Source organism: Mchenga conophoros, linkage group LG14 (assembly GCF_057382185.1).
Source record: "Mchenga conophoros isolate Kocher_MC1m ecotype Shallow Benthic linkage group LG14, M_conophoros_male_GT1.1, whole genome shotgun sequence".
In the NCBI taxonomy this organism is placed as follows: Eukaryota; Metazoa; Chordata; class Actinopteri; order Cichliformes; family Cichlidae; genus Mchenga; species Mchenga conophoros.
The window spans coordinates 5,245,670-5,387,626 of NC_140539.1; the positions used below are offsets into that span (position 1 = coordinate 5,245,670).

The following is a 141,957-nucleotide window of genomic DNA, read 5'->3' on the forward strand; positions in this document are numbered from 1 at the left end:
AAATCCACTGTTTAGGGTTGAGAATGGTTCCTTGATATATTTCTTTTGAAGGGGGGGGGGGGGGGGGGGGGGGGGAAGCACCATTACTATACAACAATAATATTACCAGTGTCAGACATTAGGTTTCACAATACTTCATTTGCTATAATGCTTTATTGATTTGCCTGAGCATGCATGATCAGTAATGTGGTTAAGCTGCTGAATACGCTTAATGAACCAGTCCTATATTTTAACAAGTAAAAGTGTTTTGGGTGAAGATGTAAAACAGATAAAACAAAAACCTTTGGCCATTTGATTTTATTTTAAATTTTTGTCTGCTTGTAAATTTAAATTTCCAAAAAACCCTAACCCTAGCCCTAAACTAATAAAACTGAGAGTTTTATACAAAGATTCTAGGTTTGACAGCCGCAGTTAAGAGCAAAGATGATAGACAGAAAATTGTAAAATATAAAACAATAGTCACATCACTGAGATCAATGAAAAATACTCCCAGGTACTATATTCATCACATAAAAGTTGGGGAATGAAACAGTTCAGTGTCCCACTTGCAAAACGGAATAAAAAATACAGTCCAAATTTCAACAGAGAACAGCAGTTGTCCCCCCAGACTCAACACCCTATACGTAATAGGCTGACAGTCACCAATATTAATTATATATTTCACAGAATAACAGCAAATGATTACTATAAACTGTTTTAATCTAAGCCATCTTGAGTCTGGGGCACATACCTGCAGACAGAAAAATATGACAGCACTGTTTTCAGTGTGGAATATAAACAGTGTAGATTATGAGTACAGTCAGATACACCTGCCCTCAATTAACTCAAGCCAATCACAGCGATTGGCTGACCAATTGTGAAACACACAAAGCCATTTCCCACAGCAAATATGGAGATGAGTTTATGAAGGTGAGTTGCTACATAGGCTGCACTGTAGTCGACCATGTTACAAGAGAAATGCACAACATTTCCCTCTGAAATGAAGTGCAGCAGAAGTAGAAATTAACACATTAAGTACATATTTAAGACATATTTAGATATTTTCATATTTAAGTGTAAGTTCTTCAAATTTGTACCTAAATACAGTTTTCAATAAATGAACTTAGTTACGGTGACAAACCACTCAGAACTGTTGGAAGGTCTCTTTCTGCTCTCTAAAACAGATGTTTCTAAAAGCATAATTGTGATCCTGAGATGCTTCAACAAACTTGACTGTAACAAATATATTTATATATTTCAATTGTTAAGTGATAACAAAAAAGTGTTTTTACATGGCAAATGCTTTATTGTATATATAATGTATTTAAAATCTAATATATAATATATTATAATGTAATATATACAGTAGTGAGTTAATATAAGTTAATATATTTTCCAGAGTTTTCAGCTACATATCAGAGTCTTCATCAGTGAATAATATTACTGCTTATCATTTTACCAAGAAATTGGCAATAGGTTTAAGCTAGTATATATTACTTCAGTCAGTTGAACCTAGTCTGAGTACACCCTAAGTTGTCCTATTATTAATAGCCCCTTTTACTTTCTGTCTAAGATTAAGCCATGGGTGACTGGTCCATACTTGGTCGCTTTCTGTCTGAGGTCCAGAACCACTCTACAGTGATAGGCAAGATCTGGCTCACTATGTTGCTCATTTTCCGCATTCTGCTGGTAGCCTTGGTGGGTGATGCTGTCTACAGTGACGAGCAGTCCAAATTCACCTGTAACACCCAACAGCCTGGATGCAACAACGTCTGTTATGACACATTTGCTCCTGTTTCACATCTACGGTTCTGGGTCTTCCAAATTGTACTCGTCTCTACTCCATCTATTTTCTACATAGTTTTTGTACTGCATAAGATTGCCAAGGATGAGAAGCTTGATGGCCAGAGGACACAGCTGCTATCCCAGAGAGTTCCCAAACAAAGGTCCGGGGAAATTAGGAAAGATGGCATGGAAGCAATAAAGGTCAACATCCCCACTTACTACCCTCATTACAGTGGGGAATGGAATACAAGTGAGAGGGAAGATGTAAAGAAAAGCCTTCTGGAAGAAGCTTATGATGAAATGGGAGAGGACCCCACCCAGCAGTCCAACCAGGTTCTTCTTATTTACATTCTTCATGTATTACTACGATCTGTACTGGAGATCACCTTCCTGGTCGGCCAGTACTTCTTGTTTGGGTTTGAAGTGCCTCACCTGTATCGCTGTGACTCGTATCCTTGCCCTACTCGTACAGACTGCTTTGTATCACGTGCCACTGAGAAGACCATCTTCCTGAACTTTATGTTCAGCATCAGCTTGGGCTGTTTCATCCTTAACATTGCAGAGCTCCACTACCTGGGGTGGATTTATATTTTTCGCATACTCTGCTCAGCTTGCTCCACCTGCTGCCGTCAGGAGCAGAATCCTGTCAAATTATACTCAAACCATAACCCCCTGATGCTGCAACTCAGGCATTCTGTGAGGGGTCAGGTGTTTCTGCAGACTCAAGCAACCATGGCCCAGGAAAAGAAAGGAAGCCTACTTGGACATGCCCCAGCTATCTCGTTTGAAACAGACTCAACTGTGGAATGCACCTCCAAGAGAAGTCCAGACAGCAAAGACAAAGTAAAAGTTAAACTGGCTAATATGGCCAGGCTGGGATGGACTAGGAAGTCTTGGCTATGAGAGAGAAATTTTTTGTATTTGTATTAGCTTTGTAAAAAAAAAAAAACAACAAAAAAAAAAAACGGACTGAAAAGGGAACTAAGGCCTAGCGTACCCCTTTTTTAAAAATTGCTTTTCGTTTAAATAATTGAATATATTATGGGAGGGACTTTCTGTGTGGGACTCTACTATTAGTTTTAGCTATTGTGAAATCTAGTGCTCTAAAGTAACCCAGCTAATACCTCTTAAACACCAAAAGTACATCATTATGCAAAGAACACTTTGTTTGGAAACCTGGAGTCATGGAATGATATTACTAGACATGTAATAACTCATAACTGGACCAGGGAAATTTCATTTGCAGTATCTTGTATCTAAAACTTTATTATTTTAACATTTTGAGATCCAAGAGTTCAAAAACTATGAAAAAAAAATCACAATGCAAATGATACAATCACTATATACAATTGACAGTTGCAAGTTTCACAAAGACATGTATAAAAAGTTAAAAATGTGAAATTTGGTGAATTGCTAATGCTAATTTAAATCTGTATGTACAACTTTGCTCCACTTTGGATTTAAAGCGTGTGTAGATTTTTATTATTGGAGTGTATAGTAGGTGAATGTTGAGGGGGCTGTAATCTGCATTGTCAATGGGCTTCTTAGAATTGTTATAGATTGCCTTGTGTTGCTCCTTATATGTATTTATTTAAGTATGTTTCTGTTGCACTATCCAGTGAAACGTCACTTATTCCTTTTGCACTTTGTAAACCTTGGCAATCACCAGAAATAAAATGTTGCTTTATGTTACTTCTGTCTTCAGTGTACTGCATTTGAGTGCACAATTAAACCCTACATTCCACACAACAGTTCATGTCAATATCTAATGGTTGTCTAATTTGGGCCTTCAGGCACTACTGCATTACACACATGCATCTGAATTGAAATTCACTATCGTAACTCAGGAACACCTAAAAATTGTGGTCAGTGTAATCGTTTGTTGCTGCATGTAGAAATGTAATTTTAAAATTTAAAAAAAGAACTTTTAGCTGCTCCCTTTTGACAGTGGGTTGCCACAGAAGGTAGCTTCACATACTTGATTTTCTTTTTTAGACGAAATGCCCTTCCTGACAAACATGGACTGAAGTACTGTGGCAGTCCAGATGAGTCATGAAATAAAGAGTTTTGTGCTTTCATCATGAATTGTACAATAAAGTACATTAGTAAATTCATTTAAATTCTAAATTCTAAATTAATCTCTTAATTTTTTATTTTTCTAATTTTTAATTAAAAAGCTGATTTTCAAAGTCTTTTTGAAAATGCAATTTAAAAAGAGAAAATAATAAATGGATATAAAAAAACAGACAGACAGACTTCATTAATCCCTGAGGGAAGTTGAGTTGTCAAAGCAGCATACATACAACAAAAGTCAAGAACCCATATAAAATGAAGTAATAAAACATTTATCAATAGATAAATATTATAAACTGGACTGGACTCATAATTCAGACGCCTTCTACAGGCAAGTAGTGCGGAGACTCAGGTCTTTTGGAGTGAAGGGCCCACTCCTGAAGACCTTCTATGACTCTGTGGTGGCCTCAGCCATCTTTTACGGTGTGGTCTGCTGGGGCAGCAGTATTTCTGCTGGGGACAGGAAGAGATTGAACAGGCTGATCAGAAGGACCAGCTCTGTTCTAGGATGCCCTCTGGACCCAGTGGAGGTGGTGAGTGTCATCCCTGTTGGACAACATCTCCCACCCCATACAGGAGACTCTGACAGCACTGAGCAGCTCCTTCAGTGGGAGACTGCGGCACCCACGATGTGGGACGGAGAGATTTCGCAGGTCTTTCCTCCCCACTGCTGTCAGACTCCACAATAAAGACTTTAACTGATCAAACACACACATCCACACATGTGCAATAACACTAAGTGCAATAATCTTTTCTGGCATCGTTGTATTTTACTCAATTGTATATAGCATCTTATCTTATTCTATTCTATTGTGTACAGTTGTGTACAGTATCTTATTGATATCTTATTCCAATGTTTTTTTTTCTAATGTTTCTATGTAACTTTGCACTGTCCACTGCTGTAACAAAACAAATTTCCCACGCATGGGAGTAATAAAGGTTATCTTATCTTGTCTTATCTTATCTTAAGATAAATATAGATATAGTTAACCTTCCTGTTGTGTTCGGGTCAAATCCGACCAATTTACAAATGAAAAAACTCATAAATATTGTGTTTTACATCCGATTACCTCGAGTCCTTATGACATCCTCCACACTATGCACTTGAACATATAAAAGTGATGAGCACCTCTTTCGTTGAATTTTGAGTGTTTTAATCAACTTTGTTAGATCTGTGGTGTTCCCGGTCAGAAAAGTGACCGCCATAGCAAATGAATGGGAATCCACCTATGGGAATCCTAGGGAACAATATGAGAACAGCCCCGCAAAGGGTGGAGACTGAGCAATACTGGAAGAGCATTAAGAAGGACGAAACCCATAATGGCAATGCTCAGTGGCTAGTGGATCTAAAGAGCAGACCTCCAGTATGAAGAGTGGGACAGCATCAGGCCCTGACATAGTTCATGGCTACTGGCTGAAGAAGCTGACTGCACTCCGTGAACTTCTGGCAGCACAAATGAACCAGCTGCTAGTCGATGAGACACCTGGAATGGCTAACCGAAGCCTGGACGGTCCTGATCCCCAAGGACCTCCGGAAGGGTCCCATCCAACTACCGGCCACTAACCAGCCTCAGTACTATATGGAAGCTCCTGTCAGGCATCATAGGAGCTAAGATGAACTTGCACATGGTTCAATACATGAGCGGGGCACAGAAAGGAATTGGCAATACCAGCTACAGGTAGACTGAGCAGTCAGCTGAGACTACAAGACTAGACTGACCAACCTGTGCACTGCCTGGATTGATTTCATTTCAATTCAATTCAATTCAATTCAATTCAATTCAATTCAATTCAATTCAATTCAATTCAATTTTATTTATATAGCACAATAACAGCCACCTCAAGGCGCTTTATATTGTATAGCAGATCGTACAATAATAGATACAAAGAAAAACCCAACAATCATGTGACCACCTATGAGCAAGCACTTTGACGACAGTGGGAAGGAAAAACTCACTTTTAACAAGAAGAAACGTCGGGCAGAACCAGGCTCAGAGAGGGGCGGTCGGCGGTCATCTGCTGCGACCGGTTGGGGTGAGAGAAGGAAAACAGGATAAAGACAGGTCCAAGCCAGCTCTGATCAGCCAGAACCCTGTTACCATGGTTCAGAATAGGTAGATATCTTCAGCACTCAGGCTCACCCAAGCCCAAACTTCTCGTTGAGAAAGGGGTGTCAATTGCATTTAGGGACCAGTTGATCCAATCCATAATTCCTCTTTTAGGTTTTAGAGAACAGACTGTGAGAGAATGTTCCAGGGAAAAGTAATACAAAAAACACGAGACTAGACAAGGACATAAGAGGCTAAGCATGGAAGCTAAGGGAGAGGAGGAGGAGGAGAGGAGAAAAGTGTGACCGCCTTCGTCAAGAGCAAGAGCAGATATGGTTTCATGTAAGGAAACCCAAAGTTCCCTAAGGTGGAACCTGTGAACTTCGAATTTAGTTGATTTCCAAAGGCGTTCTACTTTCCTACAGATTCTTTTGACCTTCCTTACGTCATCATTTATCCATGGATGAGCTCTTTTTGAGGCAACAATGACAGATTTCATAGGTGCCACTGAATTTAAAATTTCCAAGCAGTGATTGTTAAAACACTGTGTAGCAACATCAGCATCAGTGCAGCCACTGATCACATGAGGGTCCAACATATTAGAAAACTTCAAAGCAACATCCTGATTTATGAACCGCTTATGGAACATGAGATTAGAAGGTGGTGTGTACAGAGGGAAGCTAAGATTAAAAGTAACACAGGAATGGTTACTCACTTGTACGTCCTTAACACACACATTAGTTATGTCTAAGCCAAGAGAAAACACAAGGTCCAAGGTGTGGCCTTTAACATGGGTGGGTCCAGAGACATGCTGAATAAAATTAAAAGAGTCTGTAATGGATAGAAAGTCAGAGGCCATGCTACAGCTAAGATCATCCACGTGGAGGTTGAAATCCCCAATCATTAAGACCTTCTCAAGTTTAATAATGGAAGATAAAAAGTCGGTAAAATCTTGAATAAAAACACCAGCGGGGCCGGGATCAAATGGCCAGAAGGCAACATTGCAGACATAGAGGACAGCTACAAGTACCTGGGGATCCCACAGGCAAATGGGAACCATGAAGAGGCCGCTAAGAAAGCTGCAACCAGAGGGTCAGAGGGCCTGCAGAGGGTCAGGCAACTCTTGAGGAGTCAGCTGAACAGTAAGAACAAGATCCGGGCTATCAACACCTATGCCTTGCCCATGATCAGGTACTCTGCTGGGATAATAAGCTAGCCAAAAGAGGAGATAGAACCCACTGATATCAAGAGAAGGAAGCACCTTACCATGCATGAAGGGTTTCATCCCAAGTCCAGCATCGTGAGGCTGTACATTTCAGTGGATTTTCTATCACATACATTGTGTTAGCTCCGTGCATAAACTGGCAGTCTGTCCTGCCTTTGCCCTGTGGCAGCTGGGATAGTCAACCCCCCTGCAGCATTGACACATTGTATTCCAATTGTGTAATCGGATCATTTGTGAACTCAAAGTATCTAATCAAAATGTAAGTAATTACCAATTATAACAATGAGAAAACAAACATAAGAAGTAATTGTGTCACATAAAACTGACAAACAAGGATAGCTACATGTTGTTAGGTGAAATAAAAGTGGACAGATTACTCAGACAACCACAACTGGAGTGAAACAGGTTTTTTTTTTTACAGTGTAGTCATGGGAAACACAAGATGGTGAGGCGAGGGAGATGTGCTGGTGGGAAACTCTAACTATCTAGAGAGGGAAAAGGAGCATGAGGTTTGCGAGTAAACGAAACAGGGCATAGGAGAGCAGTTTACGTACCTGAGGAGAGCTTACTTGTCACATGTTTACTCTGTACTGGGGCAAGGGCAGGGAGCCGTGGTGGAGACAGACGTGGTCCAGTGATCATGCGGGTGAGCTGGGTTGCGGGGTCCTGAGTTGATGTATCCAAAGCATAGTAGAGCTGGCAGATGGGGAAGTCAAGCTGGCAGGAAACACAGAATGAGGGAATCCATGAATACCTTGATGAACGTAGTTAAATATAAAGACAGCTGGCTCATTACCACTTAGGCTAAGAAAATAATCTGATACTTGCTCTTTAAATAGCCCATCTGATGATGTTCCACAGATGTGCCTAGAGAACCCTGAGGATCATTGCCTCGCCTACCTGCTCCAAAAAAGGAAATGCAAGCACACATGCCATCCCAGCTCCTAACACATGTAGTCTGAAAAACAGCAGTTTTGTCAAGTTTGCAGGTATATCAGTACGACACATTCCTACATAGAAAAAACTCTTTAAAGTCTCTAATTCAGTGAACCTCGATTAGTTCAGCCTGTTTGGATAAATACAGTTAGTTGATGTATGATCTTAACTGCTTCAGCAGTTCCAGTTCAGGATCACAGTGAGGCTGCAGCTGGATATGTTAAATAAGCTTTACAAAATTTAACAATAAACCTGCATCCATGTGTTTTATTGTCCACGGGATGAGAAAATCAAAATGGTAAACTGTAAATAACTGTGGAATATGTGAATACATGTTTGTGTGCCTCCAACCATTCAGAGTTCCTCCAGCCTCCTCTGAAAGGATGCACTGAAAGGCTCCCCTACCAGTTTATAGCAGAACCATTAAGGATGCTGAACTGCATGATGGCCTTACTCCTGAGAAGCCATCCTGTTATTGAAGGAACCAATTAGAAGCTATTTTCAAAGCAGCTGAGCAGATTTCATCTCAGGTAAGTGATTAACAGTTTGTTCATTTGTTCTGCCACTTAAAATACATTCTTAAATGTACTTTAAGTGTCTGGATCAGGAGTGGGCAACTCCAGGCCTGGAGGGCCGGTGTCCTGCAGGTTTTAGATGTGTCCTTGATCCAACACAGCTGATTTAAATTGCTAAATTACCTCCTCAACACGTCTTGAAGTTCTCCAGAGACCTGGTAATGAACTAATCATTTGATTCTGGTGTGTTGACACATGGGTGAGATCTAAAACCTGCAGGACACCAGCACTCGAGGAGTTGCCTACCCCTGGTCTAGATTAATGTTATTCACGAGAATTCATTCAGAAAATCCTTGCAGAATTTGAGGTTGGTAGATTGGTTACCATACAGCAAACTAGCTATTCCCACTGAATTTTGAAGGGTAGTAGTAGAGTAAAGAGTAAGACAGTTTAAGCTATTCTTGTAAACCACTGCTATTTACTCACCAGCACCTTAGAACGTTCAAAAATTTGGTATTGGGTGGACAAAATTCCACAAGCAATTCCAATTCGCAACAGTCCTTTAAGTTTCAATGGAGCAGAAAATGTCTAATTTTTGAGAGCTGCCTGTGTGTACCTTGTAGAGTTGGAAATGGAGGTGGCTGACCTCGAGACTGGGAAATCAGGTGCAGTAGTGTTAAAAGTGTTTGTGCAATTTAACAGATGCAAATTTATCTGGTAGTAATGGTAAGAGAGCAGCTGTACCTGTAATAGAGAATGAGTTAACAGGATTTTCCTGCATTTCTAGAACTAATTTTGGTAAATAGACTTGTTCTTATATAACATTTTACTATTCTACCTGAGCACCCAAAGCATTTTTATACAACATGCTCCATTCACCCAAGCACTTTTTCTGTATGCTTCTTTATTTCTATGCTAGCTCTTAGTGCTTCCTATCTAATATTCACACACATTATTAATCTTATGGATGCTTCGATGAGCAACTTGGGGTTAGTATCTTGCCCAAGGATATTTGACATTCAGACTGGGAGCAGCCAAGGACTGAACTAGTAGATGACTTGCTCTACTTCCTAGCACCCAAATAATGAACAACAATGGTTCTTTCCTTGTATTGGGTACCTTTTTATGCTTGAGTAATTCATAGGCCAGCAGGTCATTTACTAATCAGAAGACTCATGATTTGACCCCTGGCTGCTCCTTGGGCTCTCTGATGCATTAATCGGAATATGAATGTGTAAGACAGACAGATGATAGAAAGCACTTCCTTCATACAAAAAAAGTTGTTGTATGAATGGGTGAATGAGAGATGTTGTACAAAAAACGCTTTGACAATAAAAAACCACCCTTTTCCCTGAAAAGTGTCAGGCACAAGGCCTGGACTAAATGAATGGCCTAAATAAATGGCCTCCACTCTGGAACAAAGTGCCTGCTTCCTGCCTGTTTAGAATGTCATCATTGAAAGAGTTGCCACTGGTCTGTAGGTTTAACTAGACCGCAGAGTCTCTTCTATATTGTGCTCTTTAGCCAAAGGTTGTTTGGTTTGAAATCCACAGAGATGCAGTGTTTTGAGAAAATTATGTCTCTGTTCCAATGCCCCTGGCACATAAGGGATCACTAAAAGTTTTTGTTTAGATTGTTGTTCTCTCCTGGAGCATTCCTTAGGTACCTTTCCAGCTTTGTCTGGCTGGGATAACTACACTTACTCAGATATGATGTTCTTCTACTTCCCTGGCCGCTGTCGCTGTGGGAATTTTGTTAGCTCTATGTTATAGCGTCCTGATGACACCCAATTTCTGCACCAGTGGATCATTAGATTCAAACGTTACATTCTGATCTGTATGGTAGGCGCCCAGGACTAGGTCTGTTTACATTATATGTGCTTCTCTTAGGTAGTATCATTAGAAGGTGGTAGAAGTAGTATCAGCTTCAAGTTTGGGTTTAGGAGACAGACACCCTCTCTACTTTTAAGATTTACCTTTAAACTTTCCTTTTTGCTGAAGCATATAGTTAGGGTTGGATCAGGTGACCCTAAACCCACCCTTAGTTACGCAATAGGTCTAGGCTGCTGGGGGATTCCCATGATACACTGTTTCTTCTTCAGTCCCCTTTTTCACTCGATATGCATTTGTTTATACACCTCTATGTACTTGATTATTAGTTATTATTTATCTCTGGCTTTTTTCCACAGTATATCTTTGTCCTGTCTTCCTCCCCTGGCAGCGCTGTCTGAGGGCAGAAAAAGGTCTAAAAAGGCAGGATCACCGATGGCAAGGATCCACCACATCTAAGATCTAACCCGTACACACATACCACGTATTTTAACCACTTCTACAGCCCTTCTGTTTCGAAAGATTCCAAGGTGGATCACGTCGATGCAGTTCCTCTGGTACCAACACCAGAGGTGGTGGGAGTCCTCCAAATCGCTGGCAATGCAGGGGAGGATCAGCATTGAGTCACGGATATTAACCTCCTAGGACCTGGCATCCATCTATGTGGACATCACATTTTGGGCCTGGTACCCACTTACGAGGACGTTATACTGCCACTGTTCTATCAAAATTTAAAATGAATGTCCTCATATGTGGATCTAATTTTTCTCAGGAACAAAAATCAGGTAAAAAAAAAAAAAATCTTGTAATTCTTTGTTTTTACATTCATCGGGTCCCAATCAGACGAATTGGCAAATAGAAATTAAAAATGAACCGAGAGATGGCACCATCTTGGACTTTTAAATATTACCAATACTTTTGGAAAAGCTAGCTTGTCATTTTTCATATTCTCCCTGCTCAACCTGATGTTTATCTATTTTGATGTGATCAGTGATTGTGGTACATCCTGACATTTGATTTTCACCCAGGTGTCATCCACGTACCCAAACCAATGCGTTTTTTTTGGTTTTCTAGAATAGGACAACAGAGCCCTGTTTTCCACTGAGAAGCTGAACAGGTATATCTAACAAAGTGGCTATTGAGTTTATATCAGGCTAAAACCAGCAGTAGTTTACAAACAGTGGACAAACATTCTATGTCCCCAAATAAAGACAGGTCCGGCCAAGTGAGTGCTTTTAGTTCAAACTGTTTTCCTCTTTCTCAGTCTGTACATCCTCGATTTCTTTCCTTGTAACTTGTCCCTCTCCTCGAGGTTTGGAAGGTGCAAAGAAGACATAAGAAACAGGCAGAGTTAACAGGAATTAATGCCATCCTTTTGTTGCAGCTAAATTATGTCAAAAGATGAATGGCACAGCTGCATTAAAACTATTGCATTGTTTCTCTGCATTTTGTGTTCTTTGGCATAACTGAACTGATGATATGCTTTATTTTAAGGGCGACTTTTAATTAAATTCTCAGTGTAGTACCATCTTACAAAAGACCCAATAATTTCTCTCACACACAAAATGAAGGCCAAAGTTTAAAGGCAGTTGATCATCTTAACAACCAAAACAACTTATAGATATGATAAAGTAGCTGTTGGCATAGTTCTCCCGAATTCAAGCTGTAAGACTATTTTATATATTTAAAGTTAATGTGCAAAGGATACACCCTGTGCATACTCGCTTCCTCCTCTGTCCACGTGGTGCTTGTAGGTATTGAGGCATCATTCAACATGTTACGCAGAAATTAATTTCCAGGTCAGCAAGAAGGCAAGATAGATGAGGTGCAAACCACAAAAACTAAAAAAAACTTGGGAAATTTCAGATCAGAAAAGTTCAAAACTATTACAATAATTTCACAACAATTCTACATGTTATAACAATGTGTTTTATTGCCAGACATAAGACCTCTAAATACTTATAACATTCTTTTCTGGGTTTTTTTTGTAACTTTTCACCTGCACTGACATGATTTATAGCGCCATTGAATCTTTAATGGCAACATGCTGCCGCTGGTGCAGTGTGCAATGGGCTTTCAAGAAATTAAAAACAGACAATTGTTGGGTGTCAGAAACAAAAACAGAAATACATTGATCATAACAGCTGGTAAGAGAGAAAATATGCAGTTCACCAAATGATTCTTGAGCTACTGTGATCTATGAATTTTTATCTTCTGTTGTCTTCGTTGTGTCAGTCCCAGCGGACTGCTGCTCTGCCAACATGTCTATCAGTTTCAGGTCAAGCACAGGATCCCTGGACTCGGCCAAAACCTGCAGAATAAAAGCAACACAATGATAATATGCAATAATCAAAACAAAACTGTGTTTGTACTTGTGAATTAGTAATCTCTCTCTCTCTTATATTTTTGTTTTTATTTTGTAATAAAAGCAAAAAAAGCAAGCAAACTTTTTCCCTTTTCGAGGTGAGTTTTGAGGTGAAGAATAAAATGAATTTAATCCATTACCTGACAAAGTTGCTGGTTTAAGAAAAAGTGGCTATAGTAATTTATGACAAGAACTAGTCAAAGAAAATAATTTCAGACATTTCTGAAACAAAAAATGAGTTTAACTTCCCCTCACTTTCCCTTCATCCAGAGAAATCCCTGGGTTAGGCCTTTTTCACAGGAGAAAAAGTATTGAAACAATTAAGACGCATTTATTCTAAACACAGCGTTTCAGTGGCTTTTAAACACCAAAATACGCTGTGCCAAAGATTGGTCTACCCCAAGGATTGGGTCTCCCATTGCCAGTGCCAGAAGAATTGATATGATTTAGACATTGGGGAAACCAAACAACCTCTGGCTAAACAGGGACGAACGCTGGTTTGAGCAGGGAGTCAAGGAGAACCCACTCAGGAACCCATTGCACACCCATTTTTCTGCTGTAGCATTGACCCGTATACATGAATTATATGGAATGAAGACACAGTTCCAAGAGCAAACACACTTGGCCAGTGCTGACAGTGGTCATCCCATAATCTCTGACAAACTATCCCCACTGCTTCACTGAATGGAACACAAGTAAGAGAGATGTAACATGTGAGACCATTGTTCAATCTGCCTCCATAGTGACATCTCTCACCTTCTCAACAAAATCCAAACTGTTCTGGATGTGGTGTTCAGAGCTGCCTACCAATGGGTTGAGGATCGAAGCCAGAAACGTTGTGATTTTATAGGTGACCCAGCTGATCATACAGACAATTGGTCTTAAAGGCACACCCTGTTTATCCTTCTTCAGTAAACAATACAGATTTGGTGTAGCTTCCCCTGGGTGTAGCCTGTGGTAGGAGGTCTGGTCAAGGGGTTTGTCTTGTTGTAACTGCTTCAGACAATCTTTCACCCTCTTCTTGTAGTCACTTCCTGGGTATCATTTCAGGGGCTCCTAAGCATTTCTTTTTCCACCAAGCATGGACAAAATTGTCCATAACCTCTTTAAGATCACCATTTAATATTGTGAACAGCAGATGAGACAGTGACGTTTGACTTTGATTAATTTATCCTCAGCAGCAGAGGTGACTCTTGGTTGTCCTTTCCTGGGGCGGTCCTTATGTGAGCCAGTTTTGTCATAGCACTTGATGGCTTTTGCGACTGCACTTGGGGACACGTTCAAAGTTTTAGCAATTTTCCAGACTGACTGACCTTCAGTTCTTAAAAGTTATGATGGACTGTCATTTCTCTTTACTTAGAATTCATATTATGGAAAGAACCAATCAGCTAACAGTTGTCAAATAGGGCTCTGAGCTGTGTACGACCCTGACCTCTGCACAACACAACTGATGGTCCCAAGTTGGGACCATCAGTTGTGTGGGGTTGGGATTAATGGGGGTTGGGACTCCCAACCCCATTAAGAAGGCAAGAAATTCCAAAAATGAACACTGACAAGGCACATCTGTGAAGTGAAAACCATTTCAGGTGACTACATCATGAAGCTCTTTGAGAAAATGCCAGGGGTTTGCAGCAATGCCAACAAAGAGTGGCTACTTTCAAGAATCTAAAATATACCATATATTTAGAGTTATTTATCTTTTTTCCCCTTTGCTCCATAATTCTATATATCTTGCTTCATATATTTGATTTCTTTAGTATGTTTCTAAAATGTAAAAGTGGTAAAAATAAAGAAAAACTATTAAATGAGATGGTGTGACCAAACTTTTGACTGGTTAGATGAATCTTTGGATGTACTTGGCACCTTTTTCTTTAGTAAAAACCTTTCGTTTTCACACGACTACATAATTTAGCTGACTGGCATAACATAGTTTGCAGCTGGCAAAAATGTGACCATGTCAAAACAGGGCAAACAACATTTTTGTAGGAACCCAAAGTAATAATTATAACAAGAGTCTTACAGGAGGAGCTCCTCGCCTTCTCAGGATGATACCTTCTTTAAGTAAAGCCTTCCCAGTCTCTTCAAACAAAGAGGACTTATCCAGCATGCCATGGCTTTTTAACTCTCTGTACTTGTCAACAAACCTGCGGGATTAAAAAGATAAGAGGAAGAGTGTGAAAATTGCCTGTCAAACTGTTATCGTTGCATTTTTCATAGATTTAACTTAACTTACGAATGGTAGGTGTATGTGTAGTAAAAATGATTCATGGCGTTACTTCCATTTGCTTTTGACACAGTTGCAATGTATGCTAAAACTGGTTCTTCACACTACTGAATTCCTCTGACCCTTCTTTTCAACAATGTCCTTGTCTTTGAGCCTTGTTTGTTGGGGTCTCATATTCAGTAACGTCACTCAAGTATTCCTTAAAAGTTTCTGTTGTCCTTTTGTCTTTTATTGTCCTCACATTGTACTGATGTGTACAACTGCAGTAGCCTAAGCTTTAACACATGCTCTGCTGGTGGCTGCCCCCCTTCTAAGATCTGTGTATCAACCTAACATGATGTGATCAAACTTTATTCCAACTACATGATTGCTTTGGCATTGTGGGGTTAGGGTTAGTCACTTAGTCCCTAAACCCTAAACCCTTAGTCACTGGTTTGTTGTGTTCTCTGTCAAAACATGGATGTTGAATTTCTACTGGCCATGAACCATTTGTCACCAAGCTCTACTTGAATGAGTCATAGATTATTGATAAACTGCTAAACAAAAATGCAAGTAATAGATTGAAAATGAGTTTAAAAGCATCTAATATCCAGAGACAATTTTAAAAGGTTTTCAGAAAGACTGGAGTACTGTGTGTGTTATTCTGAACTAGGGGTGGGCGGTATAAACGGTATACGGTAGAAACGATATAAATTTGGCCAACGGTAGAGATTTTGATTATAGCGCTCTACCGCGATAGCGCATGTTGATGGTGTCATCAAGCTGCGGCTATTTGGGTCGAAAGCATCGCAGCGGCTACAAACAACATCATCATCTGCAAATTATGCCGGGCGACAGTAATAGCAAAGAGACGAAGCACTTTTGGAAGATGGGGAAAGCCAAAAATTTTGCTTCCTCCACTTCCATACCATTGATTCATTAAGGCTGAATTCTCTCGCAGCTGCTCTGTTCCCATGTTGTTGCAGTATATTAATGACTAACCTCGTATTGTGGATGGATTATCTCAGTTGTTCTCCTGACTGAAGTTTGGTCCGTTTATAGCATCCTGCCATGCAATTGCATTTGTCCCTAACCACCAGAAACCCTCACGTTAACTTTTATCGAGTGGAAAAGGGTTAGCGGCCATCCTTCAGCTTCACTGTGCTAATGTTATGCTAACATAGCTGTTTTGCTAGCAATCACATAGCATATCGTTATATACCAGCTAGCTCAACTTCAGTAACCCTACAAATGTCACTGCTGTTTAGTTTTCTGTCTTCATTTATGTTGGAAGTGATAGCAGAGCTGTACTTTTTAATTTTTTCAGAAATCTCTCAGTCAGAACATGCTATATCATGTTTAGGTGGAAACTAGCGAGTTAACTTCCTGCTAACTTCTAACTCCGTTGAATTTAATAAATTCTGTTTTCATGGATGCCTGGATGTTAAACTTGATTGTTATACCTGGTAAAGCAGCAACGCTGATCATTTTATTAAAGATGAAAGAATTTAGACACTTTCTAACTCTCAGTGATGCCGCAGTGTTCATTTGACTTTGGGACCTGAAGCTGACAGAGTTTTGGACCCAGATTACTCCGCGAGGCTCCTGACTACGGCAGCCGTAATGCTCCGGCAATCCATCAAGCGGTGCGACTTCATAGCTTACTACTATGAAGCCGCACGTCATACTAAAGCATTTTTGACAGATTTCTGCGCGCCATGTACTGCATAAAATCGGTTCAAGGTCAGTAAGCACAACCAGAATTCACACATAAGGCGCACTGTCGATTTTTGAGAAAATTAAAGGATTTTAAGTGTGCCTTATAGTGTGTAAAATACATTATGCAGAAGAAAATAATATACCGCGATGTATATATCGTTACCGCATATGCTTCAAATTATACCATGATATGGATTTTAGGCCATATCGCCCAGCCCTATTCTGAACACAGTCAAACATACCTCTGACATGTAGAAACAAAGTTTGATTTGGAGAGATCAAGAGCCCGCAAACCTCTCCCATACTGCTCATAGAATCCCCTAGCAAAAACAAAAATCAAACAAAAAAACCCCAAAAACAACACAAGTTAGAAGTTAGTGAGGCCTACAAAAATATTTCACTTAGTATCAACACTTAGTTATCACTGTTTAAAATGTAAAATTGTTCCAAACCAAGACTAAATGCCCAAAACATGTGTCCACTCTGTGCTGATCAGAATTATGGTTTTGGTAGAAAAAAAGAGGAAGAAGAATATGCAAACTACATGTATTTTGTCTATATTCCTGTATTTATATAAGAAAAAAAAATCTGGGTTAACATCTGAAGAATATTTCTCCCATTTCTGTGTAGTGTTATTTATTTAGGAAACAAAGTGGACCTATGGCATATTCATATTCATTTTTTGTGACAAATAACCATTCATTTCTCCTCTCTCAGTCGAGACATTTAACATTTTACTTTACAGAACAGAGTTTTTTTTTTCTTCTTTTTTACAGCGCCCATTCAAAAGGCAACAAGTAGGTATTAGTAATCCTTACTGTCATCGTTGTATTTTTACTCAGTTGTATATAGTATTTGTATTTGTATTCTATTTTTATCTTATTGTATATTTATTTTATTTTATTCTACTGTATATAGTATTTTATTCTATTCTGTACAGTTGTGTACTGTATTTATTCTTATTGTATTCTAATTTTTGCCTCATAACTTTTGCACTGTCCACTTCCTGCTGTGACAAAACAAATTTCCCACGTGTGGGACTAATAAAGGTTATCTTATCTTATCTTATCTTAGCAATGTTTCAGGTGATTTTTTCCCTTTCTTGTTGCATAATTTGATGACTTATCAATCTTCAGTGAACTGGCTCATCTTGCACTTGAAGGAACTATATGTAATCAAAATGAAATAAATTTTTAATTATAATAATATAAATGAACCTAGCCCATGGACCAGGTTGCATATGGAATAATGTAACATGCATTTCAGGATAATGTATGAAGTATAATACTTTGCATGTTGTTACTGTGAACAGAAACTTATTCTCAAAGAATTCAAATAGAGTATCTGAATACCAGTCTCTTAGATGCTCCGCTTCCGACTTTTAAATGAATGCTATCAATCTGAGAGACTGATAAAGCCAGAAATGTATATTATGTGTGTGCTAAGGTGCCGTTTTCACAATATTTATAAAGGAGCCTTCAGATATAGGGAAAAAGTTATTTTCGTTGCCATGAGTGTGCCATGAACTTACGTTCTAATTTTATCCTCACTGTAGAAGATTTCAGGCACAATTTCCTGTTTCTTAGCAGAAGGGCTGGTAACTGGTTTCACATGAAGTGGGGCCCTCTTTGGTGGAAAAGTCTTGTACACATCATACCAGAGAGGTTTTTCCTTTGGCTTTATGACTCCAGAGCGTATCAGGTCTCTAACCCTGTTGATAATGTGAAAACACACAATTCCTTATCATTAACTGTACAGGAGAATGCTTTACAAAGGATGGCATTACAACTTCTAATACTGAAACTCTTTTTGCACAAGTTGTTTATGCTTTAAAAATAAAATAAAGTCAGATATTTTTTACCAAGTCATCTCTCACATCCCATGATTTTTAATGTTTGCTGCTTGTGACTGGCTACAGGACTTGGACTGGCAGGCCCCAGTCCATCAGGATTGGCAACAGGACTAAAGCCAGCATTATTACAAACACTGGCATTCCACAAGGTTGCGTCCTCAGTCTCATCCTCTACACCCTGTACACCCACGACTTTGTCACCTCCAACAAAGTAACATCATTTTGAAGTTCGCAGACAACACTGCAGTGATCAGTCGCATCACTGGGGGGGACGAAGCGGCTTACAGGAGAGACACCGGTCTGGTGTCATGGTGTGAGGAGGACAACCTCACACTCAACACTGACAAGACAAAGGAGATAATAATGGACACGGGGAAGAAGAGGAGGCCTGTTTATCAGGGGGCCTTGAAGTGGAGAGGGTGAGCAGCTTTAGGTACCTGGGGGACCTCTGAGGACCTCACCTGGTCACTGAACACCACACAGCTGGTCAAGAATGCTCAGCAGCAGCTGTATTTCCTGAGAAGGCTGAGGAATTTTGGTATGTTGGCCAAGATCCTCAGCAGGTTCTACAGCTGCATTGTATTGAGCATACTGACCAGCTGCATCATTGCATGGTATGGCAGCACTACTGCTATGGACTGCAAACGCCTGCAGAGAGTGATAACAACTGTGGAGAAGTTCATCAGGACTCCGCTGTCCTCTCTGCAGAGCATCTACCATCGCAGAGTCCAGAGGAGAGCTGCCTCCATCCTCAAAGACCCCACACACCCCGAACACAGACTGTTCACACTTCTGCTCTCGGGGCGGAGGTTCAGAAGTGAGAGATCCAGAACATCCAGAGTCAACAACCCCTTGTTCCCCACTGCCATCAGACTCCTGAACAGATGACCTATTTTTGACAGTAGTAATAATATATATATATATATATATATATATATATATATATATATACACACATACACACACACATATATATATATATATCATATTAAGCCAGCATATTAAGCTATAGCTCGTTTGCACACATCCCTGTTTCAAATCTCCATATTTTGTCTCCCTATCCATCTTCATTTATTTATTTGTATTTGTTATTTTGTTTGTTTGTTATTTATTTGTTAAAAACTCAAACTCCCACATTACTATTTCATGATCACATTATTTCAAGAATGTAATAAATATGTTTGTAAGAATTTTAACGCTAACTAGGTACACGTATTTGCAATATTTATCAGGATCCAGCAAGCGCTGTTTCGGCGCATCAGATAGAGAGCAGAGCTTTTAATGTCGCAAAACTGGTCGCATGCCGATGACGTCATCACGTCGCCCCCTTTTTAAAGGGTCACAGTTCCCGTGAATAATGTTTCTTGATTAATTAAATTATTTTAATAGTTGTAAACCCACGTGTTGGCTGAATAAAACACGTATTGCTGCCCAAGGCTAGCACATATACTGTACCAACTAAAGACTCTTTATAGTGCCGGAAATAGTATCACCATCATCGACATTGTGGATACAGCTAAAAGCCACATTAGCTTCATCATTACTTGATAAAAAGCGTAAACATTGGTCTTACCTTGTGAATACCGTTCCAAATCTCTCTAGTCTACTACCTGCCATGTGGAGCTTTTCGTCGACAGATCTAGCTATATAATTCCCCTTTTCTAGAAAAAATCTGCATTAAAGTTGACCATTGTTTGCAACACTGTCGAAACAACCCGTTCGGATGCTGTCATGCGATTATAGTACGGGTGCCTTGAATGGTCAAATTGTGCGCATTGATACTGAAATATTGGTTCTTCCGATACCAGACATTTATGTTCCAGAATCGACTTTCCTATTACATTATCGATATTATAGTAATTTAGGGTAAATTTGTAGCTTATAATTTACAAGAACACAGTGGAAAGTAACTATATTATTGGATTGTCTGAATAGGAACTACTTCTTCTGCCTATCACAGTGAGTTGGGAAATACGACTGTATAAATGCATCACGGCTCACGTGTGCGCGCTAGTTCAGTTTTCTATCATAAGTATGGGGCTATTTGAGCTCCACAAAAAGCAAAGATGCGGTTTGTGACACATGTGGCAAGGCCACAAACCTTGTCAAACACAAACAAAAGTAAATTGTAACAGAATATGATGAGGCGAACTGGAGGAGGAGGAGAGACTTTGTGTCTAGGCATTGTGTTCAAATGACGGGAATTCGCCGCATTCTTAAAACTGCAGAATCCCATTTGTTCAAATTGCAGAGTATTTACTGCGTATTATATAGACTAGGTATATATAAAATATACAGTAAAACGGTCATTGTATGCTTTAAAAAACTCAAAATATTTCATACATAAGATAAATAGACAATGACATGTATCTATAATGTTTTTTCTCAGCTTTACTATTTTCAATCAGTCACATTTGTTTTGGAATGGAAAGGGAATATTTAAAATGTAGGTATAGATTTCAGGGTTGTTGTTTTTTTTGTTTTGTTTTTTTAGTTCTTGTGTGAATTCTTCATAATTAAGCAAGAAGAACAATAGTCTGATGTCTTGTAGTCATACAGTTGTATTTCCGAATACGGTTTGAAATACACTACTTTTCATTTTTATTTACCAAACACATCAAGTTTTTACGCAAATGGTAAATGACCTGAATTTGTATAGCGCACTTAGTCCCTATGGACCCCAAAGCGCTTTACACTACATACAGCCATCCACCCATTCACACACTGGTGTTGTAGCCACAGCTGCCCTGGGGCGCACTGACAGAGGCGAGGCTGCCGGAGACTGGCGCCACCGGGTCCTCTGATCAATGCCAACAACTCTCTATCGAAAACGTTGTACTTATGCAAAGTATTGGTATCGATACCAGCCTGAATTTTACTTGGTATTGGATCCCAACAATGCTGGATCCTTTTCCAGCCTGATCTCTCCAACTGTGGAGGTATTGTACAGACGACACAGGAGCTGTAACTTTCCATTCCGACTTTATTCATCTCCAAACTACAACTGGACACATTGCGCCAAAAACCAGCAGAACCCCTCCCCCCGACCTGGGTGTGAGTGGAGCCCTTTGGTGGGCCACCACACAACCATTCATTATGGAGGTGGATGCCTTGGATCCTGGGGTCAGGGCTGTGGTTTCTCAGCAGTCTGAAGGTAAAATAAATCTGTGTGCTCCAGAAGGAAACTATGATTTTGGTAAACAGGAATTGCTCTCTATTTAGCTGGCAATGGAAGAATTGAGGCATTGGTTGGAGGGGACAGAGTATCCACTGGTTGTTTGGACAGACACAAAATTCTCTCTTAACTGTTGCCAGAGAAGAAAGAAACCGTCCTCTTCCATTATTATGTACATGGTGGTAAGGTGTCTTGTGGGAACTGACGGATTGAAACAAATGAGTGTGCTGTGTGCACAACAGTGTGACAAACATTACCTGTCCTTTTATTAACTGCAATAGTGGTGATCATTAGCCGCTAACTAACTGGGTAAGGGTGTCATGGGCCTGTAGCACTGTCCACTGTTTTAGGGAACATATTTGGTTTTACAGTAAGATACAGGGCTGTTCCCTGCCTTTCTGGGGGGCTTATATTTCACTATTAACAATAACAACAACAACCAAACTATCCAGAATGAATTTTGACATAATTATGAATTATTATAATAATGATATTTAAAAACAACACAGTTTTAAAGAAAATACATTAAGACGCCAATTAAATATATTAGATTTATATTTCAAATATGACAAAAATGCTGATTTTACAGCAGCAAAATTATTGTATCTCTACAGTTTAAATGTGTAATAAGCTCACCCATCTGCCTAGCACAGAGTGGATAGTGAAACTAATTGAATCATTATAAATACAGTATTTTATATTTATTACTTTTTATTAAATTTCTCATTACTTAATTATTATAGCACTAGGAATAAATAATAAGGGAAGGATGTGGATCAGCGCTATGATGCAAACCTGTGGCCATAGTACATATAGTCTTCTGGAGAAGGTAAAAATGTCATTGTGTGTGCATGTGTGTGTTTTATGTGTATAGATTTTTTAAAAAATTATTACTCATTGACCAGATATGCCCTGTAAGGACAGGGGGAGGAAACAGCTACAAAAGGAGCTATGTGAGGTTGCTAAAGGTATTGGAGCACCTCACCAGCTGGATTAAAAGAGCACAGGTAACATTAACACATGTACCAGTTGTTGAATTGCAGAGGTATTCAAGAATGAAATCAATAATAAACACAACTGCAATGTTATGGTTCTATAACATGTTTCTATCATTACTTTATTAAGGATTAGGTGCAAGAGTTGTTAAGTGTGGACAATTAAATAATAGATTAATGCAATAGCAAATTGTGCCTTGTTCTCAGATGGACCACAAGTGGAGAGTGACAGATCAGATGAGGAGATGGAAGGAGGAAGAGAGTGAGTCACAGGCAGAGGCAAGTTTATTTTCCACAGTTTTTTTCATCAGTTTCATCACCATATGGTTCCAAGTGCTGTCACCAATCTTTGCATTATATTTTTTATCTCATAACACTTGTTTAATCAGCTACCATCTCTCCTATGGACTTTTTAATGTCTACAGTCTCAGATCAACACAGTCCCGCCCTCCAGCACTATCAGCATGAGCACCACCAGCAACCCTTTAACAGCAACATTGTATGCCATCAGCTAAAACATAGGCTAGGTTTGCTTTGCATTGTCTCCACGTGATCACAAAGATATAGTATGATGCGATTCCATATTAGACTCTTCATGCATGTCGGTTGTTGTTATTCAGCCTGGTTCTATGTGCCCCTTTTTAACTTTGAGCACCCGCCCCTTCAAACATCTCTGCATGACCCTCGCCACTCCTGTATGGTCCTTCCAAGGTCAGAGGAAAGTGATTCACTGGGCTCATACTGCCAGATTCACTTGCTATCAGGTTGAGAATCTAACTGCTTCTTTCATGCAACAAAACCTCCAGTTCTCCACCTACCAGGTTATTAAAGCTATTACCCACATTGGGTCATTCTTGGGAACATATTGTGTTTCACTTTGTCACACAACTACCACCCTCATGTAATACTGTAATATTAACTATTAGTGATATTTTTTCCAAAGCTGTCCATTTCATAGTTCTCCTTAAAACTTGAGACTGCTCAACTTCAAAGTGTTTTTCGCTTGCATGCATTCGCTGAGGATATTGTCTCCGACCAGGAGCCTCAGTTCAAAGCTCGTGTCTGGAAGGAGTTGTGTTCCAAACTTGGGGCCCAGGTCAGCCTCTCTTCTGGTTTTCAACTGCAGACTAATCGACAGGTGGCGCTGGCTAATCTAGAGCATGAGGCCACTTTTTGCTGTATTACATCTACTAAGCTATCTCTTTGGATTTTCTAGCTTTTCTGGGTGGAATATGCCCATAACTCCATGACCTACAAACTCAAAAGTACTCTGTTCCCTCTGTCCAGCACCACATTTGTTGTTGCCGCTGTCTATGAAGGTGCATCTGTGCCAGAACAGTATAAGGAACAGAATAAATGCATTGCTGACTGCCCTGCTATGAACCAGACCAGAGAGTGGTTGTCCAATAAATATCCCTCTATGAACAGAATCTAAAAAGCTTGCACCTAGTCTTTTTCTCTTTTTCTCTTTTCATGCCTCCCAGCTCAAAGTGGTCTGGACCAGTCAACTGCCCTTTCCTCCAGTCATAAGAAATATAGATCCCCTTCCCTTATTTAAGTCATAGCTCAAAACATACTTGTTTAACCTGGCTTACTCACTTTAATACAGATCTTGTTGTCAAATCTTGTTTATTTGTTTTTTGTATCTTAATTTATTTTAATCTACTGTTTTATTGATATGTTTTTCTCTCTTTGTAAGGTAACCTTGGCTTTTAGAAGAGCACCCTCCAAATAAAATGTATTATTATTATTATTATAATTATTATTATTATTATTATTGTTGTGTGTAAAGTGATTCTGACCGGTGAATCTGTGAAAGAAAATTTACCTTTATTTTCTTTGTTAAGAGATAAGATGAGATGAGAGAGATAGCCTTTATTTGTTAGTTGCAGTTTTTTTGCCCACAACCGAGATGACAGACCTTGCCGACCGTACATACAATACACAAACATCACATTGGGGAGACAGGTCAGGCCAGGTAGCAAGGAAAAAAACATCAAAATGTGTAACACAAAAATGATAATACAGGAATGCACAGATATCAACACACCATAGCACAGTAAACACAGACAAGCAACATGGGAAAGTGTTCCAGTGTGTACAACTGATCTGGGACCGCTGCAATCTTTGATTGCGCCTCCAGCTGATCCAGTGTCCACATCGGATGGTAGGTAAGCGTTGGAGGAGGCGTTGGATCCGGGGTAGGGAGGGTGATGCATCAGTGAGTGCTTATCAGTATCAGTATATGTATGTGTGTGCGTGTCCATAGTTCAGCTGAGACAGTGTCCTTCGCCCTGCCAGGCTAAGTAAACAGTCTTCCAGCCAACCCAGGTGGCCTTGCATGGAACGGGAAGGAACAGACTAAACACAGTCGTTATCAGGGAGTTTTTGTTCAGCTCCAGCCTTGAGCCCACGGCTGGCGCCGAAGGGGTAACCGCATTATGATGGTGATTTTTCTTTTCTTTTGCAACAACTCATGAGAATTTCAAAGCTGTTCTTTAACACTCCGTCACTGGACTCTCAATCTCCCGTTGGAGAGCTGCGAGCTTCTCCATGATGTTATCAAATTTCCGCTCGGTGGTCTTGTCATTCTTGTGCTCAAAGAGCAGATTCTGGGACCTCACGACCGCAGTGAACTGCTCCAAGATGTAATCCAACTTCCGCTCAGAGGTGTTATTCTGAGTATTCACTGCAGCTGTTAGCTCCTCCAAGCTCTTAACCATGCTGCATTCAGTGAGCGCATTCTGAGAAGTCACGCCTCGTCCCATCATTTCAATCCCAGCGGGCAGCCTTGGGGGGGTTTGAACAGCCGGTTCCGCTTTCTTAATTCTCCGATAAGCCAGGGCCAAGCCAGCTCCGATCAGCAAGAACCCTGTTATCATGGTTCTGAATAGGTAGATATCTTCAGCGTCCTCGATCGACAGTCCCGCCAGGCACACGATCCTCTATTTCTGCCACCCGTCCATCGTGTATCCGGCAGGGAAAGTCCCTCCAGGGCACTCAGGCTCTCCTGAGCCCAGACTTCTCGTTGAGAAAAGGGTGTCAATAGCATTCAGAGACCAGTTGAATCCATAATTCTCTTTTAGGTTTTAGAAACAGACTGTGAGAGAGTGTTCCAGGGAAAAAGTAATACAAAAATCACGAGACTAGACAAGGACATAAGGGCTAAGCAGGGAAGATAAGGGAGAGGAGAGGAGAAAAAGTGCGTCCGCCTCCTCCGAGAGCCAAAAAGAGGAGGAAACCCGTGGAACGGTTTTGGGGAACCCTTGGTGCACACATGTTGCTGCTTATAGTGCTGAGTCTGACCCTTGTATGTGAAACACTTGGTTGGTGCTGACAGTGGTCCTGTTGCTGAGGTTGGGGTCATCCTGTAAACTCTTAAACGACCTCCACTGCTTCGGTGACTGGAACACAAGTAAGAGAGATGTCACTGATTTTGTCACTGAGCAGTGACAAAATTCTCAAGATAGTCTCCCTTTAGAAAACCACCAGGATTTGTCTCAGCATCACAGTAAAGTTCATCCCTTTGCAAGGATGTTTTTCTCTGCTTGAGTGAGTTAGTCAGACAAATTTCCCCCCCACTTGTCCATGTCCCTAGTGTGACATCCTGTCTCTGGCCACTGAGGACACACTCTGTATTTTGTTGGTGTTTCCAACGCACAACAAGTAGGTCAAACGTCTTTTGTTGCCTGGTATTAGACTTTTCATGTTGTGGTACACGAACCTTGTCAGTGAATTCAGAACTCTTTTCAGAGTATTCTCATCTGAAAGAGTTGTAAGTCTCTGTCTTGATCTGCCCCTCTTTTGATTTTAGCACACAATGGTAAAATTTGTTTGTCTGACCCATTCATTGAGCAGCTGGCTGTGTGTTCTGGAGGATTTTTGTTGCTTGGAGTTCCCCTAACTCAAGAGCTCATTTGCAGACAAATTAGATTTAAATAAATATTTAGTATTTAGTATTTAGTATTTAGTATTTAGTATTTATTTATTTATTGTCATTGTCAAGAACAATGAAATTGCGTTTGGGGCTTCCATACAACCCCAAAAAAAGAAGAAAATAATAAATACCCCTTAAAACCCAAGTGTACATATTTAACCCAGTGTGACTCCAATGCAATAAGACAATCCTTAGCAATAATGTTCGTAGAAATTCAGACAAAGACCTGAGAAACATGACAAAATACAACAATGCAACCCATTCAATATTATTGTACTGTGAGATATGATATCAGATATGATAGTTATCTATTTAAGAAAGAGGGGGGGGGGCAGGAGGGGGAAGAGAATAAAGATATGATGCACCAATGCAGACCAGTTCATTGCTATTAAGAAGTTGGATATGGTTATTGTCCGTGAGAGGGGGGCAGAGAGTTCAGGAGCCTCACAGCCTGTGGATACAGGCTGTTGGCCAGTCTGGATGTTCTGGCCTGTATAGACCTGTACCTTCTCCCTGAGGGCAGCAGATGGAAAAGGTGGCGCGCAGGGTGATGTTGGTCCCGCAGGATACTGTGCACCCTCCTCAGACAGCGAGTGGGGAAGATATTACTGATCTCTGGCAGACTTGTTCCAATAATTCTGCCAGCTTCTTTCACCACCCGCTGGAGTGCTTGCTGATCGGCCTTGGTGCAGCTGGGGAACCACACTAGAAATCCATACGTCAGAACGCTGCTGATGGCACAGTTGTAGAAGTTCAACATCAGAGATCTGGGAATGTGTGCGCTCCGCAGTCTCCTCAGGTAGTAGAGGCGCTGTTGGGCCTTCCGTACAACTGAGGTGATATGGTTGCCCCAGGACAGGTCCTCGGTCACAGTTACCCCCAAGAATTTAAAACTGCTCACCCTCTCCACCGCCTCACTGCCAATGAAGAGAGGCAGATGGTTGTTATGACCCCTCTTCCGGAAATCTACAATGATCTCCTTGGTCTTTTTTGTGTTTAAGACCAAGTTATTGTCGTGGCACCATGACTCTAGTTGTTGCACCTCTGTCCTATAGTTTGTCTCATCATTGTTGGATATAAGTCCGAGCACTGTGGTGTCATCTGCAAACTTAACAATGAGATTGGACGCGCAGGAGGAAATACAGTCATGGGTGAAGAGAGTGTATAGCAGAGGGCTCAGAACACACCCCTGAGGGGCACCGGTGTTGACCACAAGGGTGGAAGAGGTGTTCTTACCCACTCTGACACTCTGTCTACGGTTAGTGAGGAAGTCCACAATCCAGTTGCACAGAGAGGAGTTAAGTCCCAGTTGGTGGAGTTTGGGACGGAGTTTGTATGGCCGGATGGTATTAAAAGCCGAGCTGTAGTCTACAAAGAGGAGCCGTGCATAGGTGTTCCTGTGTTCCAAGTGCTTCAGTAATGTGTGCAGCACTGTGGCGATCGCATCCTCGGTTTTAGACTAGATTTAGGGGTTTTATTCACTTTACGGATTCATGTTTATATATCTTGGGGGTTTTTTTTAAATGAGAGAAGACAAATTTGCTCAAATTATAAGTTTAATTTTTATGTTATTTATTTCAACTTCGTCATCATCATCATCATCAGTTTCTTTCTCTCATTACTTTTTTTTTTTTTTTTTAATTTGTCTGTTTTAGTTTATGCTTAGTTATTACTGTGGTCATTGTTAATCCGTTAATTAATTTCTTATTTTCTCAATCCTTAAATCATATTTCTTAATTTTTTAATTAATTAATCTTATTTTTCCATTCTACCCATGTCTACCAGGGGCTGGGGAGTGGCCTGCAGTATCACCCTCCTTCTACTGGATGGTGGTGCTTTAGCTCAGTCCTACTACTAGTTAGCACTGTTGCATTTTTTTATGTGTAATACCCTCTTTTGAACACACAATGTCACACTCTGTTGAATAGACCCGTGCTTACACGAAGTCGTGCACCTTTTAAACAAAACAAAGACACGACATAGAACAATAACAAACATTTACACCACTTTCTTTTAAAAAAATTGGAAGTATGTTACCCAAATGACTTAAAAACCATGTGGATATATCAATACAATTGTCACCATGTTGCTTTCATAACATTTTTTTTAAATTAAACAACTCAAAAAGCAGTGACCACTATTTTACCGGCCTCAATTTTTCCCACAGTTTCAAATCCTGTGATTACTTGTTGCTTTAACCGGACCTCAATTTTCCCTGCAAACATCTTTATACGATATCTTTTATGCCGATTATGTGTAGTCGTTGCTTTTCTAATGATTTAGCTTACACGGCTTTAAATGCTATACAAAGTTTATAAGGTCCTCGTGCTTCTGAGAGGAAAATCTCAACACATATGTTGTCGCTTTTCTCCTTAAGGCAGGGGACTTTAAACTTTCTATATTTAAATTGAAAATATTATATCATATATAAATTATGGTTAGAATTTTAAATTGTTTTACATGATGTGATGGACCTTCATCTCTCTGGCTCAGAGACAAAAGCTGGCGCACCCAGGCAGTAAACACTTTTATTGCATGTGGTAAAAACAGAATGTTAACATGATTGATCAAAAAGTTGAAGGGAAGCCCTTAGACCCCATGTCCAACTCGAGTTTCATCTCCTACACCTTTTGGATATCTCCCTATAAGGAGATGACACTTCTCACATCACCATGGCAACTAGCTCCTATCCTCCGCTCAGGGCTGTAGAGAAAAGTGCCCATTCCATAACACCTGATTTATGGCCCTGCTTTTTCTCTAGTAGTCAGCATTAAAGTTTGTACCTTCTGGTGCCATCTCTAGTGCAGGCAAACTAGACAGGTCAAAGGCATTAATCATCCATGTATAGGGATGGGAATCGAGAACCTGTTCTCTACAGGAAATGTTTTCTAGTAGTCTAAATTTCTTGTAATCGCAAGTCTGCTTGCCTATTGATTCAGCCTATCGGTTCATACTCTTACATTACATTTAGTTGATTTCAGTTGTCGGAGGAGCAAAATACTAGTGCAGTCTACAGCTTGGATATGGACATAACATATTTTAATTGCACAAAAGGACAAGTGTAACAATGGTTGCATTCAGTTGTTTAAAGGAGGTGGCAGAAACACTCAGGACAGTCAAAAAGTCATGACCACACCATCAGTTCATCAGTAGGATGAACAAATTAAAGGTTTTCAGGCCACACTAACAGTAATGTTCAGTGATAAGCACAACTGAATTATTCATGATTTTCATAAATTCAAGATCTTCTATAGACATTTGAGGTTAATTCTCTTGCTTTCTCATTGAAGTCACGATTGTATTGCTTTACCAACGGCTCCTCTATGTGAGCAATGGAGATTTGGTTAACTTGAATGGTGGGAATGCTGCTCCCCAACTTATAGACTTCTCTATAAGGTAGCGAGAACTAAAATCCACACATACACGCACCCACCATTGTCCAACATCAGTAACAACACACTTATCATTTCAGTAGCAAGACACCCTTGCAGAAAACAATAAAAAGTGGGAAATCTTGCTGCATGCTTTAAACGTTAAAAAGTACTACCACCTGGTGGAAAAATATAGAAAAAAAAAATTCAAAGTAAATAGTACAAGAGCAAAATATTCCTTGATGTTAAGATAAATGTGGGAGCAAATGTTGGTTATCGGCCAGCTTAGCTACTTCAAGCTAATCCAAGGAAGTGAGATGGTGCATTGGTTAGCAATGTTGCCTGAGTTCAATGCCACCATCTGTGTGGAGTTTGCATGTTCTCCCTATGCTTGTGTGTGTTCTCTCCAGGTACTCCAGCTTACTCCCACAGTCCAAAGACATGTGATTGTAATTCTAAATTGCCATAGTTGTGAATGGTTATGTTTCTATGTGTTAGCCCTACGTCAGATTGGTGACCTATCCAGGGAGAAGCTCGCCCCTCGCCCTATAGGATAGGCTCCAGCAACCTGCAAACCTGATAAGAGAATGGATGGATAGGTGATAATTATTCATTCATCCATCTATTCTATTCGGTCAATTCCACATTCTTTATTTAGTTATATGATAATTATTAACATAATCGTTCTGTTTTCCTTTAAGAGTAAATAAAGCAGGAATCATGTAGGTTAGTGAATTCCACAGTAAACCATCTTCTGTTTGTAGAAACTGTGCAGGATCTTTATTTTACAGTAAAGGTTATTCCAGTAAACAAATTCTTTGCACTTCCTTTTTTGGTTGGTACTGTTCAAAGGCAGAGAAAGCAACTTTATTGCTCTGTTGAAAAAAGGAAAAGATGAACTTTAAACTCTCCTTGTCAGCTGACTAGAGATAAAACTATTATGTGGGACAACGGATCAACAGGGTCAGAAACTCTTGAAGAACAAAGGCCAAGAACAAAAACATGCCTTGATTTCATGAAGGGATCTGAGAAATGTAGAAGGCACAGACATTTATAAGCATTTCCAAGTGGCTTTTCTGGTTCTGCAACAGAGAAAGTTTTAGAGCAGAAAGGCATTATAAGCTGGTAAGACTAGGTTGAGTTCAGGAATGTTGGCACATAACAGGGTGGTGCAAGGAGGCAGAAAGAGGGAGGGACACAAACAGAGGAGGGACAAAGAACAGGAGAGAGTCATAAATGTAATAATTACACTGTAGTCATAAATAAGCGTCAAGCACTCTTTCCACAGGTTACCCATGTAGTTAACAACATTATTGCTGTACGGATAGGAGCAAGAGAGGGCTGAGGATTCCCTTTTCTGATCTTAAAATTGTTTTCAACTGTATTCTTTTTTTTTCTTTTCATTTTTCACGTGAATTTCTGATTCCAAGTGATGGATTTATTCCTGGATTCTGGCTAACTATGGCAAATTTCTTTCCACTCATTTCCTCAACACCAAACAACATTTTCCAGTCTTAGTTTTTCACGAAAATTGAGCAATAGATTTCACTATGTCTGTAGCTACCCTGTTCAGGGGTAAGTGGGGACAGAAACCAAAAGACGTCACAGAAAAGCAACCAGTTGTGGTTCAACCAAGCCAAGAGGAACATGATGATGATGACTCCAGCACTGGATTTAGTAGAGAACCTATTCGCAGAAACTCCCGCTTTTACCGGTCAATGAGGAAGAAGAGACTGATCTCATCTGAGCAATCTGAAAGTAAGACAAGAAGACTAGTACAGAATTTGGCTGTGACCACAATTCAACAATGAATTTGCAGTTAATTTGAAGTTAATTTTAGCTGGGCTTTTAGCCCAGCTAAAATCTTTTTTTTTTACTTAGATGCTAGATGTATAGTTAACTTTAAATTAATCATTTATATATAACTGTGCTTAAGCTAGGTTATGAATTCATTTCTCACACGTTGTTATCAAAGGCATCGTGTTAGGGACTGCTGTAGTTAATGGTGCAGTTGTTATTGAAAGTAGAACAAAGGCAGTTTCTATCCTTCAGTAGAAATCTACATGAATACAACCTGAGAAACTGGTTCTGTTTGAACCGCGTACAGCGGTGAATAATGTATTTCCCACGGGTAAATGGACTGGCGTTCAACCTATGACCTCATCAAAGCAAGAACAACCTTGAGTTTAAATGTTAAAATGAACCTACCTGGATAACGATATATTGTTAAGTATATATACTTAATGTCTTGCTATATATATATATATAACCCCAATATATAACCCCAATTTTGAACAAACAAACAAACAAGCATGCTGTTTAAATGCTGTGTAAATAAGACTGGGATTTGTCTCTGCCTGATTTCCCCAATGACTTTCATGTCTGCTTCAATGAGCCCCTCTAGGACTACACTCACTTCAACACCAGGTGAACTACGACTCAGCTTGACCTCAGCAGAAGTGGCCCACATGAAGTTGCAGGCCCTGACAGTATACTAGAATGGACACAGAGATTGTGCCAGTCAGCTGTCAGATAATGGGATCTCATCAGTGTTTCATACAGCCTGCAAACCTTGAGAATAAGGACTTGTATATATGTCTCCTATTCTTGGACCACTTATGCCCTCAGTACAATAATTCAACAAACTCAGCAGCAAAAACTTGCAAAACCTGACCTGAGCTTCTCCCTCTTCAGTTGGTTCCTGGACTTCTTAATCACTAGATCCCCCTAGGTTGTGTATGAGACCTCTCATACACTGCTCGGTAGAATATCAAAGCTCTCACATTGTGACGTTTGTAGATGACACAGGAGTGGTGAGATGGAGAACCAACAGTGATGCGTCTGACTACAGGCAGGAATTACAAAACAACCAGCAGGCTGGTGCTCTAGAAAACCAAGGAGATGATTGTGGATTCCAGGAAGTGTAGAATCCCCCCCCGTCACACTCCTATACATCGAGGGAGTAGCTGTTGAAGAGGACTCCAGCTGTAAGGATCTCAGTGTACATCTTTAAGAGGACCTTTTCTGGAGTCACAAGACATCCTTCCTTGTTCAGAAGACGTACCACCGTCACTACTTTCTTAGAAAGTTCAGGTTCACTGTATTTTGGGGCTAAGTATTGACCACAACAGGAAAAGACTCAGCTGTGTTTTAGAAGAAAGGTCACACTGTCAAAAAAAAAGAAGCCAAGTAAGTCCACTGTGACCAACCATTATTGAACACAAGGGGTGGATTATGACACCAGCTATTAGTCAGCTATACTCCTACTTCTACTACACCTTGCTCCAAGTCACCATCAGTAATTCACATGATTGTGTGTTGGAGTAATGTCATACAGAGGTTTTACACCTTGGTCCCTTACAGTCAAAATTATTTTTTCCCCACATCTCAGCTCATGTGACAGCCAAGATGGTTACTAGTGGCTTGTGACTACAATGACCAGAATGAATGAAAATCTACGCAGGGATCTTTTTAAAATCCTAATATCTATATCTATATATCTATATATCTATATCTATATATCTATATATCTATATATCTATATCTATATATCTATATATCTATATATCTATATATCTATATCTATATATCTATATATATCTATATCTCTCTCTCTCTATATATATATATATATATATATATATAGAGAGAGAGAGAGAGACGGAGCAATACTGGAAGAGCATATGGGAGAAGGACGCAACCCATAACGGCAATGCTCAGTGGCTAGTGGATCTGAGGGCAGACCATAGCAACCTCCCTGAACAGGGTCCAGTAACAATCACGGTGGGAGACATCCATGCAAGGGTCTCTAGTATGAAGAGTTGGACAGCACCAGGCCCTGACATGGTTCACGCCTACTGGCTGAAGAAGCTGACTGCACTCCACGAGCGTCTGGCAGCACAAATGAACCAGCTGCTAGTTTACGAGAGACACCTGGAATGGCTAACCGAAGGTCGGACGGTCCTGATCCCCAAGGACCCCAAGAAGGGACCAGTCCCATCCAACTACCGACCAATAACCTGCCTCAATACTACATGGAAGCTCCTGTCAGGCATCATATCGGCTAAGATGAACAGGCACATGGGTCAATACATGAACGGGGCACAGAAAGGGATTGGCAAGAATACCAGAGGCACAAAACACCAGCTACTGGTAGACAGAACAGTCAGCCGAGACTCCTGTACATGGATGACATCAAGCTGTATGCCAAGAGTGAACGAGACATCGATTCACTGATCCACACTACCAGGATATACAGCAATGACATCGGGATGTCATTCGGGGTGGAGAAGTGTAGTCGGATGGTAACAAAGAGAGGGAAGGTAGTCAGGGGATCGAGCTACCAGAAGGCAACATTGCAGACATGGAGGACAGTTACAAGTACCTGGGGATCCCGCAGGCGAATGGGAACCATAAAGAGGCCGCTAGGAAACCTGCAACCACCAAGTACCTGCAGAGGGTCAGACAAGTCCTGAGGAGTCAGCTGAATGGTAAGAACAAGATCCGGGCTATCAACACCTACGTCCTGCCCGTGATCAGGTACCCTGCTGGTATAATAAGTTGGCCAAAGGAGGAGATAGAAGCCACTGACATCAAGACAAGAAAGCTCCTTACCATGCATGGAGGGTTTCACCCCAAGTCCAGCACCCTGAGGCTGTACGCTAAGCGGAAGGAAGGGGGCCGGGGACTGGTGAGTGTCAGCACCACAGTCCAGGATGAGACAACGAACATCCAAGAATACATTGGGAAGATGGCCCCAACTGACCGAGTGCTCAGTGAATAACTCAGGCAGCAGAAACCCAAGAAAGAGGAGGGAGACGAGGAACCATCATGGAAGGACAGGGCCCTGCACGGTATGTACCACCGGCAGATAGAGGAGGTGGCTGATACCCAGAAATCCTACCAGTGGCTGGACAAAGCTGGACTGAAAGACAGCACAGAGGCACTAATCATGGCAGCACAAGAACAAGCTCTGAGCACAAGATCCATAGAGGCTGGGGTCTATCACACCAGGCAAGACCCCAGGTGCAGGCTGTGTAAAGATGCCCCTGAGACAATCCAGCACATAACAGCAGGGTCCAAGATGGTAGCAGGCAAGGCATACATGGAACGCCATAACCAAGTGGCCGGCATAGTGTACAGGAACATCTGTGCTGAGTATAACCTGGAAGTCCCGAGGTCAAAATGGGAGATGCCCCCAAGGGTGGTGGAGAATGACCGAGCTAAGATCCTGTGGGACTTCCAGATACAGACGGACAAAATGGTGGTGGCTAACCAACCGGACATAGTGGTGGTAGACAAACAGAAGAAGACGGCCGTAGTGATCGATGTAGCGGTTCCGAATGACAGCAATATCAGGAAGAAGGAACACGAGAAGCTGGAGAAATACCAAGGGCTCAGAGAAGAGCTCGAGAGGATGTGGAGGGTGAAGGTAACGGTGGTCCCCGTGGTAATCGGAGCACTAGGTGCGGTGACTCCCAAGCTAGGCGAGTGGCTCCAGCAGATCCCGGGAACAACATCGGAGATCTCTGTCCAGAAGAGCGCAGTCCTGGGAACAGCTAAGATACTGCGCAGGACCCTCAAGCTCCCACGCCTCTGGTAGAGGACCCGAGCTTGAAGGATAAACCGCCCGCAGGGGTGACCTGGGTACCAGTTATTTAACCTAAAAACAATTACAGACCTAGATAATGGAATTTTAATATAAACCTTCAAAACATGTCTAAATGCACTCTTACCTTAAGCTATGTTTCTTTCCTCTTGCAATTTTTATAGCAAATCTCTGATGTTCAAGTGGAATGGCCTTTAATCCATCCATTCTCTTCCACTTATCCTTATCAGGGTTGCGGGGGGACTGGAATCTAACACAGGGCTGAAATGTTATAAAGCCAGAAGAAAAAATGGAGATTGATTCATTCAGTCTTCATCCAACTACTGGTCCCAGTGAGATTTCCTGAATCCTTGTTGTTGAATTACACTTAGTCTAGCCCCTCACCAATTTGCCTTTGGAGAGCCTATCAGGCACAAATTGCCTCTGAAGACATAGGTCCTAGGATCACTTTGGCACCTAAATCACTTTAACATAATAAGACAGTTACTCATAGCGGAGGGATGTTTACATTCAAGTGATAAAGTACTTTAGTGATAACTGAATAGCAGAGTTACAGGTCAACAAAGAGGGCTTAGTATTCTTTTCATTTCCTATTACCAGTAGACACCTTTTACTCTGACAAAATACTTTACCTCAAAATTGAAATGTTTATCTCATGGCTGCTGGCAGTGACCTGTGTCTGTACAGAGTAATTAACTTTTTAAGGTGCTCTGAGTGTTTGAAAACCTAGAAAAGCAATGACAATCTAACACTTCAGCCAGTTTAATTACAAAAATTCATAAAAAAAAAACCCAAACTACTTCACATAGGAAACAGGTGTGAGTGAAAGAGAAAGACAGAAAAACAGATAGATTTTTTGTAACCCACTAGAAATAAGTGATTAAAATGTAGCCATTTTAACTACTGTGTAATTTTCAAATTCCTCCCTACTATATCTATAAATACACTCTCTACCTTTCTAACTTTCCAGATTCCACCAGGCTTACTTTGGACCACAGTCCATCCAGTAGTGCAGGATCTTCCTCCTCTCATTCTCCCTTACCCCACAAGTCACCTTTGTTGCCAGGGGCTAGACGGTGAGTCTGCATGCCTTCACTGCCCAACCCTGTAACCAAACACACCCAGAAAACAAACAATCACATAACAATGCTTGCTTGAACATTGTACACTGCTTTATAATTAACACCTGGCACTCTTAGTGGCTTATCATATCTGTGATAAGCACAAAAGTCTCTGTGAAAGTTAAGTCTTTGTTCTTCTCGTGGTTCTAGGTCGTTAATCAAGAGTTTTCTGTTTTGACTTTTGAATCGTGTTAATTCATTATTGTTTTGATTGAAGAAGTGGGATTTGTTTCTAGATTCTATTAATTATCTTTGCACTTATGAGTTTTCCTATCTCTGTTTGTTTCCAATTGTATTATTTTATGTAACTGATATAGTCATAAATTACTTTATGTTTGTTAGTTCCCTTCTGGTCTCTTAGTTTCATCTCTGTGTTTTGCCTTTATTATCTCCCATGTTCAGCCGGTCTTGTCTTGTGTCTGTTTACCCTTTTGTGTGTGTCAAGCTCAGGTGTCTTAGTCTTGGTATTAGTTCCTGTTTTATTTTGATAGTTCCTTGCCTCATGTGCTTTATGTTCAGTTTTACTTTTCCCAATTTCTTTACCCTGATTAGCTTCAGCTCTGTTCCCTGGTATTTCCCCATCTCCCTAATTAGTCTCCTGTATATATTCTCTGTTTCCCTCTGTCCTTTGTCAGAGCACTTGCCCTTTTTTTGTCTTCAAGTTCCTGAGTGCTTGTTTTTTAGTGGTCTTCCCCAGTGTAGGTTTTCTGTTGACAGAAGAGTTAAAAAATAAGAGACAAAAATACCCATCAAGTCAAGCAAATTTATAATATTTGAAATTACTAATAAGAACAAAGGATTCATGTGGTGAAAGGTGTAAGATAATCTGATTAAGTATGTCTAAAGTGGTGCATTTTAAGAAAAGATTTGAAAATGCAAAGATGTTAAACTGACTGGATCTTATATACCCCTTTTCTAATGAGCTCTGAGCTCTACCTGAGCACTCATTGTGCTTTATACAATTTGCCTCATTCATCCATTCATATAGAGAGCAACTTGGGATTAGTATCTTGCCTAGTGATATTTGCCATGCTGGAGCATCCAGGGGTCAAATCACCAACCTTCTGATTAGTAGATTACCTGCCAGATATGCTGGCTTGACCTAAAAAGTCACATTTGACTTTTTAGTCACATTTGACATTTGACAACCATACATATGACAGTAAAAAGGCCTGTATTGTAACTTGCGTCTAAAGGGTCACCCTCGCTGCCCCACAGCGCCGCGCTAAATCATCAGAGGGGTCATGCAGGGGCAAGAGGGCATCCTTTTTCATCGGCTACCTCTGTCCAACCCACCTGAGGGTTGCTGACGTGTACCATTGACTCTGGCTTCCAAGGAATCATCTCCTCAGCCATTGGCAAGCTCTAACTAAACCATGGGATTAGTCACGTTTACAAAACATTGTTTGAGGCTGGACCAGCCAAAATACCAGACAAGTAGATGTGGCAAAAGTAAAGGTACTGTTAAAAAATACTTTGGTAAAAATTGAAGTTCTGATTCAATTTCTTTACTTAAGTAAAACTGAAAAAAAAAGTTTCTGAAATGTACTCAAAGAAAATAAAAAATAGCTCTTCAGAGGACATTTTAACCAGCTATTTTTATGCAAAGCTAACTGAACATTGCAATATATTAATATAATAAACTATATGTACATGGGAATACAAACTTTGTTTCCGTGTAAATTTTATTTCTAATAAATGCACTCAGCTTGAATTAGATATATAGCAGAGGAAAAGAAGGAGAATCTTTAAAAAACAGCTCTATTTTCTGTCTAACACATTGTAGATGGTGACTTTGCCTCCACACCTAAACAGAAACATGAGTACATTCCGGGGTTAAACTGGGATTCAGCAGGTGGGAGAATCCTAAAATCGGTTGTAGAAGCTCAGGGTGGGGAAAAAAATCACAACTCACAATAATTTCTTTTGTGGGCTCCATCGGATTTTCAGTGTATTGGCTGTGATCAGCTGACCATTCAGCAAGATGTGAGCACATTTATGAGCAGTCTTCACTAATTTCCCTCCCCTACATTGACAGCATACTGTTTATACTGCATTAATAGTAGGTGGTATAACTTTGGTATGAAGGGGAAACTCAGTGAATGAATCTTAGCATCATCAGCTTAAACTTAATTCTCAATTTTAATAATTCTTGATGCATTTTTTTTGGTTTGTTATTTTGCTTTGATTCTTTGTAAGGCGCTTGGAAAGTAAAGGACTTCTTTAAATTTCTTGAAGATGTTTCACCTCTCATCCGACAAGCTTCTTTAGTTCCAAAACTAAAGTGTCCCAGTCCCATCTGTACTCCACCATTTCGTTTTAAAACTAGAAACTTAAACCACCACTCTCCTTAGATTACCATAACCTGGATGACTGAGAACCTACACAGATACTCTGATTCTTTGTTTAACGCACAGCTCTGTAACACTTAGTTGTCACCATGTAAACGTGAGCGTTTCACCTACATTTGTGACTAAAAATGGACCTGCAATATAAACATGTATAAGACGAACGTGAATAAAAAGTAAAATAATTTAAGGAGCTTGAAAAGAAAGCGACTGGTCCTTTTGAAGTTTCTTCACAAAACTTAAAGAAATGACATGACATGTCATTTACATCATGGAGCCTTGCTCTTAAAAAACTGACAGAGATGTAACACTGTCTGTGAAGCTGGATTTAAGAAATAAGTGCTTAAAGTTAAAGTTTTAAAAACATGTTTAGTGCCATCTTCTGTCAATAAGTGATGTCATGTGCTTGGTTGGTTGGCTAATAGACTTAAATTAATTTATGCTAGCTAGTTAAGGAGAAAATTGATAACTCAGAAGAAAATAAGGACACTAACAAACAAAGATTTTTATGATAAGAAAACAAGTGTCCACTTTCACTTTACTGGCTGTTGAAGACACTCTGTGTATTTTGCTGTGGTTTCTGACACACAACAAATAAGTCAAACTTTCTTTGTTGCCTAGTCTTAGACTTCTCATGCTGTGCTAAACAAGCCTTCTCCATGAATTCAAACACCTTTTTAAGAGTATTCTCATCTAGAAGCATAGAAAGTCTCGGATCTGCTCTTCTTTAGCACTTCTCTGGTAAAATTTGTTTGTCTCACCTGTTCATTAAGCAGCTGGTGCTGTGCCTTCTGGAGGATTTTTGTTGCCTGGAAGTCCTTAACTGAAGAGCTCATTTGCAGACTTTTAGAAGTAATCCTGTTTTGTCTTCATCTGAGGCTGAATTCTCAGGTGGTTCCTGCAATTAGCCATCTTATGTGCTGTTTGCTCATACTGATGTACAAGCTTTAGGCAGTCCTTGCCAAAGTGGGTTAAAATTGTATGTAGTTCACATACATGGGTCAGTACTGCAGACAGAAACATGGGTGTGCCATGGATTCCCCAATCTCACCCACTGTGGCCAACTTGTACATGGAAGAAGTGAAAAAGAGGGCTTTGTTATCTTACCCTGGAACACCACCAAGTCATTGGTTCAGGTATGTAATGGCACCTGGGTGAAAATCAAATCTCAGGACCAACCACAATTCACTGATCACATTAACTCAGTGGACCAACACATAAAGTTCACCAGGGAGAATATGAAAAGTGCCAGGTTACTAATGGGGGACATTTAAAAGTTGATGTGTACCATAAACCTACGCATACGGATTAGTATTTAACGTTCGACTCTCATCATCCACTGGAGCATGCACACCATCCCCACAGACACAGTGGCCAGGGAAGCAGAAGAACGTCACATCAGGAAGGCCCTGAGAATATGTGGTTATCCCAGCTGGACTTTTGTTGAAGCTGGGAAGGCGCATAAAGAAAGCTCCAGTCGATCCAGGGGAGGACAACCACTGCCTAAGCGGAAAAAAAACCCCTGGTGATGCCATATGTGTCAGGAGTATCAGAACAGTTGAGATGCATTTATCCCTCTGTGGCGTTTAAACCCCAAAACACGCTGCACCAAGAATTGGTCCACCCCAAGGATCGGGTCCCCCAACACAAACGGAGTAATATAGCGTACGCTGTTAAGTGCCATGATTTATGTATCGGGGAAACCAAGCAACCTTTGGATGGCACAACACAGAAGAGCTACCTACCAACTCTGCAGTCTATTTGCACCTACAGGCCAGCGGGCAGTCTTTCAATGATGAGGATGTACAAATCCTGGACAGGGAGGAACGCTGGTTTGAGCGTCGAGTCAAGGAGGCCATTTACGGGAAAAAGGAAAGACCATCTCTGAATCAAGGAGGTGGCTTAAGGGTACATCTTTCACCATCTTACAATGCTGTGATTGCAGCCATTTCCCAACCCTCTGTGAATGGTAGTCATGGCCACTGATCAGTGGTCTTTGATCAGTAGTTGTTGATCAATGGTCATGATAATTTGCATATTAATGATCAAGGAACTGATCTCATTCAGTGGTCCTAGTTTCAGTCATTGGGCACTTCTCATCTTTCAACATTGTCAGAATATGTCTTTTTCCCCTTTTCAATTCAGTTGTTTTAAGTAAACTGTGAAACTTTATTTGTTATTTTTTACTGTAGATGAAGTGCAAAGGGTTTAACTATTGCAGTGTGTACTTTGCATTAGATGGAGGAGTTGTACAGGGAGGCATAGGCAGGAATGATTTCCTGTGTCATTCAGTGGTGCATTTGGGTAATCTCAGTCTCACACTGAACTCCTTTGACTGGTCAGCACGTAATGGAGTGGTTGGTCCAGCATTGTACTTATCTTGGACATCATCTGCCTCTCCAACAGCACCTTAAGGGAGTCCATCTCCATCCCCACAACATTACCAGCCTTGCGGATCAGTTTATTGAGTCTCTTCGCATCTGCGACCCTTAACCTGATGTCCCAGTGTGGAACAGCATAGAGGACAGCACTGGCCATAACAGACTAATAGAAAATCCTGAGCATTGTCCAACGTCAAAGATGTCTCAGCCGCCTTAGAAAATAGACAGAACTCTGTCCCTTCCTGTACAGTGCAGTGGTATTTTTTTTTAACCCAGTCCAGTTTATTATCTATGTGTACTCCGAGGTATTTATGGTCCTCTACAATATCGACCCCCTGGATTGAAACAGGGGTCACAGGTTCCTGGTCCTCCTAAAGTCCACGATCAGTTCTTTGGTCTTTGTTACGTTGAGCTACAGATGATTCTGCTCACACCACGTTACAAAGGAGCCAACCACAGCCCGGTACTTTGTCTCATCACCCTCTCTGATGCATTCAGTCACTGCAGAGTCATCAGAAAACGTCTGAAAATGGCAGGTCTCTGTGCAGTGGCTGAAGTATGTGGTGTAGCGGGTGAAGAGGAAAGGGGAGAGCAGCAGTATATTAATGACTAACCTCGTATTGTGGATGGATTATCTCTGTGGTTCTCCTGACTGACGTTTGGTCCGTTTACAGCATCCTGCCATGCGATTGCATTTGCTCCTAATCATTGGGAACCCTCACATTAACTTTTATCGAGTGGAAAAAAGTCCTCTGTTCGTTAGCGTTCGTCCTCCAGCTTTACTGTTTATGTTATGCTAGCATAGCTTTTTCGCGCTAGCGATCACGTAGCACATCATTATATACCAACTAGCCCAACTTCAGTAACCCTACAAACGTTGCTGCTGTTTACTTTCCTGTCTTCATTTATGTTGGAAGTGATAGTAGAGCTGTATGTTTTAATTTGTTTTAGAAATCCCTCATTGTATATTATATTTAGAGGGAAGCTAGCAAGCGAACTCCCTGCTAACTTCTAACTCTGTTAAATGTCATAAATTCCGTCTTCATGGATGCTTGGATGTTAAACTTAATTGTTACACCTGATAGAGCAGAACGTTGATCATTTTATTACAGATGAAAGAATTTAGACAGTTTTTAACTCTCAGTAATGCTGCAGTGTTCGTTTGACTTATGGACCTGCAGCGGAGTTTGGGCCCAGACATGGCTAATGACATCAGACTTACAGACCGGATAGGTCGGGGCTGGTCAAGGATAAGTCTTTCCAGGGTTTTCATGATGTGGGAAGTCAGTGCCACAGGTCTCTAACCATGGGGGGGCACTGGGACATGGCGTTTTTGGTACAGAAATAAGGGATGATGTCTTCCACAACACTGGACCCTCTGCGGACTTAGACTCATCATGAACAGTTTATGAAAGACTCCACAAAGCTGGAGGGCACAGGGACTCACCTTGTCTGGTCCAGCAGACTTGCCCGAGTGGAGTCTTCTCATTTTTCTCTGAACCTGGTCATGAGTGAAAGTGACAGGTGGGGGAGGGGTGTCAGGACTTTCACAGGAGGCTATGGTGGAATGTGGAGACAGAGGGAGAGTGGATTGCAGGCTGACTACAGGTCAGGTCAGAGGGGTGAGCATTTACCTCAGTTTTGAATCTGTTAAAAAACACATTCAGCTCATTGGCTTTGTCCTCACTGCCCCAGCTTCTTTGCTGGTGGATGACCTGGATGCAGTGATTGTCGTCATGCTACTCCACACCTCTGTCATGCTATTCTGCTGGAGTTTCCACTCCAGCTTTCTCCAGTAATTGTCCTTAGCCTCTCTCATCTTGCCCTTCAATAATGCCTGAACCATTCTCACCTCGCTAATTAATTAACAATACGTTGACCAAGTTAATCCAAGTCTTTCTCCAAGTTTCTTCACTTACATCTACATGAAACTAGTTATATAAACTAGCAGCTAATTTAAAGATTTCTCATGCACAAGGGCAATATATTTTCCTGTGATAATGAAAAAACCTAATTATAATATCCAGTAAATATGCACACAAATTTAAGAATTTGCTGTTGTCAGTTAAGCTTTAGATGATGTGAATGGCTTCTGTACATGTATTTCTAAGGTGTGTTTCTTGTTTTTCTTCTGTCAGATGTAGTCCTCAGCTCTCGCGGCAGCCTCATCATTCCAGAGATTTGTTGCCAAGCAATGGTGAGTTCAGTAGCACACATGCTCTGTACAACCAGAATGCTGCGGATAAGAGAAGAGGAGGAGTGGGAGGAAAGAGGACTGTGGAAATATCAGCTGCTTCATACAGCCAGCAAAGAGATTTTACAGCAGAAATGAGCACGGACTGGACTCACAACAGTGACAGTGAAGCCATAGAAGAGCTTTCTGAGCAAACAGCTAAAGCTTGCACTGTGAAGGATACCAGAAGGAAGACCATGAACTCACAACAGCCTAATTCTGAAGGAGACCAGGATATCCACATGAACCACAGGTCAGATCAAATTACTTTAGAAATAGAGATATAAATATTTTAGAAATAGAGATATAAATTTATAAAAAAAATTAAAAATCATTTGAATTCTGATGAAAGCAAATAATATGACGAGAAATTAGACAAATAAATAAGATAAAAATGCTTATTGTTTTTTCACAAAATAAAATTACACATTGTAAGAATGTATATTATGAATTATATTATCTTATGAAAAGATTTGAAATTTAGTAGTGATGACACACACACACACACACACACACACCCAGAGAAAGCGAGAGATAAGCGCTCTCTTCACAAAGGTATGTCCTTTTTTTTCTTCGTAGGGTGCTGAGAAATGGAGAATGCTCACAGACAATCTGCCACAGTCTCAAAATCATCAAAAATATTGGTGAGTTTGACAAAGGGTGAGAGTAGTGCATATATTACACCCACCAGCAGAGCTATTGCTAGAAAACCCTTTTGTATTTGTTTCTATATTATGGCTAATATAAGCAGTGGTAAGTCACACCATTCATGTAAGCTCTCTAGCACTTTACTAATTCAATAATATGCATGATAAAATCTTCCTGTATGTAGATTCAGATCGCTGACTGGTTAAGCAATTTTGTGCCTCATATAGAGTTTCCTGGATTGATAGACTACTCCACACAGTCTAATTCACTTTGGATGATTTTTACAGGGATTAGTAGAAATTTACTCATGATGGCAGCATTTAAGAATATAATAAAGAATTCTAAATCTTAAATGAAGAAGAGGAAGCCTGAAAATTGACTAAGAAGTGGAACAATACAGTACACATAGACCATATGTTTCTCTAAAGTCTGTGCATTTATTTTTGCTATGTGTGAGACTGTACTTTCACCCTGCTCTTATGTAATTCAAGTCCAGTTCTACACCCACAAAAGTAATCTGCAGTATATGACTGAGGAAGATTACACAACATGTTCCAATTTCTGCACCAGCAAACTTTCAGCCCACCTGTGAGAAGCACAGTTTAGCTGTGTTGGGGTGTCTGTAGCTCAGGATGTGGAGAGGTTCATCTTATAATTTGAAGGTTGGTAGTTTATATCCCTGGCTGCTCCAGTCTCCAGTCTGCATGCCTAAGTATACTTGGGCAAGATACTTAATCTCAAGGTGGTCTCTGAAGATATGCTCCTCAAGTATAAATGTGTGTGAATGTTAGATAGAAAGCACTTGGGTGTAGGAAAAATAGTGCTTGAATGATTGTTTGGGTTTGGGATTGATTGTGTGTAAATGTGTGAATTTGTAAAGGGCTTTGCATGCTCAAGCAGAATAGAAATGAGCTATATAAGAACCAACCAGTCCAATTATTAATAACAAATTTTAATTATCCAGAGTTTCTATTAATATTTTGTTAGTATATATTTAAGTTTTTCTAAGGAGCTTGAAAAGTAAGTAAATGGACTTCTTTATGTTTTGTGAAGACGTCTCACCTCTAAACGTTTTCTTCAGTTCTAAAACTTATCCATGGAATGAACCAGTTTTTCTACTTCTTCGGTTTTGATTTTGACCCAGGTATCACCACCTATCATATCAACTCAGTAGATAGAAACATAGTTCACCAGGAAAGATACAGGGAAGACTCAAAAGATAATGCACTGAGGAGCATATAAGCCTTAACACTGTTTAACGAGTTTACCAGAAGCCCCCCACACAGTCTGGTATCTAGTGTTTCACTCCCATCACCACCAGGAACAACAACTTGTGATGAATCAGAAAAGATGCACAGGAAAAAAGGTCAGACCCCAAGCAGGGAGAAAAACAGAATAACATAATATAACATGACATAACATAACACTGTTGTCACTCATGTAGCAGGATACTCAGACAAACTGATCCAGCTACACTCTCAGAGAAAAACTGGTTCAATCCAAAGACAAAACTAAAAAATACGAACTAAGCAACATAACGTATTCTGTGCAGTGCAGCACATTTGCACTACATTTCTTTAATGCAGAAACCAAACAGCCACTCTATAAATGCATGATGTAACATAGAAGAGCCACCTCAATAGGACAAGACTTAGCTGTACATCTGCAACTAAAGGATAAAGGTCATTCTTTTGAGGATGCCAGTGTTCACATTTTGGACTGAAAACTAAAAGGAGCCATCTATGTCCACTGTGAACAACCATCATTAAACAGCGAGGGTTTGTTATGACACCAACTGTCAGCCACCTACAATGCAGTTTTGAGATCATTTCCCAGGCGCCTCAAACCGCACTCACATCTTAGGTCAGGTGTCCTCAATAGGTCACAAAAAAGGTGGAGACAATATCTCACAATGGTTTCACTTGAAACTTCTGGTGATAAGGGACAACACCCAGTATGGGTTTAAATACCTGGGACTCTCCACCATTTGATTTAGAACTGAATAAGCCTCCTGGATGAGAGGTGTCTTCTCAAAACTTAAAGAAGTCCAGTCACTTTCTTCCAAACTTCTTAGACTATCAAGGCCCGGATGACTGAGAACCTACACAGAAATTAAAAAATGTCATGAGAGTTTGATAATATAACAATACAAAGAGCATGCACACAAAGTAATTTAGACACCCCATTCTCAATAAATATTTGCCTAAATTCTGGATCGTGGTTCTATTGATTATTTGGAAACACCGACACATACTAATACCAAAAACAATTCCTGTATATTTTGGTTTTATTTTTATTTAATCTGTAAGTATCTTTGGTGGAATGGTGATTAGCACTGGCACCTCACAACCAGTGAATTGATCGATAGACTATATGACAGTTAATTTTGAGATAACTGCTAAAATCGACTTTTCAAAAAAATTTACAAATTACCACAGGGGAACAACTTACTGTAAATTAGCCACTGTTAGCCATCCCAAGCAGATGGGACATTAGGCCAGCTGGGTGACAGTGAAGTGTAGCCCTAAACAGAAGCCCCTGGTACACCACCAGTCTCTGCACATTTCAAATTGATTTTCCCCATTCACACATCTGCTGAGGAAAAAACTCTTTAGCACATGTTTTCTATAAACAGCATTCTGGACTTTCTGGACACCACTCGGGTACCTGAGTGGTGCTGGGTTGAGATTCACGAGTCTGGAGCGGAATTAAAAACATGACATTCATTTAAGGTTATCACGTGTTTTGTGAGCAAATGCTTTTGCATATTCGTAGTGTTTCCCCCCTTAAATGAAATATCTACTTTGCAAGTATTGCAAGTTGCCCTGTTGTCATCCGTTCTCGTAAAGTATAATCAAACTTTTGAGCGTTTGAGCCGCCGTGTTTCCTGCCAGGTAAATGACGCTCCGCAACGTGGTGACGTCATTTGGGGCGACTGGAATCGATAAGGGAATCGTTTGCAAAAATGGCAAAAAATTCCAAGGAATTGAGACAGTGGGAACCGGTTCTCAACAAGAACCGGGTTTTGATACCCATCCCTATCCTCAACTGTACCTAAAAGTGAAATGTGGATTATTAAACACAAGGTCTCTCTTCTAAATGACTGTTTGTAAATTATATAAATGCCCCCAAACTCCCAAGTGTTAACTCATTTGATCCTGAATTAACACACTTACCTTTGTCCACCCTAAATGGAAAACTCTAAAGTCAGTTTTATTTGTTGCTATCTATCCTCACTGTTTCTATCTGATTTCGCAGACCTTTTATCTGATTTAGTGGTCAGTTGAGCTAAAACTGAATTATAGTATAGGTTTTGTGGTTTCTAACCAATTTCATTTTACAATGACATCTAGAAGTGATGGAATTTTAACTTGTTCTAACAGTGGCATACTATTATAGCACCACACTCAAATTCAGTGAACTCTTTAAAACAACCCTATAACAAATGTTTGTGAAGGCAGACTAAATGGTTAGGTGCTTGATTTTATACACTTGTGGCAATGAGACTAAAGAAACAAGTACATTTTCAGTTTAACTGACTAACCCAGAACTTTTATCCATATACAATAGTGTATGCCTTCTGTCTAGACACCGTATGAAAGAATGGTAATTGAAGCCACTGAAAAAATAAGCTGTATATGCATACTTAACGCGCACTAATCATTTTTTGACTCTTTAGCCTTCCTGTACCAGGAATACCGAGACACCTCCAAGCAGCAGGAGATTGAGCAGCGGCGTCAGCGTGACAACCTTTTTCCTGGGGTCAAGGCAGGGACTGTGGGGACAGACTCTGGTGTAATGTCTCCACCAGTGTTACAGCTGCAGCTGAGGAATAGTGCTCAGTCACTGACCTTGTGGCAGAACCTGGAAGCTGTGCAGGCAAGCGGTCTGCTTACTCAGTTACCGCACAAAGAAATTATAATGCAAGAGGTGAGCAATTTTGTGATGCCAAAAAGTTATTTGGATTGAGTAACGTTATTTATTACAGTAACATGTTTGATTTCAATGACGTCTTTAGAACAACTCCTTGTTTCACAAATGTTTGTAAAGGCAGACTGTATGGCGAGAGACCTTTATTGCAAACTGGGTTAAGTGTAACTAGATTATGTGTCTGTTATCTGAATTCACTTACCCTACAATGACAATCAGGATAAACAGTCACATGAAGCTGGTTATGAACTCGCTATATTAATCCAAGGTTTTGATTTTATTCACCTGTGGCAATGGGACTGAAAACACCTGCATTTAAAATTTAAAAGGACTGGCCCACTATGTTTAGTGTACTTTATTAGTCATAAACTTGGGAAATCCTTTAGAAAAAATACACTAAGCTCCAGGAAGTGTAACGATATGTACGTTTGACCTTAGCAGACTCAATCACAACAGGCACTTAATAAAGAGATCTTAGCATATGTGTGCATGCAAAACATATAAATGGCATACAAATAGACGAATGTACCAAGTGATACTAAAATATTTCAGTGTAGACCATAGCTTATGTGATAAGGTGGATAATCAATTAATTGTGGTGTTGGTCATTTGGTATTTGATCCTTCTACAAGTTAAAATTGCCCTGGGCAAGACACTGAACCCAAAAGTTGCTCCCAAGCAAACCACTAGAACTGGTGTGTGAATGGTTAGATAGTAAAAACACACTGTAAAGTGCAATGGTTAGAAAGGACTAAGTAAAGACTATTTGCCCAACTGGTAGACAGACTGACAATGCTGCTGAGAAACAAATTAAAAGACAGCTGCCCTGGTAGTGATTTGTTTATACTGTATTGAAATTTCCTTTTGTCCCTAGGCCATGTTTGAGCTGGTCACTTCAGAGGCATCCTACTACAAGAGTCTGGAAATTTTAGAGACACATTTCCTACGTAACCCTGTTTTAGTGAACACGCTAAGCCAGTCCGACATGCATTTTCTGTTTTCCAACATCGAGGAAGTGATGAAAGCCAGTGAAAGGTGGGACAGTATATGTTAACCAAAATCAGTTTATTAAGTCTTAACTGTGAAGTTTAGCCACACAATGTGCTTGAGTTATAGAAATCTCATAATTTTTTCAGGTTCCTGATGGATCTTGAACACCGAATTGAGAAGTCTATTTTGATTCCTGATGTGTGTGACATTGTTTATTACCATGCAGCAAAACACTTCAATGTGTTTATCACATACGTCATTAATCAGGCGTACCAGGAGAAGAACTACAGACGCATTTTGTGAGTATTATATTTCATATGCCTTCTTCATACACAAATAGTTAAATTATGGAGTGTTGTATGAGTCATTTTTTTTGTTGTTGTTAGAAAAATATGAATGATCGTAATTTATATTTATTTACACTTATATTTTTTAAAAATTCATTTTTCATAGTGTTTTTGTTTCTGTTAAAACAACACAATATAGTTCCTGCTATTTTTGTAAGCATTGCTGTTAATGATAAATACATGCTTGGAATTAGAGAAAGTTTTAAAATAAATATCATCTGTTAATGTTTTAAGTCTCTGTTAAGCAAGTTTTTGTAATGACAAATGTTGAGAAAATGCACAGTGTTGTTGGGTATGACCAGTACAATGGGAGAAATAATTATTTGATGCCTGATGAATTTTGTAAGTTTGCTTATAAATGAAATCTGTTAATAAATTTTTAATAGAGACAGACAAAATATCAACAAAAAAAAGATGCTTTTACATAAAAGTTATACATTTATTTGCACGCCATTGACTGAAATAAGTATTTAATCTCTAAGCAAAACATGACTGGGTCAACTTTGGTTGCCAAGTACAATAGAAAGACATTTCTTGTAGTTGGTCACCAGGTTTCAGGAGGGAGTTTGGCTTACACGTCTTTAAGAAAAGTCTTTAATAAACTCAATTTAACCTAACCTAACCTAACCTAACCTAACCTAACCTAACCCCTAACCCAATTTATAAAACCCAGATTATTGGCTTAATCCCTTTCTAGCTTCTAATTTTTTTCCTTTGTTTTCACTTCTTTCCAGGTAATTGGGAAATTTTTAAGGGGATTCTGGTTTCTTTCTTACTTTTTTGAAAGTGTTTTTACATTGTCTTAATTAACGGGGTTCATATGTATGTCATTGTAGTGATTTTCAAAATGTGCTCTCCAAATGTTGTCAGTTTGGATAGGTAATGATTGTGGGTTGTTTGTATTGTAGCTTTTCTGCCTATCTCATATCTAATTTTGGTTTCATTTCATATACAAGTTTCATGGGAAAATAATTTTATTTGCTTTATTCATGCAAAAGGCAGTTCATATTTAATTGCATGTAAGACTGCTTTTTTTCTTCACAATGTTTGGTGTTAGCCATGTATTGTTATTTTTTATTTTGCATTCTTGTTCAAACGTTTAGTATTTTGCATTTAAAGGCTGCAGTTATTGATTTTATGTAGGTGGACACTAAAGGTTTGATGTCATTAGTGACCATATAGGGACCTTATTTGTATCATCTTTGGTAGGGCCATATTTCTTTTGGTTATATATGACTAAAAAGAGACAGGAGAAAGAGCTAGAGGTGGCAGAGATGTTAAAATTTTTATTGGGAGTGATGAGAATGGACAAGATTGGAAATGAATACATCAGAGGGGCACCTCAGATTGAATGATTTGGAAAGATGCTTTGCAATGAGGAAGGGTGAATAGCAGAAGACGAGAGAGGAGATATATGTACTGTATGTAGTAAAGAAGGATATGCAGAAAGTGGGTATGCAAAAAAGGATAGGAACAGATTGAGATGGAGGCTAATGATTTGCTTTTATGAACCCTAAAGGGTGCAGCTGATTGCTCTTGATTCTAGTATGAATCTCTCCAAAGAACCTCCTTTTAACCTACCATTAAATATGTACAGGCCAAAGACATGTCATAGACATACTGCTGCACTGCCACTTTCCTTATCTCTCAACACATATAGAGATAAGGAGAAGAACATATAGTATATGGAGAACATATAGTATTCAAATAAGCAATGTGTTTGAATGTCCAAGTTCTGATTATGACTGTCTGTCCAGAGACGGAAACCAGCAATTTCGGGACACCATGGCTACACTAGAAAACCATCCATGTGTCAAGGGCCTGTCCTTTACATCTTTCCTCATCCTTCCTTTTCAAAGGATTACAAGGCTCAAGCTTCTTGTTCAGGTGAGTTTACCAACACTGTTATATCTATCTATCTATCTATCTATCTATCTATCTATCTATCTATCTATCTATCTATCTATCTATCTATCTATCTATCTATCTATCTATCTATCTATCTATCTATCTATCTATCTATCTATCCATCCATCCATCCATCCATCCATCCATCCATCCATCCATCCATCCATCCATCCATCCATCCATACGTAGGGATGGAAATCGAGAATTGGTTCCAGTAGTTCAGTTCCTTGGAATTTTTTAGCCTGCTAGACAAAGCGTCAGAAAGAATTGGCTGAAATGCTAAAATTGGGAGTAAAACAAGTCACATAGCATGTTGTGTAGCCCCCATAGTTCTTGTGGTGAAGACAGATACGTCTATACAGTTCTGTGTAGACTACTGGTAGGTGAATGAGGTGTCAGTCAGGGTGTTGGGTCTTTGACCCAGCATTTTTAGTTTATTTTGTATTCGTGATTCTTTCCGTTGCATCATGAAGATGTTTTAAGTTCAAGTTTATACAGATTAGTCTTGAGTTAGTTCTTTCATCCCTCAGAGATTATTTTTATTTCTGGTTCATGTTTTCATGTCTTTGTCTCATCTCTGTGTCTCCTCTGAGAGTCTGTCATGTCCTATGTGTATGTTTTCCCTGTCATGTCTCTGTTTATTCCCTCTCCGTCTCATGTTTGTGTTCCCTATTTGTTTCTCGGTTCCTTAATTGTGTCTCTGTGTTTCATCTCCCTCACCTGTTCCCATTTTCCTCACCTTGTGTTTCATCCTTTGTCTCCCCGAGTCTGTTATATGCCTCCATGTTTTGTAGATCCCCATTTCTACTGTCAAGCTTGTGTGTCCTTGTCAATGTTCGTGCGTTCATGTACTTCCTGTTTTATTTTGACAGTCACTCGTCCTGTGCTAAATGTGTGCAGTAATGCTTCCCCTGTCTCATTATGTCTAATTTGTTCCTGTTGTGTTCCCATGTATTTCCACTTCCCTCATCACCCAGTGATATATATTGTCTCTGTCTTCCTCACCCCTTTGTCAGATCATCTGTTCATCTTCCTCACGTGTTCCAGGTTTTCATGTTTCTGGTTTCATGTTCCTTGCTTCATGTGTCACATCCTTAATGATTTAGTTCATGCCCAGTTAATGTTTCCTAGTGACCTCTTGTCATTGTTTTGCATCTTTATTTAGCCTCAATAGCCTTAAAACCTAGTTTTGCCCTCAGAATGTCTGCATTTGGGTCCTTACTACAGCAATGACAGCAGCTGCAGCCAGTGACAGTGTCACAGTTTGACGTTTACTCCATGCCCCAGGTCCTGGATCGGTTTGGCACTGCTTGTTTTTTCACAACATTGGATTTAACTAAGGACTACTGGTAGATTACCTTGCCTCTATAGTTCAAGGAAAAACCAGCCTTCTGCACTCTGTACGGTTTGTAAAAATAAGTCACAGTTCTGTTCGGCTCGTTTGAAGCCCCAACCACCCTTCAATGCCTTATGGCTGTTGTGTCATGCTGCATATCCTTCCATCTACTTGGATGACGTTATCATCACCAGTGGAATCTGACCAGAGTATGTGAGTAGCCACAGTCCTGGAGTCTCTGAGGCTCGCAGCCAACCCAAAGAAGAGTGCAGTAGGACGACCAGATGTACAGTATCTGGAGTACCACTTAAGAAGTGGTCAGATACACCCTCAGATAGAAATAACAGCAGCCTTCACATTCTGCCTGCATCCCAAGACCAAAAAAGAGGTGAGATGGCTCTTGGGGCTGGCTGGTTACTACTGGTGGTTCATGCCCGACTTAGTTGACCAGCCCCTCACAGATCTGGTCCAGTGAACAGAGCAGTGGCAGGCAGGGTTTGTGCAAGTAAAGAAGGCTCTTTATGGGGAACGCCTGCTCCACAGTCCTAATGTTTCCCTACCTTTCATTCTGCCTACTGATGCCTGAATAAGGGGCTGGGGGCAGTACAGTGGAAAAGGAGTGCTTCGCCATGCAATGGGCAGTCGACTATATTCGTTATTGCCTCCTGGGCAACCCTTTTACCCTCTGTTCAGATCCCGGCTGAATTCACTCCATCGCATGAAGAATGCCAATACCTGGATCAACCAGTGATATCTGGCTCTCCAGTCTTTTAAGTTCAAGGTGATCCATAGGCCATGGGCGCAGATGCTTGTGGCTGATTTCCTAAGACAGGTTATTTGAATATCTGAATTTAAGTAGGATGCAGGAACTGGGGTGTGTAGAGCAGCAAAAGGCAGCTGTCCCCAGTTTGGAGAGTTTCCTGTCTGACAACAACCTAAACCTTGCCAATGGAGTCATAGACAACATTGTTGCATTCTTTGTCTCTTTGGTTTGGTTGGTAATTTATTTCAACATGTGAACAATATACAAGTACATTTAGAAAAGAAATAAGAGAGAAAAAAAACTATACAAATTACATACAAAAAAAATACATTCTTTGTCTCTTTCAGACAACAGTTCAGTAAATATTTTCCAGGGACAGCAGAAGTGAATAGCTGGATGAGAAACGGCATCAGCATCAAAGCATCTGACATGTCTGAAGATTTTACAGTTGTTCAGCAGGAGAGTTTAATAGAACTGTCTTGTGACGAGACACTGAAGTCCCCTTTCAGAAATCAGACATGGTTGGACTTTTGGACACAGCTGCCCAGTAAATACTTTAGGGAAAGCCATGCACTTTCTTTTTCCATTTGTGACAAGCATGTTGAATGCTAAATCAAATCTCAGACTGAAGCTGACCTCAAATGACCTTTATATCACACAACTGTCTGGAGCCATGCCCATCCTTTTCATTTGGTATGTAGGCTGTTTCCAGGAGCCAGGAGCATAAACCAGCTGTACTCCACTGAACCATCCAAGATGTGCTCTCAGTGGCAGGGGAACAATATGAGAACAGCCCCACCAAGGGTGGTGACAGAGCATATCGGAGACGGCGGCAACTTATAATAACAATGCTCAGTGGCCCGTGGAGCTAATAACAGACCAAAGTAACCTCCCTAAACAGGATTAAGTAACCATCATAATGAGAAGACATCCAAGAAATAGACTCAAGCATGAAGAGCTGGACAGCTTGAAGAGTTGGACAGTTCTTACATGTACATCTACGGTCTAAAGAAGTTAACTGCACCTGGCAGCACAAATGAACCAGCTGTTAATGGATGAGACATACCCAGACTGGCTAAGTGAAGGCAGGACAGTCCTAAACCCTAAAGACCTGCTTCAACACTACATGAAAGATCCTGTCATTGTAGCAGCTAAGATGAACAGCTATATGGCTCAGAAAGGAATAGACAGAAAAACCAGAGGGGCAAAGCTATATCTACTGATAGATAAAGCAGTCACTCGAGACCATAAAACCAGACCAACCTGTGCACTGCCTGGATGGACTATAAAAAAGCCTATATTTATTTACTTCTATTTATTTATTTATTTATTTAATCGTTTGCAAAAATGGCAAACAATTCCAAGGAATTGAAACAGTGGGAACCGGTTCTCAACAAGAACCGGTTTTCGATACCCATCCCTAAAGAGGAGGAACCATCATGGAAGGACAGGCCCCTGCACAGTATGTACCACCGGCAGATAGAGGAATTGGCTGACATCCAGAAATCCCACCAGTGGCTGGACAAAGCTGGAGTGCTAGACGAAATCAAGCTGTATGCCTGGAGTGAAGGAGACATCACTCCAGGCCACCTGGAGTGATGTAGTGCACAGAGGCACTAATCATGGCAGGAGAGGAACAAGTTCTGAGCACAAGATCCATAGAGGCTGGGGTCTATCACACCAGGCAAGAACCCAGGTGCAGGCTGTGTAAAGATGCCCCTGAGACAATCCAGCACATAACAGCAGGGTCCAAGATGCTAGCAGGCAGGAACATACATGGAACGCCATAACCAAGTGGCCGGCATAGTATACAGAAGTGTTTGTGCCGAATATGGCCTGGAAGTCCCGAGGTCAAAATGTGAGACACCCCAGGGGTAGTGGAGAATTGCCGAACTAAGATCCCGTGGGACTTCCAGATACAGGCAGAGAAAATGGTGGTGGCTAACCACTGGACATAGCAGTGGTAGACATGCAGAATAAGACGGCTGTAGTGATAGACGTAGTAATACCAAGTGAGAGCAACATTAGGAAGAAGGAACACACTGAGTTGGACTGATTGATGCTGTTTGGTTATTTCTAACCAAACAGTGATCCAGGAGCAGGTGGCAGTGAGGAATGCTGGTTCTCACTTCATCCACAGTTCCCATATGCGTTGTAAATAACCTCCCTCAGTGGGTTTGCTGGCATAGTAACAACCAATTCATTCTGTGTTATCAGTTATGTATGGTTTGTTCCAGTATCCCTATCCCACTACTCATCAGTATGTCCTGTTTCCTGAAAACTTGACGTGGACCTTGTTAATCTGGGCAATATCTGAGTCAGTTAGACTTCAGTTATTTGTCTCTTGTTCATACTTTGAGGTAGGCTTAGGTACCATGGGGGACCATGATTTTGTTCCAAAGACAGTGTTGCATAAACACACACCTCAAACAAACAAACAAACAAACACACAAACACACAAACAAGGGGTTCTTAAACAGTTTAAGCTGCTTTGGTGTTAATCAAATTAACAACAGGTTCACTAGATGTGTAACAAGACAATTCCTCAAAAGGTGAAAGCCACTGACATTTTTTTCCTGATTGTTTTTTCACTATTTTTTGCATTTTGCCAGTGCCACTACTTGTAGCATAAGAAAACAGAAAGTTACTCTAGGTCAGGGGTGGCCAACTCCGGGCCTCGAGAGCCGGTGTCCTGCAGGTTTTAGATGTGTCCTTGATCCATCATAGCTGATTTAAATGACTAAATTGCCTCCTCAACGTTTCTTGAAGTTCTCCAGAGGCCTAGTAATGAACTAATCATGTGATTCAGGTTTGTTGATCCAGGGTGATATCTAAAACCTGCAGGACACCGGTTCTTGAGGCCTGGAGTTGGCCACCCCTGCTCTAGGTCTTCAACCTATCAGCAGGACCGTAATCTGTTCCTCTGTGCAAGGAGGCACAGGATGAGTTCAAGGATAAGCCAGCAAGCCAGTGGTGTGAATGTCTCTAAACAATCAGAAACAGACTTCATGAATGTGGCCTGATGGCCCCACATCCTGTAGTAGACCCTTCTACTCTCTACCCAGAATTCTGGATCCCAGTTGGTATTGCCAAACCACTGGTGCCCTGTGGTTTTTACATATGAGAACAGGTTTGTTCAGAGCACATGTTACAGATGTGAAAGGGTCTGGAGAAGCTGGGGAGAACATTATACTGCCTATAACATCATTCAGTATGACCACTTTGATGGGTCAATGATGGTCTGGAGTGGCATATCATTGAAGGGACGTACAGACCCCTACAGGCTAGGCAAAAGCAACTTGAGGTCCAGGGTTATCAGGATCCTTGGACCCATTGTCAGACTCTACACTAGTGTAGTGGTTCATGGGTTTCTCCTGATGCACAACAATGCCTTGTCTTATGATGCTAGAGTATGCGGGCAGTTCCTGGAGGATGAAGGAATTGATACTATTGACTGGCCCCCACACTTACTTGAATACAGTAGAACACCTCTGGGACATTATCTTTCACTCCATCCAATGCCTCCAGGTTAGACCTCAGAATCTTTCATTTTGAATGCACACAGAACAAGGGATGTCAAAATAAAACAGGAAGTAATGAACACAGAGACCAAGACTAAGAGACAAGAGACAAGACTGAGGGGACAGAATGGGGACACAAAAAGGAAATAAAAACAACCTTGCGGTAACTCAATGCAGAAATATCTGGGACATAACAATGACACTATAATAAAAGGTCAGAATTACAACAGTACAAAATGTAAAAACTATAATACAAAGATAATCAAAACTAGAAACCACTAAGCATCCCCAAAACTCAAAACGGACCATCACAAGTAGCCTGCTGTTTTTTTGTTTCAGTTTGACTTTTTATAGGTGAATAGTTTTGCATTCCATCAAATGATGTGGTCCTTTCTATCCCAACTGACTTTAAATTTCAACATTATCTACCATGCTGTTTTTTTCCAGTGAAATCTGATGTGATTTTGAAGTGTTCCTTTAACGTTTTAAGCAGTGAACGCTTGCAAAGAAAATGTATATGATGATGATGATGATGATGACCACTTTGTCTTCGACAGAACATTCTGAAAAAAGCTGAAGAAAACTCAGAGAGGGAAGCAAATGCCATAAAAGCACATCATGAACTGGAGAAGGTGAGCAACATTTTTCATTTTATTTCCTTTTTCAGCGTTTGATTTTCTAATAATTAATTGATTTATGACACTATTACTACTGCCCCATTTTAAAAACATTTTTAGTTGAACTTGAACTTGGTGGCAGCAACATCCCATATGGAAAAGATATATATAAATCTTATAAAGTTTGTATCTGTCTTGTGTGAAACTTGTATGAAAAGCATACAAGAGTGAAAACAGATATAAGATCCCTTGAAAAATTATATAATGAAACTTGTATGTTTTGGATACTTACTAAAACAATGTATGAAAGTAATGAGAAAGTGGCCACTTTCATGAGTAATCACATATAAGTTTTTACTATTTCTTTTCCATATGGGATGTCTCGAAAAAGTTTTGACAAGGTTTATTACTGTGTAGCGTCATCGACTTTTCTTTTAACAACAGTCTGGAAATGTATGGGAACTGAGGAGAAGAATGCTTTCCCATTCTTGTCTGATATAAAATCCTAAGAGATACAATCAAAAGGTCTTATTTCCCATTTTGTTTCATTATGTTTAGTGTTTTCAGTTAGTGAGAAGTCTTGACTGCAGGCAGGTAAATCTAGACTCTTATACGATGAAACCTTGATTTTTAAAAATATCTACAGTAAGCAGTTCAGCATTTTTAAAATGGAATTCACATAAGGCATTATCTGGATGAGCGCATATGTTGTTGTATATACCTTGGTGTGCAAGGTTGCCAGTATCACTAATGAGGCCTCATATTGTCAGAGATGCAGGCTTTTGAAGCAAGCTCCCATTAGTCAGATGATCGCTCTTGTTTTTAGACTGAAGGATACAATGAATATCATTTAAAAAACAAATTTCAAATTTTGATTCATAATGCTCTTTGCACGATAGAACTTTTAGGTCAAACTAGTACGGTAACTTTTGTACCACTGGTGCAATAGTAAAATTCCAATGGTTCCTGAAAGCAACAACTGATATTTGGGTCATTACAGTAATCCCAGTCAAGGTGCCACATTAAAATCATTACAGATGTTTTAAAAAAATGTTGCAAAATAACTGTCTGACACCAGCAACATGTTAGGCTTTAGAGTATTAAACTGTATTTTTTGGACGGCCAGTTTTGTGGAAACTGGTGAATCACATCTTTACTTTTGCTAACTTGTCTACAGCAAGTTAAACCAATTAGCTGCAAAATGTTCCTCCCCTTGTTTCTTTTTAGCATTACTTTTTCAGGCTTTTGTCAACTTTTTAGAGAATGTAACAAATTCAAAGTGATTAAATATTTTCATGAAATAGTCAAATGTTTTATTTTATACTTATTTCATTCCTTGTGTTGTATTGTAGCTAAAATATTGGTTTATGAGATCTGCAGGTATTTGAATTCTGTTTAATTCCATTAAAATGTTATAGAGTTGGGGTTGCAATATATACAACATACATAATAATATAACACTATGGACAGTTTGAATTTATGTTTAGTCTTTTCCTGTTTTATGGGGTAAATCATTTTTTTCTTTGTCTCTAATTTTTGTTTCTTTCTCAGATTGTAAAAGAGTGTAATGAAGGGGTGCGGAAAATGAGTCGCACCGAGGAGCTTATCAGCATTGAAAAGACACTTGAGTTTAAATCCAAGGTAAAATACATGTTATTGTAACAAGCTTTTTCAATCAAGGGGGAGTATATTGGTTTTTGGACCGAAGTGCAGACTCATTAGACAGAGTGAATAAACAAAAAAAAACTTTTTTTTGTAGTTGGTCACCAGGTTTGCACACATCTCAGGAAAAATGCTGGCCCATGTCTTTTTATAGAAACTCACAGCACAATGACTTTCTTGCCTGCCTCTTGGCAACTCAAAGGTTCAGCTAACTCCACAGGTTTTCTTTAGGATTGAGATCCTCGTTTAGGTGGCACTCTCACTTGGTGTTGACTTTCTGCAGTACAGTATCACTTTTAGTCAATTGGTGTGTAACTTGGCCAAAACAATGCCGGACTCTATAGTTTTCTCTGCTCCCCTTCCCAGTTCCCCTTCAGTCACTCTCTGTCTGTCTGAGTGGTGTCCAAAACTGATGTGGACTTTAAAGTTAATTGAGAAACTTTCTGGGGAAAACCTGGTCTTGTTAGAAGAGACATCCATCGCACTTTGAATGGAGCTGTTTATGTGTATTATTTCATAATAATATTTAAATTTACAATAATGAGGAACACATTTCATCAACAGTAGATGTCTTTCTGAAAGTGCTGTAGCTAAGGGTTCTCTTTAGCATTATAGCCAGGATGACAAAAAGTCAGAGTTCTGTTGAGTCAAAGCATAGCAGCAGTCATCATTGGAGTTAATTATTGCTTGGGCCACATTGAGTGCTCTGCCTCTCACCAGACTGAAATACAATAGGACTCTAATGGGATACATGGAGATGATAATTACTTCCTGTTTGGAAGTGAGGTGGTAGAGAACCATCATCTCTGCTTTTCCAGCTGAGCTCCATGTGTGGAGAGGGGTTTCTGGAGGGAGTCTGAATCCAGTGAGTTCATAATGGCCATAATCATTCTGTCACCAAGCCAATGCTAGGCCAAGATGCACTTGCTGGACACAAAAGGTCAGCATTAAGGGTCAGTCTGCACTAAGATAAAAAGATTTCATACCAGGAAGCAGACACAAAACTAAGAACTGTTTTAGACCATTAAATTGTGACTGGGACTGTAACAATCTGGTTGTGACTGTGGAGAAACGTCAGCCTTAAGATGACAGCTGTGAATGACGGCATGGGCTACAGGTTCGATAGCAAGGGAGGACCAGGGGACTGTGAAAAACACTTTTTTCCCCAATATTTTTAGTTGAATCTATGATCATCACATATTTATCAATAATAACACAGTTTGAAGGGCATAGAATATAATATTTTTTCTCCCAAAAGGTGATTACCAAATAGCTATTAGCTGAAAACTTGGGATATTTTGGCATTATGTGGAACACATTTGAAATTTGAGGAAACTAGCAAGTGGATGGTAAAAGAAGAAGTGGCATAAAAACTGATCTGCAGTAGATGAACAGTACCTGAAAGTACCTAAAAGTCATGTCCTTAAAAATAGGAAACAAAAAACATTCAGCAGAGACCTGACACAGGAGAAGAGAGATGCATGTCCACTAAAGCCTCATCAGACATGGTCTTAATGGTAGGGTACTTCTGGTAATGAGGATACAATTACCATCCTAATCATCAATGCTTCACAGAGGTCAAGTAGCAGACTCCTTTTAACATCGGGAGTTAGGTTTTCTTGCTCAAATTGCAGCAAAGAAAACACCTAACGGAGATCAAGAACTGTTTGACCTTCATTTGTTAATTTGTTGCAAGACATGCAGCAAATGAGAAGTCTAAGGAGAATTCTGGTCAAGTTCTGGTTCCAACATGTACCTGTTTCTTTTTGACACACAGAGAAAATGTATTGTTTCAGATAATTGATTTAGATTTATGGACATCTTGAGCTGGCTATTATTCTCATTGTTAATTAAACATTCATTAATAAACAGTTGTGTTTATCTCTTTGACTGAGATGTTTTCCATATCACCCAAAGCAACTGCTTTCTCTTTGCTTGTGGGTAAATGGTCACTGCTATGTTAATTGAATTTCCAAATGTATTCTGTTTTGGAACAATTCAGTAAGTCTGTACCCCTTTTTGTTTGTTATTTCTCTTAACCTTGTAGTCTGTGCCCATCATTTCCCACTCACGCTGGTTGCTAAAGAAGGGCGACGTACAGCAAATGGGTGGACCAAAGAGTACTAGGACCATGCGAAGCCGTAAGCTCTACCAGCCTGTCTACCTGTTCCTTTTCAATAATCTGTTGCTGGTCACCAAACGCAGGTAAGCATTTAGTAAAGTACTCTAACACAATAGTTTTGTAAATTTTTTGAATAGATATTTAATTGGCACCTGACATTGATTTAGGTTCAGTTCTGAATTTCAGTCTTTTGACAAAAACCTTTATTTGCTTGGTCAAATATAACACTTCTTAAAAATCTCATCAACCAAACTAAACATCCAGGGTATACCCACAGCCGAGATCTTTTTCCTGCTCATGGATGGTAGGATTCATAACATAACATAACATAACATAACATAACATAACATAACATAACATAACATAACATAACATAACATAACATAACATAATTTCCTTAGGGATTATTAAGGTAATCTGATTCTGATTCCGGATCATGTTCAGTAAGACACTTAGTTATGTTTGTGGTGTGATATACATGTAGAAAATTGTTTGGCCGTGCTTGGTAGGACATATATGTTGATGTCCACTGGAGCGTTGTGTTGTAGCTTGTATTTTGCCCCTCTGGTGTTCCTGCTAATTTCTTTCTGGAACAGGAGGGTCGAACCTACAACACGCTAGTCTAAGATTAGCTAGTCTAGACTTCAGATAAGCGGAAGAAAATGTATCGATGAGTTATTGTTTTGTTATTTTAGATTTTAACTCTTATTTAAGTGATTTTTATGAATTTTTGAACAGCTTGCATTATTCATAAATGGTTTTCAAATTTTCTTAGTTTCTTAGTTTTAGACTAGTTAATTAGTCTACCTTTTTTGCTAGTTTAGTCAATTATATAATTATATAATAAGCTGATATTCCCTCCTACTGTACTGACGATAAATTAAATAATGTGTTTAAAACAGCTTCACTAAAAACTAAAAGCTATCTTTACTAAGGATTACTGTTTAGACTACTTTACTAAAGTGTGCCAAATAAAGTGGAAACTGCGAAATGTTTAGATTACAACAGATCATTTTACTGTTGCTCTGTAAAACAGGGGATATTAATTCTGTTACACTGTTACCAGTGGGGACAAGTTCCAGGTTATTGACTCCTGTACACGGGCCATGTTGAGAACAGAAGATCTTGAAGACCAAGGTCAGCAGCTGGCCAATGTTTTTAATCTTAAGCTGCTTGAGAACCAAGATGAGCGTGAGGTCAACTTTATGCTCAAGACCTCCAGTATGTGAGTATTCAGAGAAGAATCCTCTTAGGATTCCATTAAGCAGTTTCTATCATGTCTTCTATTTCCATTATTTGTAAAATACAGTGTAAAGACAGGAAAAATATGACAAGGCAAGAAAAATATTGCGACAGTCAAGAAACCTAAAGGACTGGGCCTTCCTTTGTATGTGAGCAAACTTTGCAAAATTGTTTAAGTAAAGCAATTTAGTCCTTCTGAAGCTTTTTACCACTTCTGAAATGTCTCCAGTTATGCCACAGAATGGGTGAAATCATGAACTTCATTGTAGTTTGTAAAGAAATTTCCATAAGTTCATGTAGGAAACAAGTCTGTGCATGATATTGATAAGCTGAACTACTGAGACAAACTAAAGTGTACATTTGCCTGGATCATTAAATGCAGAGTAAGTGCAGGTCAGTGGGGAGCAGGAATAATCATGCTCCAAGTATGGTCCAAGATCACATGTTCTACAATTCCCTCTATGGAAGGAGTCATGGCATTGGCTTGGATCTTACAGGTTTAAATTGTTTTGTATGGACTGTCTGCTTGCAAAAAAAGGTGAAAATACCATAAAGCAACGTGGTAGTCGGTTTTCTTTAAATGATTATTAATCAGTACTATCATGTGGGCAGGAGTGATAAGCTTCGATGGATATGTGCACTCACTCCTAACCGGCGCACACGCTTTATGTCTACTAGTGCCCACCAACCAGGTGAGACAGAATACGGAACCCACAAGTAAATTTCTTTGTCTGTGTAGACATGAATTTAAGTTGTCTATGACTTTTATCAGATTCTCCACAGGTGCAGTGTATTCAGTCATACTCAGCTCAGGAACCAGATGAACTCTCTACTGAAATGGCTGATGTTCTGAACCTCCTAGAGAGAACAGATGATGGTATGTAGATACAAAATCTGCTTATGTTTGTTATCAAAAACAATTGCTTTTTCTACCTAATACGTTTTGGTTTCTGCATTATTTTCTGTAATTTTGTCTTTGGTCACCTTGGGTCTGGTCTTCTTTATTCCAGGCTGGATGATGGGTGAACGGCTCCATGATGGTGAAAGGGGATGGTTCCCTAGTCGAGTAGCAGAGGAAATCCAGAACAAGGAAGTCCGAGCTCAGAACCTGAGAGAAGCCATCAGGATCCAACAGGCCCATGAAGGTGGCCTTCATGCTGGAGCCAAGAGTGGCGTAAGGGCAGGAAGACATGCACCAAAAGGCTCCATCTTCTCCAAATCATGAAGTAATCAAATGGGGGCAGCAGTGAAGAATAGCAGTTAATTTATAACAGTAATGTAACTTTATTTTTAGACAATTGCATCGTATGCCCTCACAACATAAAATATTTTTGAAACTCCACAATTGTAGCGTGAAAAGGGAAAAAAAATATAGTACTTGAGTCAAAAACTCAAACCAGTGATATTCTTTCAGGGCAAGCAAGGCAGATAAAACTAAAACTAAAAGTCACCATGCACAACTGGTGCAAGAAATGCTTCATATTGCATAAATGTTTACATGTGTTTGCAGGACCGCACATTTGTGTGCAATGGATTAATAAGTTAAATGTTGTCAAACCCCCTTATTGAGAAGGTTTTAAAACTGTAAAGCTGTAGTCATTTCATTATAAAGTTACTTTCATTACACTTACATAAAAAGACCCAACACACTACAAATGGACAAAATGATGAAAAGATGTTCATCAATTTACAGAATTTACGGAAACTATAACAATAAAAACAAAGAACGCTTTGTTTTGTTTCTCTTTGGCGGTCAAGCTATCTATCACTGTATATTATAAAGTAATGAAGTTTTCAATTATTAAATTAAATCTTGTATCAGCAACCAAGAAGGAGGACCTAATGCTGACTTCAGTTTAATGAGTTCAACAGAATGCATTCAAGAACTAAAATGTACTCAGAAATAAGATTCCTAGTGTTCATTTAAACTCACTCTGTTTTGTCTCAAGTTTCACATACAATAAGCTCTACCCTCTTTAGACTGACAACTAATGAAAAAGAAATTTGACAACTTCTGATTACAACATTGCCAGTGATTTGTATGTCAAGACCACTCTGCTGCTCTCCATTTCTCTATAACCATCATTATCTGCTTGATTCGTTGCAGACCTGTACTATAATTGTGATAAACATTTTCTGCACTTTAAATGTGTACGTATGTACAATTTTTATATATATATATATATATATATATATATATATATATATATATATATATATATATATATATATATATATATATATATATATATAGATATATATATAGATATATATATATACAGATACAAGTAATTAAAAACCACATGCATGGCTTTTGTTGTACAAAAAGGGGCTATTTTGTTTCTAGTGTGTGTTGAACACACACAGTTCTCCTGATTTTCTCCTGATTTCTGTTCTACCACAATAACCTCAAGCTGCAACTCTTGTTTGCTGTCAAAGAAAAAACTATTCGGAGTGAAATAGCACATAAAACACAAAATTTCATGAAAACAAACACAAAAGGGTAAAAAAAAAAAAAAAAAGCAAAAGCAATTGATTTTAAATTAACTGTCTAGAATGTAACTATGAACAGCTATTCACTATGCATGACTCCAAAATTCTGTTATAATATAATGTTTGTGCACAGTAATGAAGCATTTTCATCCTTGGATCTAAAGGATTACAATTAGTAATTTGTAAGATGTATACTAATGTTAATAAAAACAGATGTGTGAAACTTGCTGATATCAACTGAATTTAGAAATCTGAAAGTTTGTTTTTGTCTACCCAGTGCAAGGAACAATACACACTTCCAGAAGCCCTTGTTGATTTGATATATGCCAGTGGAACTAATGGCATGCTTAGAGTAGAAAATATAATTGGTTTAGAAAATATTAAAAATCCTTTTTGTTTTTTTTCCACTCTCTGGTTGCATTCTTGCACTTGCAGCCATTGTCATGTGTCACAGAGATGGACCCAAAAAAACAGAACAGCTTAAATCTGATGGGAGCGCAGGTGCTCCCATTGGTTTTAGGTCAAACGTTTAGGCCAAAGTACCATAATCTTGAACCTTTGGCAGCAACCCTGTGCTTTTCAGTGATATTAGGGTCATTACAGTAAACAGTGCATATCCAAATATTGGTATGTAACACAGAAAACAACACAGCAAACAGCAAAAACAAAACAGTAAAAAAAAAGAAAAGAAAAAAAAAACATTATAAAAATAACCCTAAATGCCCAATAAAATGTCTGTTTTTGCCATCCAACTCAATCATTCTCTCTTCTCTTAACCAACCTTCGTTGTCATTGGGCTGCTTGACACTGCCTGGGATTACCATAATCACCCTAATATCACTGAAACACGCAGAGTTGTGTAAATCACAATGCAAAATAACAAGGCATAGGAGCTAATCAGGCTGAAGATCTCAGGCAATCTAAGAAGAGAGGGAAACGACAGTGGCTGAAAAAACATATTTATCCTTAGGCAGCAGTTTCAGGGTTCCTTCTGTGTCGCCTGGTCTGGCTCCTGGAAGAAAACTAACAGTGGAAAACAATATCGGTTGGTGTTTTACCGAGTGGGGAAGAACAAAATGATTAGAGATGTGAACAGGTTGGGGGCTTCTGTTGATTGAGTGCCTGCACCACATTTGCCTTGTAATGATAGAAAAAGTAATTAGTTAGATTACCCATTACTAAAAAAAGTAATAGTGTTAGTAATGCCGTTTATTTTAACGTCATTATTCCCATCACTGACTGCCTGGTTCTGAGGAAACAAGAACTTACAGGGAAATATAATATTCACAGCAGTTCATATCTTCCAGATTTTGTCAGGTTTCAGCCTTATTCATAAGTGGATTCAGTTCACTTATTTCACCTTGAAGTTCTACACAGAAGTTGTAAGCAATTCGAATCTTATAAAGCACCTCTCAACGTCACATGCTTCAACAAAACTAGTCACCAAACATCTGTACAGCAAATAATAAAAGCAATTTTGGTGTAAAATTACCATAATATTGCTGTTGAGTTGGACAAGATTCACTCACACTACGGCATATCCCACAAAATAACATCAACTGTGATGGACAAGGGCCTTAATTTTGTCAAGGCCTTCAAAAAGTACCAGCCAGTTGAGGAGGATGACTCTAAGAATGATGAGGATGAGGATGAGGTAACTTTTACAAACATGAACGATGCCTTAAAAAACCGTGTTGGTGATAATGACAATGATGATAATGTTGGTGTGGTGATCACTTTGCGACCACATCAGAGATGTGCATCGCACACATTAAACCTTGTTTCTTGAAATGATGTTGACAAGCAGTTACTATCACGACCAGAAGTAAAAGTGGTATATAGAAGTGCTACCACAAAGTGCACAGGGTTATGGAACAAGGCCAGTCATTCAAAAGTGGCCGCAGAGACAGTGGATGGCATTATTGGAAAGAAACTGCTAGTTCCTTGCACTACCAGATGGAATTCGTTTTATGACTCCATGGCTAAAATCTGCGAGATTTCACTGGTTGAGCTGAACACCATCTTCTCCAAGTTTGGGTTGACAGCCATGACAGAGCAGGAACATGAGTCCTAAAGGGAGTACTGCACTGTCATGAGGCCATTTACAGTGGCCCTCGACATTCTTCAGGGAGAAGACAACACGTTTCATGGGACACTCCTACCCACACCGGAGACACTGATGTTTAAGAACCTGGAATTGAGCAGTAGTCTCCAAATTCTTGATAATATTCCAGAGGTTCACCTCCCCTGTGGTGTCATTATGTTTATTTCAGTCAGCTGTTTCCCCATGTGTTCCCACTTCCCCTGATCACCTCCTGTGTGTTTTAAGTCCTCTGTTTTCCTTTGTTCACTGTCAGGTCATCTGTTATGCTCACCATAGTTGCCACAGTTCTTCATAGTTGTCACAGTTTTTTCATAGTCATCATAGTTTTTTCATAGTTATCATAATTTTTTCACAATTTTCATGTTTGAAAACAGCAAAAAATGTGCATGCTCGTTGTGAGCTTGTTCACCCTCGATGGCAGAGCACGCTTGCTCAAGGACGAGCATTGGTTAATGGTCGTCATGTGACTAACACAAGCCAGATCCTTTTATTTAGCAAAATTGTAATTAATAATAAAATGTTATTGTTGAGGGGTACAGGCAGGACTGCATACGCACACACACACATTAAAAAATTTTAAAAAAAATAAATGTCTCAAGAAAAGGGCACTTAGGGCACCCTTCTGGAAAGGGGCAGGTGCTCAAACCCCTTCTGCCACCCCCTCTGCACAGGTATGGAGGAGGTACAGAATTTGTCACCAGAAAACAATCTGAAGCTGAAAGTCCTTAAAATGAAAGAACTTCTCATGGATATCAGGAGGCACAGACAGATCCACTCCACTCTCATCATAAATGGAGAAAAGGTGGAATCTGCCTCCACCTTCAGGTTTCGGGTCATCCACTTCTCTGCTGATCTCACCTGGACCCAGAACACCAATGCCCTGGTAAAGAAAACCCAGCAGTGGCTGCACTTCCTCCATGTCCTGAGGAAAAATAACCTGGATGGAAGCTGCTGCCGGCAGCACTGCTCCTCAGTGGAGAGCATGCTCTCCTACTGCCTGGGTGCAGTGTACTTAGGGGCCACTAGTGAGAACAGGTAAGCTACACAGAGGGTAATAAACACTTCCCAAAAATCATTGGCTGACACTATTCAGACCAAGTCTTTTTTTTCCTATGATTATTTCCAAGTAATAAATAAATAAAGATTATTAGAAGATTAGGATTATTTTAAAAACAAACAAACAAAAAACATTTATTGTCTGAGGGGGCTGTAGAGATTTGCTAAAACAACTCTTATTCTCCAAATTAAATTCTCAGTAACCTGAACTCATTTATTGAATAAACTTATAATAAAATATTACAAATACACTTATTCAGCAATGGCGATGGTTGACATTTTCCCATGATGTTCCCCATAACACCTGGGATTGATTATTTAAAGATGACTTATTTTTCACAATTTTTTCACGATTGATCTCTTCAACCGCGTCCTTGCGGTGGTGCCGTAATGTTTGGTGATTACAGCCGGATTGGCGTCCTTGCGGTGGTGCCGTAATGTTTGGTGATAAGAAAAAATTCCAAATAATTCTGGCTATAGATTTTGTTTGGGCAAACAAAGGTACTAATAATTGACATCAAAGAGAGACAAAATGGCAAAGATGAAGAAAGTCGAAGAAGATCTGGAAGAGATTAAGCATTCACTTAATTCGTTGACGTCGGAAATTGAAAAAGTAAATAAGCAACAAGGAATATTAATGTCGATGATGGAGCAAATCAAAGATCTAAAAGATCTGGTCAAGGAGAAAGATAAGACAATCCATTTTTTGGAAAGGAAGGTGGACGACCTAGAACAGCAGGCTCGACTCGAGGAAATGGTCATTACAGGTCTGGAAACTAAACACAGAACATATGCGAGAGTTACCGAATCTGGGACTGGTGCAAAACGAGGAGAGGACGTGCCCCCGATGGAGGAGCTACAATCGTTGGAACGGCAGGTTGTGGAATTCTTTTCGAGTAAAAATCTTCCCCTGCATAGTAACAATATATCTGCATGCTATACTCTTCCTAGAAGGCACAAAAATGCTCCTCCAGCAATTGTAGTGAGATTTGTGAATCGAAAACACAAAGTAGAATTGCTGAGACGGTCCAGCCTTTTGAAAGGAAGTGGAGTATATCTGAATGAACATCTTACAAAAAGAAATGCAGATATTGCAAGACAAGCTCGTATTTTACGGAAGGAGAAAAAGATTCAAGCAACCTGGACCAGGAATTGCAAAGTGATGATTAAACTGAATGGAACACCAGAAGAAGCCAAGGTTGTAACGATTAAGGAACTTGAGGAATTGGACAATTATACGTGATAATATGATTAAGATAGACAAATGGTTGCGACCAATTATGGCTATAACTAGTTTATTTTTGGCAAGGTCAAATGCTACTTCGGGAGGAAAAGGACAAAAGGAAATTGTAAAATTGGATATGGAAGATAACAAGATCAACGGACTTTAAAATATGTTGATAAATGAATGTGAGATTGCTTAGGATCTTTTCTTTCCTTTTTCAGTTTTTTTTTTCTCCTTCTTTTCTCTTTTTTTTGTTTCCTTCTCTTTCTTATGAGGTAATAGATAGCGTTAGAATAATTTATGCATTATGTTTGACGACACAGATTATAAATCATATGATTTTGAAGTAGGTATTGACCCTGAAAGGAATGTGCTTAATACAATTAATGTCACATGTGATTATTTTACAGAGGAGCAATTCAGGGATAAGGTTGATATAGCCAATACATTTTCTTTAATTCATATTAACTGCAGAAGTCTTTATAGAAGTTTTGCTTCGATTGAAGATTTTCTGTATAGTCTGAGAGGCAAGTTTCAAATAATTGCTCTGTCTGAAACATGGTTAGATGAGAATAAGGGTTGTAATTTTTGTATTGAAGGATACGATTTGTACTTTGTGAATAGAATTAAGACAAAGGCAGGAGGGGTGGCACTTTTCGTTAATTGTGATTTGAAATGTAAAAAAGTTGAACGTATGTCTGTTGTTATGGATGATTTAATGGAGTCTGTGACAGTAGAATTGGATATAGAAAAGAGAAGTAATATAATTGTAACGTGTATATATAGGAAACCGGGATCACAGATTGAGTTATTTACAGAAGCAGTAGAAAATTTATTGAGTAAGGTTAAGGGAAATAAGACTGTATGTTTGTGTGGTGATTACAATATTGATCTTTGTAAAGTGACAAATGATAAGGCTTCGTCAGATTTTTTTGAATTATTATATGGTAAAGGATTTTATCCTTTAATTATAAAGCCGAGTAGAATAACGGAGAAATCAGAAACACTAATTGATCATATTTTTATTAATAGTTTGGAGAATAATATTGAAAGTGGCCTCATCATAAATGATATAAGCGATCATCTACCAGTCTTTTTTATTTTCGATTTAAATATGAAAAGAAAGAAAGAAGCTAGTTTTGTGAGTTATAGAAGGTTAAGAAATGATGAAGCAATTAATAGGTTTAGACAAGATCTCATGGAAACGGACTGGAAGGAGGTTTATGTTAATGAGGTCAACATTGCATACGGAGTATTTCTAAATATATATTTGGCCTTGTATGATAAACATTGTCCATTGATATCATTTAAGCATAAGAAAAAGAATATAAATAGGAAACCTTGGATAACTAAGGGTCTTGCAAATGCGTGTAAAAAGAAAAATAATTTATATAGGGAGTATATAATATATAGAATTAAAAATGCGGAAATGAAATATAAACTATATAAAAATAAGTTGGTATTAATATTGAGGAAAGCTAAGAAAGATTACTATAATAAAGTTTTTCAGGAAAACAAAAATAATATTAAGGGCATTTGGAATATTTTTAAAGAGGTATTGGGTAATAAGAACACACCCAAAGTTCGGCCTAATTATTTTATTAATAATAATCAAGTTGTTAAAGATAAGACCGAAGTAGCAAACGAATTCAATTCTTTTTTTGTAAATGTTGGACCTACTTTAGCAAATCTAATCAGGAAAAATGATGATTCAGGAGATGAGGAAGCCTGGATAGGTGATAATAGAATGGTTAATTCCATATTCTTAGCCGATACTACCATAAAAGAAATAGTAGCAATCGTAAAAAATTGTAAAAATAAAAAATCTACTGATTGTGATGGTATAGACATGGTCATAATTAAAAAGACAATAGATTGTATAAGTACTCCTCTTTGTTATATTTTTAATCTTTCGCTACAGTCAGGAGTATTCCCTGACAGAATGAAAGTGGCAAAAGTAATACCATTATATAAATCAGGAGATAAGCATAGTTTTAACAATTATAGGCCAGTGTCTCTTTTATCACAGTTTTCAAAATTGCTAGAAAAACTCTTTGCACAAAGACTTGATAGTTTTATTGAAAAATATCAACTAATACATGAAAACCAATTTGGATTTCGTAAAAATAGGTCAACGGCATTAGCGTTGTTGACTTTTATTGAAGATATTTCATCTGCAACACATAATAATAAATACACAGTGGGAGTATTTGTTGATTTAAAAAAAGCTTTTGATACGATACAACATTCTATTTTGATTTCTAAATTGTATAACTATGGAGTGAGAGGAGTAGCATTGAATTGGTTAATGAGTTATTTAGAGAATAGGTTGCAATATGTTTATTATTTTGGCAATACTTCTGAAAGACTTAAGATTGTATGTGGTGTTCCTCAAGGTTCTATTTTGGGACCTAAACTCTTTAATTTATATATTAATGATATTTGTGACGTATCTAAAAGGTTAAATTCGATTTTATTTGCAGATGACACAAATTTTTATTGCTCTGGAGAGAATTTGAAAGACTTGGTTGAAATTATGACTTCTGAGATGTTAAGAATAAAAAAATGGTTTGATGTAAATAAATTATCTTTGAATCTGACAAAAACGAAATATATGATATTTGGCAATCGTGTAAAGGAGGATAAAGTCATTATGTTTATAGAGGAAGAATTGATTGAAAGAGTTACTGAATTTCGTTTTTTGGGTGTAATAGTGGATGAGAATTTGACATGGAAATCTCATATTGAACATATTAGAAAGAAAATGGTCAAAAGTATTTATATTTTGGGTAGTATAAGAGATTTATTAAATTATAAAACAATGCGTATTTTATATTTTTCTTTGTTTTTTTCATATATCAACTATTGTGTTGAAGTTTGGGGGAATACATATGAGAATACCATAAAACCTTTAAACCTATTACAGAAGAAAGTTATACGAATAATTCATAATGTTAAATATAGAGAACATACAAACAAATTATTTATAGAATCAAAATTATTAAAATTAGGAGATTTAGTGAAATTACGGACATTATTAATTATGTTTAAGGCTAAAAATAATATTTTGCCTTTTAAGTTACAAAGAGTATTTTTGATGTGTTCAAGGGGAGAAGAGAATAGAAGGAAATTTTATTTTAAACATCAGTTAGCCAGGACTACACAAAGATTAATGAGCACAACGGTTAGGGGTATAAGACTGTGGAATTCACTTCATTATAATTTAAAGAATTGTATAAATTTACAATGTTTTAAAAAGTGTTATATGTTTAAAACGATAACTCAGTATGAAGAATGCGAATGAATGTGATGTTGGTTTGGGATTCGACCGGAGAGAAATGTCAATATTAGTTTGTTCCTGATTTTTGGTGCCCACTGGTGATATAAGTTCGATGGTAGATAGGGGGCAGGGTTTAATAAGAATATTTTCTTCTTCCTGCTCCTTTTCACACATGGTTGTTGTGTTTTGTTGACAGAAGATGTGGTTGTTTTGTTTGATTTGTAGTACCAAGTGTGAAATAAATAAAAATGAAATGAAATGAAAATGAACAATGACCATCGACTGTGGGACAGACTTGACTGGGGAAAAGAAAAGGGAGAAAGAAAGAGGGAAAGAAAAAGAGCGGGGAAGAGGGACGGTGATAAGGGGCAAAAACTAACAAAACAAACAGACAAAAAATACATATATCAATCACCTGGATCACCTGTTGAGAAAGAAAAAAGAGAAAACAAGCAAAGAAAAAGAGAGCAATATAATAAACAACAACATCGCGATGATCTATGTGAATATAACAGTAAATACTAAATATTAAATATTATTGTGCAGCACGTAAGATCCACAGCGCACAGTGTGCTTTGAGGTAGGAGCCAAAAAGGGTGTCGTTTTTTTGTGTGAGCACCCGTGTGTATACCTGTGAGCGTGACCACGCTTGTATTTAAAAGGTTCCTTCATATAATGATCTGCTAGAGGGTGTGGGGAGCCAAAGCCCCATCCTCCTGGGCATGAAGCAGGTATGGAGGAGATCAAGGCTCCAGACATCCAGAGGCCGTAAGAGCAAAGGAGACCAAGGAAGACCAACGGAGGGGAAACCGTGCCACTAACCCGGAAAGAGCTGAGGAGAGCCCCAGATGAGGGGTCACTCAGCAGCCGTGGAGCAGAAGCCAGGGGGGGTTGCAGCCAGCTGTGCCAGAGTGACCGAGCCCCAGGCCGAGAGGCCGAGGGCACCCCACCCCCGAAGGAGCCCGAGCGAGCCCCAGGCTCCAGGCCCCGATAAGCGGCCGCCAAGGAGTGAGCCGGTGGGTACCTGGACGCCCATCCCCGGACACAAAGAACCACCAATGCACCGATGTCTGCCACTGGCAGGGGGAGTGGTGGGGGGAGAAAGGCCTCCATACCATGGAGGGCCTGAGATGTCCCTAGTGAGGTGGCGTCTGATACCCAACCTGACATATAGACACAAACAAACAGGCACACGCAGATACAGACATCCATTCCCACCCTCATGCTCTCATATGCAGTTACTCAGCACTCACCCAACGTGGAGACAGACATAAAGAGACACTGTACACACAATCACACTCCCCAAGCGTACTCTAAGCCCCAGGTCTAGGTACCCTTGCCCCTGGAGGGGGAAACTGCACCTAGACCCAGGTAGTGTTACCCTTTTCCCTGGGGTGGAGAGAAGCAGACGGCCCCGACTCGGCAGCAGCAGGGAGGCCCCACATTCCAGACCCCAATCGGACGGCCAACTCCTCCTCCTAGCCAGGCCCATCCGGACCGGGGCCCAGTTCAGCAGCGCCGCCCGGCCCCACAGAGCCCGGGGCAGCCCACCCAACCCCACCACAGAGAAAACTGCACCCACCCCGTCATCCACTTATCTTCCAGACATAGACGCCCAGGCTAGGATCTTCCTCCACCTCTCCTATATCTCTCCCCACCTGCAGAGTCAGTTCCTGGAGAGAGGAGACCTCCTGCAAGATGTAACAGCTTCCCCCACCAGTTGAAGAGCCCCCCAGGTGGCTTGATGCACCGGCGGCACCCTGCACCAGGGCTGAGCCCCCATACACCCACCTGCCCACAACCCCGGTGACACACCAACCAGGACCCAAGCCCCCAAGGCCCAGCCAGGGCCCCAGCCCGGAGACGGAGCACCCCCAGAACCCCCCGCCTGCCCTGGACCCACCCAGGGAGAGCCAGGCTCCCAGGTCAGTAACCCACGTCCGTCAGCACAGACCCTCCCCTAGCCCCGCTGCACGCAGCCATGAGGAAACCGTCACCTAAGAGCCAACAGAGCCCTTAACAGGCCATGACCACAACCCCGGGTTGAGCCCTCCAAGCAAAACGCTTCTGGGGAATCCCCCGACGCCCCAAGCCTGTCCCTACCCCCACACCAATCACAACAGCGAAGGTGGGACCAAACTATGACCCCCCCACCCCCACTAGGTGATGGAGCTGATCAAAGGAGCCCAGAGCAATTGATCTGATGTGGTGGCAGAGGCTGTATCAAGACTAATGTAATCTATTAGATAATTTCTATATTGGTTAGAATTAAGATTATTTTTATTTTCTACTTCATGAGGACTGTTTTCTTGGCTATGCATAGGGCAGTGAAAACCATATGGGCTATATTCTTTTCTGTAGTGACATAAGCTGTTGTTTTGTATACAAATACACATAGAAATATACATATATTTCTATGTGTATGTGGGTTTGTTTTCATCCAGTGTTTGGGGTGTTGTATCTTAAATGTACAAACATTACATCATAACAGACATCCAACATGACAAAAATCCTGTCCCCCTGCTGGCTGGGCTCTCCTGAACCCCAACATGACACACGAAGCTGCTGGTTGGGCCCTAAACTCCCAGCTGACACAACAAGATGCTTGATGGACTCTCCTGAGCACCGAGCTGAGACCGAGAAATTAAGCTGCCAGTTCAGTTTCTGCACAGGGCCTGGGCTGAGCCTTAGTCTCTGAGGACACCAAGTTAGCAGCAAAGCTTGTCTCTCTAGACATTGCCAAGGTTGCACAAACACCAGAGCCAGTCTCTAAACACACAAGTCCTAGTTCCATGAAAGCTGACTTTGACCCTTCAGAAGTATAATATTCAGTCCTGGAATGTGCTCTCCGACAAACTGTTTCATTCACAGCGGACTGTAATGAACTAAAAGTCTTTGGAAATGCTCATTTGGAAGGTAAAATTATCTTTAACTTGGCAGGATATTTAACACAAATTAATTGTTTGCTGCTTTGCTTAATTGTTTTTCTACTTCTTAACCGATCTCTCTGGTTCAGAAGGAAACATGACAGGCCCCAACATGTTACATACAGACATGACATTTGATTCAGAATTGGACAAATTAACACTGGCAAACTTGGAAACATAAGGTAAGGTATCACGAACAGATTCCAAGATGCAAAGTTGTTCTTAAGCTCACACTCTGAGACAGCAGTCTCATTTATTAGAAAGGCAGCCTTTTCCCTCTCAGCCCTGATATTCCCAAAATCTGACTTTAGTCTTTCATTTACAGCCTACGACTCTGTCAACACGGAGGAAAGCAACACAATCTCTCTATTTGCCGACCTGAAAACAAAACCTAGTGAATCAAGTTCCGCTGGATCGGCGGTGCATGGGACAGACAGAATCTGAAGTCAGTATTGTCTTAACCCTCAGGGAGACCTACGGCCATTTTTTCGTCCTCAGCGTTTTTTAATATTAGGCCATTTTCACTGTGTTGAATAGAATATAGCCAAACCTTCTAACACTTTTTTTTTTCCTTTTTTCTTTAGAATTGCAGTCTCCGTTTATTCGATTAGCTTAAAGTGGCTAAGCTACAAACCGCCATCCACTTGAGGTCCTAGAGCCATAAATCGCCCCATTGACTTCCATTATAAACGCTATTTTTCACTGCAGAATTATTACCGTTAACATCTGGGTGACGGCTTAGGTTTCGTTTTTGTTTTGTAGAAGAGGCCTTAGAATTGTAATTTTTTTATTTGTCCACCGGGTGGCGCCCTTGCTCCACATTTGACCCGGGGCTGGAAAACAGCGGGCTGCTTAGACAGACCTGCGGGGAATGAAGCCTCATTTCCGGCGTGCAGCAGCGGCTTCGCCCGCTGATCGGGCAGGACCATTTTCGGCCCCTAGGACCATATGAGGGTGCTTTTTTTTTTTTAGTCAACAGGAAATGACGTATTTGTTGTCACGTGGTATCGGATGTGTGTGCTGCAAAAATGAGTCCCCGGTGATCGTGCCCCGGTAATCGTCGCGACTTACCCCGGCAAGAATGCACTTATTTCGGCCTAGAGGAGGAGCATTTGCCGCCTGGAGACCATTTTCTGGTCCTGAAAAAAAAAAAAAAAGGCGATCGAAATGACTGTTGGTGCCAATCTTTAGTCCATCTAAAGGCCTAATTATAATAACAATTGAATATTACCTCAAATGTTTTTTTTGGAAAATATTCAAGTTTTATGTTTTTTGGGGCAAAAAAAGCAGTGCGCTCATGTGACGAAACCGGGATATAAAGGGTTAAAATCCGCGAAATGTAATTAAAACTTGACATGAATATTTCAAGGAGAAGTAGGTCTAAAAGATTGGCTAATTTAAAGTGGAATAAAATATTAATGTATAAATTTTTTATAGCACTTTTTTGGGCGTGGTCGATTGGGACCGATAGTGTGTGCATTTTATGAAATGCGCTCCTGCAAAAAAAATAAAAGGCGATCGAAATGACTGTTGGTGCCAATCTTTGGTCCATCCAAAGGCCTAATTAAAAGTACAATAAAATATAACTGTCAAATGTATTTTATGGAAAATATTTCATTTTTTCATTTTTTTCGCCAAAAACGGCCGTGCGCTCATGTGACAAAACCGGGATATAAAGGGTTAAAATCCGCGAAATATAATTAAAACTTTATATGAATATTTCAAGGAGAAGTAGGTCTAAAATATTGGCTAATTTAAAGTGGAAAAAAATATTAATGTATAATCTTTTTATAGCACTTTTTATGGCAAGGTCGATTTTTGGCTCTAGGACCTCATAAGGGGTACTTTTTTTAGGACCCCCCAAGGAATCCCAGCTCTCTCAGTTCTAGAGAGAGCTGATGGCGAGAAGCTGCCATTACTCTACCCCACTACTTGATCCAATGGCTTGATGTCCACTCTATTCAGAGAGGCTGTGGTTTCCTATGGCGATGGGGTGAGCCGACAGCGGAGGCACCGCTTCTTTCTTGCCAAGGGTGTAGAGGAAGCCACTGGGTCAGCTGACTCCTCATCCTCACCCCACATTCTGGCCATAAACGCAGCTGGGGAGGACTAGTCTTATGGCGGGAAAGCAGCAAGGTGACACCTGGAGAGCTGTAAGGCAGTAACAAGGCAAGGAACCTCAGGGTCTACTCCTCCACCTCGTCGTTGCCCATCAACTCTGCCACAACAGTCCCATGCAGCATGTTGGATGTTCACACCAGAAGTCCCCTCTTCCCAGGGAAGACTGTCGTTGCTGTCATCGTACAAAAAGTAAAACAAGAACTGATAGTGTGCCACTATTTCAAAGACTGTTTGCTTTGTTTCTGTGGACTTTTTCCAAACTAAAGAAGCAGATTTTTGTAATGGTAAATGGACTGTTTCTTACATAGCGCGTTCCTATTCTGAGTACTCAAAGCACTTTACACAACTTGCCTCATTCACACATTCATACAAGCACTTTTTTCTGTGCAAGTGTTTTCTATATAACATTCACACACATTCATACTCTGATGCATCAGAGAGTATCTTGAGGTTAGTATCTTGCCAGTGATATTTGGCATGGGGACTGGCGCAGCCAGGGATCAAACAAACAACCTTCTGATTTGCAGATAATCTGCTCTGTCTCCTGAGCTACAGCAACATCTTTTCATGTGTTTGTGAAAAGACACACTAGCTGAATGCTTGGACATGAATTGAGCTGCGGTTTGGGGAAGGCCTCGAAGGGGACTGGCGACGGCTCCCGGGCCTGGCAGATCCCCATGTACTAAATAGAAGTGAAGAAGTTAAAGAATTGAGAACAAGGAGGGAGGGTGGGGCACGTAAACGAGAATGAACAGTTGCAGAACTGGGGGGAACCTATATAGATGGCAACTGAAAGGAGCGTGTTTGGAGGCGTGGTCCCGCTCCTGAAATTCAGATACATAATCTCCAATTAAAAAAACATTGTTTGGCATGTCAGAGAGCCCCTCTAATAAAACAATGTTTGGTGTCTCTGAGAAAGTAAAAAGAGGTTTATTTTTTCTTTGCCCACCAGTGTGTGTGTAGACTACAAACCAGTCTTTGACATTTCTATTGCTATGCTAACTATTAGGAAAGAGACAATGTCTTCTGCTGCTAATCTAATCATCCTGTTTTTGTTTCCAAGCCAGCACTTCCTATAATTGTTAACCCGTTGAACCCCAATGCCCCCTGTACCAGGGCAGATGGGGAACATCTGGTTTTACAGGCTGTGCCACGAGTTCCGTTATTTAAATATAGGTGTTTATGGTATTTACAGAAATGCCAGAATATCAGCTAAAAGCTTAGGAAACAATTTCCTGATTACTAAACACAGCTAAAACAAATAATTAAAGAGCAGGTAAACAGATTCTGCAAAAAGATCTAAACACAAAGTGCCGATTTCTACGTTCAAAAGATGGCATATAAAAATGGACAAACAATGTCTCTGCTGAATGCACAGATCTCACAGATATCAGTTTTTTGTCCGCTCCAGCAGATATTCATTAGACAAGAAACAAGAGACCAAAATTACCTTTTACGTTTGAAGAACGTTAGCATGAATTCTGTCTTATCTTTACTGTCTTGCTCCAAAGAAAATCTATCTCCTATTGTGCTTGAAGAGCAGTTTCCCATTGAAAACATTATTTTTCTGCTCAGTGGTTTACACTTAAAGCCCCAGTCCGCCGTTGTTTAAAGCATGGCTGTCTTCTTTTGTATTTTTTTTGTTTTGCTAGAATTACCAACAGGAAAGCCTAATTTCTGCTATTCAATACCTAAGCAATTTCATCTTTCAGAGATGGTGCTGAATTGTGCCAAACTGAAAAACATCAAGCTATGCTGTTTTTCACTTCAACAGCATCAGTCATGCATTGGTAATGTCCATATGTTGATTGATGATTTTCTTTAGTATTTGTTCTACTGCAACATATTTTCAAAGGGGTTATCTTGGGCCAAGATCTCTGGCTCAGGCAACCCGAGACCCTTTGGCTGAGGTGGAGCTGGCTCAGAAAACACAGGACCGTCTGGCACTGGCTCTGGCTCAGGACTAGACTGAGCTGGGCTAGACTTGGTCAAAGGTGCAGAGCGGAGACCTCTGGCCCCAGCACAGACTCTGGTGGTGGGAAAGCTGGTCCAAGCTCTGGCCCAGATTATGGTGGTGTGGACTGCAACAGTTCAGGCAGGTGGGCCTCAGAGCCATTTCTTCTGACAACCCAGGCTCACCTGAGGTACAGGAATAGGTGAAAGGACTGCCTGAACCTTAGCCTCCCTCACCCGAGGAACAGAAACAGTTGCAAGGACAAGCTCAGGTATGGCCCTAGGAGAAGCATCACAGCCCACATACAACACTCACAAAAAAAAGGTCTTGGAAAGTAAGCAATGTTATACTTGACCAGCTCAGATACCCCACCGATTGTTTTTGCTTTAGCTGGCAAAAACAAAACAAACAAACAAACAAACAAAACCCCGCAAGCTCAAACTCAGAAATGTGCATTTCTGGACGCACGAAGGAGACTATTTTTTTTTATCACTGGTCATAAACAGAATACTCAGTTGTTTGCCCACAAACGAAACAGCTTTATTTCCGGTTGTTTTAGAAACATTACACTTGGTTTAGGCAAAAAAGGCAAAAAACAAAACTCAAACATGTCTTGGGTCAATGACCTCTGTCCCCCAAGTCATCTTCAGAGATTCCTGCATCTTATCCCTGTGTATCCTGTACCATCTCTTTACTCTGTCAAGGTGCGTTTGTGTTTCCGAGTTCTGTTTCTTCCCGTTTAGCTTTTTTGTGTGCGTGTTGTGTTCAGGTAGCTTCCTCTGCCTTCCTAGTTACGTTTTGTTCAGCTGTGTTGTCCTAATCTCCTGTGTCATCTTTGTTGCGTCCTCCCCACATGCTCTGTGTTCGGTCTTTCTATTATGGCCGGTTGGCTAAAACCAGTTCATTGGACCCAAACACAGAAACAACGGAGGCAAAAGGTTCAAAAGTGATAACCAAACTTTTATTTAGAAATCACTCTGACAGTCAGGTGATGGCTATGAACTACACAATCTCGAATGTGAGCAATATGTCTGAACATGAGCTCTGAACTAAGAAATGGAACATGAACTAGAAACTATGAAGTGAACACATAAGCTATGGAGACAACTCAGGGAGAGAATGGTGGCTCAGGCAGCGGAGGTCAGTGGCACTGGAACACAGAAAGAGAAATATAAGTGATGGCAGCGATTTTTCATGTAAGAGGAGTAAGTAAACAGGAAGTGTTTTACAGGTTTTGCAGGTGGAGGCTGGCGTTAGTGGAAGGCAGTCAAAGTGGTCCGGGTGAGTGTCCAGAAGCCGAGGGCCCCTTTGAGCAGCAGCAGGGAGGCAGGCAGGTGAATGAAAACCCAACAGAGCTTGGCTGTGACTGTGATTACCAAGTAGACCAGCATCCACATCCACAGCATGTGAAACCTGCTGTGAGGACAATGAAAGTGTGGCCAGAGGGGACAGACGCAGTGCTCCAGGACAGATTTAAAAACACAGACTGGAATATGTTCACCCACACAGACCTGGACCAGTACGCCTCATCTGTACTGGATTACATCTCCGAAACCACAGACAGTGTCACCACCCAGAAACGGATCACCATGTACCCCAACCAGAAGCCTTGGATGAACCGGGATGTTCGTCTCCTCCTGAAGGACCGCAACATCGCCTTTAGGTCAGGAGATGCACACGCCTACAGCACAGCCAGGGCTAATCTAAAGAAGGGCATCAAAAAAGCCAAACACCATTACAAAAAGAAGGTAGAAGAACACTTCTCCAACTCCAACCCCTGACGCATGTGGCAAGGACTCCAGACCATTACAGACTACAGGACCACCAAACCCTCCCCTGCATCCTCTGATGTCTCCTTCCTCAATGAGCTCAACAACTTTTATGCTCGTTTTGAGCGAGGGAACCCCACAACCACAACCGAAGCAGACGTGACGCCAGACCACCAACCTCTGACTCTCTCCCCCACCGATGTAGGAGCGGTGCTGAGCAGGATCAATGTCCACAAGGCTGCAGGTCCTGATGGCATCCCCGGGCGTGTTCTCAGAGCATGTTCTGGGGAGCTTGCAGGAGTGCTCACAGACATATTCAATCTGTCCTTGGCCCACGCTGTGGTACCGGCCTGCTTCAAATCCACCTCCATCGTCCCGATACCCAAAAACTCCAACCCATCTTGCCTCAATGACTAGCGCCCAGTAGCACTCACCCCCATCATCACTAAGTGCTTAGAGCAGCTGGTCCTAGCACACTTCAAATCCTGTCTCCCCCCCCCACCCTGGACCCCCACCAATTTGCATACCGCCAGAACAGGAGCACAGAGGATGCAGTCTCCATCGCACTGCACTCTGTCCTCTCACACCTGGACAACAACAACACATACGCCAGAATGCTGTTTATAGACTTCAGTTCAGCATTCAATACAATCCACCCCTCACAACTCATCAGGAAACTGACAGACCTGGGCATCAGTTCCCTCATCTGCAAATGGTTACTGGACTTCCTGACCAACCGCCCCCAACATGTCCGGCTGGATAACCGCTGCTCATCTACCATCACAATGATGAGCCCTTTCCTCTACTCCCTCTTCACCCACGACTGCAGACCTGCTGATGGTTCCAACACCATCATTAAGTTTGCAGATGACACCACGGTGATTGGCCTCATCAGTGACAACGATGAGGCCGCCTACAGGGAGGAGGTGGATCGTCTGGCTGAGTGGTGCGACACAAACAACCTGCTGCTTAACACCGAGAAGACCAAGGAGCTCATCGTGGACTACAGGAGGAATGCTGACCCACATCCACCCATCCACATTAAGGGGACGGCTGTGGAGCGTGTGAGCAGCTTCAAGTTCCTGGGAGTCCACATCTCCGAGGATCTCACCTGGACGACCAACTGCTCCAAGCTGGTCAAGAACGCTCACCAGCGCCTCTTCTTCTTGAGGACTCTGAGGAAGAACCACCTGACCTCAGACATCCTGGTGAACTTCTATCGTTGCACCATCGAGAGCATCCTGACCAACTGTATAACAGTCTGGTACGGGAACTGCTCTACCTCGGACCGGAAGGCGTTGCAGAGGGTCGTGAAAACTGCCCAGCGCATCGCCGGAGCACCACTTCCTGCCATAAAAGACATCTACAGGAAGCGGTGTCTGAAAAGGGCTGGGAAAATCATCAAAGACCCCAGTCACCCATCACATGGACTTTTCACCCTCCTGCCCTCTGGGAGGCGCTACAGGAGCCTCCGGACTAAGACCACCAGGTACCGGAACAGCTTCTTCCCCACAGCCGTCAGACTCCTGAACTCTGCCTCCTGACATCTGACCCATGTTAACACATGGACTGAACATACACACAGCCACAATGGACAACTGTACCCTCAAACACACAATAATAACATGGACTGAACCACCACTCACAACCACTAGCACTTTATATAGCCTCTGTAGGAATTACAGTATATCTCACTTATCTTAACTGCACTACTGTATAGCTCTGTGTAAATAATCATTCTGTACATTTGATAATTTTTAATCCTACAACTGTTTACAACTTGCATAGTTCCCATTTCTGTATAACTGTATATCTCAGATTCTGTAAAGTTATTTATTTCATATTCTGTATAGTTTTTCATATTTATATCCTTTTCATAGCCTGTACATAGCTTGTACATACTTATACTTATAGTTATAGAATATTCACAACATACTTCATACCATGTACATTATAACATACCATAATAGACCTATTTCTGTAATATATTCACATATCTATATTATTGCTAATATATATTGTAATATATCTATATCACTAAAGCACTTCTGGATGGATGCAAACTGCATTTCGTTGCCCTGTACCTGTGCATGTGCAATGACAATAAAGTTGAATTCTATTCTATTCTATCCTGAAGTGGCCGAGAGTGAAATGGTGGACCGGAGGATTCCTGAAAACCACAGGGAGAAGAACATCAGGTAAGCATACGCCAAAAACTAAGATGCATAGAAACAAATTGGTGGCTTCACACTAACACAGGTTAGCAGAAGATAGATCGTGATTTGAATGAAGTAGCTCCACCCAGGGGTGGAAACTCCAGCTCTATGGAAAAATATCCACTCACCCACTCACCCAAATCATGACAGTTTCCCCTTTCTTTTCCCATATTTACATCTCTGGCTCCAGCTCCATAGCAGCAGTCCCCAACCCCCGGACCGGTCTGTGAGTCGTTTGGTACCGGGACGCGAGAGTTGAGGTTCGGGTGTGAAATTGATGGTTTTCAGGGTTTTTATTGTTTTTATTTTAACTTGGTTTCCCTGGGTCTTTTCCTGTGTGTTATGAATAAATCTTCTTTCTTTTTTTGGTAACAGTACTGGTTTGACCTCAGTTGTAAACATATGCAGCAGTAATATAAATCCATTTAACACTGATAGGGAACTTTTCTTGCAGAATTACAATTTTTACTTTTTTAATGCTTTATGTACAACTTTCCAGTTATATAGTTTTACATGTAGTGAGGTGTTTTCATTATATTTTATTGCTTCCTTTCCTAAAGGAGTTATATGAATAATTCCTCCACCAACTGCCATTTCTAAAAGGTCATTTCTGTCAGGTCCGTGGCCTGGGTCTTGGGGACTGCTATAGAGCACATGTTTGCAGTAGGTGTCCTGTGAGGACCAGACCAGATAAAAAAAAGTTAATGAGCTCAGAAATCCTCCACATTGGAGGGTTTTCGAGAATGAACTGTCTTTTTAAAGTTATGCCACAGCATCTCAATCAAATTCAGGTCAGAACTTTGACTAGGCCACTCCAAAACAGCCCCAGACCATCACACTACCAACACCATATTTTACTGTTGGTAATGTGTTCCTTTTCTAAAATGCTGTGTTACTTTTACACCAGATGCAATGGGACACACATCTTCCAAAATGTTCAGCTTTTGTCTCGTCACACAGAGTATTTTCCTCAGTCTTCATCAAGATGTTTTCTGGCAAAACTGAAACGAATACACCACAAATAAACCCATCTAAAAACGAAATTGATCAATTTCTCTACAACATAACTTGGGTGTCTAACAAAATTATTAGACACCCAAGCAATGGCACTGGATTCACCACTGACGCCAGGTGAACTCCAGGAAGTCCTGATAAGTATGCCCAATAATAAGGCTCCGGGTCCAGACGGCTTTCCAGCAGAATTTTACAAAAAATTCTGGACGATTCTAGCACCAATTTTTCACAGAACGTTGCAGAAAATCAAAGAAAATGGCAGACTACCACCAAATATGAACTCAAACATTAGTCTCTTACTAAAACCAGGCAAAGACCTTGTATTTCCTTCAAGCTGTCGTCCAATATCCCTTATTAATGTAGACCTTAAAATAATCTGCAAAGCTCTCTCAAAGAGATTAGAGAAAATAACCCCCCTTTTAATTCATCCTGACCAAACTGGTTTCATAAAAGGTAGGCACTCATCAACAAATACACGTGGACTACTTAATTTAATAGACTACTCATACAGTAAAAACATTGAAACCATAATATTGTCTCTTGATGCAGAAAAGGCATTTGACAGAGTTAACTGGAAATTTCTATTTGCAACTTTACACAAATTTGGTTTTGGAAACTCTTTCGTAAGCTGGTTAAAAATATTATATAATTCCCCAACAGCTTGTGTCAAAACAAATGACCAAACATCCTCCAGGAGCACCAGGCAGGCAGGCAAAAGGAGAGGATCAAAAACAAAGACTGGACATTTTGGGACTAACTTGGATATATAGAGAAAACAACTTCTATGAAAATGTCATGTGGTGTAAGTAATTCTCATGTTTTGTTCTGTGCATATGTATATGCTATAATTTTAATATATATATATATATATATTGCATGTTTATTCAATTCAATTCAATTTTATTTATATAGCGCCAAATCACAACAAAAGTCGCCTCAAGGCGCTTCATAGATACAGAGAAAAACCCAACAATCATATGACCCCCTATGAGCACTTTGGCGACAGTGGGAAGGAAAAACTCCCTTTTAACAGGAAGAAACCTTCAGCAGAACCAGGCTCAGGGAGGGGCGGGGCCATCTGCTGCGACCGGTTGGGGTGAGAGAAGGAAGACAGGATAAAAGACATGCTGTGGAAGAGAGACAGAGATTAATAACAGATATGATTCAATGCAGAGAGGTCTATTAACACATAGTGAGTGAGAAAGGTGACTTGAAAGGAAAAACTCAATGCATCATGGGAATCCCCGGGAGCCTACGTCTATTGCAGCATAACTAAGGGAGGATTCAGGGTCACCTGGTCCAGCCCTAACTATATGCTTTCGCAAAAAGGAAAGTTTGAAGCCTAATCTTAAAAGTAGAGATAGTGTCTGTCTCCTGAATCCAAACTGGAAGCTGGTTCCATAGAAGAGGGGCCTGAAAACTGAAGGCTCTGCCTCCCATTCTACTTTTAAATACTCTAGGAACAACAAGTAGTTCTGCAGAGCGAGAGCGAAGTGCTCTAATAGGGTGATATGGTACTACAAGGTCATTAAGATAAGATGGGGCCTGATTATTTCAGACCTTGTATGTGAGGAGCAGGATTTTGAATTCAATTCTGGATTTAACAGGAAGCCAATGAAGGGAAGCCAAAACAGGAGAAATATGCTCTCTCTTTCTAGTCCCTGTCAGTACTCTTGCTGCAGCATTTTGGATTAACTGAAGGCTTTTCAGTGAGTTTTTTGGACATCCTGATAATAATGAATTACAGTAGTCCAGCCTGGAAGTAATATATGCATGAACTAGTTTTTCAGCATCACTCTGAGGCAGGATATTTCTAATTTTAGAGATGTTGCGCAAATGGAAGAAAGCAGTCTTACATATTTGTTTAATATGTGGATTGAAGGATATATCCTGGTCAAAAATGACTCCAAGGTTCCTCACAGCGTTACTGGAGGCCAAGGTAATGCCATCCAGAGTAAGAATCTGGTTGGATACCATATTTCTAAGATTTTCAGGGCCGAGTACAATAACCTCAGTTTTATCTGAATTAAGAAGCAGAAAGTTAGCGGCCATCCAGGTCTTTATGTCTTTAAGACATTCCTGCAGTTTAACTAATTGGTGTGTGTTATCTGGCTTCATGGACAGATAGAGCTGGGTGTCATCTGCATAGCAGTGAAAATGTATGCTATGTCTTCTAATGATGCTGCCTAAGGGAAGCATGTATAATGTAAACAGAATTGGTCCTAGCACTGAACCCTGTGGAACTCCATAATTAACCTCAGTGTGTGAAGAGGACTCTCCATTTACATGCACAAACTGGAGTCTATTAGATAAATATGATACAAACCACTGCAGCACAGTACCTGTAATACCTACAGCATGTTCTAATCGCTCTAATAGGATATTATGGTCGACAGTATCGAACGCTGCACTGAGGTCTAGCAGGACAAGCACAGAGATGAGTCCACTGTCAGAGGCCATAAGAAGATCATTTGTAACCTTCACTAAAGCTGTTTCTGTGCTGTGATGAGCTCTGAAACCTGACTGAAACTCTTCAAATAAGCCATTCCTCTGCAGATGATCTGTTAGCTGTTTGACAACTCTTTCAAGGATGTTTGATATGAAAGGAAGGTTGGAGATTGGCCTATAATTAGCTAAGACTGCTGGGTCTAGAGATGGCTTTTTGAGTTTAACTGCAGCCACCTTGAAGGCCTGTGGTACATAGCCAATTGTTAGAGATAGGTTGATCATATTTAAGATCGAAGCATTAATTAATGGCAGGACTTCTTTGAGCAGTTTTGTAGGAATGGGGTCTAAAAGACACGTTGATGGTTTGGAGGAAGTAATTATTGAAGTTAACTCAGAAAGATCAATTAGAGAAAAAGAGTCTAACTTAACATTAATGGTACTAAGAGTAGCTGTGGATAATATTACATCTGTAGGATGATTATTGGTAATTTTTTCTCTAATGATAAAAATTTTATTTGTGAAGAAGTTCATGAAGTCATTATGTTAAAGGCTGACAAAAAGTCAGAGTACTGAGCTCTGACTTTTTGTCAGCCTGGCTACAGTGCTGAAGAGAAACCTGGGGTTGTTTTTATTTTCTTCAATCAGTGATGAATTGTAAGATGTTCTGGCTTTATGGAGGGCTTTTTTTTTTATAAAGCAGCAAACTATTTCTCCAGACTAAATGATGATCCTCAAAATTTGTGACACGCCATTTCCTCTCCAGATTACGAGTCATCTGCTTTAGGGTACGTGTTTGAGAATTATACCACGGAGTCAGGTACTTCTGATTTGAGATACTATTTTTCACTGGAGCTACAGTATCCAGAGTCGTACGTAGTGAGGAGGTGAAATTATTAACAAGATAATCGACCTCTGTTGGAGTAGAGTTCAGATAGCTGCTCTGCTCTGTGTTGGTACAGGGCATTGAAGATGATAACAGTGGGTGGATTATATTCTTAAACTTAGTTACAGCGCTTTCAGAAAGACATCTACTGTGATAAAGTCTACTCTCCACCGCTGTGTAATCAATTATTGTAAATGTAAATGTTATCAGGAAATGATCAGACAGGAGAGGGTTTTCAGGAAACACTGTTAAATGTTCAGTGTTCTCGAAGCAAATGCTTCAAGAAGCTGGTCAGGGACTTCATCTGCTCTGCACTACCCGACTCACTGGACCCTCTACAGTTTGCATACCGCCACAACAGGTCCACTGATGACGCCATAGCCCTGACACTACACACTGCCCTGTCACACCTGGAGAAGAGAGACACGTATGTGAGGATGCTGTTTGTAGATTACAGCTCAGCATTCAATACCATCGTTCCCTCGAAGCTGGACAGGAAACTGCAGGATCTAGGACTGAGCAGCTCCCTCTGCAGCTGGATCCTTAGCTTCCTGTCTGACAGACGCCAGGTGGTCAGACTGGGCAGCATCACCTCATCCCCCATCACACTGAACACTGGTGCTCCACAGGGGTGTGTACTGAGCCCTCTCCTGTACTCACTCTACACCTACGACTGCACAGCCACTAACAGCTCCAACATCATTGTGAAGTTTGCGGACGACACTACAGTGGTGGGTCTTATCACCAACGGTGATGAGATGGCTTACAGGGAGGAGGTCAGCGCCCTGACCCACTGGTGTCAAGACAACCATCTCACCCTCAACGTTGCAAAGACAAAGGAGTTGATAGTGGACTTCCGGAGGTGCAGAGAAGTACACACCCCCATCACCATCAACGGCGCTGCTGTGGAGAGAGTGAGCAGCTTCCGGTTCCTTGGAGTACATCTGGCTGAGGATCTTACGTGGTCAGTACACACAAACAAAACAGTGAAGAAGGCGCAGCAGCGCCTCTTCTTTCTCAGGAGACTGAAAAGATTCGGCATGAGCCCCCGCATCCTCAGGACCTTCTATCACTGTGCCATTGAGAGCATCCTCACTGGATGCATCACCACCTGGTATGGCAACAGCACCGCCTACAACTGCAAAGCTCTCCAGCGAGTAGTGCGGTGCTCTGAACGGATAATTGGAGGTGAGCTTCCCTCCCTCCAAGACATCTACAGGAAGCGCTGCCTGAGGAAAGCGGGGAGGATCATCAAGGACTCCAGTCACCCCAGCATAAACTGTTCAGACTGCTTCCATCAGGAAGGAGGTTCTGCAGCATCCGGTCCCGTACCAGCAGACTGAGAGACAGCTTTTTCCATCAGGCCATCAGACTGCTGAACACGTCATAGACACCTCAGCTTCACTACTGGAACTTCAACATTATGCACTCCACACTGTATATAAATGCCACTTGTTTTGCACATATTCAACTCTGTATATTTATATATTTTATTATTATTATTATTATTATTATTATTATTTATTTTATTTTTTTTACTATTTAATTTGTAAAAATGTGTATACACACACACACACACACACACACACACACACACACACACACACACACACGTAGGAAAATATTTAGTATACACATCCAGAAATGCATACACTATTATATATTGTACATATATTTATTAGTTTCAGGTTGGCCATTCTTGTATTTTGCTCGTTTGTGTTGTTGTGTTTGCACATCTCTGTTGCTTGTGGGGCTCGCACACAAGAATTTCACTCGCATGTGCTGTGCCAGTGTGCCTGCACATGTGATGTGACAATAAAAGTGATTTGATTTTGATTTGATTTGATTTGATTTGAGTTTCTATTCCATATGTTAAAACAAGATCTAGAGTGTGATTAAAGTGGTGGGTGGGTTCTTTTACATTTTGAGAGAAACCAATTGAGTCTAATAACAGATTAAATGCCATGTTGAGGCTGTCATTTTTAGCATCTACATGGATGTTAAAATCACCCACAATAATTATTTTATCTGAGCTCAGAACTAAATTAGATAAAAAGTCTGAGAAATCAGACAGAAACTCTGTGTAAGGCCCAGGTGGACGATAGATGATAACAACACTGGTTTCTGAGTTTTACAACTGGGGAGGACAAGGCTAAGCATCAGACTTTCAAATTAATTAAAAGTCTGTCTTGGTCTTTCGTTAATTAATTGGCTGGTGTGAAAAATTGCTGCCACACCGCCCCCTCGGCCTGTGCTTCGAGATTTCTGGTAGTTAGAATGACTCGGGGGTGTTGATTCATTTAAACTAACATAATCACCCGGCTGCAACCAGGTTTCTGTAAGGCAGAGTAAATCGATTTGTTGATCAATTATTAAGTCATGTACTAACAGAGACTTGGAGGAGAGAGACCTAATATTTAATAATCCACATTTCACTGTTTTACTCTTTGGTTCAGATGTGGATACTGTATTGTTTTTTCTTTTTGATGTTTTATGTTTAATTTGTTTATTGCTGGTTTTTAGTTTGTTTTTTGTCTGTTTGGGAGCTGACACAGTCTATGGAGATGGGGGTTTTTTTGGGGGGGGGGGGGGGTAGCAGGAGGAGAGAAGCTGCAGAGAGTGCGGCGTGTAAGACTGTTTATGTTTGCATGCTTTTATTCTTGAAAGTTAGCTGCTTCCTAATCACATATAACCAGTTAAAAGAATTACTTGCCTGTACAGTGCAGTAAAAAGCTCGAGTTGTCTTTGTCCTGTCTTCCTCCCCTCATCAGTCACAGCAGTTAGCCGCCAAGTCTGGTTCTTCTTGGGGTTTCTTCCTGTTAAAAATGAGTTTTTCCTTCCCACTGTCAGCAGTTGTTCAAAGGGGTCATTTGATTGTTGGGTGTGAGAAAAGAGCTGCATTACAAAGTAAATGAATGTTTATTCACAGCTGGGTTCTTAATAAGTTCATTGTGGATAGTGTCTCATAGAATATAGAGTGCTTCAATTTTTGGTTTGTTACAGCCTTAGTCCAAAATGTATTCAATTTATTTTTCACCTAAAAATTCTACAAATAATACCCCCCCCACCCCCAAGAAAATGAAGACAAAAAGTTTACTATTCTTGCAAATATTAGATATTATTATGATATCTATATGTATCATCATATGTGTATGCACATCTTACATCCAGTATTCACGTCCTTTGACATGACATTCAAAATTGACCACAGGTCAAGACAGATCTGGGCAAGGGTACAGAACCTGTGAAGCTGCTTTCAGGAATATAATGCATCAGCAACTAGAAATCCACTTTTTTTCTTTTCTTTTACGGAGCAGTGTTCTTTGTATAGAGAAGTAGTAAGTCTGAAGTCATATCATATTTTATTATTTTAAAATTATTTTCAATTCAATCATTTAATTTTAATCCCTGGTCTGGATTCTGAATATTTTCCTGCAATGAAGTGAGCGGTGTTTTTCTCTGCATCTATGTGGAGATCATTGGGCTTTTCGGTCAGCTATCAACCCCGCTGTCACCCCAGCTAACACGCGCCACTGGCTGCTCGTTGTGACAATCAAGGAGGTTACAATTACGTCATTGCCGTGCGGAAGACGATTGGTTGGCGACCCTGCCTAATCTCAGCGCTGAGCGGCTAAGGTTTTGTTCACCATGTTGGATGAACAGCTCATTTCAGTTACCTCGTGACCAATACTTTTATCATGTCACATAAGCGTCGTGAGCTTGAGGTGTAGAGGATCAGCCGAGTGACGTTTTTTTTCCTCAACTGACAGCGTCAAGGCCCAGCGGAACCAACGGAAGGACTGCTGTTTTTATGTGGAGATACAGATACCCATTAGCTAGCTCTGAGTTGTCAGATTGAATAAGGCTGTCTAGCTCCTGGCGGTAGATTTTGTCCCACAACAAACGGATTTAACTTGTTAGTCTGTTTGGATGCGCGCTTCTGAGCCGTATTAGGACAGAGTAGAATACAGATACACACACAAAGCTGTCGATGGGGGAATTACTTTGTCTGCCAGCCGTCTGTGAGGATTTCTCTTCTCGTGTTTTGAGTCATGGTCGAAGCTTCGTCACCCTGTCAAACTGATGGGGGTTTCTTTGGAAGCACGCGGCTCGCTGGATTTCTATAATAATATGTGAATAGGGTGGATTGCCGAGGCCCGGGCCTGCCTGCCTCTCTGCGCTGCTGTATTGTAGCCTTGGCTGGGTTACACCTCCTCTGCACCGGATCAGCAGCGTTAATTACGACTCTGAGATTACCTCTGCCATCAGAGTAGCTGTTTGGCCTGTGCACACATCTTAAGGAGAATTCAGTTTGGAATAACAGATGCGATTTTAAGCCGTGTGGTGAGAAAAGCAACGGCGCCAGACCCGAGTGTGTGGCAAACTTGGAACACTTATAAGATGAATGCTCTGCTTCCCATGTGACCTGCTTTAGATCGCACTGTTTTATTAAGAGGGGAAGGTGAATTTTTCCCAGGAGGAGAGGTTGAACAGTCTCTGTGAAGTGCATATAAGTTTTTTTTCTATTGAATATTTTCGGTTTGTCACTGACAGCAGTGGCACTGTTAAAGCTGCATAGATTGTATGTTTGGGTGGTCCATTGCCCATAATATGCTCTCCGTCACTAGTTTCAGACTTCAGTAGTCTAATGGTGTACCTAATAGAAAATTAATTTAGGGGAAGTGGGGCAGAGCCTAGTTAGTATTATGCTAAAACGCCATACCAGATATCGGAAAATTTCTGTCAAAGTGATTGACTTCGGACGCTTAAAGGACAAAATATATTTTCTCTATGTTTGCCATAAGTTGTATTAACCGTGGGGTTGCTGTCTGGTTGCCATTAGTATCATTTTGAGAAGCAGTTTGAAAAGGAGGCATTTAAGTATCATTGGATGGCTCTTTGCGGTACAACTGCTGCAAATGTTACAAAAATGATGGCTGCTTACAACGGTGGCTCCTCAGCAGTAGCTGCCCATCACCCCCATCACCACCACCACCAGCTCCAGCACCTACCGCCTCCCCACATGCATCACCACCACCACCACGCGGGCCAGCACCACTTACAGCACCCAGGCTCAGCCGCTGCTGTGCACACGGTCCAGCAGCACACATCAACGGCTGCCGCTGCGGCGGTGATGCTAAACCCCGGACAGCAGCAGCCCTACTTTCCCTCTCCAGCCCCCGGGCAAGCTCCCGGGCCGGCGGCGGCCGCGGCTCCCGCACAGGTCCAAGCGGCTGCAGCAGCCGCTGTCAAAGCTCACCACCACCACCACCACCACCATCAGCAGCAGCAACACACGCACCATTTACAGCCGCAGCTGGATATTGAGCCTGACAGACCCATCGGCTACGGGGCGTTTGGAGTTGTCTGGTAAGTGCAGTGCACTGCGCGCTCATAATGCATCTCTGTATCCACTAATACTACTAACAGGCCATGGCTTATTAAAGTCGTTCATTAGTGTTTCGCATCCCTCTCCAGCAGCAGTTTTTTTTTCTTTTCTTTTTTTCTTTTCTGTCTCAACCCATAGTCTCTAAACTTGAGCCTGTTGTCATACTGAAGACGTTTGCACTGACTTCTGCTAAGTGTTTTAGTTTTGTAAACATTTGCACGTGAGTAAATGTTTACAGTTTTTTTTTCCTGACTTTTTGTATATTGTTTACAAAGACTAATTGTATTATGCCTAATGAGTACTAATGATCAAAGACAACACATGTCCTGAAGTCCAGAGATAATTCGAGGAAATTTCCAGTTGGTCTCTTGGTGTTAGTAATCTTAGTTTGACTCGATAAAAGTGTCAGAAAATGGGCTTCTTGAGTTTTTAATAATGTGAATGTTTGTCCCATGGAAGATCGTAAGCAGCATTATGGACTTAAATTTATCACTAACGTCAGAATGTCTTGGCCCAGAACACCAACGTAATAATTTCACCTGCATTCTGCACTGAAGAGAAGCCTGACGTTGGCAGTGATAACTGTGGGTGGCTGTAGTACAGCAGGTCGTCTACTAACTGGAACGTTAGTCATTTTCCCCGAGGCATCCACTGAAGTGTGAGTGCGTGTGTAAATGTTAGGAAGCGCTTTTATGAATGTGAAATATGTGAATGGCGCATGTAATTGAACGCGCTTTGAGTGCTCAAATTGAGTAGTGGTAATATGCATATAGTTTTTTTGTTTTTGCAATTTAGCAAAAATAATAATAAAAAAAATAATCATCTGCTTCTTCAATTTAGCCTCACATTCTGTGGATTGATTTCACTGTCTTCAGCTGATGTGTGTATGTACTAGACACTTGTAGACATGTGATTGTTAACCTCCCCACCATCACCAAAATAAAAGTTTATCCCCGACTATGATGGTGGACTTAATAGTAATAAACTAAGATCTCGTCTTTTATCCGAACATGCTGACATGTTGAGTTCACTGAACAAAAATGGTACTTCAGTTGTGTATGTACACTTACGATGCATTAGCCATGCAGTGTTTAAACTGTAGCTGATGTAGAACAAAAAAAATAAAAGTTTAACTAAGCCTCATCTTTTCTTTTTTTTTAAAAAGAAAATACGTCTGCCAGGGATGTATGTGACTAATCTTTGATATTTTCATTAGTCTGTACCAGATGTACTAGCCAATGTTGTACATTTTAACTGATGCCCAATGGGGGTAAATAGTTTTCATAACCATCATTGTTAATAAAATCTTCAGACAGTCTATCACCCTCTTCCTGTAGCCACTTCCTGGGTCTCGTTTCAGGGGCTCATAAGTATTTTCATCACTGAGTAGTGACAAAATTTTCTCATGATAGTCTTTTTGGTTAAGCAATACTGTGCACCTACCCTTGTCTGCCGGAAGGATGATAATGTTGTTGTCATCACGAAGTGATGTGAGTGCCTTCCTCTTCTCCATGGTGATGTTGGATGCTGGGGGCTTTGCATTGCTGAGACAGGCCGAAACTTTCGTCTGTAGTTGCTCTGCTTCCACTTTGCAATATTGTTGTTACGAATTGCTGTTTCTGTGGCTGTGATCAGCTCCACTAGCAGGATTTGTCTCGGTGTGACAGCAAAGAGAGGCCAAGTACAGGTTCACTAAAGAAGTGGACATTGCTAAACATCAGCACTCTGAGAAGATGCAGCAGCAGATCTCAGAGAATGACTCGGCCTCTGTGTGGAAAGGTTTTAGGAATATCACAAACTACAAGCCTAAAACCCCCCACTCCACTGATGACTTGCTCTTAGCCGACACCCTTAACGACTTCTACTGCCGTTTTGATGAGCCATCAGGCAGCCTTCACACCTCCAACGGCCCCAACAATAGAGACACTTTGGACACTAATTCCCCCACCTCTCCCCCCTACATAGAGCCATCACCACCTTCAAACCGTTCACCTACAACACCCCCCTCCTCACCCCACACAAAAGAGGATTTCACACCACCTCCTCCCACCACAACTCTTCATATTCATGAAGCAGATGTGAGGAAGCAGTTTAAGAACCTGAATGCTCGGAAAGCTCCCGGCCCAGACGGTGTGTCTCCTGCCACCCTCAGACACTGTGCAAACGAGCTGGCCCCAGTGTTTTCTGGCATTTTCAACTCCTCACTGCAGGCATGTCATGTGCCTGCCTGCTTCAAGTCCTCCACCATAATCCCTGTCCCCAAGAAACCTAGGATCACTGGACTAAATGACTACAGACCCGTGGCTCTGACATCTGTGGTCATGAAGTCTTTTGAGCGCCTAGTTCTCTCCCATCTCAGGACCCTCACGGCCCCCCTCCTGGACCCCCTGCAGTTTGCATATAGAGCCAACAGGTCTGTAGACGACGCCATCAACATGGCCCTACACTTCATCCTGCAGCATCTGGACTCCCCAGGAACCTACGCCAGGATCCTGTTTGTGGACTTCAGCTCTGCCTTCAACACCATCCTTCCAGACCATCTCCGAGACAAGCTTTCCCAGATGAATGTGCCTGATCCCATCTGCCGGTGGATCACTGACTTCCTGACGGACAGGAAGCAGCATGTGAGGCTGGGAAAGAATGTCTCGGACTCCCGGACCATCAGCACCGGCTCCCCTCAGGGCTGTGTTCTTTCTCCTCTGCTCTTCTCCCTGTACACCAACTGCTGCACCTCCACCCACCAGTCTGTCAAGCTAATCAAGTTTGCAGATGACACCACCCTTATTGGACTCATCTCGGACGGGGACGAGTCTGCCTACAGGAGGGAGGTTGAACGTCTGGTGTCCTGGTGCAGCCACAACAACCTGGTGCTGAATGCCCAGAAGACAGTGGAGATTATTGTGGACTTCAGGAAGCACACAGCCCCACTCCCCCCCATCATCCTGACTGACACCCCCATCACCTCTGTGGACTCATTCCGCTTCCTGGGTACCACCATCACCCAGGACCTGAAGTGGGAGCCCACCATCACCTCCGTCATCAAGAAAGCCCAGCAGAGGATGTACTTCCTGAGGCAGCTGAAGAAATTCAACCTGCCAACACGGACGATGATGCAGTTCTACACTGCAATCATCGAGTCCATCCTCACCTCCTCCATCACCGTGTGGTACGCTGGAGCCACTATCAGGGACAAACAGAGACTGCAGCGTGTTGTGCGCTCTGCTGAGAAGGTGATTGGCTGCAGACTCCCATCTTTGCAGGACCTGTACACCTCCAGGACATTGCGGCGTGCAGCTCGGATCTCAGCTGACCCTTCTCACCCTGGACACAGTCTGTTTGACCTGCTCCCCTCAGGCAGGAGGCTCCGGTCCATTTGCACCAGAACCTCTCGCCATAAGAACAGTTTCTTCCCCTCTGCTGTTGGACACATGAACAATAACCATATGACTGTACCCGCCACTAACACATGACCCTACGTTGTGTCACTGCATCATTCTATGTTTGGCACTGATCACCACCTGCACTCATGTATATATCTTTCAACGTAGCACTCTTAATTCTTATTCTCATGTATATATCTCATGTATATCTCATGCACATATCTTTCCACGTAGCACTTTTAATTCTTATTCTCATGTATATATCTCATGTATATCTCATGCACATATCTTTCCACGTAGCACTTTTAATTCTTATTCTCATGTATATATCTCATGTATATCTCATGCACATATCTTTCCACGTAGCACTTTTAATTCTTATCCCTACTTTTATTTTTTTCCATGTCTATTTAAGTGCTATTTATGACAGCATGTTTGCACTGAAGCACCGCAGCAATTTCCTAATGTTGTAAACCTGCTCAACATTTGGCAATAAATCCCATTCTGATTCTGAAAATTCAACCCTTTAGCAAGGATGTTTTTCTCTGTTTGGGTGAGCTGTCTGTCAGACAAATTCTTCACCCACTTGTCCACATCCTGTGTCGCATCCTTGTCTCTTCTGGTCACTGAGGACACTCTCGGTATTTTGTGGTGGTTTCCGACGTACAACAAGTAAATCAAACTTCCTTTGTTGCCTGGTCCTAGACTTCTTGTGCTGTGCTAGATGAGCCTTCTCAGTAAAGTCAAACACCTTTTTAAGAGTATTCTCATCTAAAAGCATAGTCAGTCTCTGTCGGATCCGCTCCTCTTGACATTTTAGCATGTCGATGGTAACATTTGTTTGCTTCACCCGTTCATTAAGTAACTGATGCTGTGCCTTCTGGAGAATTTTTGTTGCCCGGAAGCCTTTAACTGAAGAGCTCATTTGCAGACTTTTAGGAGTAATCCTGTTTTGTCGGCTGAATCTCAGGTGGTTCCTGTAGTCCGCCATCTTACGTGCTGTTTGCTCATACTGACGTACAAGCTTTAGGCAGTCCTTGCCAAAGTGGGTTAAAACGTCTTGATGCATTCTCAATCATCCAGGAAAGTAACTCTCCAAAAGTTGATTCTGTTCATCTGGACGTAGCGTTTTGTGGGAGAAACGTTTTGTCACTCATCCAAGTGACTTCTTCAGTCTCAGCTGTTAGATTTATTTATTTATTTTTTTAATAAAGGCGAAAGAATGAGATTCCGGATGCAAACGGTGGAATGGAAAAAGCTTATTTCCATTCCACCGTTTGCATCCGCAAAGGGTGGATGTGCTCTTTATTAACAATAGGGTGAGGAGTTCAGTCATTTAGGAGGGTCAGAGTAGAACCGCTACTCCTCCACATCGAAATGAGCCTCTGAAGCAGTCACCTCCCTGGTAAGGTGTTCTGGCCGGGCATGTCCTACCAGCAGGAAGTTGAAAAATGGAGGCAGTGAACAAAGTATCAGTGCGAGTCACAGGACCCCTGACTTTGCGTGTCTGCTGTAGTGACTTTAGAAAATGTAGGAATTAGTATTGAAGGAATGAAAAGACTTGGAGTACTGCATCTGAAACTCTGAGTGTGACGATGGAGTGAGTATTTTTAGTGTGTGTGTGTGTGCTCACCACTAACCCTTGAAGTTAACATTAAAATAATGCAGTAGTTCATATTGTGCAGTAAATGTAAATTTATGTACATTTTTTTAATAACACTATTTCCAGCAATGTCATACTCAACAGTTTTCTTTAATGCAAGTACTCCATACGAAAATGGCGTACTTGCATTATATAAAAATAACAATAGTAGCAAATAGAAAAACAATATATTTTTGTTAAACTGAGTTAAACCAGAGGTCAAGTCAGTGGGTAAGCACATTGGAAGTTCTGAGTTTGCTTAAATCGAGAGGGTTTTTCTAATTGATTGCACTAACAATTTAAAAGAAATTTAGAGCTACTTCCCTAGCCAATCATAAGTAACTATGAATGTTAGGCATGCTGTGCATTGCAGTACTTTGATTTAGGCTACCTCTGCTAAGAAAAAAAAATCTGATTATTCTGATAATAATAATTTTCGACACAAACTGAATTAAATGGTATATGGACTAGAGAGCAACTTGGGGTTAGTATCTTGCCCGAGGGTATTATTGTGTTATTGCCACTCTTTGTCTCCTCTTCCATCAAAATGAGTGAGTAGGGGGAGGTAGTGCAATGGCCCAATCCACCAAGGGAAAAGTTTTACCCAGACAGTTTTCTCTCTCTGGTGCTGTCTGCAATAGTGTAATATCTATGATGGATAAGTTTGTCAAAGTCCTTGCAAGTTGAGCATGCGGACATGACTGGATCACAGAAGTGTCTACTTTTCTTTTTCTTTTTTTTTTCTTCATTGTTTCATTGGCTTGAGATGATTCCTTTTGGCATAAGAACACATGCCTCTTTTGTACTCACTGTACTAAAGTCTAGAAAGAAATCGGTTGGTGCAGCGTCCCATGTGCTGGTTCATATTTATGGCTCATAACTGTTTTTTTTTTTTTTTTTTTAGCGTACTGTTAGACTGTGAATGCTTTCATTTGCGGGGTGACCGTGGTTCAGGGGGTTGGGAAGCTCATCTTGTAACCGGAAGGTTGCCGGTTCGATCCCCAGCTCTTTCTCTCTTGGTCATTGTGTCCTTGGGCAAGACACTTCATCTACCACCTACCTGAGCGCCAGAGGGGCCGATGGTGCGATATGGCAGCCTTGCTTCTGTCAGTCTGCCTACAGCTACACAGCTACAACTATAGCTTGCCTCCACCAGTGTGTGAGAGTGAATGAATAGTGGAATTGTAAAGCGCTTTGAGGGTCTCGAAAAGCGCTATATAAATGCAATCCATTATTTTTATTATTATTATTCCTCAATTTCAGTTAAATTCAGTTTTAACCTGAAGAAACCTTTGGCAGAACCAGGCTGAGTCAGGGGCAGCCATCTACCATGACCGGTTGGTGCTATAGGAAGGGAGACAGGACAAAGATATGCTATGGAAGAGAGCCAGAGATTAATGATAACTAATGATTAAATGCAGAGAAGTGTGTAACCAAACAGTGAGTGAAACAGAAGCAATCAGTGCATCATGGGAAGTCCCCCAGGAACCTAGGTTTATTGCAGCACAACTAAGGATTGAGTGTCAACTAAATTATATGCTTTTTCTATAAGCGGAGATATTTTATCTGAATTTCACTCACTCCTCATTCACGCCCCTTTTAGTCTTCTGTGTGTGTGTGTGTGTGTGTGTGTGTGTGTGTGTGTATATGTATGTGTGTGTGTGTGTGTGTGTGTGTGTGTGTGTGTATATAGATATATGCCCCCTTCACTAATACCTGCTGTTCTCATTTTCATGCGAACACTATACGATGTCAAACAACTCTAAAAGCGTTTCTAAGAGCATAGATCCTACTCACCTGTTCAGCTGGTCATCATGAATTTCTTGTCCCTCACCCCATCAGACTAAGATCTCGGTCCTTCTTTATCAGATATCTTTCAAGCAGTCCAGGAATCCCAAACTCCCATTTCTAAATGTCATAGTGGAGCCACCGCAGAGAGACTGATCGCCGCTCGCTGCGTAGGGAACCTTCCAGTAGTCATTCTTGCCACCTGGCAATCTGGTCTACTATATCCAAACCTCAGAATTCCTCTCTCCGCTCCATTTAGCAATACAGAAACTCTGGTCGCTCGCTATCCCTGTGAAATCCTAACCTCCCAACTTCGATTAGAGGAAGATCAACCACCAGCAAAACTTCACGGCGCAGCTCCACTCTTTATCACTCTAAGATGGGGCTCCAGCCCTGTAGAGCTTCCCGAAAATCTGATCCATCACAAAGCCTAACTCCAAAGATATGCGGCTGTTTCCACACCCCAGAAGGGTCTCCCGAAGACGTCCTCCCCCCAGATTTCAGACTGGACTGTAGCCTGTCTTAAATAAGTTTTAAAAGAGAAAGGTATTCAATTTCACTGGTCCGACAAGAAGACAAAGCTTATTACAATTCTTTTTAACTTCTCAATGCTCCAACATCGATACAACAAACATAAATAATCCACTTTTGGGCATAAATGAAGACAACGCCTCCAACAGTGAAGCTTTCCGCACCTTGCACTCCCACCCATCAGCCAGCAAAAGCCACATCCAGACACCATTTCGCATGTTCCCGGAAGGGAAATACTAGCTCTCTCTTCAGCTGTTCCTCTTATTTAGTGCTTCTCCGTGCTAGGCACTGGGTTGCCAGTTCTGCGGTCTTCCATCCCTCCTTTGCAACTCACCTCAGCAAATCTTCATGGCACCGGGTTGCACAGTTCCACTCACCTCGGCTTCTCTTTACAATACTTTAGCTAACATTCATGCAACTGGGTATTCAACTATTCATGCTCCTAACCCAGAACCTTTTCTTCCTCCTTGTCGGAGCAGCACATGGCCAAGTTTTATAGCCCAGGCCCCTTCTTTTCTCTTCCATTCTAATATTGCTCAGTTTTGCTGGCTTCAGCAATTCCTCCTCCTAACCCACCAGCTCCAAAACCTTCCCCAGTATCCGCTCACCTTCGGCAACAAATCATTGCTGCAATCAAAATACTTCACAGCCCATAAACGGTACATCTGCTCTTACCTGGTTGGCTTCAGCCTCCACACCAGAAATTTCTAAACCTACAGCATCTATTCCTTGCATGCCTTTGCCATATGGTACACAAGGACAGACCCATTATGCAGCTAGGTGGCCGCACTATTTGCAACAATTACAGCGATTCCTTTTGCCTCATGTCTCAGTGCCACTATCTCCACTCCTTCTCCTTCCTTCTTGTGGCGGCGGCCATTCCCACCCAGCATGCCCCCACAACCACCACAAGAAATGACTAGCATTAAAAGAAGCCTTAGTAAATCACCCTAACCCAGATTTTGTCAACTTTTTAGTAAAAGATTTTTCAGGTTTTCACCCAGGATTGTCACCCAGCCATCAGTCTCTTGTACCTGTAAAATCTCTAGTCAGCTCTCAAAGACCCAGATGCTGTTGACAACCTGCTCGCCAAAGAAGTCTGGGAGGGTTTCATAATAGGACACTTCCCTATAACGCCTTTCCCCCTTTTTTTTTGTATCAGCCCACTGGGCATCACTGAGCATTCAGGGAAAAAGCACATCATCATAGATTTGTCTGCAACTCAAGGTAGTCTTATTCGAACATAAATTGCCTCATTCCCCGATTTTTCTCTTAAATGCTCAACAGTGAACCATGCCATTTCCTTTGTTAAAATGCAGAGGTGCATGTCTTTCAAAAGCCGACATCACAAGTGCCTTCAAAGTTCTGCTGTTCTTCTGTTCTCATCAAAGGTCTCTAACATCAGGCTCCAATTTTAACCTTTTAGCCTTCTTCAGGTTCCTGTGCTATTCAGAATTGACCTCTTCTTCAAGGAGATTGTCATCCCTGCTTAAGCGACTTCCACCCAGTCTTTGAAGACTGGCTCATCTTCTCCTCAAACAGAGGAAAACCAACCAATTGGGCAGCCCCCTTTCGATATTTTAATTCAAAATAATCTTGCCTTTAAGCCACTTTGACTTGCTGACCCATTTCCTCTACCTTAGAAAATCCCATCACGCATTACCTTCAGACCCTCTCTTCATCACCGAATCCGGCCACATCCCAACATATCATGGTTTCTTTCACACTTTTGCCAAGTTCTCTCGTTGTCTGGAATTTCTCCTAATCTCTTCTCTGGCCACTCCTTTCACATCAACGTCATTCTTTGTTCCATCCATCCATTCTCTCCGCTTATCCTTGTCCCGGATCTGGAGCCTAACCCAGCTACCATAGGGTGAGAGGCAGGATACACTGTACAGGTCGCCAGTCTGTCGCAGGACTAACACATAGAGACAGACAACCATTCACATTCACACCCGCATAGAGAGAAACTACACCAGCATGGGGAGAACATGCAAAGCCCTCAGGCAGGTGGTGGAATCAAACTCGGGACCTTCTTGCTGTGAGGCAACAGTGCTAATCACTGTGCAACCGTGCTGCCCATTAATTCTGTGAGATGAGCCTGGAAGATGGTGGTCGTAAATTTAGATTAAAAGGACGCCTTTCATATAGTGTAACTTGTTTTGACCAGCCACTTGTCTCAGATGATATAACCCTTGCATGTATACACAAAATGCACTTTTTGAGATTTGATAATAGTGATGCTTAAAGTTGGTCGTGGGAAATAGTCCTTTAAAAAACAAAAACAAACCAAATCTCAAAAATGTGATGAAAAAATACTGAAATATTTTTATAACTTCGTCCAATCCATGACATGATTTGTTCTGCTGATCTATTTATCTAACTTTTCATCCAATGTTATAATTTTTGTGAATTTCTTTTTCATATTCACCCAGGTCAGTGACAGACCCCAGAGACGGAAAGCGAGTTGCTCTCAAAAAGATGCCTAATGTCTTCCAAAACCTTGTTTCTTGTAAGAGGGTATTTCGTGAGCTGAAGATGCTGTGCTTCTTCAAACATGAGAATGTAAGTACATGACAATGTCACAATGGAGCTTATAGTTTCCTCTAGAAAGGAAAAAGAAATGTGTTTGCCTGCATGATTGCATTCAGCCTGAAAACAGACCACAGCTTTACCTCTGTTCTCAGGTGCTCTCTGCGCTGGATATACTACAACCTCCACACATTGACTACTTTGAAGAAATGTATCCTTTACTATTGATTTATTCAAAGATTATAACAAGATGCAGGGCCTACAGGAATTACATTTTAAAATCAGGTGTATGAAATTGCAGAGAATTGCATAAGAAATTTTCTTTAGGTCACATTGGGGGTGGCTGTAGCTCAGGTAGGGCAGGTCACTTACTAACCGGAAGGTTGGTGGTTCGATCCCTGTCTGCCTGCCAAATTATTTTGGGCAAGATACTAACCCCAAATTGCTCTGTGATGCACCCATAAGAGTATGAATGCGTGTGAGTGTTAGAAAGCACTTGCAGAAAAAGAGCAAAGAAAAAAATGTAAATGGGTGAATGAGACAAGTTGTGAAAAGTTATAAAAAGCACTTTGATTGCTCATAGTAGAGATGTGCTCTATAAGAACCAGTCCATTTACCATTAAATAAAACAAAGTATGACTGAGGGTGTATTGAGTGCTGGCCTGATAGATAGCATCATGGCTAAGCTGGAAACCTGGACCCTCCATGGCCGATTGCCAAGACTACGTGAGATAACCTCTGTAGGTCTAGTAGAAGGTGTGAATGTAGCACAATCCCTACTGCAACCATCACTGAATCAGCTGATCTACACCACAGCTGCAGTGATCACTGAGCTGCTTGGCTATAAAATGAACAGTTACAAGGAGCATTACTCTCTGTGGAGAAGGTGACTAGAAGCCAAGAATAAGGTAGCACAGGGCCTGTAAAGAAAGGGGTGCCTAAGAAGTACAGCAAGCTGTCTTGGAAACTGCCAAGTAGAGGTATACCAGAGAAACAGAAGGCAGGAGAATAAACCAGCTGTACTGTACTGAGCCATCCAAGTGGCAGTGTAACAATGTAAGAACAGGCCCACCAAGAGTGGAGACGGAGCAAGACTGGAAGAGCATATGGGAGAAGGATACAACCCATAACAATAAGGCTCAGTTGATAGTGAATGTTAAAGCCGACCACAGCAATCTCCCTGAACAGGGTCTGGTAGTCATCACAGGAAAGGGTCTCCAGTATGTAGATATGAACAGCACCTGGTCCTGACATGATTCATACCTACTGGCTGAAGAAGCTGACTGCACTCCATGAGCATCTGACAGCACTAATGGACCAGCTGCTAGTAGATGAGATATGTGGATTGGCTAACTGAAGCCCAGTCAGTCCTGATCCCCACAGTTGGATATTTTACAAGAAAGCCTATGACTCAACGCCCGACAAATGAATCACGGAACTATATAAAATCAACAGGGCCATAAGAGCCTTCGTCAGGAATTCAATGGGGATGTGGCAAACACTAGAGGCCAACTTCAAGCCAGTGGCACAAGTCAACATTAAGTGCGGGATTTACAAAGGAGATGCTCTGTCCCTATTGCTGTTCTGCATAGGCTTGAAGCCTCTCAGTGAGATCACTGACAAGACTGGCTATGGATACCAACTACACAATCCACCAGTCACCAGGTACCTCCGCTGCATGGATGACATCAACCTTTATGCCAGGTATGGACAGACAAACTGGTGATGGTTAACTAACCAGATATAGTAGTGGTGGAAAAGCAGAAGAAGATGGCCATAGTGATAGATGTAGCTATACCGAATAATGGTAACATCAGGAACAGGGAACACGAGAAGCTCAAAGTACTAAAGGTTGAGGGAAGGACTTGAGAAGATGTGAAGGACTTGAGAAGATGTGAAGGAAACAGTGGTCCCAGTGGTAACTGGAGCACTCATTGCAGTGACCCCCACACTAGGCGGGAGGCTCCAGCAAATCACAGGAACAACATCCATGATCTCTGTCTACAATAGCGCAGTCCTAGGAACAGCAAGGAACTGTGGAGGACTCTGAAGCTCCCAGGCCTCTGGTAGAAGACCTGAGTTTGAAGGATAATGACCGTCCAGAGGGCGAGAGGGGAATCACAATCACAGTGGTCACTGAGATGCCAAGTAACGACTCTCAGCCTTCGAAAGCCGCTTGAAGAGGTATACCAGAGAGATAAAATCAGCTGTACTCCCCTAAACCATCCAAGGTGCATTCTCAGTGGCAGGGGGAAAGCCCGACCAAGTCTGGAAAAGCAGCAATACTGGAAGAGCATATGAGAGGAGGATGCAATCCATAACAGCAATGCTCAGTGGCTAGTGGAGCTAAGAGCAGACAGCAGCAGTGGAAGAGCATATTAACTCGAAGGGTGGTGGTTCGATTCCCATCTGCTCCAGTCTGCCTGCCAAATTATTTTGGGCAAGATACTAACCGCAAGTTGCTCTCATAGGAGTATGAAAGTGTTTGAGTGTTAGAAAGCACTTACAGAAAAAGAGCAAAGAAAAATCATGGCGAGTCGGACTGCACCGGGCCCTGACATGATTAGTGCCTACAGGCTAAAGAAGCTAACTGTACACCATAAGCTGTTAACAGCACAAATGAACCAGCTGCTAATAATGGCACACACCCAGAATGGCTAATTGAAGGTCTGACAGTCCTGAATCTGCGTACTAGCATCTTGTACCATGCTGTTATGTGCTGGAAAATCTCTTTGCTCTGCCTGCACCTAGTGTCTTGCCTGGTGTGGTAGAGCACCAACACTGTGGATCTTGTGCTCAGAGCTTATTCCTGTTCTGCCATTATTAGTGCCTCTGTGCTGTCTTTCAGTCCAGCTTTGTCAAGGCATTGATGTTACTTGATATCAGCCACTTTTTCTATTTTACAGTGGTACATGCTGTGCTTGCCTGTCCTTCTTTGATGGTCCCACTTCTTGCTCCTCTTCTTTTTCGGGTTTCTGTTGTCTCAGATACTGACTCACATGAGCAGTTTTGCCCATCTTCCTGACTCATGGATCTTTGTTGTTTCATCCTGGATAGTGGTTCTGACATTCACTAAACCTCAGCCTCCTTCCTTACGCTTAGCATATAGTCTCAGGGTGCTGGACTTGGGGTAAAATGCTCCATGCATGGTAAGGAGCTTTCTTTTGCCTTTGCCCTTGGCTTCTATCTCTTTCTTTGGCTAGCTTATTTTCCCAATTGGGGTATCTGATCAAAGGCAGGATCTTGTTCTTGCCATTCTGCTGACTCCTCAGGACTTCTTACTTTCTGCAGGTACTTGGTGGTTGCAGATTTTGTAGCGGCCTCTTCATGGCTCCCATTTGCCTGTGGGATTAGGTACTTGTAGCTGTCCTTGATGTCTGCAATGTTGCCTCCTGGTAGTACAATCCCCTCAGTTTTGACTACTATCCCTTTCTTTGTTACATTTTGTTTCACTGACTACACTTCTCCAGTCCTAATGACACTGGAATTTCGTTGCTGCAGATCCTAGTGGTATGGATCAGTGAATCGATATCTTGTTCACTCCTGGCATGCAGCTTGAGGTCATCCATGTGGAGCAGGTGGCTCATGATTGCTCAATTTCTTAATCAGTATCCATAGCCAGTCTTGTCAAATATCGCACTGAGGGGTTTCAGGCGTATGTAGAACAGCAGTGGTGACAGATCATCTCTTGTGCTATTGTGTTGTTTGCCACTTCTTGATGAACGTTCTTAGGGTTTTGTTGATCTTATATATTTCTAGGCATTCTGGGATCCATGTGTAGGGCATTGAATCATAGGCTTTCTTGTAATGAGTCCAGGAGGTGCACAGATTGTTCAGTCTAGTCTTACAATCTTGAGTGACTGCTCCATCTACCAGTAGCTGTTGTTTTACCCCTCTGATGTTCCTGCCAGTTCCATTCTGTGCCCCACTCATGTATTGAACTATGTGCCTGTTCATCTTAGCCGCTATGATGCCTGACAGTTGCTTCCATGTTGTACCAAGGCAGGTTATTGGCTGATAGTTGTACTAGACCGGTGCCTTCTGGGGATGCTTGGGCATCAGGATTGTCCAGGCTTCAGTTAGCCATTCTGAGTGCATTTCGCCCATTTGCAGCTGCTTAATTTATGTTGCCAGACGCTCAGAGGCCCTTTCTATGACGTCTGCCACTGTTACTGGATGTTGTTCATTGGGGGGTGCTGTAGTCTACTCTTGGCTCCACCAGCCTCTGAGCATTGTTGATATGGGTTACGTCTTTCTCCCACATGCATTTTCAGAGTTACTGTCTCCAGCCTCAGTGGGGCTGTTCTCATATTGTTACCCTGCTACTGAGAATACACCTTGGATGGAGTGGAGTATACCAGCTGTACTCCATGGAGTGGAGTACAGCTGGTTTATTCTCCTGGCTTCTAGCTCTCTGGTAAGCCACTTCAAATGCACCTTGAAGAGATAGTATACCTTGCCAGCAGCAGGCCAAAGCCCGTGAGTCTTTGTTTGGCAGGTTCTAAGGCCTGAGTTATGGGCAGCTTGCAGTACTTCTTAAGCATCCCTTTCTTCATAATAATTTTCTGCATCTTATTTATATTTAAACCAGTGTCTGACCCTGTATGTGTGGGGCCATTTACATGTTCCCTAACGTTAAAAGACTCTGTAAAGGTGTGTTACAGGATACGTCATCATCAATCAACTTGTACGTTTGAAATTAGGAGGAGACACAATTCCTAGGAGGCTTGCACCAGGAAAGGTATCCAGCGTAAAAACCTACTAAATCAAAATACCTGTGGTAACCCCCTTTAATTATTTTATTTTTTTTTGTGGTGATTCTGATTTCTGGAATTCATGGGAATTCTTTTTGCCCATCTGCCCAAGATGGAAATATGGTAAGGCCTTAAGGCTACGCAGAAAACAAAAGTGTGAATTAAGTTTAGTGAATTTTAACAAGTTTTGGTAACTGCAGGTATTTACACTCTGCAATGATCTGTTGTGTAATGCTTTTTCATTCCAAATACCCATACTTTATGTGAAAGAAGATGCCAGTTTACATTTTCATTTCTAGAATGCTGCTAGTGATTAACATAAGATAACTGGAAAGGTAAGAAAACAATGCAGTGATGCTGATGCCTAAACTCTATCTTAGAAAATAAAGCACATCTTTATTATAACTATACTGTCTTTCTCAGGTTCTCATTGAGATTTACTGTTTATGTTCTTGCACATATTTGTTTTTCTTTTAACCTTAATTCCTCTTGATCAGCTATGTAGTAACTGAACTGATGCAAAGTGACCTCCATAAGATCATTGTATCACCGCAGCCTCTGAGCTCAGACCATGCCAAAGTTTTTCTTTATCAGATTCTGCGAGGTAGGTCTTCTTTTCTTTCAGATATCTCTATGGTTACATTTATCCAAGTTCAGCCCATAGACTGGTCTCAAGCGTTGGTACTGATGAAGTTATACAGATTATACTCAAGGTTGAACAATAATACAGGACTCTTCAGAATTCTGCATCTCTTGACAACAACAGATTTGAAAACTAAATTAGTAATGAAATGTGACTAATTCAATGACCTTCAGTTTTAATTTAAGATTTTTATATGGGAAATCTTTATATTGTATTTTTAACGGAAGTCTAGTCATGAATGGAAACAGTTTGGCCTTGTTATTTCATGAAATATAGAGGTGCTCTCTATTTCACTTGGTGATAAATTTGTGAGTAGGATTTGTTGGTAGAGATTTTTGGAGTTTGAGGATTGGGTTTACACTAGGAAATTCCATAATAAAAGGAAAACCTTTACACCCTAAAGAGTTTAAGGCACTCAAATCACATAGGGGTGGGTTTACCTTTTTTTTTTTTTTTTTTTTTTTTTTTTTTTAATAGCTTTTTTGGGTCTCATAGCTTAAGAATGAGTACTGGGGATATTCACATTAATATTTCACAGTTGAGGAAAAAAGTACATTTACCATCTGTTTAAAAACTGCAATAAAAGCTACAAACCTATTTCCAAAAAAGTTGAGATGTTGTGTAAAATGCAATGACTTACAAACCTTATAAATTTATATTTTATTCACAATGGAACACGGAAAATATCACATGCAAAACTGTAGAAAATGTACAATTTTAACAAAAAATATTAGCTCATTTTAAATTTGACAGTTGTGGTCAAATGTTTACATGCACTCATGAGGATGGAGAATTCTGATATTGATTTCTGTAAACATCTTTTGTGTTTTTTGCAGGGTGAAGTGAATATACACTATATATCTTTTTTGAATTTAAAAAAAGAAAAAAAACCTGGGTGCACAAGTTTGACTTTATTTTTGATTTTCTCTAATCCACATACAATATAGAGGAACAAGTTGGTATGCCTTGACTGTTAAAGTTAAGACATTTTAGAACCTTCAGTGGAACGTATTAAAATGTTTGAGTGTATGTATATATTTGAGCATGCACGTATATACTTCACAGTATCTTTCCTGTTCCGAGAACTGTGCTCTTCTGGACAGATGTCTCAGGTGTTGTTTCTGAGATCTGAAAAATATGACCTAGAGCCACTCATCCAACTTGGGTGTCACTACACCGAGTGCTCAGATTACCACAGGGACAGCTATTCACTTCACCTTCCACATCTTCTCAGCCCTTGGTACTTCTTGAGCTTCTCGTGTTCCTTTTTCCTGATGTTGCTATCACTCAGCGTAGCTATATCTATCACTATGGCTGTATTAATCTGCTTGTACACCGCTAGAGTGTCTGGTTACCCATCACCAGTTTGTCTCTCTGTACCTGGAAGTCCCTAAGGATCTTAGCTTATTCCTATGCTGCCATTATTAGTGCCTCTCTGCTGTCTTTCAGACCAGCTTTTTCATCCAGGAATCTGATCTGCCCGTGGTACATTAGCAGCCTAGTACTAGTGTACCTCCATGATGATTTTTTTCCTCTTCTTTCTCGGATTTCTATTGGCTCAGGTATTTCCTAAGCACAAGAGCAGTTTTGCCCATCTTCCTGACTTTCGATCTTTTGATCTTTGTTGTTTCATCCTGGATAGTGGTTGTGACATTCACTAGGCCTCAGCCTAGTGAATGTCCACTTTCCACTTAGCATACAGTCTCAGGGTCCTGGACTTGGAGTAAAACGCTCCATGCATGGTAAGAAACTTTCTTTTGTCTTTTTCCTTGGCTTCTATCTCCTCCTTTGGTCAGCTTATTTTCCCAACAGGGTATCTGATCACAGGCAGGACATTGGTGTTAATTGCCCCGGATCTTGTTCTTCCCATTCTGCTGACTCCTCAGGACTTGCTTTACTTTCTGCAGGTATTTGGAGGTTGCAGATTTCCTAGTGGCCTCTTTATGGCTCCCATTTGCCTGTGGGATTAGGTACTTGTAGCTGTCCTTGATGTCTGCAATGTTGCCTCCTGGTAGTACAATTCTCTCTGTAACAAATAAGGGGATAGTAGTCAGAACTGACTACACTTTTCCCAGTCCTAACGGCATTAGAATTTCGTTGTTGTAGATCCTACTGGTATGAATCAGTGTATCTATAGGGGTGTCCAAATTCATAGGCTGCATCCTCCTGAGGACCCGGCCTTCGCGGTCGTCCTCCAAAGGCCGGCTAGGCCGGAAGTGAGCGACTGTGAAATTGGACGGTCTAGCCTTCAGTTTTGCATCACCAGCTGTCTCGGTGGAGTTTAATAAACTTGGCTGTCTGCTCCTTTCTGTCTATAATATAACAGGACACTGGCATAAATTCTCGATCATCTCACACTTCTGTTTAATCAGTTCTCTGTTTGGCGTTTATTTAGCTGTGTGAAAACTATAACTTTAATCTCAGCCAAACCGATTTACTCATGAACAAATAAAACACTGAAAAAGCCAAACAATAACACTGTTAAGTTATCTAAGTGACTTATATATCATGTTTAACCTGAGTAGCGAAAGGTGGGTTGTGCGGGGAGTTCGCTGTTATCGCCCCGGCTAGCTATCGAGCTGCTGGGTAACAGACGTCTCCGAAAATGTCAGAGCACTTTTGCAAATATGTGATGTCTTGATAAACCCAGCAGATATTTGAAGTTGCACAGCCACATTCTTGCCTGAAATATCATAAAAGTTTAATTTGTGACCCAGAAAGAGTAATATTAAAACTTAGTAGCAACTGCCATTGTTAGAAACTGGAATTTCTATGAATTCTGGGATATGGTGGGCCACAAAGGATACATCCGCGTTTGTCGGGTGCATTCGGAGGAGTCTACAAATTCTGACAGCCTTGGCACGTCACTGTGAGGTAATCGGTCTACAAATGCGGCCTCAGGAGGATGCAGCAGATGAATTTGGACACCCCCTTTGTCTTGCTTACTCCTGGGATGCAGCTTGATGTCATTCATTTGGAGCAGTTGGCTGATGATTGCTCAGTTCCGAAGTCAGTGTCTGTAGCTTGTAGGTCTTGTAAATGATCTCACTAAGGGGTCTTTCCTATGTAGAACAGCAGTTGGGACAGATCTCTCCTTGGTAGCTCCTACACGTGATGTTGACATGTTCCGTGGGTTGACCTCTAGTGTTGTTTGCCACATCCCCATTGAATTCCTGATATTGTATAGTTCTAGGCATTCCAGGATCCATGTGTGGGGCATCGAGTCATAACGCCTTTCTGCAGCTCCAGTAGTTTTGCTAACTTCCCTCTGCACTACATTGATCTTTGCCCCTAGTCTCCTTCTCCATAGGGGATGGTGATCCTGTTGGCTGTTCATCTTATAGCCAAACAAAAAAGTGATCACTGTTGTCGTGATGTAGATCTGCTGATTCGTTTTGGTAATGGCCATTTTAGGGATTTTCTGTAATGCTGCATTCTTCTAGTAGACCTTCAGAGGGTATTTCATATAATCTTGGTAATTGGCCAAGGGTTAGGTTTTCCAGGTTCGCCATGATCCTATCTCTCAGGTCAGCTGCTCTCGCACTCAATGCACCTTCAGTCATTTTTTTGGGGGCTTGGTATGTAATTTTGGGTCGGGGTGATGATGATAGGGAGGAGGCCCTGGGGTAGACCTAGGACACGCTGGAGAGGTTATATCTCTCGGGCTGGCCTGGGAACGCCTTGGTGTTCCCCCGCATAAGCTAGAGGAGGTGGCTGGGGAGAGGGAGGTCTGGGCTTCTCTGCTTAGGCTGCTGCCCCCGCGACCTGGCCCCGGATTAAGTGGAAGAAGATGGATGGATGGGTGATGATGATAGCAGTTGCATCTTCCGAATATGAGCAGTTTTTCTCTGGGAAGACAACACTAGATGCAGAACTGTGTCTAAGATTACATGCTTATGATCAGTAGGGCTGGGTAACGTCACTGATTTCTAGAATCGATTCAGATTCACAAGGTCCCGAATCGATTCGATCCACGATTCGGTTTGATTCGATTTTAATCTGGGAAATTTTGTCTCAGTCAGAAATATTATAATTTTGATCACATATCAGTACATTTCCATATTTTTATATCTATAAAAAGAAAGCTGACACTTGCAAGACTTTATCAAAAGTGTAAGCATCACAGCCGATGCCTTTGTGTCAAAGTAACTGAGGATAAAACACAGAAAAACATGAAGGCGACTTTTATAGCAGATAACCTTAAAAATGTTCTGCAGTAGATCAAAAATGAAAGAAAGTCATTAATCAAAATATGAACATTACCTGATGCTGCTGAAGTGAAGCAGAGCAAAGTTAGAGGTTTTATTAGAGACGCAGCTAAGCGTTTTGCAATTTTGCATAATTTTAAAAAGTTTAAATTTGTTCAGTAGCCTATTGAACAGCAGAAATGAGGCTTTCTTTTCAGAAGTAAGTAAAAGGGAAAAGAAACAACAGTTGACTTGCGCGTAATAAGCAGGCGGATAATGCAGAAAAAAGATTTTTGGATGGGAACCTGTTCTTGAAGTACAGAGAGAAAGAGAGAGACCGCGAGCTCTGCATGAAGTGTGATTTTTATCGTGGTGGAAGCAAAACAGCAAACTAAGAGGGCATTCATGACGATGTTTATGTGATGCAAAATGTGAAGTGTAGTTTGGATCTTCTCTTGTTGCTGGTTCAGTCAATATTGTTTGGAGAGAGATTAAAAACCTGCAGCTTCTGAATCTAGTGCAAAAGGGGCGTAAACACAAAGTGCCGACCTGCTGACGGATCAGAATCAGTGAGCTGTTGGCTTTCAGCCCTTTGTGTTTACGTCTTTGTGCAGACTCTGTGTACCTGCTCTCATTTATTGTTTTAGATGTTTGGTGGTTGTTGAAATTTTGTGAGGTTTAACCTGAGATTCTGGTGTTTTGGGCAAAATAAATTTATATTTATCGATCGATCGATTCAGGATTTTAATGAATCTATTTCACGTTATGCAAGCTAGAATTGATTTTAATCGATAATCAAAACCCACCCCTATTGATCAGTAGTAGATTAGACAAAAAAGTTTTTAGATAAACCGAGAGTAAAAACTAAATCCGGTGTGTGGCCACAATTATGTGTGGGCCGGTAACATGTTACACTAAATTAAATGCCTTTGCAATGTTAAGAAATTCTGTCACAGTGCAGTTAGAGGGATCATCAATATGTAAATTAAAGTCACCCACCAAATTGATTTTATCTAAATTAACAGTAACAGATGAGAGGAGATTAGGGAATCATTAATTCAAGAAATTATTGCAGGATTTGGAGGTCAATAAATTACAATATAGCAACCTGGATATTCACATCGAATTTTATAAGATAGTAATTCAAAGGAATTAAAATAACAGGATTAAACTGCACACAATATAGATAATTCTTATAATTATCTAAATGGTGTTAACTTGGTGGACAAAGTTTTGAGGGGTAACAGGCAACAGTTGCCTGGTTTGAAAATGTCTAATTTTTAAGGGATGACAAAATTGTAGGAATGATTTGTTAGATAAGGATGTACTGTTAAAGGGGGTAATAATTGCAGGAGAGACAGGCTTAAGAGGAAGAGGCTTACAGCGCATAGTAATTAGATTACTGAGTCTGGTTGTACAAATACTGGCAAAGACTTTTTTAAATTTATGCGTTATAATCAATGGAATTGGTAAAGATGAATACTTTAGAACTGAGAAAACAGGTGAAGTAGCAGTATAATAGTGGTTATGCAGTTTAGTAGTGAAATGCTTGTTTAGTAGTGATGGCAAGAAAATATCAGTTCTAGTGACGGAGTCGCAGATAGCGAGATTTTCCCTCATGCTTTAGGGGTCCTACATGAGTGAAGGATTAATTCAGTACTTGAACCTCAGTGGTTCTGGATGAAGGTGATCTTGTTGAAAAAGTCAATGACCCAGACTGTTGAACTTTATGTCACCATAACAGGGGGGCAGCAGCGGACCACAGTTAATGGATTGCTTTCTGGTGTTCTGCAGACTTTCCACAAGGTGCATAAAGTCTTGTTTGAGGGTCTCTGACTGACGTAGTGCTGACATTGAAGAGACGCTGTGGTGAGTTTCAACGGCTGAAGAGAGGTCTGAGTAATATTCTTCATACCGGCTCTTAGGATAGCAAAAGATATGGTCGCCAAGTGTTGAACCATAAAGGTGCCAACAACGATCACTTTAGGTAGACACGGCCTTGAGGAGGTGGTGATGGGTAGCTTGGGGGCATGACCACATGTGGGCTCTGAGATGCGGCTGTGGGGGCAGCAGGAGCAGCATCAGCAGCACCTGGCAGTGAAAAATGCTGATGCCTGAATTCTAGAAGAGGGAGACATCTAGGTGTCTGCGCTGGAGCCAGGCAGCCTGGAGGAGTAGTGGCAAGGAAACCCAGGGCACTGCCGGGTCCTGCACATTTTCCAGCGGGTAAAATTTGTTCACCAGCTGAATAACCTCTGGGTGTAGACGGACCGGGCGTCTAGTCAGCTGCAGCCCTTTACCAGGAACTGCGACTTGCAGTGTGTGAAGCAGACTTCAGACTGGCTTTGCCCCATGGACATGCTACATTTCATCAGCCAGAGCCAGGAGATTGGCTGTTATGACTGGCTGTCCTCCAGTGGTGGCAGAACCAGACCAGGGGAATGTGGCATCACAGGGAGCTCCCGAGACCGAGCACTGGGTGGAGTTGCACCTGTCGATGTTGGCACAGCAGGAGATCCATAGGGAAGCCAGTGCTTTGCTTGTGTGGTGGCCACAGATGAAATCTGTGAAGCTCATCCTTCATAAGTTCCTGCTTCAGTCGCCAGATATCCTTTTGTAACTGTAAGTATGCTGGTAGGCAATGACCATAGCTTGAGGGCAGCAAACAGCTGACAGACAGGGTAAAAGCAGGAGATGAACCAATTCAGCATGCTTCAGTGTGTGTGGGTCAGCAGTGGTGGCACTGTAAGAGGTGAAAGGGTGCCAACCAGTTTCAAAAAGAAATTATGTTTCAAAAACCATTCAAGATTTTGTGAATCCAAGAAACTATTCAACACTGCTTTTGAAATGGCCAGCTGGTTCACCAGCTGACACTCAGGGCAGGACACACCATCGGCACACGTCCCCCCCCCCCGGCCAATAAAATCGGAGCACTAGTCACCTCAGTTTTTCCATATCTCATATGCCCCACCTTGGAGTTCTGAGCTGGCTTTTTGACACCAGCAACTGGGTGTGTTCTTCTTCTGTGTGAGTGTCACGACTCACTTGATACATTTAGTCTCTAATAAACACAAAATGCAAGTAGATCAGTGTTATGTCAGGGTCATGTTCTTGACAGTTTTCATCATTTGGTCGTTGGCTGACCAGAGTGTCATCACAATATTGCTCTAGTAGAAAATCTCTCTTGGAGTGAACTATTGGAGCCAGTGGGGCCTCCTGAGAAGCCCCCGCTGTCTCATCCTCCCCAGAGTCGGCAATGTACACCTAGCGTCACCACTGAGCGCATTGCAGACACTACACACCCCTATCAGTGGTGAACGTATCTCCACACACTGCCCCAACAGATTATTAAACCCTGGCCAATCTGTCTTCCCAGTTAAGGGATGCGTTAGGCAAGCGCTAATCCCGACTTTGACTCTGTTATATTTTAGTTGTAGCGGCACTATCCGTTCTGGACCGGGGAAAGGTGTTTGAGGGTTAGCAATATAGAACACCTGTACCACCTCTTAGCAAGCATACTGACGCGAGTGTCTCGGCTGCCTCCGCCAACAACTGTGCTCTACCATGCCTGGTTGGGTATGGCACCACTATAAAAAGGAGTGGAGGCACACGTACATGTACGAATATATATGTACAGTTGGTGAAAAAGTGTTTGCCCCCTTCCTGATATCCTAGGGTTTTGCATATTTGTCACACTTACATGTTTCAGATCATCAAACAAATGTTAATATTAGACAAACATAACCCAGGGTAATACAAAATGCAGTTTTTAAATGATGATTTCATTGATTAAGGGAGAAAAGTTATTCAAACCTACTTGGTCCTGTTTTTAAAAAAAAAATAAAAAAAATTGCCCCTCTTGTTAAATCATTAAATAACTGTTATTAACTACTGTGACACAGGACCCACATACAGACACTTCTGGGTTGTGCTTATAATTGTGCTTTATTCAAAACAATGTCTCTTCTCCTGCGGTTTCTGGCACCAGCCTCAGGCGCTGTCATTCCGTTGCTCCCAGTGTGTGTGTCCTCTTCTCCTCACTGCCAAAGACATAAGACAGGTCTCCCTCGTTAAACAGTCCTGTGCACCTGTTCCCTCCCCGCCTCCGTGCCACCCTGTGAGCTCACTGCGTCACCCCTTCTCTGCAGCAGGCCAAAGACCGCACCCCCACCACACCACGTTTTGGAAAGCTGAGCTCAGCTTCACAAAGCACACTCAGGTGTGATAGAATGAAGAAATCACTTATATAGAACGTGTCTGACAAAGTGAAGAAGGCTAAAACATTTCAAAAAGTGTTTTAGCCTTCGTTAGACCATTGTGCCATGATCTAACGAAACACCTGAGGTACAAAGTTACTGACGTCTGGAAAGGGTTACAAAGCCATTTCTAAGGCTATGGGACTCCAGTATGCCGTAGTGAGAGCCATTATACCAAATGGAGAAAACTTGGAATGGTGGCAAAGTTTCCCAGGAGTTACTGGCCTACCAAAATTAGTCCAAGAGCACATTGACGAGGTCCAGGCCACAACAACTGAGATTCTTTTTTTTCTTTTTTTTTTTTTCTTTTTTTTTTTTTAAATTGAACAACAATAAAAAAAAACGCAGGCTTTACATGTCTCAACTAAGGTCAGAGTTCATGATTCAGGAAAAAAAAGACTGGGCAAAATGGAATTGGGAGAGTTCAAGGAGAAAACCACTGCTTCCCAAAAACAACACAAATACTCGTCTTTTATTTGCCAAAAACATCTTATTGATCCCCAGGACTTTTGGGAAATTACTCTGTGGACTGACAAAGTAAAAGTTGAACGTTTTGGAACGTTTGAGTCCCATTACATCTGTAATAAAAGAACACAGCATTTTAGAAAAAGAACTTCATAGCAACAGTAAAATGTGTTGGTCATAGTATAATGGCCTGGGGCTGTTTTGCTGCCTTAGTACCTGGAAAACCTGCTGCAGTAAATAAACCATGAATTCTGCTGTGTACCAAAACAAACTGAAGGAGAATGTCCAGCTATCTATTCTTGACCTCAGGCTGAAGTGGACTTGGGTTATGCAGTGGGACAATGATCCAGAACACATCAGCAAGTTGACCTCCGAATAGCTTAAGAAAAACAAAATGAAGAGCGGCCTAGTCAAAGTCTTGACCTGAATCTGATTGAAATGCTGAGGAATGACCTTAAAAAGGCACTTCATGCTTGAATACCCCCCAGTGTGGCTCAGTTACAACAATTCTGCAAAGATGAGTGGGCCAAAATTCCTCGACAGCACTGTAAAAGACTCATTGCCACTTATTGCCTTTTTCATGGAACACAAAATCGGTTCACAATTTAAAGGTGTTCTGCAGCAGTGGAGGTTGATCAAACCTTGAAAGCTGGTGCTACTAATTCGTACATGTTTTCCAGCTTTTTTAGATAACGTGCAACCCCCTCTGTCTGCTTAAAAGCAGTGTTGGAACACACTGTGGTACCATACCGTTGTGACCATCATTTGAGCAGTATTGTACTTCAGAAAGTAGTGTGTTGCTACAAAAATGTTGCGAAAAAGGCAATTAACAATGGAAGAGAGACAGAACATCATAACAGTTAAAAATGTAGGTCTTTCCTACACAGAAAGTGCACAGAAAGTCAAGGCGTCAGTAAGTACAGTTTCCTTCAAAAGGCACTCGGAAGCTGGGGCAATTCTGACAGGAAGAGGTCTGGCAACCCCAAAGCCACAACTGAATCACAGGACAAGTTTCTGAGAGTTAACAGCTTGCATGACTGGTGGCTCATAGGACAACAGCTTCAAGCACAGCTTAATAGTGGTCGTAGTAAACAAGTCTCAGTTTCAACCATGAAGAGAAGACTTCGAGCTGCAGGTTTGACAGGACGAGTTGAGGCAAGAAAGCTGTTGCTAAGATGTCAGAATAAGACAAAGAGGCTTGCCTGGGCCATGAAACACCGCCATTACTGAAGAATGAAAGAAGGTATTGATGAATCAAAACTTTAAATGCATGATCTTTGCACATCATTGAGTAGGCAAAAGCATGGTTCCACAGTGTGTAGCATCAACTGTCAAACATGGAGGGGGAAGGTGTGGTGATCTGGCGCTGTTTTGCTGAATCCAGGGTCGGTGACCTGTACAGAGTGAGAGGCACCCTGAAACAAAACGGCTACCACAGCATTTTGCAGCCCCCAAAGGTGGCTAATTAGATGAGTCAAAAGTTTAGAACACATTTTGGTCTATAAATTCATTCTTTTTTTTGACTCCAACTGCTATTTGTACTATGCTTTTATTTCAGAGTGCAATGACACATTAAGCGGCATAATTTTCAATAAAAAAAAAATAGAAAAATTGTAGTGTTCTAAAACTTTGGCAGGTTTTGTCTGGCTACTTTTTTTTTTTTTAGCTTTTTTATTTTGGGTGTTTATAGCAAAGTGAAATCTAACCTTTCTATTCTTGAGGCTAATAAATGGCTTGCACCTTGGAGGTGAACCCTCTGCATTTACTTTCATGCAGTCTTCTCTTTACAGTAGACTCGGATACTCCTATCTCGTTTAGTGTTGTTCACTTTTTTTGGCTGTTGTAAAGGAGTGTCTCTTCACCATGGAAATGATTCTGTGATCATCCATCACTGTTGTCTTCCGTGGACGTCCGATACTTTTTGCTTGCTGAGTTCACCAGTGCTTTCTTTGGTTTTCAGGATGTACCAATCTATAGATTTTGTCACTCGTAATATTGTAGCAATTTTTTAATGTTTTTTTTTTTTTTTTTTTCTTTCCTCTTTGCACCTTAAGGGACGGCTTGTTTCAAATGCATGGAGAGTTCATTTGACCACATGTTGTCTGTTCACAGCAAATCATCCAAAAATCATCCAATTTCAATATGGATGCCCTCAAATAAAAGCTCAGAGGCTACACATTATGTCCATCTCTATCATATACCTATATTTGAAATATATTTCAATAAACTGGTTAAAAAACAAAGTTTGTGTCAGTGTCCAAATATATGGACCTAACTGTGTGTGTGCGCGCGTATATGTGTATAAAATTGCTTTTGACTTTGTGTGGATTAGAGAAAAAAAAAACAGATCAATTCACACCCCACCCCAAGTCAAGTAAAAATGTTTGCTATGTACACATTCCACCCTTTAAAATAAACAGTTCACTGGAGTCATCAAAATGAGTTTATGTGGCTCAGGACATGGAGCAAGTCATCTACTTGGAAGGTTGTTGGTTTGATCCCTGGCTGGTCCAATCTGCGTGCCAAATATCCTTGGGCAAGATGCAAACTTACTCTTTGATGCATCCACCAGAGTGTGAATGTTAGATTAAAAAAAAAAAAAGCCACTTAAGCATATAAAAAAAAGTTTTGAGTGCTCACATAAAGTACTATAGAAGGACCAGTCCACATGTACACTTTTGACCACAATTATATGTTGCTTTAAAACCTGTATATCTTTCAGGTTTTTAGATGCTTCCCATCTCATAGGCACTAATGCCATCAGAGATGTAGACTGTGAACTGAGGAGTGATTTTTTTTCTTCTTCTGTGTGTTAAAAGCCGGTCAGCCTCTTCCCTCTTTAGCCTGGAGGATGCGGTGTGCATATTCTCCAAAAAGAATTCCAAAAAGCATCCAGTATCGGTGTTTAGCCATGTCCCTTAAGCACATATTTCTTTACTTCTCAGAAACTCTGCTAGTCTTTCATGTTACTAACCAGTTGCTAGTTGACCTAATTAATTGTAAAATTTTTCTCAAGCTATTTTTTTTTAGTATCAGATACTTTTCCAGCTTTTTGTTCCTTACTGTTGCAGCTTTTGAGGGAAGTTGCTGCCATCAAATTCAAAATTTGGTAATATTTTCATAAAATTGTGCATGTATGTCTTTTTAAATATTTGCTGTTCTATTGTGAATAAAATGTGTTTCCAAGTTGCAAATAATTGCATCTTTTACTTTTTAAATAGTTTTGACATAACTCAAATAAGACATCGCCTACCATTTTGAAATTGATACCATAGGTACATCTCCAAAAAGTCGCAGATGAGTTTGAATCTCAGATGACAAAACTTGTGAATTTGATAGCTTAAGAAGCCTTTTCACATTTATAACATAGGTCAATCTACTAGGAGCCTGAAAGCTTTCAGTATTTTTGCAATTTTGTTTATTTAACTCCCAGTCCAAGTGTCACAATCTAAAGCCAAGACGTTGCTTTGTCTTAATGATTTTTCTGTAAGCAACGTTGAGCATTGATATTATCGATATCAGAAGGAATTCTGGCTGGCAATTATAAAATATAGGTAATATAAAGGTTTTTCATATGCTATAATGAATTAAAAAACAAATAAACATCTATCCCACATTGTTATATTTCTCTTAAAACTTTAACAAGTTTTTCAGAACAATAATCACCATCCTTTGGGTGGTGCTCGCACTTGGTGTTGGCTCTTTCTCTGATAGAGTATCACTTCTTGTTCCTGTTCCAGTGCACAGTGGTATTTTCGTTTATATCACTCTTTTGATTCATTCTCTAATTGTTTTCACAGTATTTACTCACTATGTCTCTAAGGATTGCTTAGCTTAGCTTAGCTTGCAGTGGACTCGTTAGCAGCATGGCCTCTTCACCTGTCCCTCCTACACTTTCCTTCTCATTGTGTCAGATGTTTAGTTACTATTCAGTCTCCTTTGGTAATAACGATCCTTGTAATAAATATAGCCTTTTTGCAGCTCTGGAGGCCAGGATCACTGAATTGGAGACCCAGCTTCACAACCTTGAAAAACAAATAGCTAGCCAGGGCCCTGTAGTCGGTTCAGCCGAAGGTAGTGTAGGCCCCGTTAGCTCTCCCCTGGCAGATTATTCCAAGCAGCCGGGAAAACGGGTTATCTGGGTGACATCACCCATTCATGTGTATAATTGATGTTCCCCACTCAATGACACACCCAATTGTCTTCCAGCGTCCAGAGAAGGCAACAGTGAAGGAAATTTAAAACTGCTGGCTAAGGGTAAATGTAAATTCCATAAAATTATACTTCATGTCGACAATAACACCCAGTTACATCAATCGGAGGTCACTAAAATTAATATTGAGTCCATGTGTAACTTTGCAAAACAATGTCGAACTATTAATTTTTTGTGGTTCCCTCCCCAATTGGAATTACATGTTTAGCACGTTCGTCTTAAACTGACGGCTGCCTGAGAGGTGTCCAAAAAAGACGTAGGCTTTATAGATAATTGGATAACCTTTTAGGGGAAACCTAGTTTTATTAGGAGAGAAGACATTCATCCCACTTTGGATGGAACAGCTCTCATTTCTAAAAAATCTGGCCATATTTGAGCCAAACATTCCTTTAACATTAACTACTTCATAACTTCTTCACAAATAAAATTTTAACCATTAAAAAAAATTACTCATAACCATTTTACAGACGTACAACTGCTTTGATATTTATTTAGACTCTTTTTCTCCAATTGATATTTCAATTCAATCTTTAACTTCAGCAATTATTTCCTCCAAACCATAAAGGTGTCTTTTACACCTCATTCTTACAAGACTGCTCAAAATCAAAATCAATGTTTAAATCTTAAATATGATCAACCTATCTCTATTAATCGGCTATTTACCACAGGCCTTAACGCTGGCAGTGGTTAACCATTACTTAAAAAGCCATTACTTAACAAAGCTGTCTTGGCTCCAACCTTCTTTTTTATCTGAGAAATTCTTGAAAGAGTAGTGGTAAAACAGATAATTGATATTCTGCAGAGCAATGGCTAATTAGTAGAGTTTCAATCAAGTTGCAAAGCTCATCAAAGTATACAAAGGTTTTGTGAAGGTTATCAATTATCTTTTATATCCTCTGACAGTGGACTTATCTCTGTGCTTGTTCTGCTAGACCGCCGTGTTTGATACTGTTTACAACAGTATTTTATTACAGTAATTAGAGCATGCTATAGATATTAAAGGTGCTACACTGCAGTGCTTTGAATCATATCTATCTAATAGACTCAAATTTGTTTATGTAAATGAAAAGTTCTCTTCACACACTCAGGTTAATTATGGAGTTCTACAGGGTTCTGTGCTAGGACCAATTCTGTTTCCTTTGGGCTGTATCATGATGCTTACTCTGGATGGCATTACAATGGCCTCCAGTAACACTGTCAGGAATCTTGGAGTCATTTTTGACCAGGATATGCTCCTCAATGCGCATATTCAGCAGATATGTAGGACTGCTTTCTTCCATTTGCGGAATATCTTTAAAATTAGAAACATCATATCATAGAGTGGTGCGGAAAGGCTTGTTCATTCATTTATTACTTCTAGGCTTGACTACTGTACTTCATTATTATTGGGATGTCCTAAAAAATCCCTGCCTTAAATTAATTGGCAATTAAATGCTGCAGCAAGAGTACTGACAGGGACTAGAAAGAGAGAGCATATCTCTCGTATATTGGCATCTCTTCATTGGCTCTCTGTTAAATCCAAAATCTAATTTAAAATCCTGTTCCTCACATACAGGGTCTTAAACAGTCAGGCCACATCTTATCTTAACAACCCTATAGTACCATATGGTACCTATTAGAGCACTTCACTCTCCGACTGCGGCCTTACTTGTTCCTAGAGTATTTAAAAGTACAATGGGAGCCAGAGCCTTCAGTTTTCAGGCCCCTCTTCTGTGGAACCAGCTTCCAGTTTGGATTCAGAAGACAGGCACCCTCTCTACTAATAAGATTAGGCTTAAAACTTTCTTTTTTGCTAAATCATATAGTTAGGGGCTGGAACAGGTAACCCTGAGTCTTCCCTTAATTATGCTGCAATAGGTGTAGGCTGCTGGGGGATTTCCATAATCCACTGAGTGTTTCTTCTTCAGTCACCTTTTTCACTCACTATGTGTTTATAGCTCTTTGTATTTTATCATTAGTTATTATTAATATCTGGCTCTCTTCCACATCATGTCTTTTATCCTGTCTTCATCCGCTCACCCCCAACTGGTTAGGGTTTAGGGTGGCTTCAGCAGATGGCAGCTCCTCCCTGAGCCTGCTTCTGCTGGAGGTTTCTTCCTGTTAAAAGTGGGTTTTTCCTTCCCACTGTCACCAAAGTGCTTGCTTATAGGGAGTCATTGTTGGGGATTTCTCTGTTTTCTTTGTATTATTGTAGGGTATTTAACTTAACTTAATATAAAGTGCCTTGAGGCAACTGTTGTTGTGATTTGGTGTTATATTAAAAAAAATGAATTTAACTGAACTGAAAACAATACTTCACTATAGCCTTGAAATTTCAAACTTCACGCCCAGAATATCACCCACAAGCAACAGTTCCCAGTCTACTCCTGCTCACTCCAAAACTATCCTTCAGGACTGAAGTGAGTCCCCCAAAACTCTTACTCACCTCAGTCCTCAGATCTGGATTCAGAAGTTAAGTCACTGTTCCCCCACAGTCAGGTGTTCCAAAAATAATTATACATCAAAAAATTCGATTGGACCATATCATGGGTACATTTGTATTTTTACCTTTGTGGAACTGTAAATGAGGCAATGTGGCAATGTCCACATTTTAGACTTTTTTTGAATGCAGGATATATTTTTAAATCCAATTTAACAGGAGGCAAGTATAAGCAGAATCTAATAATAATGACAATAATGAGAATAACAATAATAATGATAATAATCATCAAAAAATCATATCAGTTGAATTATACTTATCTAATTAACATACTCAGAACAAAGTCAGCATTACTTTTGCTCTTTCACAGTGATAATCTTCGAGAGGATGATGAGCATGCCTTTGCCACTGACTAAGGCAAATCTAGGTTCAAACTTTCATCTATTAGCTCATCTCCCAATCATAATGTCATTCATGCAGTGCCTTATCACCATATCAGTGCCTTAACTCTTTTCACATTTGCAAACCTCAATTCAATTGGATAAATATTGCAATGTTACCTTCAAAAGCAACCTAATTAGCTGGATAACCCCAGGTTGCTCTCCGATGCATGCATTGGAGTATAAATTTGTGTGAGTGCTTTGATACTTTCTGCCAGAGGTGTGGACTCGAGTCACATGACTTGGACTCGAGTCAGACTCGAGTCATTAATTTTATGACTTTAGACTTGACTTGAAAAAATGTTCTAAGACTTGTGACTTGACTTGGACTTTTACACCAATGACTTGGGACTTGAATTGGACTTGAACCGGTTTACTTGAAAAGACTTGATATTTTACCCCAAATATAAAATTTAACATGCATATTATATAGAGATTGAAAATGTGACGTCATTCACGGGTAGAACCGCAAAGGATTCTGGGAACTCGTGGCAAGCGGTACTAGCTCACGCAGGCTTTCAATTAAAATCAGTTATACAGCGATAAAAAGAAACACAAAAATGTCAAGAAGCTGTTGTATTATTAACTGCAATAGCCGGTCGCATGACAGCCACGGGAAGCCGACGGGTAAAGAGATCGGTTGTTATCGGATTATGTCGTTGAAGAGAAATTGTTCGAGCCATGTTTCCGAAGTAACAAAGACGCGACGGGTGTCCTGGATCGCAGCCATTCAAAGATCAAATATAACGTCCCAGAACACTCCAGCTCACAGGTTAGTCTGCTCCAAGCATTTACACGAAGGTCAGTGTTTTTTAGTAGTTAATACGTCATTTTCATAACATAATTAGTGATATAGGTTACAAGCAAGTCTGGCGCTGAACAGAAATTGTCGCGCTATGCTCCTTTATTTATTGTGCATAAATAGTGAATTGTCCTGACACAATATTGCGTTTCGCTTCTGTTATTATGGTACATTGACAAAAACATATACTTTTATTCACAGGATAAAACAGGGTTTTTGTATCACTAATTGCCCAGTACGATTACAGCATACAATATTGTTGTCACTGCTACATTTCTGTGATGGGTACCAGAAATTATTTCCACTACTAATTAATTACCGTTGAGCTCAAAGGTCCTATTAATAAACGGTTAAGGAATGTGTATTTATGACGACAATTTGTGAGACTGGTAAACTTATGATACCTACGATGGTCTTTCGTTCTACACGGTGCATTTCAAGGTCCTGTACCCATCCGTCGGTAAACTGTACCTGGGCTTGTTGCAGTGACCTGAAGTTACTAAACTTCATGAGTGTATGCGCTCACTCCAAGAACCGTATGATTATAAATATGCATATAAATATGCTACAATGAGATAGCTGACTTCATCTAACTAGCAAATGTTGTCCAGGCTACGTTGGTGATACAGTTTTTTTTAATGTGTATGATATTTTTGTCATGCGATTTTAAAGCTGGTCCTACAACCGCATCCAAGAATAACATGCAGCTTATCTCAGAACTGTCGGTGAAAATTATTCTTGGAGCTAGGTTTAATTGAGCTGCATTTTAAAGAGGTGCAATTTCACAATTTGTGTATATTTTCTAAGTTCACTATTTTGTCATGTGTTGAGAAAAACACAGATTTTAAAATTACATGGTCTAATATTTACATTTAGCATAACTGCAACATTATTTTTTCGTTTTTTTTTTTTTTTTTTAAAGACTCGAAAGGACTTGAAATTCAAAGTTTCAGACTTGTGACTTGACTCGGACTTTTACACCAGTGACTTGAGACTCGACTCTGACTTGCCTGACATTACTTGAGACTTGACTTGAGACTTGAGGATAAAGACTTGAGACTTACTTGAGACTTGCAAAACAATGACTTGGTCCTACCTCTGCTTTCTGCTTGCAATTTCTTCTTTGCTTTAAGCAAGGGCCAGTGTCCCGCAGGTTTTAGATGCGTCCTTGATCCAACACAGCTGATTTAAATGGCTAAATTACCTCTTCAGCGTGTCTTGAAGTTCTCAAGATGTAATGAACTAATCCTTTGTTTCATTTGTGGTGGCCCAGGGTGATATCTAAAACCTGTAGGACACCGGCCCTTGAGGCCTGGAGTTGGACACCCCTGACATATACCATACCATAGCACCTTTATTTATAAAGCACTTTAAAATAAAGCCAGGCTTCACAAAGTGTACATATACAAGAAGCATAAACAGAAAATAATATCAAACATGTTAAAAATAGAGAATTGGAAAAATAGGAAAAAAATTGATTCAACCTTTTAAAAAGTACCAAAGGCTTAAGCAAATAAATATGTTTTAAGAAGAGTTTTAAACTCCCCACAAAAATAGGAAAGTCAAGTGTGTCTGTGTGTGTGTGTGTGCTTCTACGGTTAAGGGGACACCTTCTCAGATGATAAAACATAGGTATGATCCTTCATGTCTTGAATCTGAAGGTGTAGGCACAAGTTAAAATTTGCCTCCATGCACGTGAATGCTTACAATTTCTTTTCTCTTTGGCTCTTGGCATGATACACGTGTGGTCAGTCTTTAGCCACATAAAACATGATGGAATAACAAAATCCATCTCAACCACTATATTCAAGATGGCAGGCCAACATGGCTGAAAGATCATTATACATTAAAATATACTGTATGTATGATTACAGTATTCTTTTTTTTTCTATTAAACTAAAGAAAACTTTTGCTAGGTTTAAATATACTAAACTAATTTAAGGGGAAAAAAACCCCAGCTGATTCTGAGGCAGCCAGTTAGGAATTGATTGATTTTTTTACATGAAACTGTTGTGGTAACAATTTTGATATTTTAACACTGTATAATTTTTTTAAATATCAAACATCCTTATTTGTAAATGAGCAGATACCTGTGAATTTCTGTGTAAGAACATGTAGCTCAGCTTGTTTGCACAAGTGATATCATGATTCATGAATTTGTCTGTTTCTACTCCACCATCACCAGGACTTAAGTACCTTCACTCTGCTGGAATTCTACATCGAGACATCAAACCTGGCAACCTCCTAGTCAACAGCAACTGTGTGCTCAAGGTGTGTGGGACAGGCAAGCATTAATCCTAACCCTATCTCTATGGCAAGGATTCTTTATGTGAGTTGTATGACAGGCATGTGACAGATAAAGAAATAAAAACTATGAATATTTATTGACAGTATAGATGATGATGTTTGTAGAGGAATGAAAAAAAAAATCCAAAAAACAGATCACAGTTGATGGTAAAAATAAAATGGTAAATGGCCTGTATTTGTATAGCGCTTTACTAGTCCCTAAGGACCCCAAAGTGCTTTACACATCCATTCATCCACCCATTCACACACTGGTGATGGCAAGCTACATTGTAGCCACAGCCACCCTGGGGCAAACTGACAGAGGCGAGGCTGCCGAACACTGGCGCCACCGGGCCCTCTGACCACCACCAGTAGGCAACGGGTGAAGTGTCTTGCCCAAGGACACAACGACCGAGACTGCCCAAGCCAGGGCTCGAACCGGCAACCTTCCGATTACAAGGCGAATTCCCAACTCTTGAGCCACGATCGCCCAGTTGATGCCTAAAAGAACAGACCAGAGGGAAAAACAAAGTAGAACTTGGACCACACAGCTCTTTCCTGATGCAAGAACCACAGGATCTTCTAGCCCACTTACAGCAAGTATCTAGACTTTGGGAAGAAGCCAGATTACCCGGAGAGAAGCAGACACCATAAAGATGATGAATTCGAACGCAGCACCTTCTTGCTGTGAGGCAGTAATGCTGCCTCCTCATATTCTATTCTTTTTCAGTTGTCTCTTCATAGACAACCTTGTCTACCTCAAATAAGGATAGTTTAATTCAAGCTCCAACAGATCTTCTTCACAATGACCTATTATACGAAACGCTGGTTTTATCAAAGACCATGACCCGGTTGCCACAGAGATGCCACCTTAAGTTCCTGTTCACCACTAGGAGAACAGAAACTTAAGGTATCAAAATTACATGCAGTCCATAAAGTTGGACAGTTCTATCTGCTACCCAAACATTCTCGGTTTCATTTTTTCTCCTTTATCTTCACTCTTCCTGAAGTGACTTTTTAGGAATCCTAAAAGGTTGATTCTGTTCATCTGGATGTAGCATTTTCAGTGGGAGAAACATTTCGTCACTGACCTGTAGTCAGCTGAGACTTCTTAAGTTTTCCCAATCTTATAAACAGTATATTTGCACAGTGATTGAAACTAGCCCACTAAATGAACAATGGGCTGTGAAGTCAGTTCCTTGATCATTAATATCCAAGTTGTCATGACCATTGTTCAACAACCACTGATCAAAGCCCATATCAAAGACCACTGATCATTGAGCTCCATGGCTTTTAAACCTCAAAACACGCTGCGCTAAAAATTGGTCCACCCCAAGGATCGGGTCCCCTGACACAGAGTAATATAGAGTATGCTGTGAAGTGCCAGGAGGTTTGCCATGATGTATATCGGGGAAACCAAACAACCTCTGGCGAAGCAGATGGCACAACACAGAAGAAGTAACTCATCAGGCAAGGACTCGGCAGTCTATTTACACTTACAGGCCAGTGGACACTCTTTCAGTGATGAGGATGTACACATCCTGGACAGGGAGGAACGCTGGATTGAGTGGGGAGTCAAGGATGCCATTTACATGAAAAAGGAAAGACCATCTTTGAATCAAGGAGGGAGCCTAAGGGTACATCTTTCACCATCTTACAATGCTGTAATTGCAGCCAATCCCCATCATGACAATTTGCAAATTAATGATCAAGGAACTGACCTCACAGCCCATTGCTCATCAGTGGGCTAGTTTCAGTCATTGTGCAAAGGTACTGTCTATAAATTTGGGGAAACTGCAGTCAGCTGAGACTGAAGAAGTTACTTGTGACGAAACGTTCTCCCAAATGCTACGTCCAGATGAACAGAATCAACCTTTTGGGATTTACTTACCTGGTTGGTTGAGCATGCATCAAAACACTTTTCAGGAATGCTAACTCACTGCAAGTCATTGCAGTCTCCAGAGGTTGTTTAAAAAGTTAAAGATTAGGGCTTTGATTTGTGAGCAGTGAAAACCTTTCCAGCCCTTACTGCAAAAGGCAAAAGTTGCCAGCACCATCATTTCTTTTCTTCCTCATTAGCTCTTCTTTTCTCCATTTATACTTGCAGCAAGATGCCAGTTTCATTTTCCTCTGTCCGTCAAATGGCAGTGACTCTTTTTTCTCTGTAGTTCTTTTTTTTAACGTTTTTGGGTTCCCTTTTCTGGCACTGGGAAGTTTAGATTTTCTCTGTCCCACTTACTAATTTTGTTGGTTTACAGTTCCTGGCACTGAGTTGCCAGATACACGTTTCTTTGCCAGAAGACATCTCTTCGAATAAGAGATGTGTTATTCCTGGCTTCAACCTAGTGTACTTTTTCCAAAGTTTCCATGTTTCTATTTCATTTCTCACATCTATCGCTACCAGTGAATTAAAATGTGTATGGCAAAGGTCCTGTCCACCATCTTCACTCAGTCATTGTTAATTATTTAGAGTGGAACTTAGTTAGGGGTTTCTAACATGTTAGAGTTTATTCACTGTCAATTCAGTTTACAAAGATACAAGTTAATTGAGAGTATTTGAAGAAACTGCATGTGCTTTTCAGGGTAGAAAAAAGTATGATTTCAAACCTCAAAAGTAATCTTCTGTCATTATTTATTTGGGACCAAATAAGAAAAGTTAACCATTAATATACACACATAGACTATGAAATTATATGTTTATGCATGAGAAACAAAACATCAGTGAAACTCTACTACAGTCATGGCCAAAAGTTTTGAGAATGACACAAATATTTGTTTTCACAAAGTTTGCTGCTTCAGTGTTTTTAGATCTTTGTGTCAGTTGTATCTGTGATGTACTTAAGTATAATTACAAACACTTCATAAGTTTCAAAGGCTTTTATTGACAATTACATCAAGTTCGTACAAAGAGTCAATATTTGCAGTGTTAGCTCTTATTTTCCAGACCTCTGCAATTCACCTTTGTATGCTATCAATCAACTTCTGGGCCAAATCCTGACTGATGCCAACTCATTCTTTCATAATCAATGCTTGGAGTTTGTCAGAATAAGTGGGTTTTTGTTTGTCCACCCGACTCTTGAGGATTGACCACAAGCTCTCAATTGGATTGAGGTCTGTGGAGTTTCCTGGCCATGAACCCAACATTTCAATATTTTGTTCTCCAAGCCACTTAGTTATCACTTTGGCCTTATGGCACTGTGCTCCATCAGGCTGGAAAAGGCATTGTTCTCCACCAAATTGTTCTTGGATGGTTGGAAGAAGTTGCTGTTGGAGGATGTTTTGGTACCATTCTTTATTCATGGCTGTGTTTTTTGGCAAAATTGTGAGTGAGCCCACTCCCTTGGATGAGAAGCAGCCCCACAGATGAATGTGTGCTTCACTGTTGGCATGAGACAAGACTGATGGTAGCACTCACCTTTTCTTCTGTGGACAATCCTTCTTCTTGATGCCCCAAACAATTGGAAAGAGGCTTTGTCAAAGAAAATGACTTTACCCCAGTCCTCAGCAGTCCACTTGCTGTATTTTTTGCAGAATATCAGTCTGTCCCTGATGGTTTTTTTTTTTGTTTTGTTTTTTTTTTAGAGAAGTGGCTTCTTTACTGCCCTTCTTGACACCAAGCCATCTTCCAAAGGTCTTCACCTCATTGTGCGTGCAGATGCACTCACACCTGCCTGCTGCCATTCCTGAGCAAGCTCTGCACTGGTGAGCTTGCTGATTTAAGTGCAATCTTAATAGCAACAACGTCCTTGCATGTGAGCCCTTTTTATGTAACATAATGATGGCTGCACGTTTCTTTGCAGGTAACCATGGTTAAGAGGAAGGACAATGATTTCAAGCATCACCCTCCTTTTAACACATCCAGTCAGCTGTTCTAACTCAACCAGCATGACATAATGATCATAATGATTTCCAGCCTTGTGCTCATCAACTTTCTTATTTGAGTTAACAAGAAGATTATTGAAATGATCTCAGTAGGTCCTTTTGTGGCAGCGATGCAATGCAGTTGAAATGGGTTTTGGGCGATTAAGTTCATTTTCGTGGCAAAGAAGGACTTTGCTTCATAAAAACTGAAGCAGCAAACTTTGTGAAAACCATTATTTGTGTTATTCTCAAATCTTTTGGCCATGACTGTACATGCTGGAGCACAGTGGGTGAGGGAGGCAGAGAGGAGACAAGAAATCTTGGCAAGATTGATGGGTTTCAGAAGAAAGATGAATAAAAAGAAATCAGAAGATAAAAAGAGCTGCAGTAATCTCTGAATGGCTGTCTTTCAGATCTGTGATTTTGGCCTGGCCCGAGTGGAGGAGTCGGATGAATCAAGACACATGACTCAGGAAGTGGTGACACAGTACTACCGAGCTCCAGAAATCCTCATGGGGAGCCGCCACTACTCCAACTCAATTGATATCTGGTCTGTAGGCTGCATCTTTGCTGAGTTGCTAGGGCGACGCATCCTCTTCCAAGCCCAAAGTCCTATTCAGCAGGTAGTTGCTACTTAATTTAAATAAGATGACAAAAGATAATCTGCAAGGCATGAGAAATTTTTTGTCTGGAAAGATTTTGATACATAAAAGTAACAGTGTGTTCTTTTTTCCCTTTTTTTGTGTTAAAATGTTAAAAACAGAATCATTACCAGTCACCACCAGGGTTAAATAACCTCCTCCTTAAAAGAAAAACAGTCATGCAACAAACTGTTGTGTCTCACTATACTGTGATGTGTGTGCTTTTGTGTAGCTGGATTTAATCACTGACCTGTTGGGGACACCTTCTATGGAGGCGATGAGGACGGCATGTGAAGGCGCTCGTGCACATATTCTCAGAGGACCTCACAAACAGGTCAAATAGTGCTTTTTTGCATCTGTTCTATGTGAAAAGACAAAACAATACAAATGAAACTGAAAGATCAGGTTAATTAAATTTTATTTTTTGTTGTAATTCCTCCTGTCATAGAAACAGCACTATGGACTTGACTGCAAAAGGGACAGGGTTTCTAGCCTGTAATCACAATTACAAGTTGGTCCATTTCATGTGTGCACAATAAACACACAAATCTGCGCACTCACAGCCACACGCTATCCTGTTATTAGTCTGGAACTCCTCAATGCAGTGTTAATTTGGGGTTATGGGATGGGATTAAATAAGTGTGTACTTCTTCCCGCTCCCTTTCGAAATGTAAATGAATCAGAATAGAAGCAATATTGAAATGTATTGACTTAATTTTGTATAGTATTTTTTTATCTCTCTTATTTTCTTTACTAAATGTACCTGTATATTGTTTACATGTTCGAAATAAATTAACAAACAAACAAACAAATAATACCACCTAATATCCAAGTAATGCACTGATATTTATTTATTGGATACTACGGGCTCAAAAACAAGGGGTAATAATGTGGAAACACAGCTCTGTAATGAAGTGGTAATAGCAGGGTAACAAGGCCGAAACAAGAATGTAATAATGTGGTAATTAATAAGTTATTACCACTCAATTGCCTGTAGTAGTTTCTGTTTAATAAACAGGAAACAGAGCTGCAAAATGCAAAACTGCCTGTTTCTATTTAATAACATATTAATAACCTATTAAAGCTAACTTAAACAGTATGTGATTATTACCTGGAAACAACTATGGAGGTTTCTGTGTAATAAGCAGGAAATAGCTTCACGATGCGAACCTGCCTGTTTAATAACATATTAATAACCATGTTAATAACCTTTTAAAACAAACTTAAACTAGTGACTACCAGTACATACCTGTGGCGGTTTCTGTGTTATGAGTAGGAATTTAATACCATGGTAATGATAACTGATTAAAACAAGCATTAGGAAGTCTGAAATGAACTGGAACTGTACAAAATCCTACTAGTTATCTCGCTTGTCCAGTTGTGGTGAGGGCAACGCCACCGTCCTGCACTGCCTTCATTATTGACTGATCTCTTACCATCTAAGGATCCAGCTTCTCCTGCAGCAAATTTCACAAATACAGACTGTCCTATTCCCCCCCAAAAAGGAAAAAAGGCACCATTATGATTTCTGTCTAAAGTTAAATAATGAAGTCATCCTTTTCTTTTTCTGCCCAAAAAAGCATATTGGAACTCACTGGAATTGGAATATTTAGTATCTATCCTTAGAAATAAATCACTACAAAATTCACTGGGCGTGGATAGCTGTATTTTGAGTAGACCACACCTCTCAACGGCCTAATTTTGGGGCGAATACGATAAATATCATCTAAAATATCATAACATATATATATGTAACTAACCACATTCAGGTTCCTATCCATATTTGCAATAATAGTGGTCAGCTTATTTCAAGACAACCTTACTTCCGTGCAACCTTGGTTTCTATAACTATTCCTTATATTGTGTCTACTATTAATCAGTACTTATACTACTACTGCTTATAACTATGGTAACTTACCCCACCCTTTCCTATTGGTGGAAAAATGTACCATGTCAACCAATCAAAAACCTGGAGCGAGTGTTTTAACCGATGCATGAAACTATACATTTTTAGACATAAGTTGTAACGGCCGCCGTTTTCTTTGTGAGTATTTATTACACGGCGTGCTGCAGGGAAAAGCCTGTTCTAACATTTGAGTCTAAGGTCTATTTTTTAGCACCTGACGGCTCTTTTTTGCTTCTCATCCGTAAATACTCTGCATGCTCTTTCACGTGATTCAGTTTATTTTGAAAAGTCTCAACAGGATCTTGAGCTTTATTGTGAAAGGTTTATGTGGAAAATAAACAAGCGGACACGCAATGGTTTTACCATCGCTGTTGCTAATGACAACGCATAAAAACAGGCGCTTGTCCGTCCGTAGTGTGGCTATATTAAATATAAGAGAAAGAGAGAACTTAAGAAATTAATATAGCCACTACAGTGACCATCAAAACGGTGAAAAAATATTGCCGTAAACAGTTTATTTTGCGACACCACAAAACAAACGATAGCGTAAAATAAAAACGATAGATGTTTTTATATCGTCATCCGATATATATCGTTATATCGAACAGCCCTTGGGAACATTGCTCTTGGGTGAGGTTTTCCAGGGATGTCCCACCAGGAGGAGGCCCCGGGGCAGACCCAGGACACGCTGGAGAGATTATATCTCTTGGCTGGCCTGGGAATGACTTGGTGTTCCCCTGGACAAGCTGGAAGAGGTGGCTGGGGAGAGGGAGGTCTGGGCTTCTCTGCTTGGGCTACTGCCGCCGCGACCCGGCCCTGGATAAGCAGAAGAAAATGGATGGATGGTTGGATAGATGGATGTTATAATCCATTGGTTTATGCAAGCATATCTACGAGGACATACAGATCTACGAGAGAACCCAAAAAGCAGGGAAATGGTGGCTAAAGTTAGCAGGCAATGCCTCACTTCTTTGCCTTTATCAAGGGATAACATTGAAAGTGCAGACTCCCAGTAGGTAGCAATCTGCCTCCTACTGGCATTCACTCTGTTTCCATGGCAGTAAAAATGAAAAACAAGAAAAAAAAGTACACAGAATATTTTTATGCATTATGATGAAAATTTAGATGAAATTAAGTTAATTAGGGCAATAGTGAGTGTGGATCACTTTAAAGTGCCAGTTTAAGTTTGCTTTAATAGGTTATTAATATGTTTTTAAATAGAAACAGGCAGTTTTACATATGTGGTCCCAACACTCCTCCGTAATTGTCAGATTGCCTACTTTTTCCCACTTCACTTTAACAGAAGCAGTCCTGTCATTTTTATACCACAGGATGCTGTTTTTAATCTGGAAATAATTTTATTGTGAACTCCAGGTTTAGTTAATGATACAAATGTTTCTACAAGGTGGATGTAGCACTTACCATCCTGTTCTTTTTTTCTGAGGTAGCTCTGACATAGCCTGGACTTGTGTTTTGGGTCATTATCTTGCTGTAGAATGAACTCTTGACCAACTAGGTGCATACCAGAGAGTATTGGATGGGGCTACAGAAGCAGTAGCGGTTTTTGATACGGGCGACACGGGCGACACGGGCGGTTGCCCAGGGCAGTATCACGGCATCGGGAAAAAAAAAATAATAATAATAATTACTCGTACTCATGCTGCCCCGACATCATGCCAGTGCATATCGGGAATGGCGTAGGCACCGATCGGTTTTCTATCGCCCATTTGCTGGGAGTAAGGGCGCCCTCCGTTTGCGAGGTGCGCCTGCTGCTTGCGGCACAGGGAGGAGAGGGCGGCGGGGGATTCTCGCGCCAGTGGTGCACATTGCCGGCAATGTGCACCGCTGGCAATGTGCACCGCTGGCACGGCCATTTATTTTTTGATGCAACTTCTCAGATTAATTCACTGCGTGTAGAGCCCAGGGCTGGACTGGGACAAAAAACCAGCTGATACTAGAAATTAATATTAAATAAATTCTAACAACAGCTGATCAAGCTTAAACGTGCTGCTGTTGTTTAGTGCGACATCCGGCGGTTTCCTCTTTCTGGTGCAAAGTGGGCGATAAACAAACAAGAGAGAAAAGCTGATCATTGATCAGTTTCATGATTGAAGTAGCAACAGGAGAGAGAGGGGAGAGAATGAGAGAAGAAGAGGCAGATGTGCAGCAAAGACAAAATAACTCCACCTTTGTGTCTTTTTCATTCTAGCTGAAGTCCGGGACAAACTGTGTCCCCTCTCAGCTCAACACCAAACGCGTAATAATTTCTCTGAATGCGGGAGGATTCCGTCTTTTTACGGGACGGTTGGCAACTCTACTAACTAACCTTATGAATTAAATAAAGTTCATTATCAGTAACATAGCACCCACCCAGCTGTATAGAAACTCATGCTAGCTAGTACGCAGTACGAGTTATTGTAACTGACTGTAAAAAGTCAGCACAACGAAAATAAACTAAACCTAAACTTGGTTTATATCTGACCCAGATAGACTGCAGGTCTCTCCTCGGCGGCCGCCTCGGGTCTCTCCTCGTCCTGCCGCCGATCTCCCTCATCCACCTGCTGGCCTCCACCACTTGTTAATTTTACCGAATCTGTGGAAGCTCCGCGATGCCACCACCAAACAACTGAGTTATTTTCACACACCGGCCAGCTTCTGGCCAATCCAACACCTTTCATTGTTTATACCGTTACAAAAAAAATAATAATAATCGGGCCACTGAGCAAATGCCCGGTATGCCCAATGGCCAGTCCAGCTATGGCCGTGCCATCAGTTAACCCTTCGCATGCCAACTGTGGCACGCGTGCCTAGGGTTGCCGACCCCTGCTATAGATGATAAACTGGAAAATATATTTGTAACATTGCTGTTAAATCTAAAATTGTACTGTTGGCTTGTTGTTCACTTCTTCCTCTTGTACTTGTAAGAAACATATGAATGTAAGATGTGCCAGAAGCTGAAAGAGAGGGCAACATTCTAAATGGTGTGATGTTTGGTTTACAGCCATCCCTTCCTGTTCTGTACACACTGTCCAGCCAAGCAACCCACGAAGCAGTGCACCTTCTCTGCAGGATGCTGGTGTTTGATCCGGTGAGGCATTCTGATATAGATTTACATTATGTTTTGTAAATGAATCCCTTTCACTAAGTAGCTTGTGTACAATAATACACATATGTCTTAATGTATACTCAATTACTCAGGTAAGGAAATCCCAAAAAGTTGATTCAACTTGCAGGTTGGGGAAAATCTGCTGTCTGGTAAGACTGAAGAAGTCACTTGGATGAGTGACAAAACGTTTCTCTCACTGAAAACGCTATGGCCAGATGAACAGAAGCAATAACATGGGAATAATAAACATAGTTTGAACCATAATGTGGGGCGATCGTGGCTCAAGAGTTGGGCGTTCGCCTTGTAATCGGAAGGTTGCCGGTTCGAGCCCCGGCTTGGACAGTCTCGGTCGTTGGGTCCTTGGGCAAGACACTTCACCTGTTGCCTACTGGTGGTGGTCAGAGGGCCCGATGGCGCCAGTGTCCGGCAGCCTCGCCTCTGTCAGTGCGCCCCAGGGTGGCTGTGGCTGCAATGTAGCTTGCCATCACCAGTGTGTGAATGGGTGGATGACTGGATATGTAAAGCGCTTTGGGGTCCTTAGGGACTAGTAAAGCGCTATATAAATACTGGCCATTTACCATTTTTACCATTTACCATAATAATGAAAGCCCACTTCAGTTACTTGAGCTCTCAAGGCAGGAGCATCCTTAATGAGTTCATGACATCATTGATCCTGTAATTTCTATCATTGTCCAGTTTCATCAAACCCATCCTTGACACTGGTGAAACCAGGTTACTGTGGCTACACACAGTCTGCTTTCAGATAATGATATGGTCATGTCAGTCTATTAGAGGTAGTATTAGTGTTCTCACAGTCCAGTAGGGATGTGACAGTTTAATCTGTGCCTTTTCTAAAAGGGCCATTCAGTGATTTTCACACCAGTCCTTTATTTATTGTTTCTTGCCTGTATTTGAAGAGTAACAGTTTAAAATTTAACACATTTAACTTTTGTATCTGGTCTCCAGTCAAAGAGGATTTCAGCCAAAGATGCCCTGGCTCATCCTTATCTAGACGAGGGTCGACTTCGCTACCACACGTGCATGTGCAAATGCTGCTATACCACATCCTCGGGTCGCGTGTACACCAGTGACTTTGAGCCCATCACTAACACCAAGTTTGATGATGGCTTTGAGAAGAATCTGAGCTCTGTAAGACAAGTCAAAGGTAAATTTGTTTGCTCTTTTTGTTTCTATTTGCAAGGCGCATAAACATCAACAAAAATAAACCCTGCAGCCCTGGCTTTGATAGATGAAAATAAGTTAATAGGACTGACAGACACTTGGGTTAAAAATTGAAAGTCTGCTTCTTCCTTACAAACATTTTAACCCAACTGTCATATTAACAATGGAGATCATTATCAATTCAATTTTATTGGCATAGCAGCAAATCGCAGCAATACCAAGGTGCTCAGTATTGTAAAGACTCTACAATAGTGCAAATCTAGCCTTGGGCTTGTTGTGTACCTTGAATTTGCTGCTTTACTGCTATTTTGATGAGATATCATTGCAGGAGCTCAGAGATTCCCAAATATAAAGAGGGACATGCTGCTACAGCTTGAAATATTAGACTTTCAGGATAAAACGTTGAAACTCCTTGCCTTCTGTGCATCCTGTTTTATTTCTTCTACTCCAATACCAGTGCTAAGGCAATGATTTTCTTTTTTCTGAGTGGTAACATTGGTAACAAGACTGCAGCAAGATAATAAAGAAAAGAAAACATAATTCTGATCTTTATGTAAGCATGGGAAATATATTTAAAAAAAACTTCACAATGGCTGTACATTAGGATCATTAATAATGAATGATGATTGCGTGTTTCTCTTACAGAAATTATCCATCAATTCATTTTGGAACAGCAAAAGGGAAGTAGAGTACCACTCTGCATTAATCCTCAATCAGCTGCTTTCAAAAGCTTCATCAGGTAGGAGACTCTGTAATTGTTAGCAGTATGAACACACACTAATACTAAATATTGTGTACATGAGTTACAGATACTGTACTGTGCCAAAGTCTTGATCCACCCTGCTTTCTGGGAGCCAGACTTTTTTTTTCTTGAGCAACAGTCCTATAGACTTGCTGAAGGTCTTTCTAAAGGTTTTCTCTGGACATTGGTTGCTTTTTTGTCCCATTTTCAGGCCAGTTCTTGTACCTGAGCATTTTGATGAATGATACAGGAACAACACAGGACGTGATAAATGCATCTGTTGTTCACTTAATCTTCAACAGAAATGCAAGTCAAGGAGATATTTTAGGGAGAAAAGGCTAAAGTATTCCAAATTACACAAGAACTGGACTTAAAATCAGGAATAACAGGTCTTGTGAATGAAATTGAAATTGTCATCAGTATGCACAGAGAATGTCAGGAGAGAGATACAGTGAGTGTCTACAGAAATCTGACTTAGTCATGGTTTGGGGCTCCATATCAGCCTGTGCTGTTGGAGATCTTGTCAAATTTAATTGAATTATGACCACAGAAAAGTACCATCAGCATTTGATCCACCATACACTACCATCTGGAAACACCTAATTGGCAAGGACTTCTTTGTTAGTATGGCAAGGATCCCAAACACACTGCCAATGTCATAAAATCCTGGATGAACACACACATACACACACACTCACATAAAATCTGTAAAAGACCTTTTTCTGGTGTAATAAGCCATTTCCAGTGAGGCCACCATGACTGTCACATTTAAAAAACAGCAAATAAGTTAATGTCACGTGGTTAGTGGCCATATTCCATATTTTGCGCATCATTTTACAGATGAATGAACACAAATGTTTGTACATGAGGCCTAAAGAAAGTAATGATGATAAGCCTGTCTGAATTTGTAAACCTTCCCCACTTACCATGGAAAGAGTCAGACATCCTATTGAGAAGATCAGCAACATGCCATTGTGAACTAGCATGCATGTGGCTCCTCTAAGTAGTACACTACTATCATTAACTCTAGCAGTTAACGTTGGTGGTATTAAACCTTTGTGTCCAACTAACAAATGTTTTACTCTCAACTAAATATTGCTAATATTAACTCCTTTCACTTAATGCCCTGTTTTTTGAACAGCTCCACAGTGGCTCAGCCCTCTGAAATGCCTCCATCTCCGCTGGTGTGGGAATAGCTACTGTTTTGTGTCGTTATTTTTCCTGACTGACAAGCTGCTAAACTGGGAACAAGAAAGGGTCTCAGTGTCTTCTATCATCTGTGTAGCATTTCACTGGAGAGCAGGACTCACAGGTCTGCTGGGTTTATGCTGAAAAATGGAATCAAAGAAAGGTCCACTGATAATTGCTTTATGGAAATTAATGACAGAAAAGCTCTGTATAATGCTTTGTACAGAATTTTTCTAAACAAACTGAGAACATACACACATCATATATATATATATATATATATATATATATATATATTTGTGTGTGTGTGTGTGTGTGTGTGTGTGTGTGTATATAGTGTTTGTGCACAAATTATATATAAAATGTATATTTTACAAATTCTGCAATCACCATCTCATTAATTTAGAAAACTAGGCTACTTTGCACCCGTCATTTCTGTCATTTCTGCATTATTTCCAACCACACTTTTTATTCTGACAATCAACTGCAACATTATTATTATTATGGGCAACTGAAAATTTCCCATATTTTAGAATTTTTACAAATTTGCTCTCTGTAGCATTATTGTTTTATTTATTTTTAATCATTTGTATTAAAAAAATGTCGCCTTGTGGCCCCACTGCATATTTGACAGTTTTCATTTATTCATTCTTTTGACAGAAGGGGTGCTAATTGATTTTGAACAATTTTGCCTATTTAACGTCTGATAAAAAAAATAAAATCAAAACCTAAGACCAACATATTCTAAATAGTTCTATTGAAAACACAGGGAACAACCAAACATGGAGAGATTTGGATTTAAATACAGGCAACTATATGATCCATCTATTTATGCTGTGAAAGTTTTTTTGTTTTACTTGTTCCAGCACATCAAAATTGTGATAGCTTGTCACACAGCCAATTTAGACCAAATGTTTCCTGATTAATTACTCATCATCTTCTCATAGCGTCCTTCTATGTGGAATTAGTTCACCTTTTGTCATTTGCTTACAAAACATACACCATGGGATGTCTGTTGTCTAAGAAAGATACAAAAGTTTCCTCCCTTTTAGTAAGTTTCAGTTAAATTAAATTGCTACAGTGGATTTTGAAACTATCTGTAGTTTTCACAGAAAATTCATTGAAATGTTTAAAATGGAAAAATGGAAAATGCTTACAGGAAAGTAATTATTACTGATAATGTTTATGTCAAGTTTTCCATTCACATATTAAGGTTTTTCATTCACACACTGCCTGAGAGTTGCCAGCCATATTAGATGTGATACAACAGCCAGTTGCTAGTGACTGGATGACAGTGGTCTCTGGAGTTTCATGGCTCCTGCTGGGTTAA

At 40.7% G+C, this 141,957-nt stretch overlaps 4 protein-coding genes across 6 annotated transcripts in view; 3 read left to right on the forward strand and 1 right to left on the reverse strand.

Annotated features, from left to right (window-relative positions):
- The first annotated feature begins 1,560 nt into the window (after window positions 1-1,560).
- Window positions 1,561-2,901, forward strand: LOC146559128 (gap junction delta-2 protein). Its single transcript, XM_085244633.1, has one exon. It carries the CDS (start codon window positions 1,561-1,563, stop codon window positions 2,665-2,667), a length of 1,107 nt encoding a protein of 368 aa, XP_085100759.1. The 3' UTR covers window positions 2,668-2,901.
- Window positions 2,902-12,296: 9,395 nt separating this feature from the next.
- mrps23 (mitochondrial ribosomal protein S23) lies at window positions 12,297-20,290 on the reverse strand. Of its 2 annotated transcripts, XM_085244854.1 has the most exons (5): window positions 20,103-20,288; window positions 18,209-18,388; window positions 16,920-16,997; window positions 14,776-14,899; window positions 12,297-12,701 (listed from the first exon to the last, which is right to left on the reverse strand). In XM_085244854.1, the coding sequence occupies exons 1-5, from the start codon at window positions 20,144-20,146 to the stop codon at window positions 12,588-12,590; spliced, it is 540 nt and encodes a 179-aa protein (XP_085100980.1). In that variant the 5' UTR covers window positions 20,147-20,288; the 3' UTR covers window positions 12,297-12,587. The 2 variants fall into 2 exon arrangements, with proteins under 2 accessions (XP_085100980.1, XP_085100982.1); XM_085244856.1 differs by lacking the exon at window positions 16,920-16,997 and having other exon boundaries at window positions 20,103-20,290.
- Window positions 20,291-31,248: 10,958 nt separating this feature from the next.
- On the forward strand, window positions 31,249-65,500 carry ngef (neuronal guanine nucleotide exchange factor). The gene is made up of 15 exons (XM_085244857.1): window positions 31,249-31,765; window positions 36,586-36,691; window positions 43,604-43,951; window positions 44,278-44,342; window positions 48,026-48,276; window positions 49,151-49,311; window positions 49,413-49,565; window positions 51,371-51,500; window positions 57,699-57,773; window positions 59,310-59,399; window positions 61,468-61,625; window positions 62,609-62,767; window positions 63,397-63,476; window positions 63,557-63,661; window positions 63,795-65,500. Exons 1-15 carry the CDS (start codon window positions 31,558-31,560, stop codon window positions 64,007-64,009), a joined length of 2,304 nt encoding a protein of 767 aa, XP_085100983.1. The 5' UTR covers window positions 31,249-31,557; the 3' UTR covers window positions 64,010-65,500.
- Window positions 65,501-91,866: 26,366 nt separating this feature from the next.
- Window positions 91,867-141,957, forward strand: part of nlk2 (nemo-like kinase, type 2) — a 64,257-nt gene continuing 14,166 nt past the window's right edge. Inside the window, exons 1-11 of one of the 2 annotated variants that reach the window (XM_085244863.1) lie at window positions 91,867-93,644; window positions 103,440-103,569; window positions 103,692-103,747; window positions 108,788-108,894; window positions 127,901-127,986; window positions 132,276-132,485; window positions 132,736-132,837; window positions 137,411-137,497; window positions 138,482-138,680; window positions 139,343-139,436; window positions 140,581-140,768. In XM_085244863.1, coding sequence (XP_085100989.1) covers window positions 93,166-93,644; window positions 103,440-103,569; window positions 103,692-103,747; window positions 108,788-108,894; window positions 127,901-127,986; window positions 132,276-132,485; window positions 132,736-132,837; window positions 137,411-137,497; window positions 138,482-138,680; window positions 139,343-139,436; window positions 140,581-140,635 — 1,605 coding nt within the window. In that variant the 5' untranslated portion in view covers window positions 91,867-93,165 and the 3' untranslated portion in view covers window positions 140,636-140,768. Of the gene's footprint in view, window positions 93,645-103,439; window positions 103,570-103,691; window positions 103,748-108,787; window positions 108,895-127,900; window positions 127,987-132,275; window positions 132,486-132,735; window positions 132,838-137,410; window positions 137,498-138,481; window positions 138,681-139,342; window positions 139,437-140,580; window positions 140,769-141,957 lie in introns of those variants that run through there. The other variant, XM_085244862.1, reaches the window with a different exon arrangement.

Excerpts from the sequence above, each read along its gene's own strand:
- LOC146559128 (XM_085244633.1), top strand. The coding sequence starts at position 1,561 with ATGGGTGACTGGTCCATACTTGGTCGCTTTCTGTCTGAGGTCCAGAAC.
- mrps23 (XM_085244854.1), bottom strand. The coding sequence starts at position 20,146 with ATGGCAGGTAGTAGACTAGAGAGATTTGGAACGGTATTCACAAG. Across the intron at positions 16,998-18,208 it reads AGTGAGGATAAAATTAGAAC|GGGATTCTATGAGCAGTATG; the intron begins GTAAGTTCATGG and ends TGTTTTTGCTAG. Across the intron at positions 12,702-14,775 it reads GAAGGCGAGGAGCTCCTCCT|GTTTTGGCCGAGTCCAGGGA; the intron begins GTAAGACTCTTG and ends TTTATTCTGCAG.
- ngef (XM_085244857.1), top strand. The coding sequence starts at position 31,558 with ATGTCTGTAGCTACCCTGTTCAGGGGTAAGTGGGGACAGAAACCAAAA. Across the intron at positions 43,952-44,277 it reads GATATCCACATGAACCACAG|GGTGCTGAGAAATGGAGAAT; the intron begins GTCAGATCAAAT and ends TTTTCTTCGTAG. Across the intron at positions 48,277-49,150 it reads AAGAAATTATAATGCAAGAG|GCCATGTTTGAGCTGGTCAC; the intron begins GTGAGCAATTTT and ends TTTTGTCCCTAG.